This window comes from Centropristis striata, chromosome 13, assembly GCF_030273125.1.
Source record: "Centropristis striata isolate RG_2023a ecotype Rhode Island chromosome 13, C.striata_1.0, whole genome shotgun sequence".
NCBI classification, from domain to species: domain Eukaryota; kingdom Metazoa; phylum Chordata; class Actinopteri; order Perciformes; family Serranidae; genus Centropristis; species Centropristis striata.
Genome location: NC_081529.1, coordinates 29,751,207 through 29,869,920, shown reverse-complemented (window position 1 = coordinate 29,869,920; position 118,714 = coordinate 29,751,207). Strand labels below are relative to the sequence as shown.

Genomic DNA, 118,714 nt, shown 5'->3' with positions numbered 1-118,714 from the left:
ACTCTATTAGCTTTCATGAAGATTTATTAATATTCACAGTTTGATGTCTTGCGGCAAAAAACGTGTGGGTTTTTTTCTAATGCAATTACAAAGGAAAATAATTTAGGATATTTGCCTAAACTAGGAACATGACTATGAGTAGCCTAAGTAATACAATTTACCCATGCATGAATCCTGTGACAATGCAGTCATTGGATATGTGGTCATTATGCATTCAGGCCCTCAGAGAAAAGTCAGTTTGATTTTACTTTCACTTAAACTTTGAGCAAGGACACACTCAGATGGTTGTCTTTCAGGGAGCAACAGCACAAAATGGTTGCAGGCAACTGGAAATCCCCTTCATAATGTATTCAAGCAACATTTCACAACAGCAAATGTCCAAAATAGTAGCAGCATTGGACCAGTTCTTTCCTGTAAGATGCTACTGTATAAATGAAATTGTTTTTAAAAAAAAGCAATGAATCTATTTATTTATTTTAGTGTTTATTCCTGTTTTATTTATTTTATTGTCTCTTGTTCTGTTTGTTTATGTACAGCACTTTGCTGCGGCTGTGGTTGTTTTAAAGTGCTTTACAAATAAAGTTGAATTGAGTTGAGTTGAGTTGAGTTGCATAAGCAAAAGTCAGATTTGTTTCTTTGTCATTTGAAAGCAGCACATGGATTTAGTACAAGGGATGGCTGTGAGCAATAGACAAAGCTGTTTTGTTATACTGTCTTTCACCAATAATAAGACATGTTTAGCAAATAATGTGTATATTATGTGTTGTGCTGTTTTCTGTGTCCACACAATCCAGTTCCTTCCTCAGGGAAGGAAACATGCACAACCTGTTACACATAGTGCCTGTGAGATGACCTTTTATCCCATCATGAGCTGCTCCTCTTTACAGCTCTCACATAACACCCACTTCTCCATTGAGGAGGGTTATGTGTTGTATGCATAGAGTAATAAAGGTTCAATAAACACTAACTTGCTTTAGGATGTTATGACTTAAAATTGTCAGCAGAGGGCAGAGTAATCTGGAATCTTAGGTAATAATGTGCAATGGAGTGCATGGACTGTGACAATTTAAAAAAAGAAATCGTACAAAAAGACAACAAAGGATTAAACATGTGGACACTATCCTAAAAAAAATGTTTCAGGTTCATTTTTTGTGTCTTATGTCTTTCCCTGGTGACTTGTTTTGCACTCTCATGTCAGAGTTAATGTTTTACACCCAAGCTGTCACACCCAAAGGAAATGAAACTTTTCTTCATCATGCAACATGTATAAAATAGAGTCCTTTTGCACAAAAGCAAAAAAAAAAAAAAATTCAAATCACCTGCTTGCACAAGTTAAAAATGAAACTGCACACGTTGACACTTAAAATAACGGCAAAAGCAGCTTTTTGGAGATTGTTTATTGTCTCAGATAGAGAAAGTATACAGGACTCATGTCAGAGTCTTTTTCGCTGCCATAAATATGTTTACATTAAATGGCAGATAGTAGTTTATCAATAATGTATATTAATTGTGCATGTGTTATTTAATCTACATTAATCTGAGAAGCCCTAGAGGTCAACCAGGCAAATATTTTGACTAAAAAGTCTTTAAATTTTTAGACACTGTGTCACATCAACAGAAAGTAAGACAATAGAACCACATGAGTCCTGAGTTCATTTGTTTCACATTCACTTTTAGTAAGAATGCCCCTGAAATAGGTTGGTTATATAATTTTTACTAAGCTCCCTTTAAGAGCATCAGGAACTAAAGAGTACAGAAAGAAAATTAACTTCCAGAGTGCCAAAACCACAAAACAAGAGCATCTATGATCTGTAAAACACTGAACACATCACGTTACAATAATCTTAGGTGCCAGCAGAACAACCCTGCAGGAAGCTGAGACAGCAAAGCCTCATGTGAAAATGTGTCATCAGGGTCTCAGAATCACAGTCGTTTGAAAAAAAGGAAATAGCACTCTCCACATGAGAGACTGTTTATGATTTTTGGCAGCTTCCAAAATGATTTCAACTGTAATGATGCATATAAAACACATATTCCAGATTACCTTTTTTATTCAAAGGTGTTCATCACTTTTATAGACCTGGATAACATTATTAAACAGGTTATTGTGAAGAGTTGAGGCTGGTGTGAAGCTGATTCTTGTGATGGGGGCCTTTCTTAAGTTTTATAAATGAAAATTACTGTTGATAGGATCAATGTTGGTAAAAGTTTGTGATATCTTGTTACATTTTGTTTCCTGTTACATTCAAAAAAATATTGAGTTGATTTGAAAGCTCTCAAATCGGTTAAACAAAACATGAGTAATGAGTAAATGTAACTGAAATATTATGTTAACCATATTATATGGAAAAACTGAGTAGAAATCACTAAACAAACTGAGTAAATATAATTGAAAACATTTGTAGGATATAACCGCAAATTTGCTCATGATTTACTTAAAAAATGTGTTGTACTGACTGATTTTATACTTATTATTACAAATATTTAAACCATGTAATCTGTGAGTCAAATATTAATTTATTTTGAAGAAGTAAACTTAATTTATATTTGGATATTTAACACAAAGATTCCTGTTGGAGTTCCACTAATGAATTTTGATGTAGTCAACTCAAATACTCATCATGATGATATTCAGCATTTTTATTTAGTATGCATATCTATATATTACTGTCACATTTACAGGCTCCTTGAATTATTTCCCAGAGTGTACTGCAAAATATTAAGTTAGTTAGTTTCAATACATGAAGAGTCTAACAACTTGTACCTGAATAAGAAAGAGGCAAAAAAAATTTCATTTTCTTCACACAATCATTATTTAAGAAATCCAGTTAGTGCTTGTTGATGTTTACCTGCACACCGTTCTGTAAATAAAACATCTGTCATCATTTTGTGGTCTATCTGCTCCGCGTGATACAGCGGATGAGTGCATGTGCCTCTGATGCATTATACTATATTATTCGGAAAATAGTTGACTTTCTGTATGAAAGTAACAGATGCGTAGATGAGATTTAGTCTTGCTCACTCACTCATTTCCTTCCTGTGATTGTCAAAAATAGGCCAGTTGACGTATTTACATTCTGAATTAATTCATTCATTCTGAATTCAACAAACTAGTGTAAAAGAAAGGATTCCTCTTGCATTCAGTTCCTATGTTCTACTGTAACTATTCTGCCCTACAAAGTCTAACTGCAGTAACTACACAAAGGCTAAAACTGAGAAAAACTGCTTTTTTAAAATAATGTTTTTAACTGGCCAGCCAAATGGGCTACAGGTAGGTCAGTGATATGATACATATTTCTACATGTATTGATGATGTAATATTTATGCTAAAAAAATCATGACGATTTATTTGACCTTTGACCCCAAAAATGTTGTTACTGTACTCTGGTTTTGCATTGCTGTAAAAGGTTCAAATAGTAATACAGAAACAGAGTGCAGTAACTACGATGTTGCTGTCTTCTTTGAGCTTTTATATTTTGTTTTCAGTGAATAAACATTTTCAAATTGATTTTGTAATAGGCATGTTTAAAAGTCTTTAACAATTATATATAAGATTTGTGTATTTAAGACTTTATTATAATAAAGTAATGTTATATTTTAGTCTTAATATAATTTTATCTCACTTTTTTACCTAATTACTATCTAGATCGGGAGTCGACACCTTTACTAACAAAAGAGCGATTGTTGGGGAAAAAAAAAAAAAAAAGAGAAAAAATGTCAGAATGGAGCCACAAACCTTTTTTTGTGCCTTACAGTGACGTTAAAACAGCCTACTCAGTCTAAATTTAAAAAATTAATTATAGGCCATAATGAGCATTTATTTATATGATTTCGTAAGAATCCAGCGAGGGCCAAAGTGCAAATGGGAGGCTGGACACTGAATAAATATTTCAGGAAATTTGGAATCGAACGCTAGCCTAGCTAGAAAAACTCAAAACTAGACTTGAAGTTGACAAAATTTAGAGGTTAAGGTGCCGAGCTGTTGACTTTCATAAGTTTCGTAAGCTATAATGCAGATTTTAGTTGACTTTTTAATGCCATATATTAGCTGCACATTTTTACAGTTGAAGAATACAAATTCCAATGGGCCTACGCCACTGATGGATAAAAATAAAAACGTAAAGAAATCAGTAATTCATCTCATATAATTATTTTGTCACAGCCACAGGGAGCCACTGCAGATGGCCTGAAGAGCCACATGTGGCTCCGGTTGCCTACCCCTGATCTGGATAATAATTTCCCTATCAAAGAATCTTTTAATTTATGTTATTCTGGACTTCACTATTCAACACAATGAAGAAATACAAGACTACACTGTATCACAGTCAAAGCAGACAACTAACTGCCTACTGCTTTTGGTTTTATGTTTAAATTCATATATTTATCCAAAGCCAACTGCGGTAAGTGCAATTATTGCTGTCTGCTTTGGTTTTATGTTGGTGTTTGTAGTTACTGCAATTTTTATATCTTTATTTCTCTGAAATAAAACAAAATTGAAATCTAAAACTTTTTCACAAGATAAAACATGAACAAGAGTTCATTTTTAGTTATACCAAAACTACCAAACTACCAAAAATGTAGTTTCTGCAGTTTTGTAGGGCAGTATACTGCTTGACCTTTTTGCACACCACAAATACAAGTGTAGGATGTGGGTATAAGTTGCTTCAAATCACCTGCTTAAATCTGCAGGCAGCATAGATAGAAAAGATAAAGTTCTGTGTCCATTGTATTTGTTTCCTTTTTACTTGAGTCTGCAACACACAAACAGACTTTTGAATATTATTGCATGATCGAAATATAATCGTGATACAGTGTAAATACAGTGCACCTTCTGTTGGCAGTGAAAGTGGTGACAACAGCAGTGATCAGTACAGTACATCTCTGTAAAATGTCACATTTTCTGGGCAACAAAAGCAGTGTGTTCGCTTTGAGAGAGCACAAGAATTAAAGTCAATATGTGGCGCAACTTAATTTGTTTAAAAATGATTGTTTCAACTAAACTTTTATGATCCTAAGCAATAAAAACTATAAAAACAACCTTTCAAACATTGATCGTGATTAAATTAGAGAAAGACACAAGCAATATGACGATGTTAATCAGTTAAGCTCTAATCTTTAAAGTCAGAGTAAGAAAAAAACCCACATAAAGTGCAGTTCATGCAGGTGTTCAGCATCCATAATATTAATACCATTATCATTTTCATTATATAGTCTATTTCAAACCAAGAAAAATCATCCACTGTGTGGCTGCTGCCGGCGTCTTCCTCCATCATGATGTGTTCAGTTACTTGTCAGAGCAATCATGAACTGGAGACTACAGAGAGTAAATGAGCTTTCACAGTGCCAGCAGCAACACAACACCAGTTTATTGACTTGTAAAAAACACTGAGCACCAGAGAGCAACCTCACAGGCGGTGTGTGTGTGTGTGTGTGTGTGTGTGTGTGTGTGTGTGTGTGTGTGTGTGTGTGTGTGCATATCCACACACATTTGACCCAGAGGTAAGGTGAAAGAAATACAATATGGTTAAAGAAATGTACAGGTGCATCTCAATACATTAGAATATGATGGAAAAGTCCATTTTCCAGTAGTTCAAGTCAAACAGCCCCAACCAAGTATTGAGTGCATATAGATCATGGGTCTCAAACTCACGGCCCGCGGGCCAATGGCTGCCCTCGTGACGATATTTTGTGGCCCTTTATTGCGCAAACTGGAGCTTTGTTTCACTTGTTTCTATGGCGACGTTAACAAAAAAGAAAGGCAGCTGCTACCGGACCGTTTATTATCTGCCGTGTTGTTGTTACCGGAAGAAGTGGAAATGTTATGTAATGTAATTTTGTGTCTTCTTAAAAATAATTTTGTGTCTTTTTTGGTAATTTTGTGTCTTTTTTTAGTAATTTTATTTTTTTTGGTCATTTTGTGTCTTTTTGGTTATTCTGTATCTTTTTTGGTCATTTTGTTTCTTTTTAAGTAATTTGGGGTTTTTTCTGTCATTTTGTGTCTTTTTTAAATCATTTTGTGTCTTTTTTGGTAATTCTGTGTATTTTTGTAATTTTGTGTCTTTTTTGTAATTTTGTGTCTTTCTGGTCATTTTGTGTCTTTTTTTTTGGTCATTTTGTGTCTGTTTTTGGTCTTTTGAGTTTGAGACCCCTGATATAGATGGACAAACTTTTCAGAGGCCAACATTTCCATATTGAACATACTTTTAAAAATTGGTCTTTTGTAATATTTAAATTATTTGAGACACTGAATATTAGGTCTTCATTAAATGTAAGCCATAATTATTATAATCAGAAGAAATTAAATAAATTAAGACATGAAATGTTTCATTCTGTGTGTAATGGATCTATATAATGTGTTATTTCCACTTTTGAGTTGAATTACTGACATAAATAAACGTTTCTATGATATTCTACTTTATTGAGATGCACCTGTATATATCTTGTCACAGGCACTCTACACTGTTCAGAGTGACCTCGGCCTTATTTTAAACGGTTGGACACACGTTCGACCTTGCTTCCATTGACGAGTAGTTTTAATTGTTTGGGTTTGTCAGACAATAACAGCTAGCCTCCAAGGTTGACTAGCTGCATTTTTTAATCTCTTTCTATCTGTGCTCTGTGCAGACAGAAAGGCGTTTCTTGGTTCATGCGTATACAAGGACTAACTACGCATATGTGTAGGAGCCATAATTTGGTAATATTTTGACCAACTCGACCCCTATATTATTAACCCTCTGGAGTCCATGAAACCACCTGCATATTATGTCTTCATGATGTGAAGACATAAAAATGAAGCAACGTCGAGCCTTAACGTCAGCTTCCCTCTAAAGTTCTGGCTTGAAACTCCATAACAGATTTTTTAAAATGATATTCAGCCCAGTAAAACCAGAGATAATGTCAAATATATTTAGTATAAAAATATAGAACAAGATATTTTCCTCATTTTATCTGTTATGTTATATTTGCGACCTGTGTTCATATTTGCAACATGTACATTTCTGTGTGTGAAACATAATTTTCAAGATCCGATTTTATCATTTCCTTTGTTTCTTTTGGGTTCAACATTTTAAACAAGTAAGTCAAGTTAAAAATTAATTATCAGGACATATAGGTGAGGTTGCGCTGAAAAAACTGATACCAACATGGCATGGTGAAGATTTTTTAAGAGATTTTTTAAAGGACATAATAGCCAAAGATTTCAGAGGGTTAAAATACGAAGTATGTACCACGGCTGAGGGAAGGTCTGGTAGAACTGGCTTAGATACTGTACTGTGATACACAGTTATTTGTTGTCACTTCTTCTTGTGAGTCATTTTATTAAAGCAACTTCCAATTTAACGCATCTGGAGTCTCCTTTGTCATTTGTGTCATTTGTGTGTGAAGTCCAGCATCAGCAATTTCCACAACAAACACCATGCGTTAAAAACAAAAATCATTTGCTTCCCTTTGATGAAACCTTCATATAAAACCATTTTACATCCATTTTAGTTTCCCCCTGTAACACTTTCTGCACATCCTGCAAGTTTTATGAATTCTCACACAAGACACAACCAACAGTCATTTCAGCAAATGCAAAAAGAAGTCCCTAACGGACACATTTAACAAAATTTCCCATCAGATTACCCTTTGATGCCAAGATGTGACTCACATTTACTGCCTCAGCAAACAGAAAACAGTATGTGATGTTCCAAAAGCCAATTTCTTATCTCCTAGTATCTCTTAAAGCTTGTAAAGTACCTTCATAGACATTTCTCATGCACAAAACTTCAAATTAAATTCAAATTTGGTTGATGACTCTTTCTATCTTTTGCATGACAAATATATGTGGTAAGGGGAAGATGTGTAAAAATGTGTGTTTAATTTAAATATTTGTATGTCTTCTTGTGGTTTTATTTATCTGTGCTGCAATGCATGTGCAGTAAATCTTATGGATTTGTGAAAATGTAAGGAAATAAAAACCAAAAAAAACATTAGCAAAATGCCTTCAAAACATTGTGTTTGCACACCTATAAATGCAAAATGGCACGTGTTTGTTGTCATATCAGGGAGGCTCAATATGAGAAGGGTTCGACTGTTGGTCCCTGAAAAAGAGAACAAAAATGTTTGCACTTCAGCTGTTTTATGCAAATAATCGTTCAGTAAATGTGTAAGTGTTTCCTGGACTTCACCTGCACACTGAGATGTAAATCACTTCTGTACGGGGGTCCATCTGCTGCCCCCTGCAGGTGATGCAGTCAGTCAGCACAACATATGCACAAATGTGGGGGAAAAAAGGAGAAATAAAGTGTAAAAGAATCTCACATGTTTGACTCTCTTTTGTTGTTGAAGTGAACAGTTGTATAGATCACCTCTGTTGCTCCTCCCTCACACTGAGGCTCCTCTTGTAATTGCTCGCAGGGGAGCCAGTTGACATAGTCTGTATCCTGCACACAATCAGGAAGAACAAGATTTATTTGTGCAGAACAATGCCCCCCTGAGCGTCAACCACTCAACCACATACACACAAAAAAAAACATCACTGTATTTGACATTCGGCAGAGACTTGTATGTGGGTTTGACTTGCCTTTCACCTCCTTAACCCAGTTCCAAACAACATCTGTGCGATTGACCTAACTGTAATAGAAACTGGAGCATGCTGTCTAGAATGATAGAATTAATGCCATTAAACTGTCACCTGTGAGTCCTCCTCTGTCCTCGGTGTCCACATCCTTTTTTTGTGAAGTCTGAAACATCCACACAGAATCATGACATACATTAGCTGATCACCTGAGCAATAAAAAACACACTGTAAGGAATTTATTTTGATCTGTCATCATGTCATGACAAGAGTTAATATGAAGACTATAGAGCATGGGTCTCAAACTTACGGCCCTCGTGACGATATTTTGTGGCCCTCACCTTGATATGAAAGTTTAATGTGAGTTTTATATGAATGACACTTTACCGTGTTGTGTGTGTAAGGTCTCTTTAATACATTTTTTGTGTCTTTTTTTGGTAATTTTGTGTCTTTTTAAAATTATTTTGTGTCTTTTTTGGTAATTTTGTGTCTTTTTTTAAGATAATTTTGTGTCTTTTTTTTAGTAATTTTGTGTATTTTTTGGTCATTTTGTATCTTTTTTGTCATTTTGTGTCTTTTTGTCATTTTGTGTCTTTTTTTTTTTAATTATTTAGTGTTTTTTCAGTCATTTTGTGTCTTTTTTGGTCATTTTGTGTCTTTTTTGGCCATTTTGTCTCTTTTTTTTTTTTTAGTAATTTTGTGCCTTTTTTTGTAATTTTGTGTCTTTTAAGTAATTTAGGTCTTTCCAGTCATTTTGTGTGTTTTATTTTTTCTAATTTTGTGTCTTTTTTTGGTCATTTTGATACTGCCTCCAGCTGCCCCCAGGTATTTTGAGTTTGAGACCCCTGCTATAGATGGTGCTTGCATATGTTTGTTACATGCATGCGTTTGTACACATGTCCTCCCCGCTGCTTACTGTTACACAAAAATAAATGAACTACTTCACACGGACTTCACCCTTACAGGAGTATCTAAATGCATGTTATGTGATCAGCCAATCAGGATGCTCCCACTCAACCCGAATGGGCCTGCTTTTGCAATATAAGTGCTGCAGCTGCCCTTTTCCTTATGTACATTTCAGACATGGAATATGTGACACTGATGGCTTCATTAAAATGATGGATTTTTATCATTCAGCCATAGGTGACTTTTATGTTAATGTTTCTCACGGCTTAATTCAGACATTTACAGAATGATCTGAGTGATATTTGGCACCTTCACATCTCTGAAGTGTTGTACGGGTTAACACCTACTGCATTACATCTCAGAGGTGAATACTGTACCTAAATTTCACGACATTACATTATTACTAGTCACTTTGCAGATTAAAGGCTCTGCACACCCACAGAAGTGTTTTAAATGATCCTGTCTGACTGGACCTTTAGTCACGTAAACTGTTCACATCCTGCTCTGTGGCCTGAGGCCTTCTCTTGTCTTGTAATTTATAAAATTGAACTTTAATTTAAAATATTAAAGGAAAATTTGAATGCATGACATTGACTTGTTAAATGTGTTTAGCATAGATGGATTACTGAATGAGTCAACTGGGCACAGGCCTAGGGGCAAAAAGTGTACCACATACCAGGAAGAGACTTGAAATGACCACAAAGATGCAAAACAGCTGAAAACAGACTCAAAGAGACAACCGTGCTATTTAGTATTACTACTTTTACTTATGTAAAGCATCACTAAAAGTATAAAGTATCACTTCCACCACTGGAGGGGTGGATGTCTGAAAGGGGCTATAAATACAGCTTACCTTCTGACAGCGATAACAATGATCACAATCACAAGAAGCACAGCAGCAATGATAAGGACATCTCTGGTAAATGTTGCCCAATTTGCTGTGAAACAAAAAGCAGCATGTTAGAGCTGTTTTAATGCCTCGTTTTTTAATCAATCTCAAAATATGTGAATCATTTTTAACAAAAATTATTCATTCAATTAACCCCATTGTTCCTCTTAAAAAAATGTCATTCTGGGCTTCATTTCATCTCTAGCACAACAACTCTATAACATATTGCACATTTAGTTATCTATAAATGAAATGTTGTATGCCTACAAAGCCTAACTGCAGTCACTACATTTTTGGTCGAAATTGAGTTATAACTAAAAATGAACTCCTTGATGTCTGTTTTATCTTGTGACAAGGTTTTAGGTTTCATTTTGCTTTATTTCAGAGAAATAATGATATAAAAATTGCAGTAACTACATAATCCAACTCAAAACCACAAAACCAAAGCAGACAGCAGTAACTTCGCTTTGACTGTGATATACTGTAGTCTTGTATTTCTTCATTGTGTTGAATAGTAAACACAAGAATAATAGAAATGATAAGTTTATTTGATAAAGATAATATTATCTAGATAGTGATTGAATTAAAAAGAAGTGAGATATAATTATATTAAGACAAAAATATAACATTACTTTATATTTAGTCTAAAATACGCAAATCTTTGAATATAGATGTTAAACACTTTTAAATACATTGATAACAAAATCAATTTGAAAATGTTTTTTCACTGAAAACTAAATATAAAAGCTGAAAGAAGACGACAACATTACAGTTGCTGCAATCTGTTTCTGCATTACTATTAGAACCTTTTACAGCAATGCAAAACCAGAGTACAGTAACTATATTTTTGGGGTCAAAGGTTAAATAAATCATCATGATTTTTAAACATAAAAATTACATCACTAATACATGTAGAAATAAGTGTCATATCACTGGTCTACCAATAATCAATTTGGCTGGCCAGTTAAAAAACATTAAAAAAAACGTTAAAGCAGTTTTTCTCAGTTTTACCTCTTGCGTAATTACTGCAGTTAGACTTTGTAGGGCAGTATAGAATAATAAAATATTAAATATTTACTATTTGGTGAATTTCCACTGCTTTACCGTAAATTTAGTATTTTTTCACATTGATCAAAAGTCCAATTTTTTTTTAAAGGAGGGGCTACTACCTAAACATAATGGGGTAAAACATGTTTTATTTGCAATAAAATCATTAGTTTAGCAATCATCATTATATAAATAATTAATAAATAAATAATGCAGTCAGGTCATTTAAGTCAATATCAACAAGAGAGTTATACTATGATGCAAACTTTTCAACCACTTAATAGTGGTTTAATCACTCCCTAAACATTTAGTAGTATATCAACAACATGAATCGACTTACTTTGAATCTTTAAAGTCACAACAGAGGAGTTTTGGCTTCCATGTTTGTTCGTGGCACTGCATAAATAGTGGCCACCATCACCAGGGAAGAACACAGGCTGGTGTCCAACATCCCTAATAGCATCACCATCTATTTTAAACCAAGTGTAATTCTCCACTGGGGGGTTTGCATGGCTGCTGCAGATCAGGCTGATGTTGCTGCCAGCGTACGCCTCCATCCATCGTCTGACAGATGTGTTCTTGGGGCCGTCTGAAAGAAAACTGGAGCTATTTACCATCAGTGAAATCATGTAGATAGGTTTAATCTTCATCTGTTAAGTCAAGTAAAGGTTTATTCATACAGCACGTTTAAAAACAACCTCAGTTGACCAAAGTGCTGTACAGTTATTAAAATAGAATAAAATCATACACAAATAGTTATAAATAAAAACAATAAAAACAATAAAATACTAAAAAAAAACCCAGTAAAACAATGAAATAGTAATAAAAACTCAATCCAAAAACAGACAGAAAAGAAAAATAACAGTAAAAAAGTAAAAGAAAGCCAAGGATTCTTGCCTAGCTGGGACTGAACGCCAAGGAGAATGAATAGGTTTTTAAAAATGTTTTAAAGTGCTCAACATCATTCATCTGTCATAGTATTTTCAATTAATTCACATTCTTAGTGTTGATCTAGTGTCAAATACTTACATTCCACATCAATATTTAGGACTCCTGAAGTTGTTGCTGTGTGTGTTTTCAGAGAACAAGTGTAGTTTCCAGAGTTCGTGGAGGTCATGTTGCTTAAATAAAGCACAGGTCCTTCATTTGTGAGTTCTCCGTTCTTAAACCAGATGAAAGCAGATGAAAAGTTTCCGCCGTCGCAGCTGTTAAAGCAGCTCAGATTCGCAGAGTCACCTTCCTTCACTCTTCTGTTTCCATTGGGCGTTGTCACCAAAATGTTCAAATCTAGAAGAGCAAAGTTCAGTCTCAAACTTTACGGATTTAAGTGCAAAGAAAATTCACACAAAAATAGTTTATGGGGGGAAAAAACAACAACTTACCAACAATCTTTAAAGCCGGGCCATTCCTACCACTCCATTTTCCATTGTTGTTAGTTGTAAATCTGAAGCTGTAGTTTCCTCCATCACTATGCTTCAGTTGGTTTATTTTTAAAGAACAATTGTGTTTTTTGTCACCAATGTACTGGAACTTTTTGCTGACATGATTATTCACTGGGCGCCACATGATTTTCTTCACTATCAGGTTGTCAGGATAATAAAATGAACAAGGAATGACAACAGACGAGCCTCTCACTGCACAGATATGCTTCTGTTGATACACCACTTTCCATTTATTGCAGAGAACACCTGAAAGAGATGGATTCTCTCAAGATTTTGTCATTATAATAAAACATTAAATGAGATGCTGTACTTACCAGACAGAAACAGTAGCATCAGTGTCCATGTCAGGTTTCTCTTTTCAGTGTCCATGGTTCTAGTTACAAAACAAGCCAAGTCATTTATCAGTGGTTAATCAATTAATCCTAAAATGTTTGTTAAAAGCTCTGCGAGGATTGTTGCTCGCCTTAACAATGCAAAGTGGAAAGTATTCTCTTTTCTTCATCCGCTCCTTAATCTACATATGTATCGTACACACAGCTTCCTGTAATGGAAAAGTAACGTCTAAGGTAGACTGACAAAGCCTGTGAAACCAGGTCGCATGCATCACAGCCTCAGTGCAAAGGTTCAGCTTTGTCAGTTTCATAGTGTGAAAGCAGGCCTGAACGGTGAAACCACATGTCCCGTGTGTGTCTGGCTGCCTTTACTTTGCTTTGTTGTGGTCAGCAGCAACACTATGTTATTGCTCGTGTTCAATAAGTGTTTGGTGGTTTTGTAGGCCTACATGAAAAAAAACAAGAAAAAAACGAATTTCCTTTTTCCATTTTGTACTTCCGATAGCTGATGATGAAATAAATGACACTGTCCAACATAACTAGTTGTTGTAGCGATAAGACTTAATACGACAATATTAAATACTATGAATTTAGGGTTAGTTTTTGGCTGTTTGGTTCAAAAACAGATTGAACAGTGATGGAAGAAGATTAGTAACACTGCAACATTCAGGTACCATCGTGTGCTATATGGTTTTCTGTAACATTTGAGTAATTTGGTGGCAATTCTATAAATCTCTAAGAATCTTCAAATTGTATAACAGTTATCTGCCTTAATTCATTTCAGGAAAATTTGAGGACTTACAGACTGTCAATGGGATATTTCACAATTTGTTTAAGAAGTTTTATGAGTGAATTTGATGACTTTGGGTTTCATATTTTATCTCAAACGTCGATTGCAAACAGAGCTCAGGAGGAGTAGGTTTCTCTGAAGTGTGCGTGCGTGCGTGCTTGCTTGCATGCGTGTGTGTGTGGCTCCATCAGGAGCAGTTTACGTTGACGGGATTACGAGGACGATGACAGAGTCCCTATAAAGTCTGCAGCTCTGAGCGGTGACCGTCAGCAGCAGCAGTCCGTTATAAAAGTGCGCAGGAACAAGCCCCAGTGCTCGACATGGAGACGTCCGCTAAACTCCTGCTTCCCATCGTGATCATCTCCGTGCTGGTGGCTTGCAGCCCGACGGAGGCATGGTACAAGCAGGTGGCCGGTCCGAGCTACTCGGTGGGCAGGGCGTCCGGCTTGCTGTCCGGTATCCGGAGGTCACCGTACGTCAGGAGAGCCGAGCCGGACCCGTCAGACAGCGAAGAGTTGGCGACTAACAGCGTTTTTCCTGAAGTCTCTTCACACAGTTTCATCTTGAAGACGATGGTCAGTGGTGATCGATTTTTATCCATGCGTTATGGGTTGGATAGGATTGCCATTACGCATTACGCACGCAGCGCGATATTTAAAATCGATTTAATTATTGAACGTAAATATCCTTTTTACCTTAAAATGACCAAACATCGACTATTGGCTACCCTAAAAGTAGAAATAGGCTTGAGACAACTTTAAGGATAAGTGTATCCACCTTTTTCTAGTATGTATTGCCTAGTTTCCCCTTGTATAATATATTGTATAATATAGTTTGTAGTGTTTTGTTCAGTTTGTGTGCATTTGCTGACGACTCTAACACATTTCATCAAGGCCCACAATAGATATAAGCTTAGTAGATTCCTTGTGTTATCAATAACATGAGCCCATATTCTGTATTTATTTTATTATTTTAAACTTAAGCCACTTATTGCCTAATATCGCACTCCAGTGAGTTTAGAATACAGAATTGTATTCTCTAACATAGTAATCAATATACGGTTATGTTGTTGTTTTTAACCAGATTGTTCTGGACTCATGGTCACTTCAGTCAGGGAGAAGCTGTCCAGTCAGCACTATATAATCTCTAGAAGTGCAGTTTCGGTAAATAAAGATAGAAGTATTGAGATAATTTCGTTAAGTAGCCAAAATAATACAAATATACCAAATTACACATTCATTCATTATTCATTCATATTAGGAGCAAAATGCTCATTATGCAGCAAATCGACCTCTATTCTATGTTTGTTGTGTAATAAAATTGTTACATATTATTGCTGATAGACAAGTGAAGCATTTTATTGAAGCCTGTGGAGGTCGAGTTCATTTTAATTACTTAAGAACGTTTTGGGCAGTTTTATCTTAAATAATGCACCCCATTTTATAAACTGTTTTCATTGTTTAAATATGTTAAATCTGAATTTGCAAAGTTACCTGAAAGTGCACAAATGTAGTCTAGCACACTGAAGTGTTTCTCTCTAAAATGTTGAGATGAGCAATGCAACATAAAGTGTAAATACTGAGGAACTTGTCATTGTGTGATTATGACATAGAACCATTGAGATTAAGTCAATAAATAATATTGATTAGTATAATTAAGGATTGAGGGAATTGAAGGAATATTTGTTGGGAAATTAAATATCACACTTGTCTAAATATGTTTCTCTCATGTAACGGCACCATTCTTCTGTTTCTCTCCAAACAGCCTGTTTGTATCAAAGACATTACGCCCAACCTGCAGAGCTGTGAACTCTTCCAGGAACCGAGGGGTTTATTTAAGTGCAAAGCGGACGTCTTCGTCACTCTGGACTCCACAGACTGTGCAGGAGACTGAGCAGTAAAGCCGACAGCTTGGCTGGATGATGAAGCCTACTTCTTGAAGGAGTGACATTTTAAATAACAGAGTTAAACACTGATGTTGCACCAGATGGAAGATATGAGACTTTTCTTTTACCATTGCCACTAATTTATTGATTGATTTCATGATAATAAAAAAACATCTTGAAACTGTAAAGTAATGTATGAATGTACATATTTGATCTGAGTTTTCATTAATAAATGAATCATATTGCAGCAACTTGTTGAAATCACTGAATGCAAAACACATCACAGTGTAATGATTTTTCTACATTGACAATAAGTCAATCAGAATGTCAAACATGTAACTTGCACAAGCACTTTGGCAATGCAATTAATTATGGTGATTTAGACACATTAAATGTGTTGAAACCAGGGGAGTTTGGATTAAAAAAGTGCAGTCCTAGTTAACATGAATGCATTAAAACAGCTCACTGATATCAGGATGAATGTGCATGTTGAACATAGTTTGACTTGAAACAAAATTCTGTATAAAATAGGAGATACAATAAACAGCATCCCAAAAGCACCAGGTGTATCAATAAATATTTTATTTAAAAGGTTTTTAAAATAAATTGGGTAAAGTGCAGCTTTATTATCTTGAGCGTCGTAGCCACTTAAGTTATTATAAAATGAGAAACATTGACCCACAGGTAAAAACACACTGTTGAAATTAAAATCTCAACCTTTAGAAGACTTTTACAGCAGCTGGACATCCTCTAGATTCTCCTTGATAACCTGATCTATGACCATGTGGAAGACCACCTGTACGTTAGCGGTGTCTGTGGCAGTGGCGTAGTGGTGGTACACGGGTCTGTTGGGACTGCTGTTACATGAGGAGAACATGGCAGTGATGTGGTGGGCTGCAGCATCCACGTCACCGTCTGCTCCTGGGTTGGTGAAGGGAGAAAAATGACAGATCTTGATGCATCCGACTGCCTTCAGTAAAGTGAGGAGGCTGTTTAGCTACAGCCAAAAAAAAAAAAAAAACTACATTAAGGCAGTCCGGTCCATTAAATATTCATAAAACAACTGGCACTTCTCATTTGCTGTGAATGTTTATGAAATATGTATGACTATGATCTGGTCAGATTGGATGATATACACATAAAAATGTATGTGAAATCTCTTGCTAGAAGGAATTTGATTACCCAAAGGACAGGGAGGATGCAGGTACCCACCCAGCACAACAATGATGAGACACACATTCAATCAATTCCTCAAGGAATTTAAGTTTGTAGAAAATACCTCCGAGTTCCAAGTTGTCAACTCTTGAGTGCAAGAGTTGAGCAAGAACTTGAGGATCCCGCGTCAGCAGTAAATACTCTGTCACTTTCTCAAGTTTGGTTTCAGAACCTGAGACTGTGACATCATCCATCAGTTTATCAAATATGGTTTCGAAGCTTATAGTTTTGCACCTGGCTGTTTTTTTTTTTTTTAAGCCAGAAGGGACCTTATTTAGACGAAAGGATTGGGTAATTTTGCCATTGATTTCCATACAAGACTTAATTCTCTCCAGCATACCTTTGTAACTGGAAACGTAGAATCTCAAATGTCTTCCAGAGCGTAGGATCTTGTCCCGGAAAAGGTCAGTTTTGTTCATAAACAGAATCTGTAGGAGAGACAAGGGGCACAAGTATTGTCAGTTCAAAAGATAAACCCCCAGTTATTGCCTTTCAGTGTCATTTCAAACAACATGACTCTGAAGCCCAGTAGTTTTTTTTTACTTTTTTAAAATCACATTTTGCCTTGTGACATCAGTAGTATTGTGAAACATTACACAAACAGTACACGTTGACTTTCGAAATACAAATGACAGTATCGGCCTCATGAATAAAATATTGCCGTCCTGCTGCACACACACGTAAAGAACACAGAGCATCCTAACACCCTCTGTAATGAGGACATTGTGGATTTCTCCATTCACAAGGGACACCATTTATACATGTCCTGCTCCAGAGAAAGCCATCGGCTAAAACTCTCCATCCCAAGTGTGCACATGTATAAGAGTAGTCCATGGCTCAGTCAAATAACACACATCACTGGCATTAAAGGCTGGACTCAGCATACCGGAAAGTACATTAAAAACATAAATGGATACCTTTTGCTGAGGTTTTGACAGAAAAGGCATTACAGTGTAAAAAATAGAAATCTATCTCTAAAGTAAGAAGCATCTGTGTGTATGTGTGTGGATGTGTGTCTAGGGCATATCTTGATGACCGTTAGACTGACCTCAGATTTCGTATGTGGCTTGTGCATGGCATGAAGGTGTGCATCCTCGATTTTGAAGATTTTTTAATTCAATTTTCAAAATATCATTATTTACATAGGACGTGTTTCGGCATTGCACTGTTTCTGATCGGACGCCTTTTAGGGGAGCTCACTCTGGATATCCACCCTGACTCATCTCATCTGTAAGTCTATTTAACCTTTAATCTGTTTAACATACCTATCTGTCAGAGTTTTAAAGTGCGCTACAAGGTTCGATTTTCCGATAATATTCAAATAGTTTCCAGCGAATATCAATGTTCAACGTGTATGTGCTGGATGGTATGGTACCTTATGAATAGTAAGTGTTTTATGGAGTTGCAGACATTTTAGTGGTCTGCGTGTAATGTGCAAATTCTGTTATTCGCGATTAGCATGCTAAGAGGAGATTTAGCTTTATTCACTTCTTATGTTGCATTACTATGTAATACAGGGATGACATTCATGTTGCTTAGCGTAATGCCCATAATCATTTGATATGAAATACTGACATGAAATGTTAATTCATGTTAATGTACTTTTAGTGCAGCATACTGCGTAATGTGCTAGCTCACGATTAGCATGCCAAGAGGAGGTTTAAGCCCTTTCTTCTGCATCAGTTTGATCCATTGAAAACAGTAAAAACAAAACTTTATTAACTGACAGCTAAGCATAATATGGACGGAAAGATAGCGTTTGTCTTATTTAAGGTTACTAGCAAGAGGAATGTACATCCCACTTTCACACACATCCTCATTTGGCCATAATTGAAAAATCTAATTAATCTCCCACTATACAAATACATATTTCCTACGGGCACTGCACTAGAACTACAAATTTTGGTGCAGTCTGGCACCGAGCTTCAGGTAACAGAAAAACAAAACAAGGACAGCCGGTTGACAAGAGCATATACTCTCCATTAGAATTAAATGCACCACTATGGCCGGCCACTTCATTAAAGTTCAGACACTGCACTTCATTAAAGTGTAGACATAAAAGCTACTTACCATCAAGTGAGTCATTGAAGCCAATTTAGTCATTAATGCCGATACAAACAGCACCACAAACTCAATATGAAAGAAATCTAACAAGCTGATTACACTGGGTGTAAAACAGTGCTCCGAGCCAACTTACGTCACAGAAATCACCTGCCGCACATCTCAATTCAAAGTCGCATGCCGATTATGCATGTCAGACGCAATCAAAGCCATTGTGTCCCGTCTGCTTGGCATGAATGATTCGCAAAAAAAGCCACTCTAAAGTGCTTTAGATGGGCTTTAAAACACACATGGCAGACCGCCTGTGCATAACACACAAGTAGATGTGATGACACTCTAAAGAAATATCCTATTCTAAGCATATGATCTTTAAGAAGCCATTTAAATATGTGCATATGAACTTACCAGTGAGATGCTGCTAAAGACTGTGTTGGTGCAGATGGATGTAAAAAGTTCTAGACTTTCTTGCAGCCGATTCTAATAAAAGGAAATAAGAATAATGAAAAAGAGAGGGAAGCTCAGACAAAACATGGTGTCCAGTCTGCCAAGTGGAGATAAAGTATGCATGTGATTACAATGAAGTGGTTCATTCATAACATACCCCTGAAGCGGCCTCTGTCCGTGTCATGTCATAGCTGCTGAGGGCCACGACAAACAGCACAGCTTGAATACAGTCAAAGCAGTTGAGCCACTTCCTCCTCTCGCTCCGCTGGCCTCCCACATCATACAACCTGTCAATAAGCAAAAACAAATCCACTCATGCTTTATTCATCTAAAATGATTTGCTTACAACTGGTCATATCAACAATATGTGTACGAAAAGAGAAAAGTGGGATTCCTTGTGCATGTCCATGTTTTATAGCATAAATCAACATTCAAAGACCAATTAAAATAGTTTAAAATATTCACATATATTCAAAGGCAGTATGGCAAAGGCAGCAGCAAAACATTTTAGCCAAATAAAATAAAAATGTTTATGCATTGGTTAGAATATTTTTATTACTTTAAATTGCAGTCAGTGAACTCTAGTTTATGTGGAGGGAACTTAAGGTCTTATCTATGGTTAAAGCCACCAGACTCCATTGACAAAACAGTAATTTTAACACACAGAACACAGGAGTTGCTGGCCTGGTCTAGGGCTGCCTCATTTAGTTTGTTTTGTATATCTGAACTAACCCAATAAAAACACAAAATTCACACAACACAAAAACGAAATGATCAAGGCCAGAGATTGACCAGTAACTTCCATATCGTACAAAGTAAAATGACTGTTTACTTGTTAATGGAGTCAGGTGGCTTAAAATAACCGCATAAAATTAAAACAGGGCTTTCTGGTGGCAAGGTTAACCCTTTATCAGGCAAAGAACCATATTTGGTAACTTGAGCGGACATCTATAACAGGTCTCCTCGCTCTCTGTGAGCTCATAGAACCACATTTCTACATCACAGATAGTGACACTGTGGCATCTGACCAATCAGTAAATCATACAAGATTTAAGCTTTCCTTTATTGTCATTGTATAAAAAAAGTATACAACTAAATTTACGTGTGCTTCTCATATATACGGTGCTTTAAAAAAAGACATTCACACATTACACATATGTAATAAGTAGTCTAAAAAGATAAATAGTTTAAATGTAAAAGATAAACTGATGATGATGTGTTATTGTCTATTTAGGGTTGATGTGGGAAAGAGACTATAAAAATATAATAATGACTCAATTGACCTCGATTTGCAATATAAAAATGAAACTTTTTGCGAAAAAATGTCTTGTAATATCCTCCAATAACACTTCAGGGTTGACATTTTCAATTTCAAGGAGTGCGCTATAAAGGGATAAGCAGTGAAAATATTACAATTTATCAAATATGATTTTTTTTTTTAAGCGGCTAAAATATTTTTTAATGCTGCGTCTGTCAGCAGTACATTACTTAGTTACTGTACCCGTCATCCCGTCTGCTTCTCCAGAATGGGGGGCGTGCAGACCTGGATGTACTGCAGGTCATAGGCTGACGATGGATAGGTGCCTCATCAAACCCCACTTCAATAAATCCAAACCATCCCTTTAATTCAAACCCATTTCAAATATTGGGGCAATCCATTTCAAAATATGATCTGGCACTAAGTGAAGTCAGGGGCCTTGGTGACACAGGTAATGAGTTCCCATTTGGGCCAGACAGTCTCCAGGTGCATGATTGCTGTACTCAGAGGCAATGAAGCATTTATCCCCCCCGAGTCAAGAGTCAGTTCTAACAATCTGGGGGACAATAAGCCTCAACTGTGGCATTTGACAGCAGTAGTTTCTGTAAATAAAAAAAATGAAATCACTCATGTCCGCGACAAGGCTGTTATGGTTTTTCAGATCTAGTAGAAGAGCAAGAACAGACCTGAAAACTGATACGACTCGCAAGACCTGAGGAAATAATGCTGCTGAATTTAGCCATTTAGTGGAACTTGCCCAATACAAATGAGTGAATAATTGTGAAGCAGTTTTAGCCATGCTCATCAGAACTGCATTATGCAAGTTTAAGGAAATATTAAAATCTTATGTTTATAATAATTCGTCCAGTTAATTTCTATATCTTACTTGTCTACATACAACGCATCTTTCTGACTGGTGGAAACATACACATTTGTGTTAATTTTACTTCACTTTATCAATAAGCATCTGCATACATAAACACATCTTTAAAGGCAGGTTTCTCTAAATTAGTTTTTCTCAAACTCTGAACTAGAAATCTCCACTTCAGTAACACATTTTTTTTTTATCCAAATGTTAAACTTTAATTCATATTTATATTCTGGAGGTTTCTACAGAGAGGGTTGTTCATGTGTGATTCACAGCCTGATTTATAACATGTTTTAAAATGGATGCATGGTTTTTTAATAGCTGTTACTGTTGTCGAACAATATAATTTTCAAAACTGAGAACTTCTAAAGGCTCACACATCCACATTAACATCTCCTCAATGCTAGTGGTGTTAGCTTAAATGATTTGTGGCATTTTAATGTGCAAATGATATGAATCAGTTTGTCTGAGTTCCCTAAATCGGCATGTTGACTAAAAAAAAAAAAAAAAAAAAAAGTGTGATGTAAAATAGTCAGAATTAACATTTCCCGCCATGAAGCATTTAGATGCAGAAAAAGCTACAGTATATGCAATTTTAATGAATTCCTGGTCTGTATGGAGAATCATGAATGGTTGCTTACTCTGAAAACTAAAAAGGTCAAAGGGGATGGAAAGGTGGGGTTTCAATGTTTCATGGGAGGCTTTCTCCATATGCTATGATTCCTGGAATAAGCACGCAGAGAGAAGACATCAATATTTCATGTCTGAGTCATACTCAGAAGAGTCCAGCTTTCGTCAGGGACCCTTCAAGAGCCGGTGGTCAGGCTGAGCCTCCAGAGGCTCAACGTCAAGAGTGTCTATCAACACTCCTGCATGAATATATACAATATATCGTATTATATTATGTGTGTTATACACACACACACACACGTACATAATGATATGCGATGATGCGCGACAACCTCCAGTCTCTATATGAGTGTTTTGTGTTTGTCAGTGGTGGAATGTAGTACATTTACTCAAAAACTGTACTGAAATACAATTTTGAGGTAATTGTACTTTACCTGAGTATTTCCACATATGTAACTTCTACCTCGCTACATTTTAGGGGCAAAAATTTTACTTTTTACTCCACTACATTTAGCTGCCTGTTACTTTTCAGATCGAGATTTAACTAAGAAACAACCAATTTAAAAATGATTGTGCACGTTGATAAATTAAACCACTTAACAGTATAATAAGTAGTTAAAATTAGCATTTACCTGGACAACAGTGAAGTGCTGCTTACATAAATGCATCAAAAATAATTAAAAAATGTATAACAATCAGAGTGGGGCTATTCTGCATAACAAGTGCTTTTATTCTGGATACTGTGGTTTTAAATGTCTTCTCTCTTGGTAATTTAATGTTTTTTTAGGTTAAATAGGAACACTTTGTTAGAATTGGTAAGGCATTTTAAAGGAATATGACTAACACTTTACTGTTCCATATGAAGGTAGAAGATCCAAAGACTTCAATTATCCTTTATAAGTGAAATATTGTGTTAATATAAACCGTGCATATTCAGGAATGTAATTGCTCCTCTCCCAATAAGTGTAAAATATGATGCTTTCCGTGAGCCTAGCCTGAATCACTGAGGTCTTTATAAACTCTATATACAGCATTATGTTGGCATATCCATGCACAGCACTATATCATGTTGCAACCACGGCTGAATTTGCGTTGCCAGTTTAATAAGTCTTACCGAAAGATCATTTCATTAAGTTGAAACTGCGTCTCGATGATTCCACAGGTCCTCACCCTCACTCTCAGAACATCTGTCTCGGTGGGAACGTATTTGGGAGCGATGATTCGACTCATGTTCTCAAAGAAACTGGAGAGGGAATAGAAAGAGAACAAGAAATATTACCTGATGAGCCTCACATTTCTTAGAGTCAATTGTGAGCAGATGCACATAAGTCTTTGCTTTTGTCACAACACATTTTCTTCCAATATCAGGCTTAAACAGTCAATGTTTGGGCTTTTTAAATGGAGGCCATTCAAGGCTTAATGATCTGGTTTAGTGAAATTAGATCCCTTAATGGTGGTAAAACATCATTTGTTACTGGCACGACCAAATTTCAGTTTCATTCAGGCCATTATTCAGCTGCAACGTCTACACCCAGTTTCCAGAGAATTTGGAACAGAGAGCCAAATTGAATGAATTCTAATACAACAGATCTGCAACAAATCCTCCCTCCATGAAGCGTATAATGTTCGGTAAACAGATTTAGTTGGTTTTAATGGTTCAGAGGTGTCAATTCAACTTTATGTTGTGGTGCAGTTCATTTTAAGTGGAGATTGAGTGGAAACGAGTTCCACACAGTGAACCCGATAGTCGCCGAGTCGCTCAAGCCCGTCCCTCTCCCCCACGTCTTGGAGGAGGAAGTAGTACCGTATATTTTATTAAACAGTAAGGTGTTGCAAAAAATATAAGATATATATGTGGGACTCATGTTGTAGAACACGCCAACTTTTCAAAAGTGATTTTATACCTTCAAAACACAGGTATGTAAAAATCTCAATGTAATTTGTGGATGTTATCTACAATAATTAAACTTTGGCTCTGCGCACAAAAATGACAAATTGTGTGCATAAAAGTAAGTTGATTGATTAGGTGTGGGACTTAAGATTTTACAATACCAACTGTTTTATTATCTCCAAGTCTGAACACAGTGCAGATGGAATGAGAGAATATATATTTTGTTGTCATTTAGGTTCCCTTAGTACCACACACAGATTTTTTCTTAGACTAATGTTATGACATAAACCATCTACCCTCAGTAATGTACGTGCTGCTCAGTTAGGAAGCAGCAGCACTTGTGCATACAGCTTCAATTTGATTGCATAACAAAGCATTTCTATGCAATTCTGCCAACAGATTTCCATTTCTCCACAGCAGTGACTTCCGGTAAATAATGGAGTAGAGTGGGGCTTAGAAACCCATAGGTAGCATCAATAGTTAACTTCCTGTAACATCATACATTAACAGTTCAGTTTATGCCAAAGTCATTTTACACGTTGAGGTGCCCTCCGGTCCTGGGGAAGTCAAGTGTGTCACGACACAGTCTAATCCAATATTTCTGGAGGGAGAAATCAATGTGGGGTCCAGCAGAGTGAGAGCACAGCAGTAGAGTTTTAGATCATCCTCCAGCTCTCAAAGTTATCGAGTTCCGATAATGAAGCTGTCACATCATCTCTCTCAGTCTGCTCAGCTGCAGTACCTTTTAACGTGGCAGACCTTCCTGTTTCCTCAGAGATAAGAACTTTTACTCCATTTATTTAAAAGATAAAATTACTGAAAATAAATCCACCTTCACTTCAGTTTCTTTTAACCCTCTATGGTACGCATTATGATGCCAGTCAGGAAAAAAAACATTTTTTTGGAGTGTTTTTTTGTCTTAAAATAGACATAAAATAATAATAACAAGTTTTTGGGGTTTGTTGCCTGTTGCCATGTGTGGAAATTATAAGCAAATAAGACATGCAAAGTTCACTATAATAGACTAGGGCCCTCAGAGTATAGTAATAGCCTGAACTTTACTGCAACCAACATCAAATATATCTTTGTTACATTGTTAAGACCAAAACAAAATGATGAATGGAATGCTTTTTTGCATAAACACACACTACCAATATCTCATGCTGCCATGCATGATTCCATAATGGTTCATTTTTCCATCAAGGCAACATAGCAGTTTTCCATAATGGTATGTTGTTGCCTCAGGGCAAGACTTGAATTTATCCATTTATCCAAGTTTCCATTATTTAATTAGAAAATAAATTGCATGAAACTATCCAAAATGAAGGTTTACTCACCTATTAGAAATACATTTTTTTCCAGATGGAAAAGGGCCAGGAAATGATGTTTTGAGTGCTTTTTTGTGGGGCAAAAATAGCAAAGCTGTTTACTTTGGAAAAGTCTGCAAAAAAGGGTTTCAATATGGCCTCCTGGAGGTCATGTGACAAATTAAAGCATTGCTATTGGTTCCCTATACTCTTCCCTCTTATATAAAGTATTGCATCACTCAAAAACATCATTGTAGAAATCGGGCAAAAATGGGTATGTTGCCTGAATGCAACACCGTACCATAGAGGGTTAAAGACTAAATCCAACCACCAACACTGGTCACAATGCAGAATTTTGAGTTGTTGCAATTCAAGAAGTGGTGAAATCACAAATACAGAAGTAGTGGAGGTCGGTTGTCTAATTATTAGCAGATAGCTATTAAGAGATGTGAAAATCAACGTTAAAGCAACATGCAGAGGTACAGTCCAAAGAGTAACACATCTGCTGATGGAATTATGTCTAAATCACACTTTGGTTGACACGAAACTAAAAGTGCAAAACAATAACTGCCATTTAGCAAATGTATTCCACACTTGAGTTAATAACCAGCACTTCACCTGATGATGCAACACACACTCAAAGCATCTATGCAGAGTAGTGTGTGAGGATTTCATGATACTAAGCAGGCTTTTTTTTTTAATGAAAAATTTACAAGGGCACAATTGCTGAAGGTCAGCTATTGGAATAAACAATTCTGCCCACGTTTAGATAAAATGTCCCAAAAGATTGAGACAAAAACGCTGGCTCTAATCCAACGTCTGCTTCAAAATAATGTGAAGTGAGATGTATTATGGTAAAATACAGCTTTAAATTAAAAGCTAATGCTAAATATTAAAACAAATGCCTTAATTACACCTAAGTTATAACTCAATATGGTTCTGTTTGACTTAATGAAACAAGAAAGCTGACTCTAATCAAGTCCATAACATCTGCTCCACCCTCTTTCCCACAAAAATCACTTCCTGAAGACGAGTTTTTCTCAGCATTTGCTTTACTGTTGCCCTGTATTGGGCACAGGCTTCTAACTGGGCAATTTACTTTGACATTTCCACTGTCAGTCACAATTGGGTGGTGGTGGTGTGCACTTCAGGTCATTCTACTCACTAGAGTGCAGAGTCGTTGAGCTCAAACTCGTAGCCTCTGGCTGCAGCTGCTCGCACCCCTTGGTCGGCCCAAAGCGCACAGATGGCGTGAGCCACAAACGGGAACAGCTCCTGGTCGTCCCCCAAACACTGACTGCAGGACAGGATGGAGCGGGCGTGCATCTGCAGGAAATGGGACAAAATATAATTACAACAGGACACAATAAGTACATAATCTATCAGTAAAAGCAAGATCATCATTTTAGATTTATACACTTATTTTATTGCTGATTGGTATATGGAAATGTTTGTTTTATTGTTGATTCTATGTACAGCACTTTGGAGACGTTTTTGTTGTTTAAATGTGCTATACAAATAAAGTGGATTGGATTGGATTGAAGAAGCATATGTGTGTGTGTGTGGATATGTGTCTAGTGCATGGGTCTCCAACTCGCGGCCCGTTGGCCAATTGCAGCCCTCGTGACGATATTTTGTGGCCCTCACCTTCATATAAAAGTTTAATGTGAGTTTTATATGAATGGCACTTTACCGTGTTGTGTGTGGAAGGTCCCTTTAATTACTTTTTTTTGTAATTCTGTGTCTTTTTTGGGTCATTTTGAGTCTTTTTTTTGGGTCATTTTGTCTTTAAGTAATTTCATTTTTTTCTGTCACTTTGGTCATTTTGTGTCTTTTTTTTGTAATTTTGTGTCTTTTTTTGCTCATTTTGATACTGCCTCCAGCGGGCCGCAAGTAATTTGAGTTTGAGTCTAGCGAATATCAATGTTCAATGTGTATGTGCTGGATGGTGTGCATACCTTATTAATAGTAAGTGTTTTATGGAGTTGCAGACGTTGTAGTGGTCTGCATAGCCACAATATATGAAACACAATAGTTATCAATCTACACATTCCACAACACACCTAATAACCCTTACTCATATTATTCACATCCATCTGTTTGTGCTGCATGTAAACTTATTCCCTCCTATATCTGTGTCATGTCTAAAAATGTTGAAGGATTAAGTTTCTTTTTCTTAAAATAACTTTTTGGCTCTTTATATCTCCATGTATTAATCCCACTTTCACACACAAACTCATTTGGCCATAATTGAAAAATCTACTTAATCTCCCACTATAGGAACACATACTTCATATGGGCACTGCACTAGTTATATTCAAATGAAAGTAAATCAGTTAATGGGATGTTTCCTACACCATAACTACAAATAATGCACAGTTGAGTCAGTGTGACATCAGGACTTATAATGCTCAGTCTATCATCTCCATAGACAAAGTGTGTTGTTTAAAGAAGAAGACTGACATCTAGTGTGACAAAGAGGGGCTGCAATGAAAAGTACGCTGTAATAGCATCATCTCTCCTCACCTTGTTCTTCTTGTTAGCGAGGTTAATCCTCAGCATTCCCATTCCTTGAAGAACAAACTTTATAGAGGTCAACAGGTTGTCTAGGACTGCAGGCTGCAGAGGGAATAACAGTCAAGCTTTAGTCACATAACTCAAAGTTGTTTTTGACTCAGAGCGAGGTAAAACTAATGCTCCATTTGCTTTACAGCTGTCCAGTACCTTGAAACTCGTGAGCTCCTGTTTGGAGAAGCCGTTACTGTGGATTATCTTAATCTGTTTGATCAGGGTGCTCTTTCCACTCTCGGCAGTTCCTGACACCAAAAGCAGAGAAATGCTTTCACTTCAAAAATGTCTACAGTTCTCAGAAACTAATGGTAACAGTGCATGTAACCTACCAAGCATGAGGATTTTCACCACATTCATCTCAGTCCGGGCATGTTCACAAATGTCTTGCTCTATTTTAGAGCTCTGGAGTTTAGCCTTTTTACCCTCTTCTGTCACATCCTGGTGCAGGCATGTTCCCATGCAGACCTGAGGAAGAATTTTCACAACGATGCTTTGGGATCATATATACTGAAGAGGATTAGGGCCACACAAGAAAAAAATATTTGAGTACTGACTTTATTCTCAGAATTCTGACTTTATTCTCAGCATTTTGACTTTAAAGTCAGAATTTTTTGTTTTGACTTTAAAGTCAGAATTCTGACTTTATTCTCAGAATTCTGAGTTTAAAGTCAAAATTCTGACTTTTTTCCCCTCAGAATTTTGACTTTAAAGTCAGAACTCAAATATTTTTTTTTTGTGTGGCCCTAATCCTCTTCCGTACATATAAAACAGTGACTGCAAAATAAACCATTTAGGATGCTGAAAGATTTATTAAACGTTTTACGATAAAAAAACAAACCAAAAAAAAACAACAACTGACAAGTAATGCATTTGTCGATGACAGAATTTTCTGTCAACTGAATTCATTGGAAAAACGTTAATGGTCGATTAAATGGTTATTTAGCGAACTCTACTAACTTTTCTATCATTAAACGTGTGAACAGTCACGAAACTCATTTAATTAAGACAGAAGTTGCAAATCTCAGATTTTTTTCAGGCTTTAACAAATTGATAAGCACCCTGAAGGATCAATTTACAGACTGAATGCCACACTTTGGTAAAATGTTGCAACAAATATTCGTATTTTCATGAGTTGAACAATGTCATTAATGTTCTACCTGCAGTGGGGCTGGCAGTATATTAAGACAGCAAAACATCTCTGCTTTTACTCCGGACGCCGCTGTTGTTCAATTCACAACCTAAACTCCTAACAAACACAGCTAGTAGCAACAAACGGAGCTAATTAGCCTAATTAGGAGCACGTGTGTGCATGTCCTGTCCTTTTTTTCCCCCCCTTGGCAGCTTGTTCCAGGGACAAAAAGGATTCCTTCAGAATAAGAGCATAATTTGATTAAAAAAATAAAATATTATTATTATTATTATTATTATTATTATTATTATTATTAATAATAATAATAATAATAATAATAATAATAATTCACAATATTATAATAATAATAATTATTATTATTATTACACATGGCAGCTTGTTCCAGGTACAAAAACGATCGGAAGAATGCCTTTCCTTCAGAATAATTGCATCATTTGATTAAAAAAGTAAAATAAATAATAATAATAATTCACAATATAGTCACAATAATAACTATTATTAATATTATTATTATTATTACACCTGGCAGCTTGTTCCACGGGACAAAAAGGATCGTAAGAATGCCTTTCCTTCAGAAAAAGGGCATAATTTGATTTTTAAAATAAATAAATAATAATTTATTATTATTATTATTATTATTATTATTATTATTATTATTACAACACCTGGCAGCTTGTTCCAGGGACAAAAGGGATTGGAGGAATGCTTTTCCTTCAGAATAATAATGACATTTAACGTCAGGTTCATTGAACTCTCTGTGTGACTCATTCATATCCTGCAAAATACAGGGTTTTTTTTTCGCTGATCAAAGGTCATTTCTGTTTCCAAAACATGAACTTAACCTTTAATAATGTCCCTTATGCTCGGACCACCTATTTATCTCAATTACTTAAAGAATAAATCAGACATTGAATCCTCCAGACAATTCCTGTGTTAGGGGGGAAAAGATGACAAATAGCCCTTCAGATTAAAATGTTGTTATTATCAGCAGTAGTATACTGTAGTCCAGTCAGTTTCTACTGTTTTTATCAGCTGGGAGTTGTCAATAACATACACATTATAGCCTACAATGAATACATTCCAACTTGACATACAGACATAGTATTATGCTTTTTTAAACAATATGAAACCATCTATACATTAGTTAATGGAGAGGAGGTGAGTAAAATATACATCTACAAAAAATATATTATTTAATCCCATTTGATAAAGAGACAGAGGTTAAATGGTTCAGGGCTCAATGACAGTAAGAGGTCTATTTCATGATCAAGCCAACACTGAGCATCTGTCATAGTTCTCTAAACACTAAAAAAAAATAAGCTTAAAAGCAGTCTGTTAAAACTCTGTAGTGTTCTCTATATTAGGATAAACCTAAGGAGTGTTGGTTTTAAAAAAAAAAATACAATTGCACTCAAAAGGCAGGGCGTGCAGGTCTCGACAGTGTGCAATTTTCAGTTAAAAACCTGCTCTGCCCGTAAAACAGAACAGTTCTGATGATTTCTGAGCAATCAGTGCAGTCTGGAGCAAGGTCTGATATGTACATGAGGTCCTGAAAGAGTTTCAATACCTTCTCACATCCAAACAACCCAAGTTAGGTACAGAGAAGCAGGGGGATCTTCTCCCCTAATGCTCTAGTGGTTCCTCCAGAGAGCCTGTAATCACTTTATAATACATAGACACAGTACATACAGTATATACATAGATAAATCAGGTGTGAGGCTCCACCCGTTGCCAGGCAGAAAGCAGCAACAACCCCATGGAAATGATTAATCAAATCACTTCCTGGGGACAGTTTAATGCATGACCAAAATTTCAGGTCCCCACACCTGCCCTTCATTTGTTCGAATCAAGCATATTATACTTTAAAATTCTATATTTTGGAAGAAAAAAAAAAAGATAGCATCTCAAGTCCCAACGCTTGCCCTTCATATGTCCAAATCCCATAATAACATACTTTAAAAATCCATATTTTTGAAGAAAAAAATAGAAAAGAATCAGGTCCCCAAACATGCCCTTCATGATCAAATCCATAACATAATACTTGAGAAAAAAAATCAACATTTTTGAAGGCAAAATAAGCATATCAGGTCCCCACATCTGCCATTCATATGTTCAATTCCCACAACATAATACTGAAAAACTCTATATTTTTTGAAGGCAAAAAAATTATAATAAAAGTACTTGAGAAATTAAAAATTTCCAGACATAAAATAGACATTTGTAGACATAGTAATATGTTCTTTTCTCAGAAAATTTCAGTCCATAACTCCATAATTAGACATCTGTATGTGTGATTGTTGACTGACATGAACATGTATTTGCATAATGCCAAATATATTAATACACAGAAGATCCCCACACACACACTCACACACACACACACACACACGCTCACAAACACACACACTGTTTACCTGATGATCCCACAGCAGAGCACGCCGCCCTGACTATAAATGGGCTGCTGTAAGGGCTGCTGCTGTTAGCCAGGATCGTGTGTGGAGGGTGTCATACCACATATAAAAGGGTTGATTTTACTGTACATGAGTTTAGGTTAATTGAGCTTGTCAGTGTTATGTTGACACTTGGTCGGTGGTGCTTGTTTGGGGCCTTCTTACAGCACAGCCTGGGCTCTTTCTTTAGTCTTTTCCTCCTCTTGTCGCTTCATGGCCTGAATCACAGCGATCTCTTTGGCCTCTTTCTTCTGGTTCCTTGCTTCAAATAGCAACCTGAATGAAAACAAAATCAGAAAAAGTCTCAATCTAATCTATGACTCATGCTACCTATATATCAGAAGACTTTGAAAAGATTTGGAAAAGACTCCCGGAAAACTATCAGCACACACCTGCTCACATCTAAAGACAAGAGTTTTTAGTCCCAGTCTAGTCTCAGTCTGAGGTTTTAGACAGACTGCGAGTCTTGGGCCACTATTTACAAGACTGCAACTAGATTCTTTAAGCATTTTTCCCCATCATGCTCTTAGTAAAAACTTACAAAATGGAGGAGAAGCACCTTCTGGCTGCTCTAGTGTGTGCAGTGGTTTGTGTTGAAAAAAACAACAACAACAACAACAACAACAGAAGAGAAGACGCCACAAAATGCCCCTCACAAAGCTGAAAAAGGGTTTCTGTTTTTCTCACGTGAAAAGTTAACTATTTTACAGTAAAAATAGATATAAGGAAGAATAAAGGAAAGGAACATTTAGAAATGTATTCATGATATACATTTATGCCTATTTAATTATAATTTGTTTAATTGAATAATTAAACAAAAATGTTATGTTTTCCTTTATTCTTATTTTTGATAAAATCCCTTTTTGTGTCACTACTCTTCTAATGCACAACATGGGTCAAAAATGACCTGTATCCATTTTTAGCCAAGTAGCTTGCTAAGCTAACTACTTAGCTAACTTCTTGGCTAAGTAGTTAGCTTAGCAAGCTACTTAGCCATGTAGTTAGCTATGTAATAACACAAAAACGTTTTTTCTTCATAAAGTATGAGAGGCAAAATGGAAATAATGATCTGTTGTTATAGATATATTTAAAGAACACTTGGAATATTCAGTCATAAAATAAGTTGATATCAAAAGATAGAGCACAGAAACACACAGCAGCATTAAATAACATGGGAAATGAATGAGGGTCATTTTTCACCCATGTTTTGCATTAGAAGGGGGGTCAATATGTTGTGCATCAAAGGGTTAAATGATTAGCAGTTGACTGATACTGAACATACAGTACTGATTTTTATTCAGCAAATTCTTTATTCTTTTTTTTTTTTTATACCTGTTTTTGATTATCCTTTGCACAATGGCATCTGTAGTGAGGCTGTTCCCACTGTCAACAGTACGCAGGATTCCTTTCCTCCTCGGCTCCTGGATATGAAGGACACATGCTAAATTAACGTGATTCGTTATCTCTACTTACAGTATTTTAATGGAGGTGTTTTAAATAAAAGTGTGTGATATGTGATAGTGTTTTGAGTCTTACAGCATAAGGGTCAGATCCATCCTTGTCAGGGTATATTTCTGTCTTTCCATGGCATACAAGATCCACCTGTGGATAAAAAGATGTGCTATATGATTCATTCTTAACAGCAGAGATGAATTATTATCTAATGGTGAGAGCTAATTGCACGGCCTGTAGTTAGATTCAGAATCAGATCAACTTTATTATTCCACACAGGAAATTGGTTTGGTCGAGCGCTCCAGACATAAAGCGCACAGTAAAAACAAGAAGTCCGTACTGTTTGTGCATGATACCAACGGATAAGAGCAAAAGACAAACTTACCTTGAAATGGTCCAGCAAATCTTTTGTGACTGCAAACGGTGCACCAATCACCACTTCTGACACATACTGTGGAAAGAAGCAACACAACAAAAATAAATCAACTCCACACAAAATGGATTGTATATAAATATGATATACTAGTGCAGTCCTGGGCATTAGGCGGCCCAGGGGCCGCATCTGGCCCTTTGGTTGTCCTTGTCCTGCCTGCAGTGCTTTTATTTTGAAGGCGTTTTATGTATGTGCTTGCATGCATACTCCCCTGCACAGAAATGCGTTCCACAAAAAACACTGAGTTACCTTGTTACCTTGTTACAAACACTTATTGCTTTTTGCATAAAGTTAATATATAGCAAGTTTACTGCATAACATACATGCTTTATATTGTTTTTGTGGTTTGAATTCATGTTGTGTTTAAAATAAATGGAAAAGTGAGATAATGATTGAGTTTTTAGAGAAAATGAAAGAGTTTTTACTATTTTTACTGCTATATTTGAGTTACTCCACTCTCATCATAACATGTATTCCTACCAGCAGAAGCTCAAAACCAGAAAATTTACTGCATTTCAAAAAGCGATGAAATTAATATTGAGTAGAATTTAGTTTAGAGTATTGGTCTGGCCCTCCACAACCTTCACAGTATCTCATGTGGCCCCTTGGGAAAATTAATTGCCCACCCCTGTACTAGTGCAATGCACAGTGTTGATGGTGAAGGAAGAAGAAGAAGAAGAAGAAGAAGAAGAAGAAGAAGAAGAAGAAGAACCTACTCGACACGCCAGCACACTGAGCGTTCTCTCGTGGACATTCATGATTGGGTAGTTTTTCCCTTTGTAGCGGTTCACCTCCTGAAAAACATTTAGAAAGAGGACGTGTAAATAAAGTAAAATTTTTCATTTCCGGTAAATTTCCAGAAACTTTCCATAGGAAGTTAAGCTGGGGCATTTTGGAAATATTCAAAATAATCTGGCAAAGAACTCCATCGCTATAAAATGTTTCGAAAGATGTCTAAAAGTCCATTTAACTGCTGTTTTAAAATTCTAATTCACACACAAATACACTTTTATATCATGTTCATTTTTGTTTTTATATTATTTTTGTTATTGTCATTATAACTTGTTGTCGATGTCATACATATGTTTTTTCTATTATCAGTTTATTACTTTCTTATAACTATGACATTTTAGGTGAAGGCTTTAAATAAGCCCATCTGGGTTTTCTGCCTCTCCCTGCACTTTACACTATATGTTCTTTGTCATTTTATGTAATTCTAACTGTGCAAATAAACCTAAACCTAAACTTCAATTAAATAAATAAGTAAATTCCCAGTTTACTCCTGTTAATTCCTATAAGTTCCTGTTAACTCCCATGGAAAGTTTCCAACTTTGAAAATTCCTGGAATTTTGCAACCCTACTTCGGGAGACTGTAACTGTCATTACATAGGTAAGAAAGATCACAAGGAGACTCACCTGATCGAAGTGCAACCCCACTATAATGTATGGCTTTTCTGCGAGCTTATGCACTGCTTCCAGGAAGTCCACGTGTCCAATGTCTGACAGGAAGTGAGTCAAGGGCGACTAGGCATTTCAGAAAAGCTGACAATTTTATAAAAACAGTCCACAGAATTCAGAACATTTCATATAACTGTGACGGTGACACCACTGCTTTTATATTTCAGAAATTCTTGGATACGGAAGAGGTCGAAGGCCCCCGCCACATAGATGATAGTGTCTCCGGGTTGAGGCTCCTGGCCTGAAGCAAACTGGATGATCTTCTGTGAAGTCTGCAGGAACTGAGACACCCCTGTCCAGGGACTGTGGCCCTTCTGACCATGTGACCCCCATAGTCCAGAAACAGACACAATGAGTACAAACAGTATAGGAATAAGACAGATGCACTTCAGTAAAGAGACAGTAGGTAACACTTTACAATAACCATCATTTATAAATGGTAAACAGATAGTTTATTAATGTTTAATCATCATTTATAAACCGTATATAGGCCATTTAGAATGTTAAATACATAATTTATTAATGTTTAACTAGCTACATCATTTATAAATGGTAATATAGATGGTATATTAATGTAAGTTTATAGTTACTTTAACATTAACAAACAATTAAAGTATAATTAATAGTTTATTAATAGTTTTAGTTGCACTCATTTTAACATTTTTAACATCATATTAAGTATGTTAATGCTTTTGAATTGATTCATATACCTTTAACAAATTGGTTTAAAACATTTAAAGATGAAATATGTATAGCACTTTGTAAATCATGAGTCTCAAACTCGCGGCCCGCAGGCCAATTGCGGCCCTCATGACAATATTTTGTGGCCCTCGCCTTGATATTAAGGTTTAATGTGAGTTTTATATGAATGACACTACCGTTTTGTGTGTTGAAGGTCCCTTTAATTACTTTTTTTTGGTAATTTTGTGTCTTTTTTTAATAATTTTGTGTCTTTTAAAAAAAATAATGTTGTGTCTTTTTTGGTAATTCTGTGTCTTTTTTTGGTCATTTTGATACTGCCTTCAGCGGCCCCCAGGTAATTAGAGTTTGAGACCCCTGTTGTAAATGGTCAATAATTGGTCTGTAAACCATCTATAAATATTACTTAGTTGGTTATTGTTAGGTAAGTGTTACCAGACAGTATTATCACTGGAGTACCAAAACGCTGCATCATCGCCACCTAGAGGTTTAAGCAGCAATTTCTCCAATTTGCTCAATTGCTAACTCAAAGCTGTCCCACAAATCCCCAGCACATTTATTCAACCCTTGCCAAATTCACAGCATTACTCTGCCAGTCTGAACTGCTCAAATGTGAAGAGACCCTCCACAGCTTTCACACTCTTTAAATCCCCAGCATGTTGACTCTGAGCTACTTTCCCCATCCAGGAACAGAAGTGGCATTCACTGTTTTGCTGGCAAGGACTGCAACTTGATTATAAAGTGGGTCCACAGTAAAGGCCTTTGTTTAATAATGGTTGACATCTGGCCTAAATAGCAACTTTGAATACTTGAATAACAAAACAGTTAAGGGAGAGGAATAACTTGGATATAAGCACATGCTACTGTAATTAATCAATTTTTGCCCAAAGATGATATCTTGTCAGGAAAAATGCCACATTTGTTCTCACTGGCCTTAAGTCTTGAAATTTGGTACAGACATACTCTGAGAATGTATCAAACAGTACAACTTTGTCTTTTAAAACACGTGGAATATCATACTTATATCATTAATCTAAGCTGGGATGTTTGAAAAATGAGGAAAAATTCTAACATCCTGTTGATTCATTTATTTTTTTTACACTGAATATGCGGCAATTTCTGTAATTTCCTTGAGAAAAATGATATTGAAGTAGATGGCTGGACTGATGAGCTGAACTGAAGATTTATTTCTCTTTTCATTTATCTTGATTTAGTATACACATTTAGAGCTTTTCAGACATGTATATGTATCTGTGTGTGTGTATATATATATATATATATATATATATATATAGATGTAGGTATTTATTTATTTACTTATTTTTCATTTATTTATCTTTCTACCACCATGTTTTTTTTCCAGTTTATTTATTTGTTCATTTTATTTTCATCATCATTATTGCTATCATTATTGTTGTTGTTGTTCTCTTGTATGTGCCTTCTTGTTCTATGTTGTTTACCGTTTGTAAATTAACAAAATGTGCAATTAACATATGTTTAAAAAAAAGAAAAGAATATGCAGCAATGCATCATCATGTAAAAGTTCATGTGATATCTTACACAAACATAATGCACAACGGTTCAAATGACATCTTAAGAAATATGATGTTCCGTTTAACTTTCTGAAATGGGCGCACAATTGTTGTTTTAAACTTGGGAGTTAATGTTGTGGTGAGACGAGTCTAGAGAAATTAACAAATTCCATTCTGGGCACAAATGAGCTGAGGATTTGATATGATGACCCAGGCTTTAAAATAAACTGTAATTATGTTTGGTACCTACCTTTCCAAAGTTGTCTGTGTGCTGCTGATAGTCTGAACTATCCTGTAGAGGAGACAGGGTTGAATCAGGCTTGTGTCGGTTACTGAGGACATATTGAATGAATAAGGCTGTACTCACAATGTTGCTGTGATGTGCTTTGGTCATCAATAGCATCCTGCCAACTAGATCTGTGGTTGAAACTCCCTGGGTTCTCTTACACTCTCTGAAACGATACAGAAAGCAGCTTCAGAAACACTTCATCTGATCCCATCTGCTATTATCACCTTCTGCATATTTCAAAACTCACCTGTAGCGCCCTGACTTTTTCACCTCTTCATATGTGTCTTTCCCATCCACTGTTAGTGTTATATCATCTGGAACAACACAAATAAGCGATCTAGTATCGTACTTGGAACTGATCAGAACTAATACCAGGGTTCGTATACTTTAGCAGTGGTCAAATTCAAGCATTTTTCAAGGAATTTCAAGGTTCATTTTCAAGCTTTTCCAGTATCTTACACCAGTTGTAAATTGCATGTTTTAGATGAGTACTTACATACTAAAAGGGGGAGATTTCACTTAACCATACCAACAGCGATGGTATTACACTTTTAGGAGGAACGGTCTTCATTTCAGATAGGCTACTCATTATTTTTATTATCAAGAGAAATACAGTAAGAATTTCAAGCATTTACAAGCACTTTATCCAAAATCCAAGCACTTTTTAAACCTTGATAATACAACATTTAAATTCAAGCATTTTCAAGGAATTCAAGCACCCGTACGAACCCTGTATTAGGGACTAGGAATGTTTACAGGTACATCTCAAAAAATTAGAATATCATGAAAAAGTTCAATATTTTGTGTCAATCATTTCAGGAAGTGAAACTCATACATTATATAGATTCATTACGCATAGAGTGAAATATTTCAAGCCTGTTTTTCTTGTAATTTTGATGATTCTGGCTTAGAGATAATGAAAACCCCAAACTCAGTGTCTCAGAAAATTAGAATATTGTCAAAAAGTTCAATATGTGAGTCCACAGTCAGTGGTGGTTTGGGGCCATGTCCTCTGCTACTGGTTTTTGACCACTACTGGGCTGGACTGGCCAGCAAACTGGGCTGACCTGAACCCCATAGGAGTCTATGGGCTGTTGTCAAGAGGAAGGTGAGAGACACCAGATGAGCTGAAGGCTGATATCAAAGCAACATGGTGCTATAGCCTCCATGCCACCAAGTATTAACCCTATAAAGCCAAGTGTATCATATTAGATACAGTTATTTTTGAGACCTCTACATCATCAAAAACCTGATGTATACATGTGTTGAAGATAAACAAACTGAGCAACAAATTGCACAAAAATACCAGATGTAGCAAAAATGATATGCAGGTTCCACGAATGGATCAGTCATTGCTGCATTAAAAAACTTCATATCTGCAGATGTATGATGTTGTGTTATATGGAAAAAATATGTATTTTGCTTGAGGAAAAAGGAAAAGTCAAAGTCTTAATAGGTTAAAAATGTTAGGGTTTATATGTTTTTGTTAGTTCGAGAAAAACAAACTGTGAGCAACAAAATGCACAAAAAGACCTGATGTATCAAATATGATACAAATTAGAATTCATATATGCAATTTATTTATTTCTTAAAATTCGTCAGCAGGTTAATAAGCACTCAGTTTTTACAAAAATTGAATTTTCTGGCAATTATTTCATGGTTCAGGCTTTATAGGGTTAATGCAGTAATTCATGCAAAAGGAGCCCAACCAAGTAGTATATAGTGTATAGAAATGAACATACTTTTCAGAAGCCTTGAGTTTAAAATATCCTTTTTTTAAATTGATCTTATGTAATATTCTAATTTTCTGAGACACTGAGTTTTGTGTTTTCATTATCTGTAAGTCATAATCATAAAAATGACAAGAAATACAGGCTTGAAATATTTCACTACGTGTAATGAATCTATATAATGTACAAATTTCACTTTCTGAAATAATTGACAAAAAATATTTTACTTTTTCACAATATTCTAATTGTTTGAGGTGTACCTGTATGTGTAGCTAAATAGAGACAAGGTGTAGTAGTATAGTGTACCTCCGTGCACACAGAAGTCACAGTTGTACTTGTCGAGGGTCTGGAGGGTGGTGACGTAAGGCGCTCCTTCCACGACCTCATCCACCCACTTTATGGCCCGCACCATCTTGTATCTTTCTGCCTGAGTGAAGACTGGCGGACCCTTGTGCTTCGCAATCTCACCTTGAAGACAAAACACGCACACACAAACATACTGAGAGGGCAGAAATCTCCATTTGCGTGACATTCTGATAAGTAGTTTTCATGGTGACTGAACGCAGCATCGCCCTCGTCACTGAGATATTTTATTATCAGTCATCACAGGGAAGGACGGAGGATATCAGTGCTGATTCTGACTATGAAGTCATACGACTCAATCGCTGAGTCACTGCACTAGTGTCATAACAACCCCTTCAAAGTGTACAGGGCACAGCTGATGTCTGCATGCTAATGATGGGACTGAAAAGCACATGTACAGAGGCTATTCTGCCTTATAAAGTCTAACTGCAGTAACTACACAAGGGGTAAAACTGAGAAAAACTGCTTTAAAGTTTTTTAGCGTGTTTTAACTGGCCAGCCAAATGGGTTATATGTAGGTAAGTGATATGACACTTATTTCTACATGTACTGATATGTAATTTTTATACTCAAAAATCATGATGACTCATTTGACCTTTGACCCCAAAAACGTAGTTACTGCATTGCTGTAAAAGGTTCTAATAGAAAATAAAAAACAGAATGCAGTAACCTCAATGTTATTGTCTTCTTTCAGCTTTTATATTTTGTTTTCAGTGAATAAACATTTTCAAATTGATTTTGTTAGAAGTGTATTTAAAAGTGTTTAACAACTATATTCAAAGATTTTAGACTTAATATTATAAAGAAATGTTATATTTTAGTCTTAACATAGTTTATCTCACTTTTTTACTTCGTCACTATCTAGATAATAATTTGCCTTTCAAATAAACATATAATTTCTATTTTTTTTAATGTTTAAATTAGTATATATATCCAAAGCATAAATGCAATTACTGCTTGGTTTTGAGTTGGATTTTGTGGTTTTTATATAATTATTTCTCTGAAATAAAGCAAAATTTAAATCTAAAACTTTGTCACAAGATAAAACAGACATCAAGGGGTTCATTTTTAGTCATAACTCAATTTTGACCAAAAATGTAGTTACTGCAGTTAGGCTTTGTAGGGCAGTATAGGTGCCATGGCTCCCGACTCAGCAGCCCTGGGCTAAATAATGCATGGTATAGGAAGGAGTAACAGAACAGGGGAAGAAAAAGAAAAGAAAATACAGATGAGCTAGACCAGGGGTCAGCAACCTGAGGTTCTGGAGCCACATAAAAATTATTAGGGATGCACGATATTATCGGTATCGGCCGATATTGGCATGAAAATAAACTATCGGCCATTGGCCAACACGCCGATATCTGCCGATATAATAAAGTGATTAAATAATGGGGTACACATCACCTCTCTGTTGCATCTTGTTTGTAGCTCATAGAATTGTGCAGTGTAGTCTGAGCCCACCTATTTATTTATGTTCTGATTAAGGACCGAAGCTGCTTATATTTTCCGTTTTTTTTGTGATTTTGTTTGCACAGTGCAGATTGAGTCGTCACATATTGGGCTCCTGTTTTAAGTTAAATTTGAATTTAAGCAGCAGTCTGTAAGGTACATGTCGTTTTATTCAATTTGGGTTTAATTGCTGTACAGTTGCAGTTTACAGTTTTCACATGTTCCCAGTGAACACAGGTTATGTTTACTTATTATGTCAATTGAGAAATTAGCTAAATTTGCCCTGATTGTGGGTATTAGTTGTGCGGGAAAAAAGTATTGGTATCGGTAATCGGCTAAATGAGTTGTAAAAAAACGACATATCGGATATCGGCAAAAAATCCAATATCGTGCATCCCTAGAAAATATTCTAAATATAGTGTACACTTAAACAGGTTCAATACATTTCTTCTATAAACTTTAGCTTTAAAGAGAGGCTTTCCGCTGAAGATGTACTATGTGGGAGAGACAATGAGACAATGGTTCTGAGCCTTACTATCTGTGTGAACTCCAACGATGAGGTAATCTCCCATGGCCTTGGCCTGTCGCAGCTGGTTGGAGTGACCATAATGGACCATGTCATAGCTGGTGGATAAGAAGATAAGAAGATACATAAAAGTTACATTATCTTAGTGAAGTACAGGATCTGAAGGAAAAGATTGTTCCTAGAATCTTAGTTTGAAAATCAAAATAAAGATGAAGGATCCCTTGAATTACAGTGAATCTACTCTTTTATCACTATTATATCACGTTGAACAGCTCTTGGCCAGTACACCATGTTGTATTCCTGATGATAGTGATAAAGTTGAACAAAGTATGTTGTACTGGATTAGAGACGTGTGACATCACATCAGCAAAGTATGCCATTGACAGTTTGAAAAACTGCAATGTATTTTAACCCTCTGGAGTCCATCTATTTATTGAAAATACACATGTTTTATTTAGAGTAATAACTTTATTTATATATCATATGTAGACAAGCTGAGAAAGCTAGTTAAAAGTGCAATCATAGGAGCTTTCACAGTGTGCCATTTATGTTTCTAGACCATTTTTAAAATGTGAATTTTCTTTCTACAATGAAAACTATTACTATTTTTAATTTACATGCAAAAACACTGTTTTGTAGTTTTATTATTCGTTAGACATCTATGTCTTTTGCTTGTATTTTCGGTTCCTGGCAGCTTTATACTTTGTTAAGTAAAAATAAAATGAAAAATCTGACTGATCGCCAAGTTTGTGTGGAGAAAAAGGAGCCATGCATGTGATGTAAGGACAGACTGAAAGATGCTAAACAGAGACAGAAACTAATGCATAGGAAGTTGACAAATTTCAACCAAATCTCCTGGACTTCAGAGGTTTAAAGGTGGTAAACTCACATCTTATACTCGGAAATTCTTCCTGATCTAATATAAATGTGGGCATTTCTTGCATACACAAAATCCACATATCACAGATTGAACGCACTACATACTCAATTTTCAATATAGTCACATTCCTAAAATAATGGCCTCAAAAGTCATTTTTGGCAAAAAATTTTTTGTCCTCAATCATCTCATCATGATACTCGCCACCAGTTTTTTTTTGTGTCTTCTGAAAAACCTGACCATTATTTTAAGATGTTGATATACTTAGCATCAATGGTAGGTTGTAATGCAATTTTAGACACAGTGACTTTATTAAAAGCTAGAAATGGCAGCCCCTCTTTAATATTCAGATTTCTGAGTGCTTTTGAATGCATCTACAAGATGTAGCAATGTTTGATACAGCTTTGATACAAAAGAAATACAATGATTATCTGGAATGTAGGAGCACCAACACTGCCCTACAAAGCCTAACTGCAGTAACTAAGCAAAAGGTAAAACTGAGAAAAACTGCTTTCAAGTTTTTTTATGTGTTTTAACTGGCCCGTTAAATTGATTATATTATTATTATATGTAGATAAGTAATATGAAACTTATTTCTACATGTATTGATGATGTAATTTGACCTTTGACCCCAAAAACGTAGAAACTGCATTGCTGTAAAAGGTTCAAATAGTAATGCACAAACAGAGTGAAGTAACAACAATGTTGTCGTCTTCTTTCAGCTTTTATATTTTGTTTTCAGTGAATAAACATTTCACATTGATTTTGTTATCAGTTTATTTAAAAGTGTTTAACAACTCTATTCAAATATGTGCATATTTTAGACTAAAGAAACATTATATTTTAGTATCAATATAATTTTATCTCACTTTTTTACTTAATCACTATCTAGATAGTAATTTCCCTTTCAAAATTAACTTATAATTTTTATTATTTTTATGCTTAAATTAGTATACCTATCCAAAGCAGACCATGGTAAGTGCAATTACTGCTTGGTTTTGAGTTGGATTTTGTTGTTTTTATATCATTATTTCTCTGAGAAAAAGCAAAATTGAAACCTAAAACTTTGTCACAAGATAAAACAGACATCAAGGGGTTCCTTTTTAGTCATAACTCAATTTTGACCAAAATTGTAGTTACTGCAGTTAGGCTTTGTGGGGCAGAACAGATGTTTAGTTCATGGGCTCACCACCGATAATTCTGATGTTATCAAGCCACTAAACTAATCCACGCACTTCATGTGAGATGATAGATATCTGATCAAAGTCTCGACATAAAAAAGTCAACAGCACAGTGTTTTCCCCTCCCACCTCACTCCACCCAGGCCGATACCATCTGTGGATAATTAGATTAGCACAGATTGGAGACTGAGATTGTAACATGGTAATCTAGCATAGTAATAGAGAACAGATGGTCATTAGCCTTCTATCACTGTAACTCCTGCCAACAGCTGACATCAATCTGATCATTTTTCTGTCTGCTCTACTTGGAACGTGATATTGATGTCAAATATGTTAAAAAAAAAAAACCCTGAAGAATGTGCTCTAATTGACGAAAGTGCCTGCAGGTGTCAGCGAAGATATATTTAGTGTATTAGGATTCATTTAGTCACAAAAGCTATTGTAACCAGCGGCAATTATGCGTCAGCAGAATCAAAATACCGGTAATGACAAGATAATGATGGCTGAAGTGGAAGAAAATATATTAAAATTGGCACCTGCGTCCTCTTTAGTGCATTAAATTACACGTCAGCTCTCTCAGGGGTCAGGTGTAAAACAGCACTATGAATAGCATCCTCAAAAATCAATAAGAAAACAGATGAGCACTGCCAGGACTACAGTATGTACACAGCAACAACAGTAACAGAATCCCATGCTGTTTTCAGCCCCAGGCTATGCTAATGAAAGGCAGCATCTGTGCCTTGCTGTGGTGTCACTATACATAGGCTGACTGAAAACAGCCTGGACTGCACTTGAGCTTATTGTAACAAAAAAAAAACACTATTTCCAGACTCTTGGGCTTGCCTGGGAGATTTATAGGTATCCACTGCTTCAATAAAATGCGAGAACCAAAAAAAAAAGGCTGGTTGTCGAGGAAGCGAGACTTTCTGCGTGTCTTGTGCTGTCAATCTGTTCACATGTGATCCACGTGTGCTGGCTCTGAGGCCATTCTTCTGCAGGGCCAGAAGAATGTACTCAGGGGGAGCATTTGGAGGTGAATGAATAGGCAAGAAAACTCAGAGACCCAGACGGAGTTACATAAGACCAGAAGGCTGCTTTTGGGGGGTGTTATCCTAGCTAGACGGCCAACACGTGTTACCGTATTCCTGTTGTATTTTTTAGCAGGGATGGATCATGACCCTGCGATGATCAAATATTAATGAGCGTAGCCTGTTAGCGGACACCCAAACAGCACCTACACTTCTTCAGAACAAAAGCAGACTGACATTTGTGGACACTGATAGAATACAAAGGGACACGTGTAGGAAATACCAGATAAGGGAGCACAATAACTATAATGTTTACATTGGGGTGAGGGTTAAACTGCATTTACATTTAAATATGGTTTTACCCTTAAATATGGTTTTACCCTAAAAAAATTCTAACAAAAGGTTTCTCAGTGGTTTACAGTTGTATCAAATGTACTTAAAAACATACTAAAAGTTTACCAATTTCTGACTCTCTCAAAATAGCAGCCGCCAGGTCTTTATAATGACCATTACTCCACATTTTTTCCAAATGGTCTCCATCACCATAAGTTTCAGTTTTTGATGGGAGCCACTTCATCAAGTTTGCAGATCGGAGATGGCAGCCATATAAAATCTATGAGAACCAATATATCTTCCAAGCCACTCAGAAGGTCAATCTTGGTGTCAAAATCTACATTTTCTGGGTCGAGGAATCCATTAAAGCTCTTGAGAATATTACTAGATGATTATTTGATCAAATAGATATGTTCATTTTGGCCATGTATTTACGCAATTTCTCAAATCATTAATATAGGTCAAATACAGTGCATTATACTCTGAAAAATGAATAACATGCATACATTTAATTGAACTTTATGAGCTTCACTTATATTATTTCTTACATTTACAACCACAAATATCTGATCAGTTCCAGTGAGCCTTCCTGCATGAGCACCTTGCACCACAGACACTTTACAATTTCACTTCAGTAATTATTACATATTTCTCCTTTCTCATATGGCTTTTTCTAGTGTTGGTGGCTTCCTTCCCCCTTGAGAATGACACCTTTCTAGTAGTCAGATTTTGGCAAACTTTTAGTATGTTATAAAGGATATCTAATACTACAAGAAACAGCTGAGAAAACTTTTGTTTTTAGGGTTAGCCGTTTTTTTTTTCATATATGCACCAGCCTGTGTAGAAAATGTGAATACATGTATTGGTATCACTGTAACTGTAGGGCCTAAGGCATCCTTTGGCACTAACCACTTATTGAATTACGCTCTAATAATTTTCAAAGGGGTCCCTTAACGTCTCACCTCAAAATATCTGATTATGCAGTTTTTTTTTGCATGTGTGTTATTTTCACAGATTCTAAAAATGGGTGTGTTGAAACTTACTTCTGCATACTGGGGTCCCTGAACAGCTTGAGAATTTCATAAAATGGGTATGACCAGAAAGCTGAGACCTCACTGTATAAAATGACCTGTTGTGACCTCTCGGATAATCACAGCCTTGTGAAACGTTACAACCTCAAACTGGAGACCTGGAGCATGGCTTTCCAAGGTATACTGTTAATAAGAGTGGTCATGAGCTATTTCAAGAACAGACGTGAGTGCTATTCATTTGCAAGAAAATGCAGTTTTTGCAGAAATCTCCAAAAGGTTGAAAGTTTCTGAACATAACAAACTTGCCACCTGCACTCATCTCCCAGCTGGAGATAGGGGTGTGCCATATCGTATCGTTCACGTTAATATCGGTATATTTTTTTTATGGTAAAAAAAAATCCATATCATGATATTGGCAACATTCCTACTTCTTGATGTAGTGGTTAAAGTTGTTTTAATCACAAAAAGCTACTTACTCCCTGTCGCTAAACACATGCAGCTTTCAAAATAAGAGCACAGTGTGTTAACAGAATCCACCACAGAACTTACAAGAAGACTGTCAAAATAAGATGCCTTAAATAAAACATACAAGGACCTTTATTCTCCTTTACAAAATGGCATTAAAATATGCCCCCGAAACCCCTAAATGGTTATTTTTATTATTTGCTCATACTCAAGAGTCAAGAGTAATTTTTTTTTATATTTGGCAACTGTTGAGATTTGCACTTCACACTACATTTTAGATTTTTATTTATTTATACAGACTAAAATATCATATAATCATATTTTCTATATCTTTTTAAGTATTTCGTAATATCGTCAAGAATATCGTTATCGCAAAAAAAGCCTGAAATATCGTGATATTCTTTTAGGGCCATATCGCCCACCCCTAGCTGGAGATGTTGGGGGAATATTAACCCATAAGAACCCATGGTGACACCCGTGTAACAAACACTTTAAATCTTCTAGAATCTCCCATATTCAGCTTTATGCTTCACATTAACTCATTAAATCCCTAAGCGTATAATCAACACCCTGGTGTGGCGGTCATGTGACTGTGATAAGAAGTGACTTCTCCAAAATGTGGATGTGACTGGAAACAGAAATGTGAAAAAGTAGCTAGTCACAATTTTGATATATGTTATGGAGATGCAAACAAAAAGTCAAATTTGTGTCTCTGTAAGTAGAAAATAGTGTCTAGTTTTTTTATTTTAAAATTAGAAATATCATAAATATAAATACCATAAACACCCAATGTCACATCACAGATCTTTGACATTTAGGGGTAGAATTTTTTCTTTAAAACATCATAAATGTGTCCTATGTGGTCCACTTGGTCTGTGGTATATCCCCCACAATTTTCCTTTAAGGATTACTGGGTCTGGGTTCTTATGGGTTAAATACCCTAAAACTGCATGTGGGGGCGTTCCTGGCCTCCCTTTAGAAAAGGTCTAGAACCAGCACTGTGTCAGATGGAGCTGATTCAGAATGAATAAGAAACCCTTTGTTGCTTCACTGAGGCTTAAAATAGCATGTTTATAGTCTGCATAGATACACTACCTCAGCACGACACAGTGGAAGTGGACTTTGCACTGTTCCTTGATGATGCTTCCCTGACAACTGATCTTTAACCCCTGTCACCTCTTTTAAGGCTGACAAATAAGCGTCTTTGTGCCGAGGAGCAGGGGCAGGCTCAAAGATGTCTCAACAGATGAAGTGACTGTGCTCTTTTCTTGGAATTTTCCGCTCATACCGCTGACAACGCTGGATGTCAGTAAGAGCGTGGCGACGTCCAGTAGGGCTTCGGGAGACAATGCGCTCAGTGACGAGCTACAGTGGTGAGAGCAGGTGTGGGCTGGAGGGGTTAGAGGGGGTTAATGGCATGAGCTGTGTTGACATTGGCTCCCTTTGCATGCTCACCCCACCGGTTAATATTCTGGCATCCCAAATATTCTGCAACATTCCATCAAAGCATGGATCGGCAGCCACACCTAAATGGCAGGAACTCTGCAAGGGAAAGCCACCATAATCCTGGCCTCCATACACAGAAATTCAAAACATTTATTTTTCCGCTGCAGCATGGAGCCACACTCTGCCCACCAACGCTTGGTGCTTCTCCCAGAGGAGACATCTTAAAGGGTCTGGTCTGGAGCTGCAGCTATTGATTACTGTCAATTAGTAGTTGTGTGTACTATTGAAAGAGAATACTGAAATATGCCTGTTATAATGTCAAACACCTACACTGTAATAAATTATTCTGTAGTCATTTCATTTTACTTAATATATTTGATAAAATGTATTAAATATAAATGCGTCCTTGATTTTGAGGCAGTTGTTGAAGTAACTCTAATATAAAAATGTTTGAGATGGAATCTATTTATTGTGATCACATTAAATATAATCTTTATGTGCATGTAATTCTAAATCAAGAGAATTTTGAATGATTCCAACACAGTAGAATAAGTCTGTTTTTAATTGACAGGCACTTCCTGTTAAGTTGTTATTAATTCAACTTGTAACGTAGTTAGATTTAATTAATGATATTGCATGCAATCTGTTGCCTCAATTTTATTGAGTAGCTATTGTTTATCTTTTTTTTATTTTTACAGTGTAATGGTGACATACTCAAATAGCTTCTTTTATTCAACCAAAACTTGAAGAATTTTGTTTTCACATATGGCAACAAAAGCGTCAAATCACCTCAAATTTGAGAAGCTGGAAAAAGTCAAGTGAATTCTAAAAATAGTTGGTAAAAAATTCTGTTGATCGATTAATCATTTAATAATTTCGCCAATTTTTTTTAGATACATACAGCTGATAAATTATGCTGCCAACCCACTACAAAAAGGGTGAAAAGAAGTTTTGTTTTCAGCAATATCCCATATATGTTTAATAAGCCATAGATCTCACTGTCAGTGTGTTGATCCTCTATAATGTTGTGTTGAGCAGGCAGCGCCAAATAAGTATTCAGTGTCTGATCCTCTACAGAGGAGACGTCTTGAAGGTGCCAAGTGTCGGGGTGAGGTGACTGAAATATTAGTGCACTGACTGAGCACCATACACGTATCGGAGATGACACTAAAACCTCTAACTCCACCTAGTCCAGACCATGCAACCTGTTCAGTGAGGTCAGCATCATCATTAGGTCTGTCTGTCTCATGAAGAGCAGCCAACAATTATGTTTAGCTGTCATATAATTAACAAGGATAACATTCCTACTGCTGCCACTATCAGGAAAAGTGTTAAAGATGGACCAAAATGAACCGAATGGAACCTTAAAGACTGAAATATACTGATTATATATGTTGCCCTACAAAGCCTAACTACATTTTTGGTCAAAAATGAACTCCTTGATGTCTGTTTTATCTTGTCAAAAAGTTGTAGATTTCAAATTTGCATTATTTCTAGGGAAATAATGATATAAAAACCACAAAATCCAACTCAAAACCAAAGCAGACAGCAGTAATTGCACTTACCACGGTCTGCTTTGGATATACACACTAATTTAAACATAAAATTAATAGAAATTAAAAGTTTATTTAAAAGGAAAATGATTATCTAGATAGTGAAGTAAAAAAAAGTGAGATGAAATGTTATTAAGACTAAAATATAACATTAGTTTGTAATATTAAGTCTATAATACGCAAATATTTGAATAGAGTAGTTAAATACTTTTAAATACACTTATAACAAAATCAATTTGAAAATGTTTATTCACTGAAAACAAATATATAAAAGCTGAAAAAAGACAACAACATTGTAGTTACTGCACTCTGTTTTTGCATTATTACTAGAACCTTTTACAGCAAAACCAGAGGCAGTAACTACATTTTTGGGGTCAAAGGTCAAATAAATTATCATGATTTTCTTTTGCATAAAAATTACATCATCAATACATGTAGAAATAAGTGTCATATCACTTATCTACATATAACCCATTTGGCTGGCTAGTTAATAAACAATAAAACACTTTAAAGCAGTTTTTCTCAGTTTTACTCTTTGCTAGTTACTGCAGTTAGACTTTGTAGGGCAGTATACATATAAGGCAAAAAAAAAGTATCATATAAGACACTTTGCTGGAGAAACAGAGTGAACAAAACTTTGTCTCGGTATTTTTTTTCCATGTTTGTTCTTTTGCCAAATGACGTGAACTAACTCCCCGTGGTTAGCCTTGCCCTTCCCACAGCTGTGTGTTCACATTATTCACCTGTATTGCATTAAAGACCGCGTCTGGCGCTATGTGAGCGTCTTGCTCAACCCTAATGTAATTGTTCTTTATTCCATTACATGGTGTTGAAAGAAGACACCTTGTTTGTAGAGGTGTCATTACGGCATCATGAAAGTAATCCCTCGAAAAGTCAAACTAATTTGGTTCAGAGTGGAACAGGTTACTAAGTGGTCTGGTGCATCATGTGTAACTGCAATGTTCTTGGTTTGAATCTTTCACTTGTTTCACTTCTTTAATCGCCTCTTCACTACTAAATATCTATTAAAAGCACACAAAAAAGTGTTGTTTCAAATATATATGTGTGTGTGTGCGTGTGTGTGTGTGTGTGTGTGTACATTATCATTCTGTGCTGTTAAAAATAAACTTAAATGGACTTTTTGACAGAAGTCCCAGTGACAGTCTATCTATGACTCTATGAATTATGAAATAAAATTCCCCTAAAATAAATAAACTGTATAAAAAAATGTGACATTGTGGGGAAAAAGTATCAATAAAATGAATGTCCCCTCAAATAACTAAATGTGGAGAAAAAAATAAAAGTTCCCTTAAATAAATAGATGTGGCATAATAAAATAAAAGTCAAGTGTCATAGCCTAAATAAATATGTAGTTACTAAATTAATGGCCCCTATAGTAAATCAGAAGAATTTGAAGAAATAACTTTTTTATTACCTAATTTCTATATTCTAATATAATACCCATATTTATTTATTTCATATAAATATTTATGCCTTTTTTAACACTTACTTCCATTAAATTCCATAGCTTATTCCTTGCTTGATTTTTTTTCTACTAGGTTTGTTGACTGTGCAAATTTTGTAAAAAGAAAAAGAAAAAAATAGAAAAATTGCTAGCTTTTAATTTTAGTAAATCTCTGCATTAACACACTCTTATCAAAATCACTTTAAATAGTGTGTCATTCCCAGTATAAGTATTCTAAGTATAGTAAGACCATGGTCATAGTTAGGAGGATTTATGAGTTATGATAAACTGCAGCAGTAAGTATCAATATAAATCTATTCTGATGTAATTATATAATAATGTGTCTACTGAGGAGGAAAATTGAGATTAGAATGCCCCAGTAATAATGTAGGGTAAAAGTGATTAAATGTGATAAGTCCTGAATGACAGTGGTTATGTGTCAGGTCATTGAAACTCTCATGGTAGAATACATGAAAGAGAATATTGAATTAAAAGTTGAGTGTGTACTGATGTCTCTGGAGAATGAAGCAGCAGTCCTGTGAGAGCTAACCTGCAGCAGGCCTGTCCCGCTGGTAAGGTGACAGCCAGGTTCACACATTCATTCCAACGGGCACGATGCAAACGATGAGAACAATGCTGTAGCATCTTCACCACACCATCAAACATCCGGTAAGTAACTCACCAGCCGTCGCACCACACCCGGATTCTTCTCCTCCTCTTCTCGGGACTGGAAACTGCAGCACCGGGGGTCGTCCCTGCGTCTTTCCCGGCTGCTGTGTTCACTTGGTGGTGGTGATGTCCGTTCTTGATCATTTTTCAAGCTGGTGAGTGATCACTTAAAGTGCAACTGTAGCTGCGGGGCGACTGCCTCCTGTTGAGATGGGGATCAGTTTTATGTGCCCCGTTTCAGTGCAGGACAACCGGTTTGTGTGTCAGCAGCAGCAGCAGCAGCACCAGCAGCAGCTCCAGCACCAGAGCGATGCGCCAACGCCTCCTCTACCGGCGACGCAACGACGCACGACGCGCTACGTCAAGTCGGCCAAGGAAAGCAGATAAAGCACGGAGGAAAGGAAGCACTGCCCGTAAAGCTCGTTTCAACACTTCTTGCAGTAAGTGGTTTTATTTTGAAAAGGCCAAACGTGAAGACGTGTCGTCATTACGGCACACTTGACACAGGTTGAATCGTACGATGGAGAGCCGGTGCACGCAGCCGACATGTTGTTACATAATAGCGGCGTTTTCCACTGTCATGTGACAATATCTGGATTCCCACAGAAATAGCAGGCTATCTGCCAAAGCTGTCTTTGATGGCATGCCAGTTAACGGTCGCTAGATTGTGTTCACATTAGTTTGCTGCAAGACATTAATGTAAAATAACAAAAAATAATCAGTTGTCCCATGAAAAAAGTAAATGGGACATAGTGGGGGAAAAAGTGGAAATAAAATGAATTCCCCCTCAAATAACTTAATGTGGAGAAAAAATAAATAAAAGTTCCCTAGAACAAATAGATGTGGCATAATAACATAAAATTCAAGTGAAATACCCTGAATAAATATGTAGTTATTAAATAAATGGCCCATGTAGTAAATTAGAAGAATTTGAAGAAATAACATGTTTTAATTGCCTAACTTTGTAAAAGAAAAAGAAAAAAATAGAAAAATTGCTGCAAGTCATTAATGTAAAAAAACAAAAAAATAATCCTTAAAGGTAAGTTGTCCCATGAAATGTCCAATGAAAAAGAAAAGGGACATAGTGGGGAAAAAAAGTGGCCAAAGCTGTCTTTGATAGCATGCCAGTTAACGGTCGCTAGATTGTGTTCACTTTAGTTTGCTGCAAGACATTAATGTAAAATAACCAAAAATAATCAGTTGTCCCATGAAATGTTCCTTGAAAAAATGTAATGGGACATTGTGGGAAAAAAAGTGGCAATAAAATGAATGTCCACTCAAATAACTAAATGTGGAGAGAAAAAAAGTATTAGTAAAGTAATAGTTTAGTTCCCTAAAATAATAATAATAATAATTATTATTATTATTATTTCATATAAATATTATAATAATATTTATAATTATTATTATTTCATATAAATATTTAGGTTTTTTTTTTAAACACTTACTTCCATTGAATCCCATAGCTTATACCTTGTTTGATTTTTTTTCTACTAGGTTTGTTGACTGTGCAAATTTAGTAAAAAGAAAAAGAAAAAAATAGAAAAATTGCTAGCCTTTCATTTTAGTAAAGCGCTGCTGTTGTTACATAATAGCGTTTTCCACTGTCATGTGACAATATCTGGATTCCCACAGAAATAGCAGTCTATCTGCCAAAGGAAAAAGAAAAGAAAGAAATTTAATTGACAAAGAATCATGTACAAAATGTCATGGCATATATTAACAACAACAAGTAACACCTCTCAGCAGGGCACATAAATAAATAATATATATAAAATAATATAGAGAAGAGAAAAAATACAAAAGCTTAAATAAAATAGAAAGAAGAAAAAGGAGAATAAATAAACAGGTCAATACATCATACATCACACATACCAATTAGGGGTCTATGAATATTTTAAGATCATCATACGCTGCAAGCAGAGACAGTGCATGTTTGTGTTTCATTAGTTTCAAGGTACTGAGGTGATTGTCCACAAGAGTCTTTTTAAAAACATTAAAAAAAATGGTTATGTTTTTCTCTATTTGGATGTGTGGATGAAGAATTTTGCCAGGATAATCAGGTTGTTTACAACCAAATCACATTTGGTGTCTTTCAAAATAATAGCAAACACAACATTTTCTCTTGTGAGATGAGTAAGCCCCCCAAAAAAGTCCCAGAGTGTATGCAGTGGAAAAAATATTTAAAGGTAAGTATTGCTTCACCAGAATTAATGAATATTGGAGATACACAGTCCTGTTGATATTATAATAATAATGTGACAAAAATATAATAACACAAAAAGTTTTAGGTTAAAGAAATACAAATTGTGACATATATACAGAAGCACAGGCCTGTCATATCATTCATATCATGTGAAGGCATTTATTTAACATTTAAAATGATTAAAATATTATTATTATTATTATACAGATTTACAATGAAAGCCTGAGAGGCAATCGAGAGAAAAAAAGTGTTTATGACACATAAAACAGGTGGAAAAGGTGGAAAAAAATATTTTGCTGCCAGGATAATCTATCTTATTTCTTTTTTAATCATCCGTGAAAAAGGTGGGGGAGACAGTTTTGCCAATATCATCTTTCTAAGTGTATACTTTTTTAAAAAAATCTGTGAAAACAGATGGAAAAAAAGGTTTTTGGCAGGTTATATAAAAATGTGGGTGTTTGTTGTTGTGATACTTTCTGCCACAAAAGGGAAAAGTGCACCCCTATCCCATGGTCTAAATAGATTAAACTGCTGTTTTCTAATTAAAAAAGGAAACAAATTCTAGCCAAAACACTAGCATGATAGTAATATTACATAACTTGCAAACACACAATATATGTGCCTTGTGTTTATAGTACATGAAGAAATGAAAAATCACATGAAGGATAGAGACTTCAGGTAGACTTCAGCCTCTTGTGGCCAGAATGAGTATTATAACATTTTTAAAAAAAAGAAACACAACCAGTTAATACATTTTTTTTACCTATATAGATTTAAAGAAATTAAGGACCTTAAATATAATGAATATGCTGGCAAACCTACATCCACAGCCAATAATCATTATACAACCCAACATCCCTGCAGTTAATCTTATCTTAGCAAAGATTGTACTGTTAAATTGTTGTTGACACTCTTATCAGTGTTCACTGTGTCCATTCCACAAAGATAATCTAGTGGTGTATGTAATCCTTCAATACAACATCACCAACCGTGAGAACTTCCTTCAAACAATGTCAAAATCATCAGCATTTACTGCATTACTGTTATTAGTTTGCATTAGATTGTACAGGTGCTACTAGTGTTACTGCATGTATAAGGTAAAAAGAAACATGTGAAAGCTTTGTAAGGTGATATTAAATAAATAAATGTAAATAAATTAAAATTATGAAATAAACATAGCTATGAAACAAACCATTAAATAAATAAAACAATAAATACATGAACGCATTTTTTACATTTTATAATGCAATTGTTAATTAAGATTAATTGAACAATAATAAGACTACTATATCATTTAGGACAGGGGTGTCAAACTCAAATACACAGTGGGCCAAAATTTAAAACTTGGACAAAGTCGCGGGCCAACATTGATATTTATTGAAAAAATTGACCGAAACAAGTTCAAACGAAATGGAACAAGCAAAGCTTGATATAACTTAATATTGCAAACATGCAAAATCGAATATCAAATATAACAAACAAACACATCAATGGCATTCATTTCTTAGATAAAATTTAAATAAAAATCGTATGTCCCTTTATTTTATATGCAGCCTTCTTTAAATTTAAATTTAACAGTAATCTTTTTCCACAGGCTAAAAATAAATGTAAGTATAAAATAACAATAATAAACCAAATGACTAATAATAATATCTTTCAATGAATGTGCAACCATTGAAGCCCATGCCTTGGACTAGCAAGAAAAAGTGCATAAAGACAACTTTAATTGTTGCTCAGTTTGCTATACACTGATCTACTGTGTTCAAGCCAAAACATGAGAAGAGCATTCTGGGATTTGTAGTATTATTTGTGCTGTATAATACCGGCGGGCCAGCTCTGGTTGTCATTTGACTTAAACAAGTGTGATGGAACAAATTACTTTTCAGTTTGAAAAAGTAAAGTTGTGCACTGTAAGGGAAATCCTTCTGTTAGGCGTGTGTGGCGTCATCTTGTGGAAAAAAAAGCTCTGCTAAATCACACAAAGTCTTTACGCAGAAGTGCCAGCAGAGGGAAACCCAGTCCCACAGATTGCATGTAAGCTGAGGCAAGGTTAACTCCTCACCAGCAGTAACATTTAACAACTACGGTCTGTTTCGTCTCTCCCGGCGTCTGGAGTCTTTTATCTGGCTGTTTGTTATTGCTGAGATGGCAGCGGCTATCTGAAAAATCATGGCATTTTATACGAGGATAAGAATCCCTCACAGCAGCTTTATATGACAATATAAAATACACCTCGCGCCCAGTGTAGTATCTCTTATAAGCAGGCATGTCCTCTGCCATGGTGACATTTGCAGAGTGGAGCCCCATGCCAAGCTTTGGCAGCGTAGACGTGCTAAATGAACGGCTTTGCTGATGGGGATGGCAACATTAATTGTACAGCGGGGCTGTGGTCGGAGAACTGGGGCAGGCACCTGCTGCAGAAGTGGGTGAAGATGAAGAATGCTGTCCTAGATTGCCCACCAGCTCACCTTAACCCAACCCGCCAAATTAATCAACTCTTCAGAGGCCATCCGGTTGTCTGGGGCAGGCATCCAGAGGAGGAGAGAGGAGCCTGTTTTAAGGCACAGGTCACACAGACCTGTAGGAGCCTCTTCAATTTAAGAGAACAATACCACGCTGCAATGGTGCAGAGGCACTGGGGTTTATAGTTGCCCCGCAGGATGGAGTGGTAAGATGTAGCTCGTCTTCAGCCATCTGTCTCTTTGTCTCTGTATGTTCTCTCATGAGATGTGTTTTGAATGTGCTGGGGTTGAAACGCTGCTGAGGAGGGTGATGTTTGATGAGGTGCGCTGAGACAGAGGGGGTTTAGGAGGCCCATAGGGAGCACAGATGACTAACTCACTACTCCTCCTAATCTAGGACAAGCACACCTAGACATCCTTCATGACTCTAATGTTTTACTCGTGTCGGGCCAAAAATATGTCCACTGAGGTTAGCCAAAGTGGGTCGCCCAGCGGCTTTTTTTGGATCACAGAAAAAGAAATCGTGCCATCTAAATGATCGCTGTCTTCTAAAACCCACCCTGGACGGCAAAGAGCCTTCCCCGCCAGTTTATTTTTACAAGTATCAAACTGGGTCAATGACGCCACAGAATATGACAAAACCCCATTTCAACAGTGTTTAAAAGCCTCAAAAGACAAAGTGCTTAAAATCCTTTTTCAAAACATTTTATTGGTCTTATAGAAAATAAAGTAAGCTGTATCAACAAACATACAATATATACATCAATAACTTAGACACCTCAGAGAATCACGTTTAAATCCACAGTTGTTACTGTATATATGAATACATAGTACTTATCTACAGATTGCAAAAAGTACAATAATTTAATTTATAAATAGTTACAATTAACTATTGTCTGTTTTCATACAAAGTACTGCAATATTTTATTACAACCCATACAGAAAAATAACAAAAACAGATAATTAACTTTGTATTACTCGCTTTAGTCAGATTTTTATACCTTTGAAGCACAGACCCACTCCATGGAGTAAGAGCAAACCTGCACAGTCAACTGTTTTCAAAGCATCATTTCATGAAAAAAAGCCAATGTCTTGAGAGCTATTAAATTCAACTGCCACACAAGTGCTGTTATTTATCCTCTCTAACATGTTGCTTGTAAAAACAGAAGAAAAAAAAAAGCCAGAATCAATTAAAAATTAAATCTGCAGAACAAATTACAGTGTTAAGATCAATTCCAAATACACACTCAACACATAATGAGAACAGAACTGCTGTGGATGGTGCTACAGCAAACAACGAGCATTAATGACTGGTGTAGCAGCAGAGGAACCTCAAACGTACAAAACACACACACACGCACACACACACACGCATACAAAAGAAAAGAAAATATTGCAAGTGGCCCTTGTGACAGAATCTATTGTAGCGTCCATTTCACTCAGTGCACAGACATTTACAGAATAGCAATATCTTTCAGTCAGATATTCCAATTTAGGGATCCGGTAATTCGGTTAATTTAAGACCAGAGTAATTAGTGAGTAAGGCTTGAGTGCAACTGTCCCGTGATTCCTTTAAAAACTCTGTTACAGTTTTACCATGTTTCTATAAACAAGGGCCAATTGCTCTTCCATTTAAGGATTCAAAATCTGAGGGCAAAAAAAAAAAAAAAAGAATAACACATTTTTGCAAAAAACCTACAAAACAGCAAGAATTATTAAATAACAGACCATAGTCACTTTGACAATATTGATTACTCTTACATCTACTCTTTCACACCTTTCCACTGAGTTGCATATTAAGGGTCACTTTTTCACAATGGTCATTAATACCTACTGTAGCTACATACTATACACCTGTATGTGTGAGAAAGAGAGAGTCGTCATCTCTAGCGGAGATTGAGAGATTGGTCGGCGGTGCCGCTCGAACACCTTAAAAGACACTTGACACGAAAAAGATTCACTCCACAAGACTGCCACAGCAATAAGGACGCCAACATCAATACTGGGCTATGTCAAGAGTCAGATATATATTTTCCCACAGTTAACCAGTCAATGTAGATAGCTAAGCATGTTGAGGATAGGATACTTGCACACAGACAGTATAACCAGCACCCTGGTCTCTGGCATGGAGTTTTGCTGAGGTGTAGTTTTGAGAGTGACTGCAGATTAACACCTTGCCGACACTATAAGACATTCTGACCAGCAGGAGAGCGAGATCCCAACGAAGTGCATTCTGGTAATGTCATTACACAACTATGTTCACCTTGAGGTGTAAAACTGCTCCACAGTTAAATTCCTTTTGAGAGGACCAGGAGAGTGATGCGACACTTGGCACAGAAGGAGCGCTGCTGGCAGCAGTTGTTGATTGTAATTCTACGTGGTCTTGCTGTGTCTCTTTCTGAGTGTGGATTGAAGCCCTTTATGACATGCTTATTATAAAAATAAAAAATAAAAAGAAGAAGAGAAAAAACATGAACAGAGCTGCCATCCCTGCCTCTCTGCTTCTCATCGAGACTGGTTTGTTCATTTTTAGAGTGACCTGTTTTGTCCTGAGCAAAACAAGTAGGAGCTTAGTGCATACAAACCCTCAGCCAAACCCTACCGCTTTTTAATCTGACAATCTGAAGACCTGTGGGTGAATTACAAGTGATACTGCACCGTTTGCCGGGTTAACTTTTAGGTTCATTGATCCAATTTTATTATCGCTTTAGTTTTGAGAAAGTTTCTCAATAAAATTCGGAGGGGAAAAAAAAGCTTTTAGCCTCACATATAATTTAATTTGACAAAAGATAAATTTAAAGGTTTAAGTGAGGTTGAATGAGTCAGTTTATTACCTACAGTAGATGGCAGTTAAAATGTTTAGCTGCTGCCCCTGTCCAAAGCAGAACATTTCTTAGCTTTAGAGCCGGTAACTCCTTCCTGCTTCTTCAAACTGGGGGCATGTCAACCTCCATCTGCTGTAGTCAACACACTGACTATGAATAAGCACCTCATACAACCCCACTTCCAAAAAATCCAAACTTACACTTAAATTTCTGTTCGTACGATGCTATTAAAACCAATTGCTTGGCTGGAATGGAGACGATAATGAAACCTTCCCAACAATGAAATCGTTTACTTTCAGGTTACAGAGGATGTATTTTGAGGGCATCCAGCACCAGGTGCAACCGTTATTCAGATTCTACAATGACAGTATCACTTTAAGCTTCAGGTAAAAGTCACGAATGCCATTTCACCCAATTCTGTCTTACATGGCTCAATGGGGTAAACTCTTAATGACAATATGATTTGTAACTAACACCAAGGAAGCGGAGGATATCACAGATGCCAATACGCACAAAGACAATTGACCTTGTTTACACCACCTAGTTTAGCTCTACAGATTTGTTTTAAATAGCACAGCATTGACATCTATACAGTGAACGACACTGCCAACTTGTCACTTACACATCACATCACGCGCTACCCCACAGTACGCGCCTAGTCACTAGAAAAAAGCTATCAGACTTCAATAGTAAGCCACTTTCGGTACAATTGCAAAAAAGATGTCACAGGATTTTTTTTTTTTACGTTTTCTTTATCTGTATTTCTATAAACAATGGAAGGTAATCTACCTAGTAATAAAAACCAAGAACTCAACATTAGACAAAGTTTTCTACACCTTAACAATTCAAACAGTAAAGCTTGTGTAAAGATTTTTCTTTTGGAAATATCTGGCGGCCCTGTCAACAAGTAATTACAAAAAATGCAATATATATCTTTTAAACAAAACAACTTGAACATATTTTCTCTATGAGCAAAAATTATGTTTCAAAATGTTTGTGGATTTCACCGTCCCCACAAAACATGAGGATATTACTGTTATAACATTCAGGTTTTCAGATATTGTAGAAGAATCTTGTCATATCGGAATGGCACTCAGCTCTGGAACAATATCATTAAGAACTGCTGATCATTTTTAACGTTTCCACTTAACCATAAATATGCAAGACCTCTTTGTATTTTCAGTGCATACATATATTATTGCATCTACCAGTCATATTGATAATGACAAGTTCGTTAAAGCCTGTCACAGATAAACAGAAATGAATGCTAGATTTGGGAGCATTATTTCATGCTTATTTTCTTGACAGACAACCAACAAAATGACAAATTTGACTCATTTACTAGTTTTGGGTTAGTCAGGCTCTTATGAAGACATCTGTAGCATACACACCACGAGTTTATGTATCCAAATTTGAGTCAGTGCATAATAACAAGCAAATGGGTTCAGCGGCGAGGACTAATGTCTAAATGTATTACTTTACAGGTTGAGACTCTACGAATGCCAATTCTTAGGACGGAAATAAATCTTAGAGCTCAGTATTGAAGAAACGTCACACACAGTATCGTACCACAAATTAACAAGCTAACTTAACAGTCTGAATTTGTTTCCACTTTGTACTTTTTCACCCAATATTGCCTTCTTGGGTATTTGTAACAATATACTTTTGAAATGAAATGTTTCAGTATTGCAAATAGGTCTCCATTCTTCACCAACTGTGATGCCCTAAATCGGAAGTTTCGACTGTGTCACCCTAAAGCACAACATGTCTGCTGACAGGCACAGACTGCTGAGTCATACTTTCAGGGTGAGTTTGGGAGGAGTATTGTTAGTGTTAGTGTAAGGGTTAAAATTGAGAACTTACACAGGTTTTTCTGCAGCATGTTAGAATGCACTGACTAGTTAAGTCTTGAAAATCTTCCTCCCGCCCTTTCTGCTACTACGACCTAGCCTCCGTTTTGGATTTGACGATGGTGATGACGCTGGTGGCAGCTACTTTACCAGGGATGAGGGGCCCTATGACAGAGGCCATAGGGCCCCTGGCTGAGGTGACAGGGTTGCGGGCCACAGTCCTAGCAAAGCTCTGGAGGGCCTCATACTTTGAACGCAGAGCGTCCAGCTCCACCTTCATGCTGGCGTTCTCTGTGGCCAGCTTGTCCACTTCCTGCTGCAGCTGAGCCTTTTGCTTCTCCAGCTCCTCTTTCTGGGTGACACGCTTCACCCGGCAGCTGGCAGCGTAGCCCCGGTTCTTCAGGGTACGTCGCCGCTGCTTCAGCTGAAGGATTTCCTCCTTCGTCAGGCCCCGTAGATGCTGGTTCAGCTCCCGCACCGACATGGTCACCAGCTCGTCGTCTGTCAGGCTGGTGCCATTTTCCCCTGGCTCCCGCTTCACCTGTGGATGAGGAAGAGTTAGCGTTGGTCTTTGTATTAGCATTTAACATTGGCTTCTCACAATTTGGCATATTGCATTCTGTGTCATACATGATAATTACCTTCAAGGCCTTGTTTCCCTTGTTTGTGGTAGTCATGCCACAAGTGCCACGTCCACCAGTGCTGCTGGTTGTTCTGTGGGACAGAAAAGTCACTATTAGTATAGACAGGGTCCTTACAGCTTTTGAAGAGTTGTCCAAACTCATTGCTATAAATGCAAAAAAAAAAAAACCCAAAACAAGTAATTGACCTGATGATGCGGTGGAATGACTGGAATGTAAAAAAAAAATTTTCATTTTGGTGCCCACGTCTTGTGCAAGACACGGGGAGAGAACAAACAAATATGTGGATGGGATAATTTAATTTGATTGTGTCAATGAAACACTGACATATATTTCAAGGAGTATATTCAAATTCAGGCATATCCTTAACCTTGACAAAACAACTTTTCAAATGTTGTAATAACTCTGTATCGAGAAAAATACAACCAGAAAAAAAAGGAGGCGGAGGTGGAGGAAGGATTTCTGTGAAAAACACCAGACAACACAGTATTTTCTGACAAAGATGCTGCAGCATGATAAAGTCCTTGAAATACACACGGCACAAAGTGGGTCAAGGACTTGTGATTTCCTTGGAAGGGAAGCCAAGTTCGTTTAACGAGTTGTACCTGGACTATTACTGCACCTGTCACTCTGAACAAATACCTTGGTGGTATGCATTTCCCCCTCCATCAGAGGTTTCTCACTTGAATGCTGCACTGCATTCAAACAGCTGCGTGGCAAGTCATAAGGAGGATGACATTTAGTTGGCTGCCAGCAATTCACAACACTTTCTTAAGAGAAGTCACTGATGCCTGCACTCAGGACCATTATTTATTTATTACAGTATTAACAAAGCCAACACCAGTGAAGGCCACTATAACTGTTTTATTTTTATTTATGGAAGTTCACATAAATAAAAAATGTCATACTCAGAAACAAGGCTACACGGTGATAAATGCTATTGTCAAGTGCACTAAAACATTATTCATTTTTCTATGCACAAGGTTTTTTTTAAACAAAGTAACATTTCTTGATTACCTGTGGACATTTATTTAGTAGATTTTTTAAAAATAAGTGCATTGCAGATAGACTGCAGATCTACTCAAGCAGATCCAGACAATACCTGTTAAATAAATGTTCATTTAAGTTAGCAATTTTGTGTTTCGTTTGTTTTTGTCTTCAACTTGTTGTATTTTATCAGATGCAAAAAAACAAACACACAATATCAGCAAAAATATATCATGGAAGGACACGGTGGGCTTTTATCTACTATACGAGCCATCCAGTCACACCTGTCTAGATTTGGCTGGAGTGGGACTATAATCCGTTAAATCAATAAAAAAAAGGGATACTCTAACTACTGCAGAGCCTCAGCTACGATCCAGAACAACAGGGCTGCACTGCAGTTTATTCTGTCATGTCAGTACTGAGGGAACACCAAGAGAAGCTGTGCAAAAGAGAAATCTAACCTACTGGTGTTAAGACAGTTAGAAGGCTGGGTGCCTTCCACCGTGTGAGCTCTGCCACAGGATAAGTACGCACACGCATAAACACACACACAGTTGTGGCCCTGGGTGCTTTACACTACACACAGTAAATGCTGTGTCAGCGACACAGGCACCCACCACAGTCAGCCCAGCCAGCACATTGCCTCTGTAAGCTGATTTACACAGCCCAGCAGTGTGTGTTTGTACTGAGCACATAAACAAATGCATGTGGGCTCTTACAACTTTTTCGCATCAAAACAAGGAAACAAAAGAAATCCCCCAAAAAAAGAATCCTAAAAAGAACTACTGTCAGTGTATGCATGTGTTTATAACCTACACGCCCACTGAGAGAGTCATCATGTATATGTATGATGTGTGCAGAGTAGCTCAGTGAGGGGAGGGCAGGGGAAAAAAGGAAAGAGATGAGTCGTAGCTCTGAAGTGGACTAAGATGGCCAGGATATTTCCATGGCAACAAAAGGGTGCTACAGGTGGACTGGTCACCTGAGCCAAACAGGCAGAGACAGACGCTTGTTAAAAATGACCTGAATATGACACTATCACACAGGCTGGGGACATAACATGAGGTCAGATTGTGACTCGCATTCTTGATGCTTTCACTTCAAAAAGTCCTCTGGCTCCTCATAAAACAGCAATGTTTCCCAGTGCTTCAGATGCCAATATAAAAATAAAAAAAAAGCCTTTCACGTTCTGTGGAGGACTTTTTAAATGTGATACTTTCATCCCTGTTGGGCTGGCTATGAATAGCTGACTGATAGTAACACCTACCTTTCACCGGTCTTTGTGGTGACTCATTTCCAGTAAGCATTTGGACCACAGATGCAAAACATAATGGGATAATGGTCTGCCTGATGATGCACAGATAATGGACAAATAGACAGGAAAGTACTTCACTAATAGCTACTGGGATGAGAGTAGAAATAAAAGGCTGCTTCTTCCAAATTTCATATAAGCCTATCATTTTCCCCTCAGCCGCCTAGACCCAACATTGTCAGAAAAAAAAAAACCAGTCGGAATCTTGAAAATGCAGAGAGATGGCACATTGTCCAGGTTGAAGAGGCGTATTCTATCACACAGCTGTGTAGGGTAACATAGTAGGCATGGCTTGGCATGGCTGAAAGCTCACCATATGACACTGTGAAATGATTGAGCCCAGGCTGCAACCCTCCAGCACAGGCTGCTGCCAACAGACGGCTACCAATGACAGGGCATGGCAGCACAACACAGACAAGGTCCAATGCACAGCTGCTCCCTTCCACTACCAGGCATGTCATACCTCACAGAGACAAAGAGGCATGCTCACACAAACACACACAGATAAACAGAAAGGAAAAACACCTATGCATCTCTAAAAAATATGAAATGACGAGACCGGGAAATATCAGACTAATTTGACTGCAACTGAATGCCCTTGCATTTGACCCTCTTAACAGTCGCAATCGAGGACACTAGACCAATGTCTTCCTTGCACACACGTATAACCTCCTATTAATGATTTCAGGTCTTTTGTGTACGTCTGGAAAAAAAGGAGCAGGAGACGAAAGCCGCAGCTTGGAGCACAGGGGCAGCAGAGGTAGGGAGCAAGCGCAGGGACACAGACGTCTTTTGTAGGTGCTTGCTGAATTTTTATGAATCGCCTGGAAGAACGCTGACAAATCAGAGCTGATTGCTTGTGGAGAAGAGACATCACACCCACAGGAAATAGAAATCGCTGAGTGTGGTCACCCAGAGAAAGGGAAGGAGGGGATGGAGAGGGAGACGGACAGAGAAAGAGAGACAGGGAAAAAGAGGGTGAGAAAAAGAGAGGGAGAGAGAGAGAGAGAGAGAGCAAACAGCCTTGTGAAAAATGCACGCTCAACACATTTAGAGGAGCTTGAGAAGAACAGGTTGAGAAAAAAAAAAATACTGATCTCAGCAAGGACCAAAACCAAGGTGCCAATTAGGAAGTTGTGAAGTTGAACTAACACGACGAGAGCAACCCAGCCAACCTTCAAAAGCTGTCTGTGTTCATCTAAATCTATAGAGGGCAGCTTGCGAAGGTAGGGTCAGCTTAGGTTGAGACTCAAGAGGAGGGGGGGACTCTGGTGGGATAAATGCTGATGTGACATGATAGGTCCGGCCTTGAGCCCGTGTCATGCTTTAATGATCTCATCCCCTCCACAGGATCTCTCCAGGGGGGCTGCCAAGGATGGACACCATTAGCTAGGGGACCCTTTGTTGAGGGGGAACCGAGGCTACAGCATCCACGCACAGCGTCCCCTGATGAATATTTATCACTGTCGTTCACCGCCTAAGGTGGGGGTGGGAGACAGGGGGCGGGGGTGGGAGGCTGAATAAAGATGCTCAGGAGGTGATTCTTCAAGGATACATCCAAGGCTCTTCCATCAACGGCTGTCTCAAAATGGCGGTAGGCTGCTGGGGGCGGTGAGGGGGGGAGGGGGGTGGATTTCTGGTACTGAAGGTGGCATGCATGGTGGTTCAGGGCTGCAGGGAGAGCCAGCTCCACTTGACAGCGGTGTAACAAGATTATCAGGGCCATAAGAGCAAACAAAAACCCCAGCAACCTGCCTCAGAATCCAGATTACGACAGCGCCTGCTCCCTGAATACTAAACATGGCTGGGGAGGACTAACGGGGCGCAGGCTTCACTGAGACATGACCGTGGATTGCATATCACATAACCAATCGCATGCACATGTATTCGCACACAGACAGATTACCAAAACTACACGGCAAGCACTTATACATTTAACTTGTCATGATCAATTCTTGAAAAGAAGCGTTTGAGCACTTGGCACTGGCAGCTTGCTAATGAAGTGAATAAAACTAGACAGTGGAGGTGCATGCTGATGAAAGAGTGTTTTCAGGAAAGCACAGGCAGCATCCAACAATGGAAACTCAGTTCTGTGAAACTAACAGCTGAATATCATCTCACACCAAACAATGCATTACACTCCAAAAGAGCAGACGCACAATGTGGCTCATTTTGCTCATATACCTCATTTAAATCTCTTTCCTCTGCTAGGACCAGTCCAGACTTGTAAAAGGTTTGTACAGACACGAGAAGACACATAAGAGCTATGGCCCAAATGTAAATGAGGCCTTAGCCGATAGACTGATTTAGCACCGTTTTCAACTCATTGTCTTTGCTAAACCTGCACATCTTAGACGATTAACACAGGACAAAAGAAGAGAGCTGGATGTGAAATCAGTATGATCACCTATTCAGTTTCCCTGATCAATAATGTATGAGACTTGTAGCCTCTCGCTCCATTATCTTGGACTTTCCACAGGAAATAGAACGATAACCACAAAGATACCGAAAAGCATTTGATGAGATAAGTGTGTGAAAAATAAAATAAAATGTCAGCACTTCCTCATCATGCTCTGGCTCATTAATTTGTGCTTATTTGTCCTCCTGTCCACTTGCTCCCACAAGGTTGAGATGCTTATTGCACACAGCCAACACTTTCACCCCGTATGCCATAAATAGCTATTCTCAACACTTCATGCCTGATCAGAGCACTACTTTTACTCCCTCCCTTCTAATTCGGAGTCGAAAAGATCGTCTAGATATTCAGATCTAATCATTCCTCCCTTCAGCTGAGTGAAGTCAATTATCAAGCAAGCTGCATGTGTTGGGCGCCATTTAACCGCAAATTAAAAATCAGACTCCTCTGATAGCTCTGGAAGAGTTACTGGAAGACTGGTGTAAACTTGTGTGTGGCGAAAACACAGCGTGCGAGGGTGTCTGTGTGAGAGAAAGGTACGATGGGAAGAGGGGAGGGAAGCTATTAACTACTAAGTATTCAGAGCGTGAAATAAGAGTGACAAAAAGAGGGAGAGGGGAAATCATTCAGCAGCTTTCAGAGGGAAATGTGATACGCTTGTAGTAGAGGGGAAATACTAAGCCAATACTTTTGACCAGTGGAGGTTCAGGGCAATGCTAAAATAATCGTTTAATCGTTAACCAAAATCTTATGCCTGCATTTTGGAAATGCTGTGCCTTAGAATAAATGCAGTATGACTATAATTGGTGGGTTAAACAGTTGGCAGCAACAGTCTGTACGTTGTCTTGATACGTTTCTCACCTGCAAATGAAGTCATGCTAGATGAATGGACAGATGTGAAATATGATATTTAATCAAATCACCCTATAATCAAAAAATCAGCAAAGAACAAAGTGTGTTCTGAAATGAAAGGATACAGTGGGAAGAAGTGCTCATTTCCCATATGCTGCATATGAAGATTTGAAAAATGATAGACTGAATTTCCTACTGCTACATAATAAAACTTATTGCATGGCTGCTTATGATTAGGCTTAGTATTAGAACTTAAACCTGGGCCAGTAGCCATGGTAGGCTACATGTATTTATATATATATTCTTTACAATGTTATACATTTTAATAATGAGCAGGGAAAATATTCAGTCTTAGAAAAAATATTGATCTTCAACATGGACCTTTATTGTGTCTGTCAAGGAGGTTAGGTTTCCGCTGTGGTTTGTTTGTTTGTTAGCAGAATTACGGTAAACTACTGGCCTGATTGTCATGATATTTGTGGAAGGGTCTACCATGGGTAAAGGAACAAGCAATTCAATTTTGGAGCAGATCTGTAGGGTGGATACTAGTGCTGCAACTAATGATTATTTTCATTATCAATTAATATGCTGATAATTTTCCTTAATAAGTGGATACATCGTAAAATTATGAAAAATGTTTAGGCTAAATAAAAGCATTTTCTGACATTTTTGTATAAAAAAAAGACTTTAATAATTAGTAGATTATTAAAATAGTTGGCAAACATTTTTTCTGCCAATCAACAAATCAATTGGTTAACTAACTGTTGTAGCTCCAGCAGACACACTTATTATTTTTCACCTTTTTTTAACAGTGCCAAGACAGGCAACAGCCTTGGCAGAGGTTCTGTGCTTTCCAAGTGCTCTTCTTGTTTGCTTTTTAATAGTTATTTTCACGCCTTCATTCAGAGATGCCGATGTAAAGAGATAATAAACATAATGGTGGTATTTCTATTTAAAGCACCAAAATGCTAAGTAGTTCAATACTCCGAAACTTTGACTAGATCAGCCTTTCAGAATTAAGGCAAATGGTTGAAATGGCTAATAATTATCAACACAAATGTGTGGAAATTTGTTCTTTATTCTTCTCCGAATTTTGGAAAATTTCCAATTTATTTGTCACTATTGCTCTCTTTCATATGTATTAAGTATTTGTGGTTGAAAGATTCAGAAAAACAATAAATGATGAAATCAGATAAAGTTAAATATGTGTAGATATTCTATATAACTTTATGTTATTTCCTGGTGCACAATATTCCACCTATATACAGAAAGAAAAAAAATGCATTATACATGAATGAATACTGATTATTTGTAATAATGTGAAAGTACACACCATAACATGTTGTACTATGAGAAACGCTGGCACGGAAAAAGTCCCATATGGAAGCTAGCATGTTATACCATGCAGAAGAGCATGTGGTATATTTATGTCTGGAATTTGCATCCAGTTCATGTGGTTTAAAGTGAAAACATGAATCACCACCCTCAAGGGATTTTGTCTTTTCTGAACTCGCTGATAATGTGAAGCTTATTTAAAGGGACTCAAGTTAGACTGGTTTGCATTACCCAATCTTTCAATACATACAGAATCTATTTCCAAGCTCAGTAGCTGCTGTTTACTCTCGGAGCTGCTCTGTTAGTACAAGCTGTATGACAGGAGAAGAGACTTCATTGGCCTTCCACAGTATCTGCCTGGAGGACTTGATTAAACAGGAAGAGAATAGCTCTTGATACTTCGGCCTTGCACTGGCAGAGGAAGTAAGGGTTGCAGGCAACCCACACACAGGCAAAATATCCAGGAGCTTTACTACACTGGTTGCATACATATTAAATGCATATTGCATTGACCTAACAGCAACAATGCATCCTTTGCAGCACAAAAGGCTAAACTTGAGCAGTTCAACACATTCTAATGCTATTTAAAGTAATACTAAAATAATTCAACGCCTCTGACTGATAATAGTGCAAAGCTATGATTTGAGGTGGATTCTCTTCAATTAAAACAACTCTGTGATAAGCCCATCAAACAAACAAGAGCTCAGCAGCATCACTGAATAAAAAAGAAAAGAAAAACCAATTCATCATCTTATTTCTCCCGTGGAGTGCTTTGATTCTAATGCAGTCAGTTAGCCAGAGTTATTACCTGGAAGTAACAAAGATGCTAATTTCTATTAATAACATTGCCACCGCTCAGTTCAAATTATGGCAAGTGATTGATGATGTCTGCCTACAGGATATTTGATGGAGCCTTATACTCAACGTGGTCGTCCAAAAAAAATAAATTAAAAAAATTACAATTGCGTCACTCCAGAATGCAGTCTGCATTAATAATCGTGCGTTTAGTACCAATAATTTAAAGTCAGATTTAACTTATTTGCTTTTTTTTGTATAAATAAATACCTCACATTTATACATTAAGAATATTGTCAATTAATCTAGTGGTATAAATATGAATGCTGGATTCTGTTGCAGGTATAACATAATTTAATCAGGTAGAGTACAAATATAGCAGCCATTTTTTTGAGAAACCCATCAATTACAAAAACCTGTTCATTTTTATCAAGAACCAATACAGACAGCACTAATGGTAGTTTAATGATCTGCCTGAGCTCCCTTTCCAATGTGGGTTATACACTGCTTATCTTAGAACAGGGTCTCGCTATCTTTAACCTCCTTAGAAAATTTTATACATATCCAGCTGAGAACATGTCAGAACTTAGTCTCCCAAAGCTCTCAGAAATGCACGGAAACTGACGTTTTCTTCCTTGCCTCATTCACTGGTTTCACTTTGACTTAATCTCTTACACAAATATGAGTATGGTTAAATCACTTGTTTTTACTGTCAGTCCACCCCTGGTATGTCTCAAACATTAATCAGCCAAGATAAAAGTAGGTTACATGAAAAACAAGCAGCCAGTGCACGGCTCTACGCTTATGCGCTCCATGTTCTGTCCGATATTGGTTAATCTAAATTATGAACACACAGAGAGCAGTAATGAACATGCCAAGTCTAACTCCAGTTCCAAACAGAAATTCATCAAACACACTTGCTACTCTGTCTGGATGAAAGTATTACTTTGAGAAGTGGAGCGGGCATATCGCAATGCTAAGCAATCATAATCCGCACTACACTTGCAAGAGGTTTCATCACCAACATTCCCTCCCTACTGCAAAAAAGGGGGAAAAAAACTATATTGATCTTTTTCTCCCTTCCTTCCAGGCATTCCCATTTCCCCGTGCAGCTTAAGCAGCACTTTTGTGGACAAATCCTACATTTGTGTTCCTTTCTGGAGGCTATTAATTGTCCTGAATAGGCGTAACTACTCCCAAGGCACATCTGTGTTGGCCATACAGAGGTGTTGGTGGCCAGACTGTACTCTATTCTGTGTAAAGTCTTGCCTCGCGTTTCATCAACCTCAAATATCCTCTTCCACCCTCCTTCGCCTGCCCAGTCTGAGCAACGCCACTGGGTATGAGTTGTGCACTCGGTTCACCTCTATGGTATCCAGCCTTATTTTATCTCCGCTACCTCAATGTAAGACGCGATAAATCTCGGAGCTGATCTCCACCACTCCCTGTCTCCATCCACACACTATTGCCAGCCCCATCGGGCTCTTATATGGGCCCTCATCTGTTCTTGTTACCTGCAGAGAAAGGCAGAGATGGGCATTACGCTTTATTGCAAAGCCGAGCCTCTGATGTAGGGCTGGCCTGTCTGCTAAACACACTTCAATGCCCTGCTCGCATGAACAGAGATGATGAAATAAGTTGGATATCTGAGCAAGAATGGGCAACTTCTATCTGTTTAGCACTGCCTATATATGCTCAACAGTTTCCAAGGTGACTTTTCAAATTGCACAGAGATTCTCCATGGATAATTCATTACCTGTCCTCCATAAGCGTGCACTCTAATAGGCAGCAAATTTCATCATGTCACACAAAGGGAAACGAGCATCTGCCAACCCAAAATAAAAGAATTGAGGTGTTATACAGCATTTAGTAATATCAAAAGCAAGCTTGTGCCCTATAGTATTTAGCATACTTTTCAGTAACAAAAATAAAAGGCATTCACAGCATGCCAACATGCCAAAAATACTTATTTTTCTACACCGGCATTTTTTTTAACCAACATTATGTGTTGTTTTCAACTTCCTATACATCCCATAATTACACATGACCCAATTTAAACAGCCACTCGTTGCAGGACTCCATTCTAACAACACAGGCATAATATATTGCTTATCATGCATTTTTTAAATGGATTTGACATCGCAGTTGACATCTCAGCACTTAGTCTAAATGTACTCACACCCTGGTTTGTTGATGTACATCATGACAGCACTGCAATAAAATGCACATTCTCAGCTGAATGTAGATGAGGCTATTGATAAATGCATGATGGTCATCACTTGATGCTCATGGCTTGATGACTGACTTGCACGACAGATTAGTAGCATTTCGATCCATCTCCTTAATAACGGAGGCTTGGTGATAAACATCGACCCTTATCCACCGAGCAGACCTTTGTCCGGTGGTGCCATATTTCGGGGTGGTTTCTGAGAACGTCTTAATACATCATTGTGATGATTCAGCACGATAAAAAAAAATACCGCTGCTTGTTTGTTGGCTTGGATAATAAAACAATACTGTGGTTAACTGCCTGGCTGTGGTTTTAAAGCCAAGGACGGCGGGTTTGGCACTGCCATTGTTACAGTTTAACCAGTGGTTAAATGAATTGTCACTTCAGGTGAACCAATTGAATCCGAAACGATGGTATGGAAGCATTTCTAAAAGATGAAACACATGCATGCATTTAAAAAAGCTGCACAAAAGCACAACACATTGCTTAGATTTGACAATCAGAGAAATGTCAATGAGGGGAATCTTGAACACCAACCTGATCTCGCTAAACCGCTGCCTCGGCTCGCTCTTGCTCCTTTTCACAACGAGGTGATGAAGCAGCAGGTTTGAACAGCAAGAAGCGCATGAGTTGACAAAGCACCAAGGAGCGCTGGGATACAGCGGACAGCGCGAAAGCCTTGGCAAACTGCTTCTAGTCACAAAAACAACCTAGTTACACAGTTTTGACATTCCACGACACTGTCTCCAGCCTCTCAACGCCTGCTTGTGAAAGTGGCAAACAACTCCCCGCCTACAAAACAAGCAGGCGAGGAAATCCCCGTGCTCAAGTCTTCCTACTATAACTGTAGCAACACAAGCGATCCCTCCACCGGGGGAAATCACCGTTTACGCGCGACACGGCTGGCCGTTGCGCGCCATCAAACCCAAAATCTGAATGACATGTTTTATTCGCGGCTCATGAGTGTGTACAAAAGCTAAGCTGCCATCTCAGCATAGTAGGAGCCCGACCGTTGTCAGTTCCCAGCGGCTACACAAGCGTTTCCGGCGGCGGCTTTCAAAATAAACCCAATACTTTGAGCATGTGTGCTTACCACTTCGTCACACTGTTAAAATAATCGCCTAAGTAATTTTTTTGTCAAAATTGGTTTTTTTTTTGCCTAAATCATCTCCTCATGACGCCGGCCACCTATGGTAAAATCACCTACATCCTCAGTTGATCAGATCATGTGATTTACCCCTTTAAGACCATCACTTCTTTGACAATTTGCCACATTCATAGGCATCAGATAAGAACCCAGCAAAGAAGAGCTAGAGGGAGATTGTTTAGTTATCAGTTTAGTTTATCAGTGTTTTATTGTTGACACTAATATTGGTAACACTTTATTTTGAAGAGTGACACGAGCGTGTCATAAACATGACATGGGATGTGTCATGAACATTAATGACACTTTGAAGTAACATTAGTGCTCATGATACATGTCATGTCATGTTTCTGACAGGCTTGTGTGACTCTTATGTAGACACCTTCAAAATAAAGTGTTATATCACCATATCTTGCTTAAGTCACAAAGGCATGTTCAAAAAATGCCTAAGTCATTTATTTCTCTGAATTTACATAATTGACATACTGTTATTACTATGCCAATAGCCACCCTTTGTTACATCCTTTTTGAGTGAAATGATCAATAAATGTCATATGTTACACTTTTTGTACAAGTTTTTTGTGTTTCCTGCAAAACTTGAAAAAAATAGTTTTTCGATTATTTTTGACAGGGTGACGGCTTGAAGTAAAGCGCACACTCTTATTTTGAAAACCAATTCTGGTACAAATAGAGCTACCTTGACGAGGATAAATGTAAGAAGCTCGATATGCTAAGCCATGAAGCTAGCCGCGGCCAGCTTGTCAGCGGCGAGGCGAAGGCATGCACACTCAGCATAACAACACCGACTCTGTTTGGTTTAAAGCACCAACCTGACTCGAAAATGACGCTCTCTGAGATTGTCGCCGTCAAGGTCCTCTTCTTACATTAAGAGACTCAGTTAAATTTGGGTTTCAGTGACAGAAGCGGCAGCGCTTCCAGACGCCAGCTCGTGCTCTCCTTGTTGATTCCTTTCTCTTGTATCGAAGCCAGACGTCATCGTGTTTGGTCACGTGCCTTCATTCATGAAGGATCTTCTTTCCTCTCAAGAAAAAAACATTTTAACCAAAAATATACCATCTATTGTTACACGGTAGCTGCTAATAGCCCTTAACCCTTTGATGCACAACATGGGTCTAAAGCAGGGGTCTCAAACTCAAATTACCTGGGGGCCGCTGGAGACAGTATCAAAATGACAAAAAAAAAGACACAAAATTACTAAAATAAGACACAAAATGACAGAAAAAAACTAAATTACTTAAAAAAGACACAAAATTACTAAAAAAAAAGACACAAAATGACAGAAAAAAAACTAAATTACTTAAAAAAGAAACAATATATATATTTTTATATATAATAAATATCTATTTAATAATAAAATGTTTTTTGAAGCTCCTACAGATTTATTGCATGATGACATTTTAACCAAAAATATACCATCTATTGTTACACGGTAGCTGCTAATAGCCCTTAACCCTTTGATGCACAACATGGGTCTAAAGCAGGGGTCTCAAACTCAAATTACCTGGGGGCCGCTGGAGACAGTATCAAAATGACAAAAAAAAAGACACAAAATTACTAAAATAAGACACAAAATGACAGAAAATAACGAAATTACTTAAAAAAGACACAAAATTACTAAAAAAAAGACACAAAATGACAGAAAAAAACCTAAATTACTTAAAAAAGAAACAATATATATATTTTTATATATAATAAATATCTATTTAATAATAAAATGTTTTTTGAAGCTCCTACAGATTTATTGCATGATGACATTTTAACCAAAAATATACCATCTATTGTTACACGGTAGCTGCTAATAGCCCTTAACCCTTTGATGCATAACATGGGTCTAAAGCAGGGGTCTCAAACTCAAATTACCTGGGGGCCGCTGGAGACAGTATCAAAATGACAAAAAAAAAGACACAAAATTACTAAAATAAGACACAAAATGACAGAAAAAAACTAAATGACTTAAAAAAGACACAAAATTACTAAAATAAGACACAAAATGACAGAAAAAAAACTAAATTACTTAAAAAAGAAACAATATATATATTTTTATATATAATAAATATCTATTTAATAATAAAATGTTTTTTGAAGCTCCTACAGATTTATTGCATGATGACATTTTAACCAAAAATATACCATCTATTGTTACACGGTAGCTGCTAATAGCCCTTAACCCTTTGATGCACAACATGGGTCTAAAGCAGGGGTCTCAAACTCAAATTACCTGGGGGCCGCTGGAGACAGTATCAAAATGACAAAAAAAAAGACACAAAATTACTAAAATAAGACACAAAATGACAGAAAAAAACTAAATTACTTAAAAAAAGACACAAAATTACTAAAAAAAGACACAAAATGACAGAAAAAAAAATAAATTACTTAAAAAAGAAACAATATATATATTTTGATATATAATAAATATCTATTTAATAATAAAATGTTTTTTGAAGCTCCTACAGATTTATTGCATGATGACATTTTAACCAAAAATATACCATCTATTGTTACACGGTAGCTGCTAATAGCCCTTAACCCTTTGATGCACAACATGGGTCTAAAGCAGGGGTCTCAAACTCAAATTACCTGGGGGCCGCTGGAGACTGTATCAAAATGACAAAAAAAAGACACAAAATTACTAAAATAAGACACAAAATGACAGAAAAAAACGAAATTACTTAAAAAAGACACAAAATTACTAAAAAAAAGACACAAAATGACAGAAAAAAAACTAAATTACTTAAAAAAGAAACAGTATATATATTTTTATATATAATAAATATCTATTTAATAATAAAATGTTTTTTGAAGCTCCTACAGATTTATTGCATGATGACATTTTAACCAAAAATATACCATCTATTGTTACACGGTAGCTGCTAATAGCCCTTAACCCTTTGATGCACAACATGGGTCTAAAGCAGGGGTCTCAAACTCAAATTACCTGGGGGCCGCTGGAGACAGTATCAAAATGACAAAAAAAAAGACACAAAATTACTAAAATAAGACACAAAATGACAGAAAAAAACTAAATGACTTAAAAAAGACACAAAATTACTAAAATAAGACACAAAATGACAGAAAAAAAACTAAATTACTTAAAAAAGAAACAATATATATATTTTTATATATAATAAATATCTATTTAATAATAAAATGTTTTTTGAAGCTCCTACAGATTTATTGCATGATGACATTTTAACCAAAAATATACCATCTATTGTTACACGGTAGCTGCTAATAGCCCTTAACCCTTTGATGCACAACATGGGTCTAAAGCAGGGGTCTCAAACTCAAATTACCTGGGGGCCGCTGGAGACAGTATCAAAATGACAAAAAAAAAGACACAAAATTACTAAAATAAGACACAAAATGACAGAAAAAAACTAAATTACTTAAAAAAGACACAAAATTACTAAAAAAAAAAGACACAAAATGACAGAAAAAAAACTAAATTACTTAAAAAAGAAACCATATATATATTTTTATATATAATAAATATCTATTTAATAATAAAATGTTTTTTGAAGCTCCTACAGATTTATTGCATGATGACATTTTAACCAAAAATATACCATCTATTGTTACACGGTAGCTGCTAATAGCCCTTAACCCTTTGATGCACAACATGGGTCTAAAGCAGGGGTCTCAAACTCAAATTACCTGGGGGCCGCTGGAGACAGTATCAAAATGACAAAAAAAAAGACACAAAATTACTAAAATAAGACACAAAATGACAGAAAAAAACTAAATTATTTTAAAAAGACACAAAATTACTAAAAAAAGACACAAAATGACAGAAAAAAACTAAATTACTTAAAAAAGAAACAATATATATATTTTTATATATAATAAATATCTATTTAATAATAAAATATTTTTTGAAGCTCCTACAGATTTATTGCATGATGACATTTTAACCAAAAATATACCATCTATTGTTACACGGTAGCTGCTAATAGCCCTTAACCCTTTGATGCACAACATGGGTCTAAAGCAGGGGTCTCAAACTCAAATTACCTGGGGGCTGCTGGAGACAGTATCAAAATGACAAAAAAAAAGACACAAAATTACTAAAATAAGACACAAAATGACAGAAAAAAACTAAATTACTTAAAGAAGACACAAAATTACTAAAAAAAAGACACAAAATGACAGAAAAAAAACTAAATTACTTAAAAAAGAAACAATATATATATTTTTATATATAATAAATATCTATTTAATAATAAAATGTTTTTTGAAGCTCCTACAGATTTATTGCATGATGAGATTTTGACCAAAAATATACCATCTATTGTTGCATGGTAACTGCTAATAACCCTTAAGTGACTGGAAAACAGCACTGCTGATATTTACAGCGCTTTCACACAAACAAATCAACCACACGATATTCATTTTTATACATTTAATAATAAAATGTTTTTTTGAAGATCCTACAGTACAAAGTATTATTACATGATGAAATATACAATTTAGCACCTTTTGTTTAAGGCAATTTTAAAGGGGAACACCACCTAAATCAAGAAATCCAACGTTATGTCCATGTCCTAGGAAAGTTCAATCAATATTTGTGAACATGAGCTACTCTCTCCATTGAAGTAAACATATGATGTCATTGTCCTGTATTGACTGATTTTGTGGAGCTACAGAATTCTGGTTTTGTTTATTATACCCAAATGAGCTTTATTCTATTGTCTGAAATTGAAAATGTACCCATGTACTCTGAAAATTCATCTTGGTGCTCAGTTTCATCGGTAACAAACCACTGTCTATGTAGCAGGTACAGACTTTACTCGATGAAATCACACATTTTCAAAATTGTGAGAGAGTTGTTCATGTTCACTCATTTATTCAATGGGTTTAGACCATAGAAATAACACATGAACACACATAAAAAAAATTTAAAGGCATATTTCCCCTTTAATAACTTAACTGTGAGATTGCATAAATACAAGTTGATCTGTAATACCATAAACCATGGTGTAGAAATTACTGCTTTACTGCATACGGCTAAGTTGCATTGCTATTTGGTAGCTTTTGCCAGCTACCGTCAAGAACGGACTGAAATAAGATTTATAAAGCTGTATCAACCACAGAAATTGAAATCATTATTCTAGTCTAGTCCAGCCTGTCAAAGGAGAGGCATTTCATTACAGTCAAAATATGGCTCAAACCCTTTTCACAGCATCATCCCAACTGTTGTTTTTTTCCATCTAGAAAGTAATCCACTAGTTTAGCTTATATTCCAACAATCATCTGCCAGTAGTGGTTTTATTCACAGCCTCTTTAGTGACATTAGAATGTGCTGTATTTCACACATGATAGAAAATAATAATCACTTCTTTTTGGTCCTGGGGTTACTGCTGGTAAACATACTGATCCCACGAGGTCTGACTCCAACAGCGTCTGCAGTCACTCCTGGCTGCTGCAACACTTGGTCCAGAGTTGTCTTTTTTATAGCAGCTGGGGAGATCTTCTCTTGGTCAGCCAAAAACTGAAGTTCCCTTTTAGAGAACACAGAAAACAATAACTTAGTATGAATATATATCAAGGTTCAAACACTTTTTCAGTGGTCAAATTCAAGCACTTTTCAGTGACTTTCAAGGTCCATTTTCAAGCTTTTCCAGGACCTTACAAGGTTGTAAATTGCATGTTTTAGAGGAGTACTTACATGCTAAAAGGGGTAATTTCACTCAACCATACCGACAGCGATGGTTTTACACTTTTAACAACCAAAAGCCACCTACTTACTGATGCACTAATAGCTCTTTTTGCACTATACCTTGATTGTTTGCTTTTATTCTTCCTGTAAGTCGCTTCGGATAAAAGCGTCTGCTAAATGACTAAATGTAAATGTAAATGTAAAAGTACAGTTTGCTAATCTCAATATTCAATTTATATTTTTTTTCATTAAGCATGTGATTATCTATAGTCAGATTGCACGAAAAAACAGAAGAATTTCAAGCATTTTCAAGCACTTTTCAAACCTTGAAAATACAACATTAAAATTTAAGCATCTTCAAGGATTTCAAGCACCTGTACGAACCCTGATATATATATATATATATATATATATAGCACAACATAGTAATGTGGTGTATTAATAATATTTGGTAATAAGTAACAAGCGAAGGACAAAACTCTCATTCTAACATTATTTGCATGTAGCTCCATCTACTGTCTGAGTTATAAACTTCAGAAGAAATATATCACCCTTTGGCCATTTGAATATGACAATTAACTTAAAAGCATTTCTTGTGTATGCCTGTGACAGGAAATATGATTTGTTAGTTTGTTTGTCTCACACTTTCTTATCAACTTACCTAGTCCTAACACAGGAGGCCTCTACAGCATTGATGAGGAGGCTGCGGAAGCCACCGCTCTCCATGACATGCAGGGCGTAGATGGTGGCGCCCCCTGGTGAACACACGTTGTCCTTGAGCTGGCCAGGGTGATGCTCTGAGTCTAACAGCATTTTAGCAGCCCCCTTTAAAAGAAGCACAAAGGGAGATCCACATCAGACTAACACAGTAGTGTCATCATATCTAGCTTGTAACTTTTGTCAAGATACTGAATACTGCTACACTGTAAGATGCTCATCTGCATGTATTGCCTGGATTGCGCAATGCGAGTTGTTTTTTTTAAAATACAAATACCATCATATTCGGTATACTCCAAATTAAGTGTTCGAGAGATTAATCTTTGTTTGATCCACATTCTCACGCAAAAATCACACCAGGATCATTTAAACGTCTTTTTCAATAAAAAATGCAAAAATGATAATTTCCTTCAATCTTATGATTCATGTCGCAATTGCAGTATCAGTCAGAATAACAGCTATTAGATATTTTTTTCCAAAGCTCTCAGCCCTAGCTAATGCTTGTGAATTTCTGGCCTTCTTGTTTAGTTTAACATGAGGCTCTCACTGTATTTCTGCACTCACACACTGCAGACCCTCAGGCAAAACAGTCACATGTTGTAATGTGTTGACATGTGTTGGCTGCTTAAACTTCAAATACCCATACATTTCCAGTTGATAAAGTCTAAGATATTGTCTTAAACATTTTTCATATTACGTGGTATATTTGAATGACTTGTACAACTTTGATATGTGTTGGTTTTAGTAAAGTTAAAAACTATATATGATCCACATGCATCTTCCAGTAGTATGTGGCTGAATCAGGTGCCTCTCAGCTCAGTGAAATGTTGGGAAGGTACGACAGTAGGAAAGAAAAGTCACCATCCAAGCCTAAGTTACATATTAAAAAAAGGAACCAAAAACATCAAAGAATGCCCATTCATGTAAAACATAAATTTGTTTAAAAAAATAATGGTAATACCAGCAGGGCTTGGGCTCCAAGGCGTACAGCCAGTCTCCTGGGAAGGCCCATTTTCACACCACCATCAGCAAGCGCTTCTACAGCTGTAAACGCCTGCAAGGCCACAATCACATTTGTTGGAATGATTGAATTTGGGAAAACAATCCACAACAAAAGTGCTAGAGGTAAGGCTACATTTTAAAGCACGCTTGGCATTATTTTTATGACTCACGTAAGCAGGACCGCTGCCGCTGAGGCCGGTGACGGCATCAATCAGGTCCTCTTCCACCTCAGTGCAGTATCCGACACTGGCCATCAGCTGCTCCAGAAGCTTTCCATCCTCCACTTCTGCATGGGTGCCTGTTGCGTAGACAGTGGCCCCCTCGCGCACCACCACTGGAGTGTTTGTCATGCACCGCATTACCCTTGGAGAAGTGCGATACTGCTGCAGCTTCTGTAGGGAAATGTAGCAATGCACTGAATGAATTGTCCTGAAATTATAAGGGAAAACAGTTGAGCTTAGAGGATCATTTATAGACTCTGATGAAGACCCAGTAGGGTTAAAAACATTAATCTGTTTGCACAATTAAAGGCTGCAAACTAATCAGTGTTCTCCAGTCCTCTCTTTTCCCCTTGGAAGATCTCTGTCCTCGAGCTGAGAGGCACCTGATTTAGCCACGTACTACTGGAAGATGCATGTGGAACTCTGGATCATATATAGTTATTAACTTTACTAAAACCGACACATATCAAAGTTGTACAAGTCATTCAAATATACCACATAATATGAAAAATGGTTAAGACAATATCTTAGACTTAGGAAATGTATGGGTATTTCAAGTTTAAGCAGCCAACACATGTCATGTTACAACATGTGACTGTTTTGCCTGAGGGTCTGCAGTGTGTGAGTGCAGAAATACAGTGAGAGCCTCATGTTAAACTAAACAAGAAGGCCAGAAATGCACAAGCATTAGCTAGGGCTGAGAGATTTGGAAAAAATATCTAATAGCTGTTATTCTGACTGATACTGCAATTGTGACATGGATCATAAGATTGAAGGAAATTATCATTTTTGCATTTTCCATTGAAAAAGACATTCAAATGATCCTGGTGTGATTTTTGTGTGAGAATGTGGATCAAACAAAGATTAATCTCTCGAACATTTAATTTGGTTTTAACAAACATTGCGCCTCCTAAAATTAACATATTGTCCTAGTCCATATTGCAATTTTGCATCCCTAGCATTGGCCTCACACTTAGAGTTTATTGTTGAGCTATGTCAGACTAAATTCTCATACCTTTCCGCTATTAATTTAGCAGGGGTACTATTATCGCACTCAGGAGTGAGGATCTGCCATAGATCATTATGATTGGTTTAATCCTCTGGGGTCTATGATCACGCTGGCGTGATCAGATAATGTGTTTTTTTTTCAAAGCGTTGTGACAAAAAAAGAGGTCACGTGGAGCGTTGCTGTCAACTTCACTCCAAATTACAGACTTGAAACTTTCTCCAGTTTTTTGTTTGACGTGCCGAGGTCATGTTAAACCAAAGATATGATTGTTTTAATTTGATAGTACAAAAATATTTATTTAAGGGTAAAAGTAGGATGGGACGAGGCAGGCATGGCATTTTGTAAAAATGGATAAAAGGGGTCTAATCATCGAACACTGTTCCTATAAATAAACATGTTTTTATGGTAATTTTTTGAGTCTAGTCTTTATTATATTATATTTTTACCTATATATGTTCATATTTGCAACCTATGTTTACATTTTTCAAGTCTTTTCATTGGGCATTTTTGTGTTTTTATTGTCATAAATAGTATAATCTTATTTCAGATTTCATGAATTTTGTGTATTTTTGGTCGCAATGTGTTAATAAAGTGGGTTAAAGTCAAAAAAATAATTAACAGATCATGTTGAAGTTGTGCTGAGAAAATACCAAATACCAAACATGAGTATAGTAAATATTATGTGGTGTATAAAGGGCAAAGAGGCTCAGAACCCAGATGGTTAAAGAAATACAAAAAAGCTGGTGAATTATACTTGAACCATAATAGGTGCACCAACCCAAATCGTGAGTGTTTCACGACCTGTGAATAACACACAATTGCATAGTGCACCTTTAATACCATGGCATCAAAAAATGCAAAAAATCACCTAGGATTTTGATGCTATTATAAAAATGGTTCAAATAATGCCTTTTTTGGTTTTAAAGGCAGCTTTATAGTTAAGAGGTCAGTTTTCTGGAGTTATTTGACCTTTGTGGTGAAACCATATCACCTTCATGTACATCTAAGCTAAATGCATGCACTAAAGCTAATTAAATATTGAAGTAATGAGTGAAAAAGTATAGCTGATTTTGTCAAAAATCTCTCGATCTGCAATGGCCAGTCAATATTCAGAAAAACTGGGAGACAAATGGCTGTGACTTGCCTTTTCTATAGAGCTGATGGTGACACCTGCAGCACAGGACACAATAAGGTGACGATCTTCAATGTCTGGTCCAATCTCATCCAGTACAAAAGGGATGATGTGGGGCTTCACAGCCAGGAAGAGAACATCACTTTTGTTCACCGTCTCTTTGTTGCTGGTGGTGAAATTTACACCCAGTTTCTACACAAACAACATATTTTAGTTGACAGTGACAAGTGGTGGACAGAAGTACACATAACAAGAAAACAAATGAATGTTATATACCTAAAAACACAACAAACATATTCAGAATTAATCAGAATCACTGATGGAGTACAGTATTGATCCCTAATTGTCTACCCACCCGCAGTCCCTGTACTGTGGGGAGATCTGTGTCTGGAGAACTGGCTGTGATTCTGTGGGCGGCAATCACGCCTTGAAGGGGACAAAATGTCCAGAAATTATTTTAGTGGTCTGATTGCAATTATCATACATAAACAACACAAGTCACATAAACATGAATAACATGGTAAAGTATGTTTTAAAACTCACCTGCAGCTGTGAAGCCTCTCACCAGAGCGTGGGCCACCTGGCCTGCTCCTATGAAACCCACACTCATTCTACCTGTGTGTGTACACAATTGGAAACTTTGGGAGCATTTTATTTAACAAACGACTTATTTTCACCGTCTAACAACTGGTGTGTAGTTTGCCTCTTTTATAACTATGAGTATTGAATCAATCAATCAAAACATTATTGCAGACTCTAACGTCCAAATAGACATACAACAGTACAGTACATAAGACAAACATACAGTGTAAAAGGCGTTATATCACCTAATATTAAAAAAAAGTGCTATGCAAATTCAACAAAAAAGCATCTAATAAATAATAGCAGTAAAAGTGGTATGTAAAAAACAGTGTTTATAACCTACATTTCCTATAAAGTAGCTATGTTCGAGTTGTAGTAAACAAACTCTTACTTCCTTGTTATGCGAAGTGAACAATTCTAAACAAACAGCAATAGCAGCCATGTTGTTTTCCAGTAAATACACAGAAATACTTACCAAAAAACTAAAGAGCCCCTGAGTTGACAGACTGATCGACTGAAACTGCAACCGCTTCACCGAAACACCTGAAATTACAACATTGTAAACGTGTCCCGGCTGTCTCTACACTCCTACTGTACCTGCGAGGATATATTTGACTGACAAGCGAGAAAGCCAACGAGCGTGCATGTTTCGGCAACAGTAACACGTTCGACCAATCACAGCGATGCTGGTGCTAACTGGGGCGGGCTCTGTAAAGCTGAAAAGCTAGTTGCATCAGGTTGTGCCGCGGGGGAGAAAAGTTACCGAGCATGTCTGTGCTTTACTATCATCTGCTGGCGGAAAGCTTGGAAAGCATGGTGGAGTCTATTTCCTGGGAGACAGGAAAATTAGCCTGACCCAGAAAGTAAACTGTCGGCTAATTAACAGCTTGGAGTAAGTAATGTATTTTCTGGTTTTATCTTAAGTGTGTCTATTGAGCAAACACGTCTGGTTTTAGTTTATATCGTCACCCTGTTAAAATAATCGCCTAACTCATTTTTTCAAGTTTTGCAGGAAACAGAAAAAACTTGACCACAAGTGTAACATATGACATTTATTGATCATTTCACTCAAAAAGGATGTAACAAAGGATGGATATTGGCATAGTAATAACACTGTGTAACTTATGTAGGCCTAACTAAAAAAGGCATTTTTTTGAACATGCCTTTGTGATTTAAGCAAGTTATAAGGCTTGTGTGACTCTTATGTAGACACCTTCAAAATAAAGTGTTACCATATCTTGCTTAAGTCACAAAGGCATGTTCATTTTATTTTGACTTAGGCATAATAAATCCGCTTAAGTCACACACTTGACATAGGCCATTATCTTAAAAGGGTTAAATCACATGATCTAATCAACTGAGGATGTGGGTGATTTTACCATAGGTGGCCGGCGTCATGGGGAAATGATTTTGGCAAAAAACAACACAATTTTGACAAAAAAATGACTTAGGCGATTATTTTAACAATGTGACAGTATTGTCACTTATGTCAACAAAATACACATGTAGAAGCAGAGTATGGGTTTAACTTCATCTACTTCCAAAGTGCATGGAGAATGAAAATAAATGACTTAAGAGGTAAAACTGCTGCAATATTTTTTAGTTGCCCATACAGAACAACTTTATTTTATTGTTATTGTTTGTATTTCGTCATGAAACATCAGGGTTCAGGGAAAAATCACTTGGCGTTTTTGAGTTTTGAACTGCTTGAAATTGAGGCCATACAGGATTCAAACTCCACTGACAAACGTGTGACACATTTTGAAACTTTTTGTTCGGTTTATATTGTACATTTTACCCCACTATATTTAGCTGCAAACTTTAGTTGCTTTTCAGGTCGAGATTAACATAAAAAAACATGATCAATTGAAAGTGATTAGTGTTTTTTTTTATTGAATTAAACCACATAAGACAATATTAAGTAGTTTAATAACGTGTTATATATTTAACAACCTGAGTGGATCCATTCTGCATAGAGAGTACTTTTCCTTTTGATCCTTTTTTCTTTTGCTTTATTAGCTTTTGAATGCAGGTGTTTTTACTTAAGTAAAGGATTTGAATACTTTTTCCACCACTGGTTGTATTTTGAATGCTGCCACAATCATAATTTTGGTTGTTAACAGCAACATCTAATTCATTCTAATGTAATGAAGAAGTGATACTCTATATACTGGATATTTTTTTTATTTACCATAGTTGTAAGGTGCTGGAAAAGCTTAAAAATGCACCATTAAAGTTCTTGAAAAGTCCTTGAATTTTATTTTGAAAGAGGTGCCTTGAGCACATTACAAAGACATTTTTAATAGGGACATTGATAAGTACTCTGCTATATTTTTACCAGTTTGGTGTGGAAATCTTAGAATCCTACATATTTGCTTTTTAGGAAACTGTTTTCAAACACCGTACAGATAACACGTGATTTAATAGAACCATAAATAACTCTTGTGCACTATCAAAAATTAAAATAGCATGTTCATTTGATTTAATCAGGCCATGAATCAAATGTACTTTAAAAAAAATTATTCAATCAACATAATTGTTCCAATTTCAATTTTGATTTGAACCTTTGCCAATATACAGATGAGATTTATGATGTCTCTTTGTAACAGAGGAGTCCTCTGTCATTTGAAAGTTGAATGTGAAGGTTCAAATAACAATTAAGACCTAACATTACTTCAGACAAAGTAAAGCGCACAGAAGTTAAAAAAAATACAAACAAAATACTGTTTTATATTTTATTTAACATGGAACATATCAGAAATGTAGCAAAAGAAGAGATAACTTGATTGTGCTTATCCCAAATAAAATCAAATGTAATACTGTTGATAAAGTTACTTTCTTCAAAACATTCAGTGGAAGACAGTTAAAACATAATGAACTTCAACTTTTGGCACTTGAGGACAAAATGTGGGGAAAAAATACAGCAAAATGGCTAGAAAGCTGAAACCAAAAGCTCTGTTCAGTGCATACTGTCGACTTAAGCTATTCATCTCTATGAGATATCTTCATCCATTTTAGAGTTTGCATATATTTTAATACATATATTAATACATAAATATAATGCTTTGTACTCTGGCTGACAAAACACTGTTCTGATATTCTAAATATTATCCCACACTCCCATAGGTCCGTCCTCTGTGTGACCACCAAGGCAATCTGGAGCAGAGGGATGTCTTCGGAGATGGACGTACTTCCCATGATCCTTTGTGGACAAGTTGCTGAGATCAGCTCATTGGCGCACCTGGCAGTCTCTCTGGTAGGTCACTGCAGAACTGGGAGAAGTCTCGTGACAATACTGTCAGTTTTGCTGCTCACAGGCTCGATTCTAGATAAATACTGATAATAAAAATGCCACACATACAACAACATGAATCTAAGATTCTTAGGGAATGAGTCCTTCTCAGAGACCTGACTCTGGAGAGCACTGTGGATGTGGCCTAACACTTTGAGGCTAAACAGTCTTAAAGGAGGCAAAGTTATTCAGACAGCAGAGCTGGAGACAAAGCGAATCCTCTGTGAGTAAATGAGATCAGCAAAATATAGGATGAGGTTGACGTTGGTGAACACTGCCACCACTAGCTTACTGTCCCAGGGACATTCTCCGCGCGGGCAGTCATCTGGACGAGTGGTGTTGCCGTACTTTCTGTCAAAGCTGAAGATGGGCCAGACCAGCGCAGCACTGAGGTAGAGGATCACAGCGAAGAAGGTGTAGACCACCACAAACCGGTCAAAGGGGAACCGCAGGGCGGCGGTCTTACCAGAAACGGTCAGTACAATAACGACGACGGTGACACAGAAGCACAGGCTGTACACCACCACACAGTAGTCAGTGGCAATGAAGAGGTCGTACCCGCTGCCATTTTCCAGGGCCCCGAAAATAATGCACGCCACGAAAGCCTGGACCACCTTGAGTAGACCGGACACAGTGGCCATGTAGCCCACCACGGCCCCCGGCTTGGCTCGAGTCAGGAACACCTCGGTGCCGTAGGGGAAGCAGCAGACACTGGAGATGACGGTGACAGCAATGCGGTAGATTTGGACTTCGCAGCTCTCATCGGGGCACTCTGTCTGCAGGAAGTAAACAGGGTAGACCACGGAGGCAGTGATGTACATGAGTGTTGCCAGCATGGCAAAGGCCACAGTGAAGTTATCCCAGGAAATGGGCATGCACGCGTGCAGCCGTGTGATGTCCAAGGTGAACACCACCAGCGTGACCGCGAAGCAGAAGCACCACACAAACATGCAGAAGTTCCCATAGGTGGCGCTGTAGCCTGCGTTGTGGGACACAAGGGCTATTATGGTGCAGCCGAGCAGCAGCTGGCACATTCGGGCGACACCTAAAGGTGACAGCACGGCTTCTTTGTTGAGGTAGTGTCCTCCATGAGAATCCATGGTGTGTGTCGTCTTCCAGAAGCAGCTGTTCTTCTTCTTGGTAACGTCCTGTTCTCTGTCTCGGTGTCCTTTTGGCCCACTCTTCTTTTTTTGTTGTTTTTTCTTCAGACCTCACCCTTTCCTTGGCCTTTTTATAGATGGCCCTTAATTACAAATGTCTGTAATTCTTCCCTCCGCTTGCTTTGTAATTACAGTAGTGTGCACATTTATACACTTTTATGTAGACGTTTGTAAAGTAGCTTGTAAAAGTAAAGGATATTTAATGAGGTCTTGAAATGAGATATCCTTTTGATTTTGTGTTTTTGTTTGTCTTTAGTAAAGTAACGTCTATAACCTATGCACACATGGTATCATTGCTATAATTATCAGTCCTTTTTATAGTGTTTTAAAATGTTTTTTAGAGATTAAGAGTTTGATCCTGGTCTTACTCAAAGATGAAGTGTATGTCCTCAGAAATCTTTGTTTTCCCTTCCTCGCTCTCTTCATTCACCAAGTTGTCCAGTGTAAGTGAAGTAAGGTCCTCTAAAAGTCATATCCAGAGATCAATCTTCCGACAAAAGCCCCTAGTGCCGAACAGGTGGACCAGTTTGTTGTCCCGTCAGTCAAGTTCCATTACTCAGCGACTCGGTCCTTGTAATTTCTTCACTGTAGGCCCTTAACTGCCCGTCAAAATCACTCAAACTGTTGGCTCTGTCTCTTGCTCTTTGTCCTGCTGTTTCTGTCTCCTTTTGCCTCTTGGATTTGGTCTCCCACTCTTTCTTACTCACACAAACACACACCCTCTCTCCCTCCTGCCTGTGCACTCAGTGGATTGCAAGGGGATGGTTGTTTAAATGAAAGTTTGTGCCGAGCCCAGGGTTACAGGCCTCGCCAGCTCTATAAATAGGGGGTCTATATTCCACAGAGGGGTGGGAGGCTGCATGTGGCAGGCAGTATGGGAGTCGTATTTCTAGGGAGCACCCAGAGAGGCTGAGTCAGAGCACCCTCAGAACGAAACTGGCATTTATACACAGTGTAATGACAGGGAGGGAGGCTAAGACTCCCATTAGAGGCAGAAATTACATACAGGTCCAGAGGCATGATTATGCATGAGTGATGGCAGATTTGAGCGATGCATGTGAGAGGGAAGTGGAAATAAATTAGTAGTTGCTTAAAATACTTTAACCTGTGATATTATGCTGTGATTATTGTGTTACAGTGTGCAAGGTGAACATTTTACAGCTTGTGGGGATTCAGATTGAAAGGGGGAAGATGACAATTTAAAGACCGATGAGTATATTGACTCTGCCTTTCAAAAGGGCTGCAGTACAGAAAAACAGTATCCTGGATGTCCTGTTTTTAATGGCCTGCCAAAACTACAAAATCCAATAATAAGCCCAAGGTGGGCAGTGCTTTTGGTCCGTCTTATGTGTGTCTATGGGAAGAGAAATTCCTTCATAACTCACTTAAAAACACATTCTTGTCCAAGATTGCTTAGTGGAAAACATACATTGATGATATCATCATATGGAGAGTTTACTGACAAATATAAATTCTAATGCCAACTATCTTTTTTTACTATTAAAAAGAGCATTAAACTCTTAATTGCTTCCTATATTTTCCACTTTACTAAGAAAACAACAGTACTATTGAGACCAAAATCTATCAGAAACCTTTAAGCAGAAACATTCTTCTAATGGAGCAGAGTGATCACACAAAACAGCCCATTTGCAATATTCGTATCAGCTTGTATTCTTGAGACTGCACAGAATTTGCATTACTGTAACAAAAGGTTAAATATGCATTATGATACTACTAGACATTCTGCACTGGCTAACCATGGCTCTGCAGCAAAATAAAATTTCTGGAGAATAGAAGAGATTTCACCCTCGACTAGAGGTGGTGACATTATCAATTCACTGCTCTGCAGAGAGGCAGATTAGATTCAACACAGTTAAGCCGTTTGGCCTAAATGAAGAACTGAATTTGTTGTGATTTAAGTTATTAAAATGGATAAAGTATAAACCTTTTTTTCTTACTTCTATACCTATATATTCTTTTTGTTTTTGATGTGATTATAGCTTATGCGATCACTGAACCAGTTATCCAACGGCAGGAGTACACCTGACTATGTGTTTTTCCATTTTGATTCTGATGAAGATACAGAAGTGTTTTTTCTCATTAATCTGTTAAAGGCTGCAAAGCAGTCACCACGCTCTTGTCCTGTCTTTGAGACATGATGGGAATCACTGCTCTAGTCTCCCGTTTCCTCTTTAAGATGATCTTTTATCACTGTGTTTGGCACATTAAAGTGGCAGAAACTAAGTATATGACATATTCAGATCTGCAACAAAATCAGAGGTTGAAGTGGGTGTTAAAAGAGAGCTGTGGCTCAGTTGGTAGAGTGGATCATGCACTGATCACAGGGTGCTGGCTCCATCTGACCTCATGGCGTAATGTCCTTGAGCAGGAAACCCAAACCCAACTGCTCCTTACAGTTAGTCCAGTACCTTGTATTGATGTGTGAATAGTCTATTAAAAGGCAAATTTGCAGTTTGTTTATCATTAACCCTCTATGGTAAGGTGTTACCCATTTTTGGCCTGTCAAATTGGCAGCCATATTGAAACCCTATTTTGCAGACTTTTCCAAAGGAAACAGCTTTGCCATTTTGCCCCACAAAAAATCACTCAAAACTTAATTTTCTGGCCCTTTTCCATCTGGAAAAAAAATCCTATTAATAGGTGAGTAAACCTTTATTTTTGATAGTTTCATATACTTAGACTGATCAAGACATTAATTTCAATGGGTCGTTGGTTCAATGGTACAATGTTGCCTACAGGCAAAATTCGGACAAGAAACCGGTTAAAAAGTTCCTTTTATAATGTTTTTAAATTTAAAATGTTATGTATTGTACCACGTTGAAGCTACTAAATCTTTTACACATGTTTATTAAATAAATTATGTTAAATTTAATTTTAAAATCTTTCTTTTTCACTTGTGCACCATTATGGTACAATGTTGGTTGCAATGTTCCCTCACTGGCATCATAATGCGTACCATAGAGAGTTAAAAAGTGATCGACCCATAGAAAAAGACAGTTGTGCTTGTATCAAAACAAGGGCTTGCTTTACCAAATAAATATAAGACGTTGGTGCTGCAGAACCAGAAAATGTATCTCTGACGGCTTTTTAAAAAGTTAATCAGTTCATCAGGTCATTTCCTTTCTGTTTTTTGGAGATTGACTCTATTTCTTTAAAGTTATCAAAAATGCTAAACTATAAGGTTGTTAGAAAACCCCTTTACTGACAGTTTGTGTACACTAAGCCTTATATCTATGATCAGATATGTCAAAAATGGATATGTCTGCTAGAGGTTTTTGTGTAGAGAGTGTAAAAATGTGAATGAATGAATTGTGCAAATACTTCTGATTCTTTTTGTACTAATACTATTAACAATAACAACAACAACAAGACTACACAGCGACATTTACCTTTTAGTATATGTAATGTGTCTTTTCTTTCAGGTCTGATACAAAGACATGCAATCAACACAAAGAGAAAAAACAGCAATGTATTTACAATTTACAAAGAATCACTTCTCTGTGAAAATAGCACTTATAAATATGATTTACATAACAAAATAAATATGTAAATTACCAATGTAGCTTGAGTTTTTTTTTATCTGTTAAAAAATATGTTACAGAATAAAATTACAAGTAATACCTTTTCTTCTCTGGTGTGATGCGAAATAGAGGTCCTTTAAAAACATCATTTATAAAGACATCATTACATACAACATTGTCATTATATTAAAAAGTGATCTCTATTATGAAATATAACAAGGGAGTTACAATAGTGAACACTTGAAATAACCTATACAAATACTCAAAAAAAATATACAATACACGATATTCGTCTCCCTTTAAATGTTCATTGCATTGATCTGCTGAACTACTGACCTAACATTAACGTGGACCCGATGTTTCGGGTTTGAACAGTCCTTGTGATGATGCAAGAAAGAGGTATAGACTAGATGTAATGGCACTGTGGTGTGTGTGTATATAGCCACTGACGGACTGTTAGTGTTTCTAGGTCCGATTTAGCACCACAATCACAATCATGGGCATCTTTAACGCCGTCCAAACTGAAGATTCAATTTCAACACTGTAAGGTATGAGCTACCTTAATCTTTTCTCTTTACCCATGATAATAAACAACAATAAAAGTGTAGAATATGATGTCTTTTGCTCTTTTTGACTATCTCAGTTTGGCTACTTTGCATAGAAATACTGTACAATACGAGTAGAACAGACATTCCCATTCAAATCAACATAGCAGGATGGTCAGACCGGCGGCCATTTTTATGTGTATCATTGCCTTGACAGTCCATTGTGTACATTTCCATGTAATAAACTGGGTTGTTTTGTACTAGTCAAGTGATTACAGCAAACAGCTCGATGTCCATTCTACTCCTATTCTATTTCTATGTTATTTCATTAGCAAGTAATAGCATCTGATTATTGTCTGATTGCAACTTTATTTTCAGTAGCCTAACTATGAAATGTGGTTATCCAACTTGGTCTTATACCACAAGCTGTCTCTTTCTGTCATTTCTTGCCATTATTTAAGAAGTTAATACAAAATGTCCTGTCTGATCCAGTGCCTGTCTCACCTTGTCCCTGTTTCTGTCTTAATGTATGTTTTTGTGTGCTGAGAAACTATAAAACAGTTTGAACAAAATTATATCCTTATATACTCTATAGTGACTACTAAACAAAGACAGCATCCTTACGTCATTGTGTTTTTTTTCTTTTCTTTTCCTTTCTTTTTTTTACAGTGACTAAATATAATCTATATGGAATAGGGGTGTCACAATTTCAATTCTAAAAAAGATAAGCGATCGAAATCAAAAGCAGGATTTGGTGATTAAGCCGTATGACCTTACACCGAAAACACAGCAAGTAGCAACAAAGTGTGGCTTTTGTTGCATGTTTCTGCATCTGGGAGGTGTTTTCATGTGTTCAGGCTGGAAGAAATTTGGCATTAAGTGTGGTAGGTTCCAAAAAATGATTGTTGTCTTATCAAATTTAATTACATTTCCTATCTAATATATATCCTATCTAAAAATAATAATTTGAACATGTGTATGACAGTTGTCAGGGCATAAAACCAATGATATGTTGTTTTTTGGAATCAAGACTTGATAATCTAACAAACCTTTAGTTCTGAAAAAAAAAGAAGAAGAAGCCCAAATTGAAAATGTAATAACATCGTGGCCTTGGATCATAGACTGTATATAAATAGCCTTAGATGGACTTGAATAATTGTGACACCCCTAATATGGAAGGATGAAAATAATATTTTTAAAAAACAACATCAATGAGCATCCTTAAAACTGGATTACATTCGTGATATTTTTTCTTTTACAAAGCAAAAGATAATTTAAATGGAGAGTAGCAGAGAGTTGTGCCTTGTCATGGTTGCCCCTGTACTTGTCACCAGTTGTGAGGAAAGGGATTGTGGGACAAATCTAAGCCCCTGCATTTGACTGAAGTAAACAGGAGGTCACAGGGGGAGTGGACTATAGGTAGAATGGGTTGTGAAGGTGGATTTGGAGGTATCATGGCAGACTGGCCAGAGAGACCAGCCAGCCCTGCTTGGGCTTAGCTTGGAGATACTGTGTGTATGTGTGTCCCTTTAGCTGCCATTGCTGAGCATGCCCAGTAGCTTGCTGGGGTCCATGCCCTGCTGCTGGGCCATCTTCTGCACGTCAAAGCCCATGTGCATGAGGAACTGGATGACGTTCATCTCCTGTCCTGTGAACTGGTCTCGGATGGTGGGGCATGTGGGGTTGCAGTGTGGCCACGGGCAGCTGTCAATCAGATGCACGGGGCAACCTTTGGGCGGAGCCTTGTTGTTCCTGTTGTCGTTGAGGCTGCGGTCCCAGCAGTGCAGAGCTCGAGGCAAGGAGGTGCCTTTAACCTGCACGTCGAGCCAGTAACTAGAACACACCACAAGAGGGCGGTGTCAGCTTACATATGGAACGTCTCAAACACAAAGTTTAGTTTCCCTTGATGCTAAAATATGGAAAAGGGGCTTTGTAAATTAAGTCATACTCACTTTCTGGTGATCACTTCATGTGATAGGCACGCTGGAGCAAACATAGCCCTGAAAATAGAAATAAAAACACATGAATCACTTTGAATTTATACAATAATGGCACTTAGATTCTCCTTAAATGCAGAGGTGTGGCCTTACGGGACATCTTTGAGTGTGTTCCTCAGCTCAATGCCCAGATTTTGGATGTAGCGCCACTGGCCTTCCTGCACGGGCTGGCCTGTTAGCTGGATGTTGTCCACTGTCAGCTGGGCCTCATCAAACAGCCACTGGACAACAAACACAGGGCCTGCACAGGGAGAATGAAGAATAAGATTAACAAAGATTATAGTGCTCCTGGCTGGATTACTAAACGGCTCACTGGGCACAGGCACCGGGGCACAACGTGTCCCCTGGCCTTCACCTGCCAAATGTCACTCAAAGAGATGGGTAACAACCACGAAATACAGCAAAATGACCTCAGAGTGACAATAATTACCACAAAAAGTTCCAAAATAACTACTAAGAAACACAAATGACTACGGAAAGACACCAAATGACTACAGAGGGACACAAAACAACTGAAAAAAATATACAAAGTCATCACTAAGGGACAGAAAATTACTGAAGAAACAGAAAAAAATACCATAAAGAGACACAAAACCACAAAAAAATGCATAAAGACTACAGATGGACTCAAACCAACAACAAAAAAGAGGCAGAGCTACCACAGAGTATGTGTGTCTTGTTGCTATTTAGTAGAAGTGATGGGGAACTTTGCCCAGTGGCCCAGCATGAGACCCCAAACTTACTTTTTATTGATGGGAAGACTCTATAGCCAAAGAAACAGTTCCACTCCTCTCCCTCATGGGCTTGCCTGCACCTCTCTGGCACCACTCCTCCCCAGTAGCTGACAGGTGAAAAGAACAGATAGGACATGATGGTTCAGTTAACAACCTGCTGATCTCGTCACCGTACTAGCTCACACAATCATAAAACGACTTATGATAATATGCTCTGGCTCCCATACCTGATGCCTCTCTTGATGGTCTCAGTGGGGGCACAGCTGACAGCATCCACGCAGTCTGTGCAGTGGTACTGCTTGTTGTCCAGGAACCAGCCAGAGTCAGACAGGCCTCGCACTTGTATCCCAGTGTGCCCCAGCCCCTCCAGCAGCTCCGCCACATTGTCCACATTCAGAAGGACCCCAGTACCACCAGCACTGCACACACAAACATGACAAATTCCTATTTAGGGCTGCAGCTAATTAATATTTTCATTACCTTTTCTTTTTTTTGTAGATTTTTATCAGGAAATTTCACAACAATTGACAAGTACAAATGGGTTTTGTATCAATAGCTTCTTGTTCCAAATGTTCATTGTCCATTCCCTTTTAATAATATGAATATGTAAAGAAAAAACAAAAACAAAGACATACAATTTAACTATCTACACCCAGAGGGGTATGGAGGCAAAAAGTAAATACATAACATGAATAAATAAATATAAATGTCTGTAGCAGTTGGGCATCATTCAGTTGTATTCATGTCACTGAGATACAGTGGGAGACCCCAAAAAAAAAAAAAAAAAAAAAAGGAAATCAAATTAAAAGTTTCTTCAGCTTGTTACCTTTACAAAATCCGGTCTTAAAGGTCTGATGAACTGCACCCATCTTTCCCAGTGTTTCACAAATATGTCTAACTTTAGGTTTTCATTACCTTTTCATTAAATTTTTTTTCTTCAAATGTCTTTTTTTGCCAGTCCGAAACCGAAAGATATTCAGTTTCATATCAAAGAAAACAGAGAAATGCAGAAAATTTCCAGATTCGAGAGACTGAAAACAGCATTCATTTTGACATTTTTGCATGAAAAATTACTTTACAGATTAAAAAAAAAATCGAAATAGTTGCCCATTATTTTTCTGGTGATCGACAAACTGATTAGTCAACTAACCATAGCAGATTGATTCCTAGTAATTCCTACAGGGATATGAATGAAATGTGAAGGAAAAATTCCACACATGAACATACCTGCTTCCTGCTAATAGGAGGACTTTGGCGTTGTCCAGACCTTTGGTCAGCAGGTCCTTCACAACCTCCTGAATAATCAGCGAGCCCATGAAGGCATATCCACCTACACACAACACAAAGAGGATATCACTGTAGAAAAAGTATTTTCCTAATAAGGGTTACGGTTGTTTTGATGATGTGGTAATGTCTTACTCTGCTCTGTTTTGGCTGTAGCGCCGCTCCACACATCACTGGAGCAGTACGGGATGAACCTGCACAAGCAACATAAAGTTAAAGTTTCCAGCTGTGATTAAACCCTGAGCTTCACTAAACACACAAACATGAGTCAACTTACACCATGTTGGCATTCCACCAGTGAGGGTTTTCCTCAGGCAGCGGAGACAGGATCCCCGTCCCTGCAGAGACAGATCAACATGTATCATTAGCCGTCCTGGCACTCCCAGACAACATCCTCTTCTTCCTCATCATCATTACCACATGGATTACAGTTATTACTCGGCAATGAGAGAGGGAAGCGTCTCTGTTCCTACAGCAGCGGGCGCCAGGTAGCCCGAAACTGCAGCTCCATTATGACGGGGTGACACATGCATCCGATCCTTTTAATTACTGAGACATTACAGAGGGATCTGGCTACCTTTTCACCATGTTAGGGGGTCAGGACTCGCTACAGGCCACAGTGGCGTAACAGGGCGATAAACCAAATCTTATTTTGTTTTTAAGTGATTATGAAAACAACATCATTGTGATACTTGATAGTTACTAACTGGAATATGTTGAATATAGTTTCACAAAATGTTCAATATATGTTTTCAATAGGTTGTGGCGGTGCACTACAATATTTTTAATTTTTTTTTTTTTTAAATATATGTTTAGTAGTTTTCCATGGTTGTGGCAGTACACTAGAATGTATTTTTTATTTTAATACAATTCTTTCTTTTTTTATATATATATTTAGCAGTTTTCAATAGGTTGTGGCAGTACACTACAATATTTTTAATTTTTATTTATTTATATTTAATTTATGTTTAGTAGTTTTCCATGGTTGTGGCAGTACACTACAATGTATTTTTTTTAAATGTTTTTATTTTTTTTAAATCTTTGGTAGTTTTCAATAGGTTGTGGCAGTGCACTACAGTATTTTAATTTTAATTTTATTTTTATTATATTTATGTTTCATAGTTTTCCGTGGTTGTGGCAGTACACTACAATTATTCTTTTTAATATATCTTTAATAGTTTTCAGTAGGTTGTAGTAATGCAATAATGTTACTGCATAGTTGATCTTAATCATCGAATATATTTACATGTATTATATTGATATTTTTTATTTAAATGTACAAAAATGTGCTTTTTTTTTACATTTAATTTGCATCTCAATTTAATTATATTTCAAGCTCAAGAAACCCCATTGTTAAAAACGACAATAAAAGCATGATGTTACTAAAATCAAAGAGTAATAACAATCTTGATCTCAATATTGATCAAAAATAAGTATATCTTTCTAAGTTAAAGCAGCCCTACAGACTATTTGAGGCTGACCTGTTTTAGTTTGAGGCCACTTGGATGAGCTCATCAGTCTCCTCATGGTCTCATATCGGCTGTCACAGTTCTCCTTGTTGAAGCAGTACCAGCCGCCTGCACATAGATACACAAGATAAAGAGAATTTATCACACACATCATCTATAATTATTCATCGTAAAAAAGATGATGAAATGAGTGAAATGAATACTCACCCTCTAAGAATATCAACCACCGCCTGCTCCCGCGAGATTCTTTCAGGTAGTATCTACAAAAGACCAAAGAATATCACATCAATATATCATATGCAGACGTGTCGATAAAGCTTGACTAAATTCCCATAAGGTTTATTTTACATCACCTGCATAACAATATATCTAAACGACATGTAGATACAACCACATTCCACAGTTGCGATATGGTGTTCTTTCTTCGGGAAGATGAGATAAACACTGCAAAGTAATACCTGCACTGTTTCTAGCATCAGTGACGGTATCCAAGCATGAAATACAAACACATACAACATCATCACTTTAATCTAAACAAGGATGTCCTGTCACTTTGTTGATTCCTATCTCTGAAAGGTGACACACAACAGCAAAAATGAAATCCCGCCAACATAAATTCAGCGAGAGAACAATGAGCCTGTGTGTGTAGTTTGCACTTAGGAAACTGATATAGAGATCAAACGGGAGATAAACATCATCCTGTCCCCTATCCTGTTTGTAATGTAGATGCCAGGAGTTGTTGTTCCTCATGTTTAATGCAGCAAGAACAGGTAATGTACCATCATCACTCTGAGCTCATCATACGGATAAAATCGAGGCTCGGGCCCAGAGGAGTGATACGACAAGATATGGTACCATAACAGGACTAAATTGGACGTGTGTAGACAGTCTGTCGTTTTCATATAGGACCCACATATGCCCAAGATATGTCCAAGATAAAGTGATTTATTTTGTGCCAGACTAGGACTTTGAAAAGAAGTCTTGAATACAAGACGTGTGCTGTATGTCGTCAGCCCAGAAGAGGGCAATGCTATCATGATTCTCTCCTGCCGCTGGATCTTCTCATGTCATCATCCTTTTTTTCCAACAGATTTTTTATTTAACATCAATAGCAGCAAGAGAAAAAAAAATCACTGATCTTCCTGGTGTGTCAAGTAGCTCTAGCCACAGAGTCAATGAGAGATTTTTTTTTTTTTTAATTCAATCAGTATCCACCCGACTGTACCAATGACTAAACTCAACGGATTGCCAAAAACACTTCAGTGACTTTAAAGAAAACAGACTTGGCTGAAGCTCTGAGCTGTTTGCTCAGACTCTGAATCACACTTTGGCTGCAGTTTGTGTCTTGTACTATTATTGCGAGCCACAGTCAATGATGTAGGCTGAGGACAGTGCACTCTACTTACTACTTCCAAGACAACAAAGTGAAGGCGGGCTTGGCAAGATGAGCAAGCCAAGAGGGGGGAAAGGAAAAGGCTCTGCATCAACCCACTCTAACAAGTGCAGCTCCAGAAGATGAATCACACACAGTTCCACCTTCCTCAATGATTTTAACTCGTGGCATCCTTGTTTATCTGTAACTGTAACAATACCTCTTTGGTTAGCAGCTGATGGATTAGCATCTCAACTGACAGCAGACAGCAGTGAATGAAACGGCCATCTGCCAGTAACTGTCCCCTGCATCTCTAAAGAGCTTTACCGCGCCAACAGACAGCTCTCTCCACCGGGCACTTTGGGGTTTTACAGGACTTAGACGGGATAGTAAATCCATAAAGAGATATGTATGGAAAAAAAAAAACCTTTTCAGTCAAGTCTGCCCATCACTGAACTGGTCCCTGATATGTTCTTATGCACAGACAGTCACCAAAGCCTCTTGGTTAACAGTAAAGCATTTATATGATAATAATAATGATTACACAGCATAATGGTCCAACTGTGCGTTTCAATGTTTTTGCTATATTTGAAGTAAATTAGGTACATGCAATTTAAATACTGTTCTTTTATTGTCGTGCAGTTTGTATGATATTTTATAACTTTATTCCTTTGTTGCAGAAGAATTTGTTGGACATAAGTGAAATCCTCTGCAAGATTATTATCATGTAAAGACATGTAGAATATAAAAAAATGTATTTTTTTTCATCCCCACCTTTCCTAACTCAATTATCCATAATTATTTGTACAAGAATCAGTTTAACCCATACTCTACTAAATTTGACTTCCTCCAAATGGAACATAAAAGAGAGCCTATATGGCTGAGCATTGTTTGTGTATTATACAGTATAAGTGGCAGTGGATCTGTCTGATATTAATATGCTTTTAGTGCCATGGCTTATCCCGCTTTAGTAGACAAATCATGCAGGCTTTCTTACTGCCAAATGGATTTCTGCTTAACAACAATGTCAACAGTGGATATCATGGCAAACAAATGTAGTGATCCATTGTTTACCTCATGGACCACAGACTGAAAATTATTTTACACCAAAACTATTAGGAGCCATGGCATTAATGTGCACAATAGCCAAGTAGAAAACACAAACTGTTCTAAAATCATAATTCAGCAGTGTGCGCACTGGAACCATCAGAGAGACAGAGAGAGGAGAGAGAGGGGCGGGGGTCTGAAAACTTAAAATCTAAACTTTCTGCAGAACAAATCCTGAATTCTAATTTGAAGCAAAGGAAATGAAGCGTAGGCCATGTGGCTATCCGCAAATTTCACGCTTCGCTGACGCAAAGCAGCTGTCTATCTCATCCCATTATTCTGTCCCAGGACATACTGGAACTCTAGTTTGAAAATCCTCCAATTTATTTTGTTTATTTTTTTATTTTATTTGTCGTTCATCACGTGTGTGGTTTTAAAATGTTTTAGGTCACGAAAACCAATTTTGAACTTTTGAAATAAACCAGCCTGAATAAGGAGAGTCTGTGTCTTTTGCGCACTCTCCACTGGGACGAGTATTGTTGTCCTGAGGCCAGAGGCATGCGGGTTACTTCGGGTAGCAGGATGACCAGAAGGACGGGCTGCGCCCTGCAGAAGCAAAATAACAATTCCTGCTCGCTCCAGGTTGCACTGCTGACCCTGTTCTGACATGCTGTGATCCAATCACGACCTATCACACTGAACCTGTGCATTCTTAGTCGGTACTCACCCCGCAGCACTACCATCGTTGCAGGTGACTGATGTATTCCCCAAAAAGTTCAACTTCATGTCGTAGTCGAGCTTCTGCGCGGAGCAGGGGTAGAGGGATTGCGCAAGGTTCTTCACTTGTGTCATGAAGTAATCCATGTTCTCCTCCACGGCGGTGATATCCAGAGGGAAGCTCTCCGTGGTGTCACCCCGATCCGCCCGGTATGTGGGAGGTGGTGGTGAGCGTCGCGGTTGCGGGTTGCGGCCACCCCGGAACCTCCGTGCGCAAAGAGCTCCGGACTGCATCAGCACCAGCACCAGCACTGATGAAACCATTCTGATCGCTGTCATCTTATCCCGGTGTTAGATTGTCCTTCCTCCAAATGCAACGTCTCGCCAGGGAAGCACAAACTTTTACGGATGGAGCTGAGAAAGAAACGACAATTACGCACGGTTTAAAAGACGCCACAACTCTTGTCACCTGCTCCCAGAAACGCTTAAATTTAAGTATAACTAAATTTAAAGTCCTTTTAGATCATTCACAGCCATCCGCTGAATGCTCTGGATATATTTCAAACTTTCAAAGAGTGCGTCTACAACTGTTTGCCCATCAGTCTAGTACAACTCAAGCGCTGCTGGACCAAGCGCACAAGCTTGAACGACAACACTCGTGCCATGCTCTTGTATTTTATTCAAACTTTCCCCCCTTGTGTGTCCGTCCAGCCAATCGCAGGAGCGGGGCAGGACTCAGGGCATGATCAAGCGTGGCAGACTACCCCCCTTTTTAATTTATAGAGGGAAAAAATGTCCATGCGTTGGTTCTTTTGATCCGCGATGTTTTATTTGATGTGGTGGCTTTTATTGGCCTTGAAATGCCCATTTCCCATTCCACCACAAATTTATGAAGTGAGAATATGCATCTTGTTACACACTTGCCTGAAAATCAAGTGGGGAAAAAACAAAAAAATGATCAAAACTCACGAGTTCCAAAAAAATATTTAGCCAGGAAAATATATTCAAATGACTTTACCTGGTTAAAAAGGGAACTCTGTTATTGATTTTATTATTAGCTCCCTGTTTTTTAAAGGCAAATAAACGTATGATATTTTGCAGAAATCCTCAACCCCATAAACACACACACACACACACACACACACACACACACACAGACACACACACACACACACAGTTTACCCTTTAAGAATCACTTTCAGTTCTGAGTTCTGTTTTCTTAGGGTTTAGAAAAGGGACTTGGACACTTGGGTTTTTTTTTTTTTATCCAGACGGGGCCTCCAAAGATCAAAGCAACCATCACTCTTTCTCCCCCCTCGCCTTGCCTCCTCCCTCCCACTTCAGTCTCTTCCAAACTTTCCTGGTCTACTGTATATTTTAAGTCGAGCAGAGCATCCTGATGGGAAGCCAGCTTTTTAACACAGGAATGCCTCGTTACGGTTGAGGTAGGCTTCCCTCGAACAACCTCTCATTTTAAGGACACATTTAAGTTCAAGCATAGCCCGCAGCGATTACATAAGAATAACAGTGATTACTCATCAAGGTGACACTTCATGGTGACTTTTATCTTTGTTTGAGCTCATTCTTCCCATGTAAAACAGACTGACATTGTAATTCAGTTCAGTTTTAAGAGACTAAGCACTGATAATCTACCTGTACATATATAAAAGCAACAAGCTGCTGACTCTAGAGCAGTCAAAAGGAGTTATCCTCAGCTTGTTGCCATATCTAAAACAGTGTCTTTTTGATATTGTCTGTCCTGAGCACAAAGGCATGGTCACTTTTAAAAAGCAATGGGTAGTTTCTGGCCACATAGGGGGCAGCATTTCACCTCATCCAAGAACTACACGATTTGCAGTGATGAAACTGTTCAAGAAGGTGTACAGTTTGACACGAAATAAACCTTGCAATATCCTCTAAAAAATATATATCAAACTTTACAAACTAAAATCAAGACCTACACCCAAACTGATATTTTGCATGAGTATAGCTCCATCCCGGCAGAGAGGAAGCACAGGTGGATGTGATGCAGAGTTCAGTGGGTGGTCTGCACAGTAGACAATAGAGGTGTTTCCATTACAGTTGAACACCCGGAATGAGGCGGGTCTAACCACCGAAACACCCCTAATTTGAATATGAGCCGTCTGGAGCGGTTGTTTGACTGGACTTTTTTTTGGCCCTGTCGACAGGGCCGTTATTCTCCCCTAAAAAAAAAAGCCTGGTTGCTGATTGGGTAGAACGCTGAGCAGGATGTGACCTAGTACTCAATGGTACAACAACACACGCCATTTCTAAAAGCCGGCAAAGTAGCAAGTAGTCACAAGCGACATAGTGTGGTTCCACAAATCCCCGCTATATTGCTGGAGTTCACTTAGCGATCTCTTTTTGTTTACAACAAGCACCGGACACTCTGTGCACAGTTAGCGATGCTGGTTTGTTTATGATCAGCAGAGATGCTGTGCATAATTAGCCATGCTGGTTTGTTTATGATCAGCAGCAGACCTTGTGCACAGTTAGCGACCGCGGCCAAATTGCGTCTCCCGTGTTTGATCCGTTTATGGTCAAAACTGTCACTAAGCAATTAAGCGAAGATCGAAAACCATACGTCACCTCCGGAGTCTCGAAATCCCTTTGGGGCCTTTTTGTAATGGAGACACACTGGGTGACCGTCCATTTGAGAGGGTGTGGCCTTGGGGATGTTTTCATGCAGCGATTTCTCCGATATCACCATAACTCCGATATCCTGTTGATGAAAGAGAGGGCGTTGGCAACAAAGATACTGTACAGCAGGTTTATGCAGGGCTGCTCTTAGCCTAGCCTGGATCCCAACACACCTGCTACACTCTCTGGGGACCTGTCCATAGCAACAGTCTCTTAAATGCATCTCATTTTGGGTGTAGGTCTTAATTTTAGATTTAGGTTAGTTTAGGTTGTAGTTGTAAAGCTGCCAACTCTTGCAGCGGCCACTAACGGTGTTACAGCATCTACTTGGTCCTCTCTGATGGAAGACAGGATGCTACAGTGACTCACTATCACTTCTCAAGGCACAAGTGGTTTAAAAGACAGGCCGGGTTGGGGCTAGCTGGTTAGCATGCTAATTTCAGTCGATATCTCTGCAAGACATACATACTGTATGTCAAAACTGTTACTTCTTCACATACTGTTGATGATGTTAGTTCATATTCTGAATGTTCAATATAACATACACATTGCACCTTTAAAACGGCTTCACAATCTCTCAGAAAAGGAGCCTGTAGCCCAGTGGCAAATCGGTGTGCCTAAATGGTGTCGAACTCTTCTGAGCCAGGTAAGATGGATATGAAGTCACCAGCAGGACTGATGGTATTCATTGGGAACTTCAAACAGATGCTTGTATAGATTAAACATGTGGTAGGGCCCAGGAGGAGAGGCTCTGTCACAGATTGAGTCTAGTCACTTTGACCCATACCTCCCTGTTTTATCACACGTCATCCCCAAAAATGTAACCCTTAAATCATTCGCAGATGGACGCTGGCCTCTGACACACACGCTACCATGAAGAGATGCCCCGGCAGTGTGTCGAAACGTCCTCTGACCCAAGTGAGCGAGAAGTGTGAGCGGCAGATGCTCACGCTTTGAGTGATCTAAAGTGTAGATTCTGTGTTAAATTTAGCTAACAGTATGAGGCTGGAGACAGAAACACTGGTTAGCTTTGCTACTGTTGGTGCACAGTGGTTTGTTCTCTACTGTGCACCTTGTTTGAACTCCAAGTGCTAAGCCTTTCTGGCTTTCACTGGTAATTCTCTCTCTCCCTTTTTCTTTGCCTCCCATCGTCTGCGTGTAGCGTAGACACAAATTTAACCATGCAAGTCCGAATGGATTAATCCTAGAATTAGGTCATTTGAAAATGACCCAGCTGTTCTGATGGCAGTCCCTCAGAAGTGCCCCCGTAGCCCCCACCCTGACTCCAGGCCTCCTGTGAAAGTCAAAGCCTGTCTTTCATCTCCGATCAGTTGCATGTGCCCTCACAGATCCACAGGTTTTACTGCTTAAGTCTGGGCTGGCAGCATTGATCATGTGACCGTTGCCTGCCTGGTGTTTAGACACATCATAGCTCTGTGAGCGCTCTCTGTGTCCGCACAGCCTGCCAGTTCTGCTCACACATCCCCATCGTCCGTCTCCCCATGCCTGTTAGTTTTGATTTGCACATGCTGTTGTCGAGGGTCCATCCGTGATCATCAAATCCTGCTAGTTGGAACTGTTAGGTCAGGTTACATCAAAGAGATCAGGAGGGATCAGCCTCTTGAAAGGGACAGGCTCTGGCTCACATCATCAGAAACAGGTGGAGGTCCTCATTGGAAGAACAAAGGAGAGATCACCATCTATAAAACTTTTATATTTCATAGAAGATTTTCTTGAAATTTCACTTAAAATGCCACCCTCTCCTATATGGAGTGCTAGCACTAGTCAGCACCAGCATAAAACATATGATATCAGGTTAGGGATTGTGGGACTCAACCGCAGCACTAAATCCTATGAAGGTCACAACAGCAAAGCCTGAGACTTAGTGTTATTATGCCACAAAGTGTTTAAGTGTGGAAATCTGCTAAAAGCCGGGACGAAAGGGGAACTGGAAATGTATCGAATAGGACTCAGGTGTTACGAATTAGTTGAAAAGTTGTTGAAACCTTCAGAGATTTTGTGTATATTGTAGTGATTTCTCCTGTGGCTAACATTTCTCTACTCCTTTTTTTCTAAGATTTCTTTTTAAGGTTTTTTTATTACTTGTCATAGAGTCAATATACTACACTTAAAACATTAAAAATAAATATGTTTATGCAAATGTATATTTGTTTTCCCCTGCATTATTTTAATGACAGCTTCGCTAAGAACTGACAAATGTCAAAGAGCTTTGACGTTTTATTCTAGCTGCCCTGTGAAAACACTTCAGCTCCTGTTCTGTGTCACTTTGAAGCAAACCTCCGGAAACAGCTCCCCTTAATTTCATGTTGAAGCTATTGTTTAAAACCCAAAACAAACATGTACAGAGGTTTTGGGTGTTAACACACTGTAGAGTTCCTTTCATGTGCCCCCCGCCACATGTTCCTGATATTACCCAGAGAATCGGTAAACAACCTTGATCCTGACTTAAGTCAAGAGGTGCCATCTAAGATGTGGATGTAAATGTGGAGTAAGAGAGAGTAAGAGAGGCAGGAGACATCTGTCGAGCAGGCTCTCATTTCGTAAGAGGAGGCCGTCTATTGGTTACAGATGATGCCCTGTTTGATAAAAATGAACTCTTTCAAGATAGGACAGCTTGCATTAGGGGTCTCTCTGGCACCGAGGGGTAATCAAATAGTTCAGTTGACAGGTCGGCTGTTTGTTGTTGATCTTTCATCTGAATGATGGTCACAAAATAGCTGCTTTTGCCCGTAAACAGATCCGTCACGTCATTCATACTAAGCAAAATGGATGTTTGTGTATGTCAGGGTGGCACGTGTTTGCCCTGCATGTGTGTAGGAATGTGTGAGGATGAGTGAGGTGGACCCGGCCGTCTCGGAGGTTCCGGTGCGTGAGCGTGCGGCCTTTCCTCCAGACGAGTTTTCCGTTCATGATTCATTCTTGAGCCTGAATCACCCTATGCAATGCCCTCTGCCAGGTAGCGACAGAGGAGGGAGCAGAGACCAATTACCATCCAAAACCTGCTATTATTATCATCAGAGAGGCGGCAGACCTTCTTCCCCTGCGCTTATTCTCATCTCCACCGAGACAGAAAGAGAATCAGGGCCTTTTGTCTCGGAAATGTTTATTTATGCCACAGATTTGCCAAAGGACATGGAAAAGCCCTTATTACAGGTCATGACAGTAGAGCCACAACACATGATTCATTTTCTGTCCTTTAACCTGGTAGTCTCTATGGGGAAATTCTTTTGAAGTCCACACCCTGCTGTAAAACATGGTCATTATTCAATTATGTGAGAGCTGTATTTGAAACTGTTTTGAGACTGTAAAACCTTAAAGAATCTACACAGGAAGAGTTACTGTTATTTTTAAAAGATTCCTGTTTTATGAAGAATACAAATACGAAGAAGAAAGAGTTGATGACGTGAAACAGAACGGTCAGAACTCTCGGTGCCGCTGCTTCAGACGGGGATTAAGACTAGTCCTAGACTAAAGGCAAAATTCACTGGAATTATCCACCGAAAAGCGCTGTAGTCTTGGACTAGACTTAATCCCTGTCCGGGAAATCGGCCCATAATGTTGTGAATATGCGGTATGCGCTTCCATCCTCCGAGCCACTGGGACACTATTAGCACATGGTATGTGCCTCATTATTTTTGACACTCTCTTAACACCAAGCAGCCGTTTTCTTTTATCCTCTCAGCAAGAAGATGAGGCTACTGTAATCAAAGAAGACAATGATCAGTGCCAGCCTCTTGGCCTGGCCTGGTACCTGCTTTGATGTCATATTTTGGTGTATAGCGGGCTGTGGCCCATGCCAAAGAGCACCCATAGTCGCCAACTGTCTGACAGGCTGCCTTTCATCAGAATGACATCACTCTGCTACTTGATTACTTTCCACAGGCTCTTCCAGGCCTGGGAATTTTCTCCCAGGAATCTGAAATCATCATCCCACGCCTTTACACCCTTCGTCTCAAAATAAAAGAAACACACATCTGAGACACACATAAGCTTGTGTGGCATTCATACAAGCATTTGTATCCAAACAGTACACTTACTGTTAGAAGTGTGAAGACCGTGCCTTACATCCCTCCTCCAGACACCTTTTAAAGTATTTAAAAATACTCTGCCATTAAATATTAGTTTGTTTAACATGGCTTTCCCACATTAAAAGTAGGGAAAAACATCTTAAAGTGGGCTGGAAGCACATCGGCTCTTTCTCCTAAGATATAGTGGACCACTACTCTGCCTTACAAAGCCTAACTGCAGAAACTACATTTTTGATAGAAATTGAGTTATAACTAAAAATGAACTCCTTTATGTCTGTTTTATCTTGTGACAATGTTTTAGATTTCAATTTTGCTTTATTTCAGAGAAATAATAATGTAAAAATTGCAGTAACTACAAAATCCACTGTGATACAGTGTATCCATATATTTCTTCATTGGGTTGAATAGTGAAGACAAGAATAATAGAAATTATAAGTTTATTTGATAGGGGAATTCATATCTAGATAGTGATTAGGTTAAAAAAAATTAGATGAAATTATATAAAGACTAAAATATAACATTACTTTATAATATTAAGTCTAAAATACACAAATCTTTGTGTTCATAAACACTTTTAAAACAAAAGTATAATTACTGCTGTCTGTTTGTGCATTAGTATTAGATCCTCTTACAGTAATGCAAACCAGAGTGAAGTAAATACATTTTTGGGGTCAAAGGTCAAATAATTTGTCATGATTTTTGAGCAAAACAATTTCATCATCAATACATGTAGAAATAAGTGTCATATCACTTACCTACCTATAACCCATTTGGCTGGCCATCAGTTTTACCCTTTGCATAGTTACTGCAGTTAGACTTTGTAGGGCAGTACTGCTTGCGTTAGGTTGACCAGTGAAAGATTTGGCTTTACATGATTTAGCTTCAGTCAAACCCAGACTCAGAGGAGGAGTTTGTTGTTTACCAAAAGTGGTTGTGAAGCATACAATATTTGCTTTAATGTTACGTAGTGTCTTCGCTCTCTGTACAAACCGTAGACTTTATAAAACATAGTCCTGGACATGGTCCGTGACGTCACCTACAGGGTGTCTGGAGTTAATTTCAGTGTGGGTGGCTCCCGCCATCGGTAGAGTGGTAGATCGTGGGAAAGGTCAGGTGAGATGAAGGCTGGTTACAAAAAGACACCACCTATGACAGCACTCAACACTCAAAGTAGCCACATCCTTAATTGTGTCTATCTTAAAGCCCATATACAATTCAAACAAATGAGTTATATGAATATTAACCACCATACAGTTGTCATGAACAGAAAAAAAAGTGTTTTTGTACCAGGCTGTAAGTCTGTTTAATTCTGCTATAAAGTTGGACATTTTACCATGGGGGTCTATGAGGCTTATGCTCAAGTGGAGCCAGCCTCAAGTGGCCATTCAAGGAACTGCAGTTTTGTGCGTTGGCTTAATTTTCAGCCCCACAGGTGGCCATTTGGCACTGAAAAGTCTGCTCTGTGCTAAAGATTTCAGGGTTTTTTTCCCCCCAGCTTTTGCATCAGAGGTTGATTAGCTTGTTGTCATGTATGATATATAGATGGTTTAATTTTAGGGAAGTGCACAGATGTCATCTCCTCCTTCAGTTGAGAAATGTTAAAACACCTCTCTAGAGACAAACTTATTACACAGATGCAATTCAGTACAGTCAAGGTAAGACATTTTAGTGGATCAAAACATAAAAACACATTAAAGTGGATGGTTTCATGAACTTCTAAAGACAATTTGCTTTTTAAAAAAAATATTATTTTATACAGTGTACTTTGTGATGCTTGTGAAACCAGATGGAGCCTAAAAAATATTAACAGGCAACACAAAGACATCAAATGAAACATGGAAAATAAAAACAACTGTACACACAGCAATCTTTCAACTCAACATTTCCCCTCCCTAAGTTTCCCTCCACGGGTGAGAGAGAAGTGATAAATTACAAGGTAGAATCTAAAGTGTTTGCTTTTGGAGGAAACTTAGGAAACTGCCGTGTGAGGTGGATATTTATATCCGGCTTCTCTGGCTGGTAGCGCTGCCTTCTCTGCCCAGCGTCAGCCGTCTGTCTTCACCTGCAGGTCAGGAGCAGACGGCCGCTCCTCCCCACATCATACAGACGCTCCTGTAGATGCCCCGAGGATCAAGAGGTGCCCTGACCGTCCTCCGACTGGAAACTAGAGTTTGGGATTTTCAAAAGAAAAAGAAAAAAACGTTTCAAAGCATTAAAGTGTGTTTGTTTATTCTTGCGGAAAGGATGTAGAGAATGACGGTACATAACTCATGTGGCTACGCTGCTCTTTGATGTATTCAGATGCACATATCCTCTTACAAACACCATTAGGTATAATTATCCTCGTGTGATCTAATTAGAAACACCAACTGAGATACATTGAAGTCAATTGAACAGAGGTAGACTAAAGTCCCACCTAAACCGTTGAAATCTGGGTGTCTTCCCGCAGAGATCTCATCTTTGCTCATGAGGTCACCTGTGGTCGGCCAGTGGAAATATTTATTCAAAACAAGGTAACATATCTGTTTGGGAATATACGGCACCCACTTCCCTTTCTCCTGCGGCAGGAAGAAGGTGGTCATTTGTGGGAAGAAGAAAGTGTTACTCAGGCTTTACTCACAAAGGGTGCAAGAGGAGCCGTCACATGACACATCATCTTGTTTTCGCGATGAGTAATGGCCAGATTGCTACCAGCACCTTTTGCTATGTCTATCTGGTTCAAATCACAAATAACTTACATCGCTAGAATCAAGGGAAGGGCACGGGACAGGCCCTACAAAGGAGCGGGGATCCAATAAACGTGTACTATATATAGATTATTAGTCTATCTATGAGTAATTCCACATTTTTCTCTTCGCTGTAGGTCTGTGAGAATGATGAATGCAAATAAAGAAAAAGTAGAACTAAATACTACAAGTAATATTCCTAAACTGAGGACTACAAAAACAATTAAGCCAGGAGAATAAAATGAAATTCCATCAAAGTGAATGCTCTCACATCTGGAGGACAGGTGTAGGCCTAATTCACATGTGTCAGAACTTTCTCCTTAATTTACTTATTTTTAAGAGTCCACAAAAGCAAGAGTGAAGTGGTTTGTGTACCCTCTGGATTTGATACGGGATTTAAAGTCTTAAGGAACCCAAAAAGGCATGGTTATAAAAATAAAAGCACAACGGGCAGGTAGAGCCGAGGACAACTGTAACGTGTCTGAAGCGTAACCTGTTCTCCGGCCCTCGCTTTGAAACCAGATGAAGATCGGCTGTGGCCCTGAAGTCATTACACCTTCAAAGGTAATTAGCACATGGCTTTTGTTTGGGCCCCGATGAGCCCCAGATTATGTAGGTACAGATGGTCAGGGGGGCGGACGACAGATACCAAGAGCAAGGTGTGCTTGGATGTGCTTTCATGTCAGCAGGAAGTGCTTGACCCCTGGCCCCCTCCTGACCTCAAATCTAGGCTGTCAACGCCACTTCCTTGAGTGCCCTGTAAAGATTAACATGTGGACAGAGACAGGGGGCCTTCAGACCCCTGCGCGATGAGCACCAGGACCCAGCTGGCATCTGTGCCCTGCAACACCTTTTGCCAGTTATGCTAATGTAAGGTTATATAAGATCAAAGGCTTGTTTTTATCTATTTTTTACTGAGGTCTCGTGAATGAAACTGCAGCATTAGTTTGTGTGAGAGCATGGGAGCTGGTGATCGCAGGGATGTTTCTTAATGTTTGTCACCATCAGCAGGTTTGTTTCTAATGTTTTGAGCCTCTCTTTCACTTTGTGCTAAAAACTGCCACCTGGCGTATTTCTCGGGGTGGTAAATAGCAGCACTTCCTCCTTTTGCCATCAAAGGGAAGGAGGTCTTGCCTTGACCTTGGAGCCACTTTACCCCCCGCCAACCCCCCCGACCCCTCTGATCTCTCTCCCAGTACAGATACTACAGGGACCCTGTGTAGCATCATGTATAGAAAGGCATTTGAGCCATCAATTCTGCCTTAATGTTCATCTGTGATCATTTCTGTTTTATTAGCGAAACTTTAAAGATTGTGTTTGTCATCTGATGCTGTTAGCTAGCCTGGTTCCATCCAAAGGTAACAAAATCCACATACCAGCTCCTCAAAGGATCACAAATTTACTTGTTTTACTTGTTTCTTTAATTTGTACAAAAACTGGAATTGGAAAAACACAATCTTCCCAAGACATACAGTAATGGAAAAAAATTATTAGACCACCCTTGTTTTCTCTAATATCTTGTTCATTTTAATGCCTGGTACAACTAAAGGTACATTTGTTTGGACAAATATAATGATAACAACAAAAATAGCTGATAAGAGTTTCATTTAAGAGCTGATATCTATCCACTTTCGATTTTTGATAATGATTTTGGTTATTATCAAGAAAACCATGGAAAATGTCTAGATATCAGCTTAAATTAAAGTCTTATGAGCCATTTTTGTTGTTATCATTATATTTGTCCAAAGAAATGTACCTTTAGTTGTACCAGGCACTAAAATGAATATGAAATTGAAGAAAATAATGGTCTGATAATGTTTTCCATGATTATGTATCAGCCTTTTTCTTAGCCAAGACCAGTAACTTCTTGGATTGGTTATGATTAACACCCCATAAAAATAGAAATTGTCATTTTTACACTTCATATTATATACAGATTATGGCTGGCCATTATGGCCAAAATCTTTTATCCGAATATAAGTCGTTTCATATAACCCCAAATCTAAAAAAAGTTATGAAATTCAAACTGAATGAAAGTGAATAAAGCAAATAACTGAAGTATATTTCCCCAAATACCACGCTGTTCCTTTAATTTCCTTTATCCTTTATTACTCAAGGTGATGAAGCACAAAGTCCATGTTCTAAAGGAGGAGTAATGCATTCTTTTCACTGTTGAATAGTATAATTACAAGACATCCGTATTGATGCTGTGCAGTGATGCTTCACTGGATTATTTTTGTTTGTTTGAGTCATTGTGAGGTTTAGATTCTGGGTGACAAAGAACCGAAACATTCTTTACAGGCGCTGAGTAATACTTAACTTGGAGTATACATACATTTTTTTGAGAAATGGATACTTTGATGCTGAAACATTGCAGTAGAGAACATGCCATGCCATATGTTTGGGAAGGCAGTATGTAAGCTGCACTCCACGTGTTGTCAGTCAGGGGCGTTGGAACGCTCTACATGATCTGTGCCTCTTCAAGCATCAAACACACATGCAGAGGCATACATACACAGGCACAATGATCCCTACAGTTTAATATGAATTATCTCAAGCAGACACTTGGATCTGTGGGTCAGCAGTCTGTCTCAGGAGAGTGTTTGATGATTGCGTTTTATTGTTCCAGAAGGTCAAGATCTTCAAAGCTCTCCTTCTGTTCTCCACAGGGCACCCGGGCAGCAGCTGTCGGAATACACTCGGCTTTGTGTTTTTATACGAGAGAAGAGGTAGGTCAAGCCCACTCTCACAGAAATGTTTTTACTGGGGGGTAGGCACTCAGTGGACACCATAATATTGTTGTTCTGCCCTTTTGTGCCGGAGAGCGGGGAGCGTGTGAATCCCGTCGGATGGGACGTCACCTCTCCCGGGTCTGACGCTGATCAAATAGCCTTTTTGGCATGATTCAGCAGTATCTCTATGTGTGTGAATGGATGTGTCTGTGTGTGAATTGTTGCAGAGAAAACAGACCACCACTTGGGCTTTAGATCAAATGTCGTCCCTCTTGTGCTCCTATAATGCGCTACGTAAGAGCTTATACACAAAGGCAACTCCAAAGTCTTGTATGATCAATGTTATTTTGACAGGTTTACACAGCAGATGATCTGACATGATGCTTGTTAAACCATACCAAAATACATGTGAATTTTTCTTGTCATGTTATTGGTTTCTATATACCTGGTTTTAGTGTACAGTATATATTGCTTCCAAGATTTCTAGTGCAGTGCCCGTAGGAAGTATGTATTCGTATAGTGGGAGATTAAGTAGATTTTTCAGTTATGGCCAAATGAGGTTGTGTGTGAAAGTGGGATGTACAATGAGGTGTAATACTCTTGCGTAGTGTTAATATACAAAGTGTATATTGGGTAATACATGGAGATATAAAGAGACACAGAAATAGTTATTTTAAGAACAAAGAAACTTAATCATTTCACATGGTTAGACATATATACAGACACAGATATATGCAGCACAAACAGATGGATGTGAATAATGTGAGTAAGGGTTATTAGGTGTGTTGTGGAATGTGTAGATTGATTGATAATTGTGTTTCATTTATTGTGGCTTTGCAGACCACTACAACGTCCTACAACGCAATTCCATAAAACACTTACTTTTCATAAGGTACCACACCATCCAGCACATACACATTGAACATTGATATTCGCTGGAAACTATTAGAATATTATTGGGAAATCGAACCTTGTAGCGCACTTTAAAACTCCTAAAGATAGGTAGGCTAAATAGACTTACAGATGAGATGAGTCAGGCGTGGAAATCCAGAGTGAATTGTGTTACTGACCAGGTGTAGGTCTATCACACAATGGGGCGGAGCTCCCCTAAAAGGTGTCCGATTGGAAACAGTGCAATGCCGCAACACGTCCTACGTAAATAATGATATTTTGAAAAATGAATACAAAAATCTTCAAAATCTAGGATGCCACATACAAGATCTTAGGTCGGTCTGACTAACGGTCAGTGAGATATGCCCTAGACACACATCCACACACACACACACACACACGCTTCTTCTTCTTCTTGTTTTATAGATAGTGCAGTCCTACCTACAAATACCTTATCATGTTGTGGATATTTTTATATCATAAACATCACTTATTGGACAACTAAATGTCTGTTTTAAGGAATGATAATTTGGATCAATATTAACATTATTTCTCAAGATTATTCATTGATTTTAGAGGAAAATAATGTTGCACTTTCACATTAAAATAAACAGAGCAAAGCTTCCACTTCCATGTTTGGCTACATTCCTGTTAATGTACATATATTTGCATCAAAATAATCACAGCTTCTTAATCACAGTGCATCCCCTACAAGCAAAATATAAATGAAATTGCTCTTGCTCAGCATCACTAAATCCAAACAATGTTCGGAGGGACTAGCTTTTTACCTTCTACTTAACACTGCAAAAAAGGGGACTCTAAAAACAAGATAAAACACTAAATCTGAGGGAAATTATCTTGCTGCATGCACAGATCATTTCACTTTACAAGATTTCTTGAATTAAGAAGTTAAATCTATAAATAAGCATGTTAAACACTTAAAACAAGAAATTAACTCTTAAAACATGATGAATTACCTAACACAGTTTTGTGTATCTTGGTGAGAACCAAATAATTTGCAGTGTAGACATTTGATTTTCATATTGCCCATCCACTCTCTGTTGCAAATGTCTCTCCTACTTTGTACTGCACCTGCAACATTTAGGAAAGTTTTTCACAGGCTGCTGCTGCTGCAGGGTCCATGCACAGCAGCATGACAACCCCTTGTGGTTGGCTGTTAGTTCAGGAAGCGCATGATTTGATAAGCAGTGGAGTTTTCTAACACTAGAGTACATATTTTGTGCAATCGATCATGTTCTTTTAAGAGCGGGAAGCCAAAATCATGATTGCAATGAATATTCTATTAATTGTGCAGCTCTAAAAAAAAAAGGTTGCAGTGATCAGACCTGGATGGTGAGGCCTGGTGTAGAATAGTTCACACACTGTGTCTCCAGCTGACCACCCTGAAACGCTGACTTTTCTTACGCCCGCTGTGATGCTGCTCCACCCGTGCGCCCTTCCCTCTTGACAGGATGTCCATGAAAGACTCTCTCTCGCCCCCCTCCACCCCCCTCCACCTGTTTTCACACCCAGCAAGCTGAAGAGGTTCCTTTTCATGGCGTTGCTATGCATTTGAAGTGTCTAGCTTTGCTGAACACATACACTCAAGACGGGCTGTGGTTTGTGCCTTTGATAGCAGGAATGCTGTTTTGGACTTTCTTGCACAGCTTTGGGTCAAAATGCACCAAACCCTCGGCCAACTTATTTTCCAGCTTTACAGACATGTAGAATAAGAGTGGCTTTGTATAGCTGTGCATCTCATCCACTTAACCTGCTGTGATTCACACAGTTTTGCTTAATTGCAACTAAAAAAATGAAGTGATGAAAGAAGCAACCACCTTCTCTTCTCCACAGTAAATCAGTAGTTTGTCACAACTGGTGTGGATAATTCCTACTCTTCAATAACAGAGCTGTTTTATGTTCCCCCTGAGAGCCACTAGCATTGAAGACAGTCGGTTGACTCTGTTTGCCAGATTTCTGCAATCTGCAATTCCCAACATTCCCCAGGCTTTTCGATTTTTTAACAATGCCAAGAAATAACAAAACACAGATTACATGCAGCTATAACAAAGTTTGAATCAGTCTTATCAGTTAATCTTCTCTGCATCATCAACACAAACGGTGAAAAACACACTGCAGCAAAGCAGTTTGCAGCTTGTGTTATTTCATAGGATAGCGAGGCAGTGAAGTTGCCGGAGAGCGGGACACAGTAGCAGGAAAGGGTTAGTGCTCAAACAAAATGCTGTCACTTTGATCATTTCTTACTGGTCTTTGATCTCGGCACTCTTGAAAGGGCCGATAATGATGTTTAATTGATTATGTAGAATGAAAAAGCATGGTTTACTCTCATATCATTCATTCCTCCCCTTTTTTGTGTGCTCTCTCCAAAAGAAGATCGCTCGCATGCCATATTGCCCCTTCCCTTTCTTCTTCTAAAACAAATAAAGACGTCAAACATCAAAGCTGTTCTTGGTTAATAAAAGAAGACCTCAAATATTTTCCATTATGTTTGACATGGTTTTGGGTTTCGCCAACCAGAGGAATAACAACAGGACGGAATAAAATGACGCTTTTTTTTTTGTTGTTGCTCCGTTTCTGCGTTACAGAGGTTAAGCAGACCAAACTTGAGCCTGTTCTTTGATCTTGTTGGCTCTAATTATTCAAAGGTAGTCTTTCTCTCTTCTACTTCTCTTCTGAGACTCGACTCCCCCCCGCCCATCTCTGCAACACTCCACCGCTCTCTCTTCTTACTGTCCCTTTCCACCCTCCTGATTATGATATCCAGAGTTCCCGGCTAAAACAACAGTCTGTCAGAGGATCACTTTCCTTTGAAGTCGATGTCAGTCAGTTGTGTTTCTGTCTTGGGCCAGAGCACTGACCCCTGACCTGCAGTGATTACTTCCGTGGCGCAGCCAGGCAGAGATAACTGTAAATGCAGGCCTTTGATATCCGCTTGAGAGCGGGAGGTTGAGCCTGAGGGGAAATACAATGATGGTCAGGCATCTTAGCATGTGTGTGCACATGCTCACACACAGATAGACAGACAAGGCACCATATGGCAGAGGTCAAGGAAACATGGGTATGACTTGCTGATCAAAGTAACACAATGATATTTGAACCTCTCAGAACCCAAATCAGAGAAGATTTGTGGAGGGCTGCTAATGAAATCTTCATCTTAAATCTTGCCTCTGGTGTCAAGCTTTTGTGGTGATACAAGTTCAAAATGAGAACCAGAATGAAAACAAACTGAAACTTAATGTCAAATAGTTAAAGGCACAATGAGTAGGATTTTCCTAAAAAAACAAAAAACAAAACAATGCCTGGACTATAAAACTAATCCTCTCAGTGATCAACAGTATGAACCACCGGGTCTGTATCTGCAAAGACCCCGCCCTCTGCCTGTATTTTTTCTTTTCTTTTTCTGTGTTCAGGATGTTTCTGGGCGTCCCACTTTGTGCAATAGGTATGTAACTCCAGTCACAATGTGCAGGGTGTGGACTGGATAGGTGCCAGATCATAAGCACGTATCATAAAAGAAGCCACAGAAGAAAAAAAAACAGATGGCACGAGGCAAAATGCCAAGCGGACAAAGCTCATTCCGAACTGAGAGTGGTGTTGGTGCTGGTGTTGTTGAGCCAGGGAGGAAAGGCCAACTTTTAATGTTGTGTTTACACACGTCAACAGACAAATCCTATTCATTTTGCCTTTAAAATAACATTTGGGAAATACGTGTGCTCAGTAGCTTTTTGTTTGATGAGAAAAAAAAGACTAGACCCAGCAGTCAGTTAGCTTAGCTTAGCACAAAGAATGGAAACAGGGGGAAACAGCTAGCCTGTCTCTGTCGTAACTTAATCCACCTATCAACACCTCTAAAGCTCACCTGTTATCATACTATGTCTCTAAACATGTTGCAATATCATGGGGGAAAAATTCACATTCACTCAGTTTTTGTCCAGATTCATACAACCGAGACACAGTCATTATGTTTACATGACACCTGACAAAAACAACAAATTATTGCCTTAATCCAACTATAACTGGACAACTGAAGTGCATGTTAACGTGTTAGTCCGACTAATGTCGGAGTTCTCCAATGCCGATTAAGACACCCAGATAATGCGATTGAAATACGATTTTCGCTGGCATGTACGACAAGACAACGCATGTGCACATGCTCCGCCCCTGGGCTGTGACCCCAGAACAAAAACATCCAAGAAAACCGGTCGCAGTAGCAGGTCAGTAGCGACAGCACAAAGTGTCCGGCGTTCTTGTCTGCCCCTTAAAATCACCATCCAACGTGTTATTCTTGTTCGAAAATTGCTGGTTTCCCGCCTTTCTCCACTTGTTTATTATGACATAATAGGTCAACCGGAAAGTGGGCCGTATTAACCCGCTGAAACGATGCATATCGCCACCCAGTGTTGAGGAGGATGACACGTTCCTGTCATTTATTTGATTTTCTCAGTTGCATATAAACTGGGACAAGGACAGAAGTCCGATTAGATGCCAAAATCGAATTTTAAGCATAGCTCGATAAACTGTGCATGTGAACACACTGAATGTGTTAATAGTCAGCTTTAGAGGTACTGAAAGAGGAATTTAGTGACTCTTAAACATATCCAGGCTAGCAGTTTTCCCTGTTTCCAGGCTTTATGCTAAGCTAAACTAAGCTAAGCTAAATGGCTACTTGTTGTAGCTTAATATGAACCATTCACAAATGAAATGTCACTGTCCCTTGATGAGATTTTCTTTTTCTTTTATAACAATTTCCCTTTTAAATCTCACATCAATAGCAGTTCTTTGTTGGATCTGGATAAATTACTTTTATCTGCTTTCACTCACTCAAAGGTTTTGCCTGAGTGGAGGCTGTAACAGTCCAAGTTCAGTACTGTCTGACATGATGAAGAGACAGAGAAATGGAGACAGAAAGGCTGTTGACATTACTACTATTCTAGCAGGAGCCACTTGTTGAGGTCTATTAGAAAAAGCGTGGAAGGAATCAAAGAAGAGGAGAAATAGAGAATTTAATACTCATCATTCAACAAATGCATCAGTGATGCGAGAGGACAGAGTCTGTTTTGTTTTGTCAGTGGATTTTTTTTTTTTTTTTTTGCTCCTGCAGATGCCTTTTTTTCCCTGCGGATGTTCTTTTATCTTTGAAATAAGTATTTAGTCAACGTGACAGTCCATTTTCATCCGTGTCCAGATGGCAGACTTAAAAATCACATCTGACGAAAAATGCATGGATAATATCCATTCTCACATGGATAAAAATGTAAACAATTGTAAATATTCGAGCTGCATGTGGCTCACGAGCCAAACCCGCTGTCATAGCTGATTAACTCTTTGAGAATGGTGTTACATAGCTATTATAATCATGTTTTGTTTAAATCAGCCTGAGCGAGTGGATTTAAGTCTTCATAGAACGC

General features: G+C 37.7%; 8 protein-coding genes across 12 annotated transcripts; 1 reads left to right on the top strand and 7 right to left on the bottom strand.

Annotated features, from left to right (window-relative positions):
- Nucleotides 1–8,032: 8,032 nt before the first annotated feature.
- On the bottom strand, nt 8,033–12,727 carry LOC131984138 (B-cell receptor CD22-like). The gene is made up of 7 exons (XM_059349024.1): nt 12,429–12,727; nt 11,740–11,988; nt 10,317–10,401; nt 8,675–8,723; nt 8,302–8,423; nt 8,169–8,219; nt 8,033–8,081 (listed from the first exon to the last, which is right to left on the bottom strand). Exons 1-7 carry the CDS (start codon nt 12,514–12,516, stop codon nt 8,042–8,044), a joined length of 684 nt encoding a protein of 227 aa, XP_059205007.1. The 5' UTR covers nt 12,517–12,727; the 3' UTR covers nt 8,033–8,041.
- Nucleotides 12,728–14,233: 1,506 nt separating this feature from the next.
- On the top strand, nt 14,234–16,089 carry LOC131984155 (neuropeptide B-like). Its single transcript, XM_059349049.1, has 2 exons — nt 14,234–14,538; nt 15,728–16,089. Exons 1-2 carry the CDS (start codon nt 14,284–14,286, stop codon nt 15,854–15,856), a joined length of 384 nt encoding a protein of 127 aa, XP_059205032.1. The 5' UTR covers nt 14,234–14,283; the 3' UTR covers nt 15,857–16,089.
- Nucleotides 16,090–16,412: 323 nt separating this feature from the next.
- LOC131984154 (guanine nucleotide-binding protein G(o) subunit alpha-like) lies at nt 16,413–29,409 on the bottom strand. 2 transcript variants are annotated; one of them, XM_059349047.1, is made up of 10 exons: nt 29,251–29,409; nt 28,423–28,558; nt 28,247–28,338; nt 28,049–28,141; nt 26,688–26,848; nt 23,439–23,567; nt 19,726–19,855; nt 19,530–19,601; nt 17,404–17,491; nt 16,413–16,769 (listed from the first exon to the last, which is right to left on the bottom strand). In XM_059349047.1, the coding sequence occupies exons 1-10, from the start codon at nt 29,287–29,289 to the stop codon at nt 16,579–16,581; spliced, it is 1,131 nt and encodes a 376-aa protein (XP_059205030.1). In that variant the 5' UTR covers nt 29,290–29,409; the 3' UTR covers nt 16,413–16,578. The 2 variants fall into 2 exon arrangements, with proteins under 2 accessions (XP_059205030.1, XP_059205031.1); XM_059349048.1 differs by having other exon boundaries at nt 16,708–16,845.
- Nucleotides 29,410–30,204: 795 nt separating this feature from the next.
- Nucleotides 30,205–51,965, bottom strand: LOC131984046 (ethanolamine-phosphate cytidylyltransferase-like). 2 transcript variants are annotated; one of them, XM_059348912.1, is made up of 13 exons: nt 51,686–51,965; nt 41,634–41,722; nt 39,593–39,754; nt 37,804–37,870; nt 37,635–37,719; nt 37,518–37,559; nt 35,218–35,350; nt 34,995–35,077; nt 34,295–34,372; nt 33,531–33,596; nt 33,230–33,295; nt 33,026–33,114; nt 30,205–31,969 (listed from the first exon to the last, which is right to left on the bottom strand). In XM_059348912.1, the coding sequence occupies exons 1-13, from the start codon at nt 51,814–51,816 to the stop codon at nt 31,855–31,857; spliced, it is 1,206 nt and encodes a 401-aa protein (XP_059204895.1). In that variant the 5' UTR covers nt 51,817–51,965; the 3' UTR covers nt 30,205–31,854. The 2 variants fall into 2 exon arrangements, with proteins under 2 accessions (XP_059204895.1, XP_059204894.1); XM_059348911.1 differs by having other exon boundaries at nt 37,518–37,719.
- A 5,064-nt stretch (nt 51,966–57,029) lies between these two features.
- Nucleotides 57,030–73,683, bottom strand: LOC131983621 (transcription factor MafG). 3 transcript variants are annotated; one of them, XM_059348379.1, is made up of 3 exons: nt 73,558–73,683; nt 61,657–61,729; nt 57,030–61,556 (listed from the first exon to the last, which is right to left on the bottom strand). In XM_059348379.1, exons 2-3 carry the CDS (start codon nt 61,690–61,692, stop codon nt 61,104–61,106), a joined length of 489 nt encoding a protein of 162 aa, XP_059204362.1. In that variant the 5' UTR covers nt 61,693–61,729; nt 73,558–73,683; the 3' UTR covers nt 57,030–61,103. The 3 variants fall into 3 exon arrangements, with proteins under 3 accessions (XP_059204362.1, XP_059204361.1, XP_059204359.1); XM_059348378.1 differs by lacking the exon at nt 73,558–73,683 and adding an exon at nt 72,121–72,598; XM_059348376.1 differs by lacking the exon at nt 73,558–73,683 and having other exon boundaries at nt 61,657–62,399.
- Nucleotides 73,684–77,129: 3,446 nt separating this feature from the next.
- pycr1a (pyrroline-5-carboxylate reductase 1a) lies at nt 77,130–83,671 on the bottom strand. The gene is made up of 8 exons (XM_059348052.1): nt 83,543–83,671; nt 83,029–83,100; nt 82,841–82,911; nt 82,498–82,677; nt 80,294–80,515; nt 80,083–80,175; nt 79,066–79,229; nt 77,130–78,246 (listed from the first exon to the last, which is right to left on the bottom strand). The coding sequence occupies exons 2-8, from the start codon at nt 83,093–83,095 to the stop codon at nt 78,078–78,080; spliced, it is 966 nt and encodes a 321-aa protein (XP_059204035.1). The 5' UTR covers nt 83,096–83,100; nt 83,543–83,671; the 3' UTR covers nt 77,130–78,077.
- A 2,876-nt stretch (nt 83,672–86,547) lies between these two features.
- Nucleotides 86,548–87,459, bottom strand: LOC131982663 (myeloid-associated differentiation marker-like protein 2). The gene has a single exon (XM_059347206.1). It carries the CDS (start codon nt 87,457–87,459, stop codon nt 86,548–86,550), a length of 912 nt encoding a protein of 303 aa, XP_059203189.1.
- A 5,676-nt stretch (nt 87,460–93,135) lies between these two features.
- Nucleotides 93,136–100,765, bottom strand: notum1a (notum, palmitoleoyl-protein carboxylesterase a). Its single transcript, XM_059347205.1, has 11 exons — nt 100,237–100,765; nt 97,298–97,350; nt 97,103–97,198; nt 95,899–95,959; nt 95,757–95,815; nt 95,565–95,667; nt 94,565–94,756; nt 94,347–94,444; nt 93,697–93,844; nt 93,559–93,606; nt 93,136–93,439 (listed from the first exon to the last, which is right to left on the bottom strand). Exons 1-11 carry the CDS (start codon nt 100,563–100,565, stop codon nt 93,136–93,138), a joined length of 1,491 nt encoding a protein of 496 aa, XP_059203188.1. The 5' UTR covers nt 100,566–100,765.
- Nucleotides 100,766–118,714: the final 17,949 nt, after the last annotated feature.

What these genes read in the sequence shown, in the direction of transcription:
- LOC131983621 (XM_059348376.1), bottom strand. Translation starts at nt 61,890, where the DNA reads ATGAAAATTTTTTTTTTACATTCCAGTCATTCCACCGCATCATCAGGT. An exon ending in AGGGAAACAAGGCCTTGAAG is followed by an intron (nt 61,557 to 61,656) that starts GTAATTATCATG and finishes CCTCATCCACAG; the next exon opens with GTGAAGCGGGAGCCAGGGGA.
- pycr1a (XM_059348052.1), bottom strand. Translation starts at nt 83,095, where the DNA reads ATGAGTGTGGGTTTCATAGGAGCAGGCCAGGTGGCCCACGCTCTGGTG. An exon ending in GAGAGGCTTCACAGCTGCAG is followed by an intron (nt 82,912 to 83,028) that starts GTGAGTTTTAAA and finishes GTCCCCTTCAAG; the next exon opens with GCGTGATTGCCGCCCACAGA. An exon ending in TTGGAGCCCAAGCCCTGCTG is followed by an intron (nt 79,230 to 80,082) that starts GTATTACCATTA and finishes CTTCTTTTAAAG; the next exon opens with GGGGCTGCTAAAATGCTGTT.
- LOC131982663 (XM_059347206.1), bottom strand. Translation starts at nt 87,459, where the DNA reads ATGGATTCTCATGGAGGACACTACCTCAACAAAGAAGCCGTGCTGTCA.
- LOC131984046 (XM_059348911.1), bottom strand. Translation starts at nt 51,816, where the DNA reads ATGATCAAGAACGGACATCACCACCACCAAGTGAACACAGCAGCCGGG. An exon ending in CGGGTGTGGTGCGACGGCTG is followed by an intron (nt 41,723 to 51,685) that starts GTGAGTTACTTA and finishes CTTATCCACCAG; the next exon opens with CTATGACATGGTCCATTATG. An exon ending in AAAAAGTCAGGGCGCTACAG is followed by an intron (nt 37,720 to 37,803) that starts GTGAGTTTTGAA and finishes GTATCGTTTCAG; the next exon opens with AGAGTGTAAGAGAACCCAGG.
- LOC131984138 (XM_059349024.1), bottom strand. Translation starts at nt 12,516, where the DNA reads ATGACCTCCACGAACTCTGGAAACTACACTTGTTCTCTGAAAACACAC. An exon ending in ATTGTTATCGCTGTCAGAAG is followed by an intron (nt 8,724 to 10,316) that starts GTAAGCTGTATT and finishes TGGATGTTTCAG; the next exon opens with ACTTCACAAAAAAAGGATGT. An exon ending in ATTTACATCTCAGTGTGCAG is followed by an intron (nt 8,082 to 8,168) that starts GTGAAGTCCAGG and finishes TCTCTTTTTCAG; the next exon opens with GGACCAACAGTCGAACCCTT.
- notum1a (XM_059347205.1), bottom strand. Translation starts at nt 100,565, where the DNA reads ATGACAGCGATCAGAATGGTTTCATCAGTGCTGGTGCTGGTGCTGATG. An exon ending in AACGATGGTAGTGCTGCGGG is followed by an intron (nt 97,351 to 100,236) that starts GTGAGTACCGAC and finishes GGTCTTTTGTAG; the next exon opens with ATACTACCTGAAAGAATCTC. An exon ending in TGGTGGAATGCCAACATGGT is followed by an intron (nt 95,816 to 95,898) that starts GTAAGTTGACTC and finishes TTGCTTGTGCAG; the next exon opens with GTTCATCCCGTACTGCTCCA.
- LOC131984155 (XM_059349049.1), top strand. Translation starts at nt 14,284, where the DNA reads ATGGAGACGTCCGCTAAACTCCTGCTTCCCATCGTGATCATCTCCGTG. An exon ending in GTTTCATCTTGAAGACGATG is followed by an intron (nt 14,539 to 15,727) that starts GTCAGTGGTGAT and finishes CTCTCCAAACAG; the next exon opens with CCTGTTTGTATCAAAGACAT.
- LOC131984154 (XM_059349047.1), bottom strand. Translation starts at nt 29,289, where the DNA reads ATGTTTTGCTGTCTTAATATACTGCCAGCCCCACTGCAG. An exon ending in GGTGAAAATCCTCATGCTTG is followed by an intron (nt 28,339 to 28,422) that starts GTAGGTTACATG and finishes TTTTGGTGTCAG; the next exon opens with GAACTGCCGAGAGTGGAAAG. An exon ending in CTCAACGACTCTGCACTCTA is followed by an intron (nt 23,568 to 26,687) that starts GTGAGTAGAATG and finishes TTCCCTCTCCAG; the next exon opens with TTTCTTTGAGAACATGAGTC.